The 144179-nt window shown below is 40.2% G+C and overlaps 8 protein-coding genes across 18 annotated transcripts in view; 6 read left to right on the top strand and 2 right to left on the bottom strand.

The window, feature by feature from the left end:
- Positions 1-232: 232 nt before the first annotated feature.
- crtc1a (CREB regulated transcription coactivator 1a) lies at positions 233-31710 on the top strand. Of its 4 annotated transcripts, XM_061797169.1 has the most exons (15): positions 234-433; positions 5061-5177; positions 7145-7266; positions 7410-7469; positions 12256-12350; positions 12859-12944; positions 13028-13068; positions 13332-13513; positions 13680-13825; positions 13959-14051; positions 14434-14532; positions 15979-16083; positions 20565-20648; positions 22491-22665; positions 24352-31710. In XM_061797169.1, the coding sequence occupies exons 1-15, from the start codon at positions 308-310 to the stop codon at positions 24555-24557; spliced, it is 1737 nt and encodes a 578-aa protein (XP_061653153.1). In that variant the 5' UTR covers positions 234-307; the 3' UTR covers positions 24558-31710. The 4 variants fall into 4 exon arrangements, with proteins under 4 accessions (XP_061653154.1, XP_061653153.1, XP_061653155.1 ...); XM_061797170.1 differs by lacking the exon at positions 20565-20648 and having other exon boundaries at positions 233-433; XM_061797171.1 differs by lacking the exon at positions 15979-16083.
- A 6393-nt stretch (positions 31711-38103) lies between these two features.
- crsp7 (cofactor required for Sp1 transcriptional activation, subunit 7) lies at positions 38104-47385 on the top strand. Of its 3 annotated transcripts, none has more exons than XM_061797840.1 (4): positions 38104-38555; positions 38681-38864; positions 39912-39986; positions 43383-47385. In XM_061797840.1, the coding sequence occupies exons 2-4, from the start codon at positions 38793-38795 to the stop codon at positions 45030-45032; spliced, it is 1797 nt and encodes a 598-aa protein (XP_061653824.1). In that variant the 5' UTR covers positions 38104-38555; positions 38681-38792; the 3' UTR covers positions 45033-47385. The 3 variants fall into 3 exon arrangements, with proteins under 3 accessions (XP_061653824.1, XP_061653823.1, XP_061653825.1); XM_061797839.1 differs by having other exon boundaries at positions 38105-38521; XM_061797841.1 differs by lacking the exon at positions 38104-38555 and having other exon boundaries at positions 38605-38864.
- Positions 47386-53663: 6278 nt separating this feature from the next.
- On the top strand, positions 53664-67929 carry cnn2 (calponin 2). Its single transcript, XM_061796909.1, has 7 exons — positions 53664-53826; positions 57529-57650; positions 57724-57790; positions 58525-58662; positions 61533-61649; positions 63810-63956; positions 66539-67929. The coding sequence occupies exons 1-7, from the start codon at positions 53773-53775 to the stop codon at positions 66836-66838; spliced, it is 945 nt and encodes a 314-aa protein (XP_061652893.1). The 5' UTR covers positions 53664-53772; the 3' UTR covers positions 66839-67929.
- A 711-nt stretch (positions 67930-68640) lies between these two features.
- On the top strand, positions 68641-71311 carry rps15 (ribosomal protein S15). Its single transcript, XM_061796910.1, has 4 exons — positions 68641-68784; positions 69132-69217; positions 70613-70847; positions 71147-71311. The coding sequence occupies exons 1-4, from the start codon at positions 68782-68784 to the stop codon at positions 71258-71260; spliced, it is 438 nt and encodes a 145-aa protein (XP_061652894.1). The 5' UTR covers positions 68641-68781; the 3' UTR covers positions 71261-71311.
- A 438-nt stretch (positions 71312-71749) lies between these two features.
- On the top strand, positions 71750-94844 carry dpp9 (dipeptidyl-peptidase 9). 5 transcript variants are annotated; one of them, XM_061797754.1, is made up of 21 exons: positions 71755-71910; positions 74310-74390; positions 77104-77342; positions 77544-77656; positions 78432-78605; positions 78861-79029; positions 81241-81351; positions 81537-81665; positions 81755-81816; positions 81901-82001; positions 82813-82990; positions 83159-83318; positions 83447-83526; positions 83921-84073; positions 84179-84314; positions 87709-87854; positions 87969-88115; positions 88248-88400; positions 91179-91321; positions 91503-91614; positions 93440-94844. In XM_061797754.1, the coding sequence occupies exons 2-21, from the start codon at positions 74335-74337 to the stop codon at positions 93530-93532; spliced, it is 2655 nt and encodes an 884-aa protein (XP_061653738.1). In that variant the 5' UTR covers positions 71755-71910; positions 74310-74334; the 3' UTR covers positions 93533-94844. The 5 variants fall into 5 exon arrangements, with proteins under 5 accessions (XP_061653741.1, XP_061653740.1, XP_061653738.1 ...); XM_061797752.1 differs by having other exon boundaries at positions 78858-79029; XM_061797753.1 differs by having other exon boundaries at positions 71757-71910; positions 74273-74390; positions 78858-79029.
- A 7080-nt stretch (positions 94845-101924) lies between these two features.
- Positions 101925-112319, bottom strand: angptl4 (angiopoietin-like 4). Its single transcript, XM_061797417.1, has 7 exons — positions 111769-112319; positions 110552-110662; positions 109335-109419; positions 105618-105731; positions 105414-105509; positions 104817-105101; positions 101925-103820 (listed from the first exon to the last, which is right to left on the bottom strand). Exons 1-7 carry the CDS (start codon positions 112237-112239, stop codon positions 103636-103638), a joined length of 1347 nt encoding a protein of 448 aa, XP_061653401.1. The 5' UTR covers positions 112240-112319; the 3' UTR covers positions 101925-103635.
- A 23854-nt stretch (positions 112320-136173) lies between these two features.
- On the bottom strand, positions 136174-137853 carry rps28 (ribosomal protein S28). Its single transcript, XM_061798441.1, has 4 exons — positions 137759-137853; positions 137430-137477; positions 136427-136572; positions 136174-136295 (listed from the first exon to the last, which is right to left on the bottom strand). The coding sequence occupies exons 1-3, from the start codon at positions 137795-137797 to the stop codon at positions 136450-136452; spliced, it is 210 nt and encodes a 69-aa protein (XP_061654425.1). The 5' UTR covers positions 137798-137853; the 3' UTR covers positions 136174-136295; positions 136427-136449.
- Positions 137854-139656: 1803 nt separating this feature from the next.
- si:rp71-39b20.4 (potassium voltage-gated channel subfamily V member 2) overlaps positions 139657-144179 on the top strand; it is a 6301-nt gene continuing 1778 nt past the window's right edge. The window contains exons 1-4 of one of the 2 annotated variants that reach the window (XM_061798403.1): positions 139685-139788; positions 139862-140409; positions 141767-142400; positions 143322-143447. In XM_061798403.1, coding sequence (XP_061654387.1) covers positions 139883-140409; positions 141767-142400; positions 143322-143447 — 1287 coding nt within the window. In that variant the 5' untranslated portion in view covers positions 139685-139788; positions 139862-139882. Of the gene's footprint in view, positions 140410-141766; positions 142401-143321; positions 143448-144179 lie in introns of both variants that reach the window. The other variant, XM_061798404.1, reaches the window with a different exon arrangement.

The raw sequence follows: 144179 nt of genomic DNA, 5'->3' as shown, positions 1-144179 counted from the left end.
CCGGGGATTGAACCCCGCTCCTCATAACTGTGAGGCTGACGCTCTAACCAGTCGGCCACTGTGCCGCAAAATGATGTATTTTTTTTATAAATTTTCATTTTTGAGTATTTCGGCTCCCTTGAGGAAAGGTCATTACATTTTAGGATAAAACAGTATAAAAAAAGTATAAAAGTATATCAAGTTTGCAGTAGCTACAATAATAATACAGCGCTACACATTGGTTTTATTTTGGTATAGTCCTCTGACCGGAAGTGTTGATTTGCCACTCACACTTGACGGCAAGTGGAGCGCAGCAGAGCAGCGAAACATGGCGACTCCGAACAATCCACGCAAATTCAGCGAGAAGATCGCTTTACATAACCAAAAGCAGGCACAAGACACGGCGGCGTTCGAGGAAGTCATGAAAGACCTCAGCATTACTCGGGCTGCCAGGGTAAGGACGCCGTTTCGTCAAAACGCCTTCCGCCTCCTCACTTGTGTTCGTTTGTTGTCCTCGAGCTGTCAAATGTGCGCGGAGAGAGAAAACAACAACAAACGAGCAAACCTGACAGGTGGAGACATTTTGTCTCGTTCCTATTTTTAATATACAACTGTCAAAGTGGGACAGAGATGGCAGTGTTGTCTCTCTTTCTATTCCGCCGCCAAGTTGATTCGATTTTGTCCCACGCAAGTGGCAGCAAAAGGGGCGTGCGAGTGGGAAGTGGTGCCTTGACTTGCGAGTTGAATTCGTCCAATAAGAGATTATTATGACAATTATTAGTAAAACTGCATTTATGGCTATGAATTCAGCGCTGCCAACCTATAAAAATTCACTCCAGAACAATTTGTCTGAATCGCCATATATTTTTAGAATTATGTCAGGAACACTACCGCAGGATAGAAATAATTCTGCATACTGTTCAATTGCACAACATCATCGTTACGCTATAGTTGTAATCGGTAATAAATTATGGCATCAATATTTTTTTTCTCTTTATTTATTGCATCAACCTTGTAATGGCGGCCAAATGTCTTCTCTTGCATGCTATTTTTGTACTTCCTGTATGCACTGTTGCTGCTGAAACAATGCAAATGTACCCATTGTGGGACTGATAAAGGTTATCTCATATTATAAACATTTATTATATCAATGTAGCTTTAAAGTTATAGGCCCCTTTTCTCACGTGACCTAGTGGTGAGTCCCTGACGTACTATTGCATTTCAGGTTCCGGTCCTGTCCGTGTGGCTGTGTAGCCTTATTTTTTCATTATTTCTCTCCAAACACATTCATTTATAGTTCATAGTTAGTTACTGTCCCAATGCAGTTCCAGCCAGGCTCACCTACTGTACGTGACAAGTGTACTGTACCATCCGATCACTTATTTCAAGGTTTTGCGACTTCGTTTCACAATAGCTTAGCAATTAGCATGGCGTCCCCGTCTTTCTCCTGTTAATTACTCATCGTCCTCCCTTCATGATAACAATACTTGTCAGAGGTGTAGCTTATTCGCTGCCATGGGGGGGATATTAGTAGGTAGCTGGGGTGGCGCAAAATAGTGAGTAACAAGCTGCAGAAAGCAGGGAGGTTGGCTGACTGACTGACTGTTCAATGAGGATCTGCCGGTTTTTGTTTCTGTCATAACGTAACATTTTATTTTATTTTTTGCTTCCATGATAACAACATTCAGGGCTGCGTGATTATGGCCAAAACGATAATCACGATTATTTTGATCAATAATGTAATCATGATTATTAATCACGATTATTCTTCCTCCATCCATCCATCCATTTTCTGAGCGGCTTCTCCTCACTAGGGTCGCGGGCGTGCTGGAGCCTATCCCAGCTATCATCGGGCAGGAGGCGGGGTACAGCCTGAACTGGTTGGATTATTCTTCCTGTTAAGGAAAAAAAATCTTTATTGCACTACTTTTCAACAAATATGTAACAGTTTTCAGTGCAAAATGAATCTTTAAATAAGAATAAATTATAGCTAATAATAAAAAAAATGCACCCAAAAAATATATACTTTTTTTTTTAAGCCTTTCTACCAGCCGCTACAATGATTTTTAATAGTGTCTTACCATGACAGGACACCTCTCCGCCAATGTCCTGAGAGGGCTAACTTCAAAATAAAAGCTACATACATTACTACATTGGACATCAATGCCATTTTAGGCTTTTATTTTGAAGCTGGCTATGGAGCACGGTGCCGCCCCTTAATGAAGCATTAACCATGGGTTCGCCCCCTGGTGGCTGGCTGGCTGACTGTGTTCCGGGCACTGCTGCAAATGAAGCACTTTTCACATGGAGCACAATGTAAAAAATCACTGACGATCAAGCTCATTTAATCGTGGCTGCCAAAATCGCGATCACGATTAAAATGTGTTTAATTGTTCAGTCGTACTCAAAGGTTATTAACGTTAATCACATTGCATTGACCACTCTGCCAATTTTCTATCACTGTCTTTCTCTGATTAACATATTCCATCAATAGCTTTTGTAATCATTTCTTCTTTTTTTAATTGTAAAGAGACTGTGACAGTGAGTGCAGTGTGTTTATGATATTTGATTGTCTGTTTTTTTGTGAATTTGTCCGACACATCCTGTGGCTTGTGCACACTGCTTGAGTGAGAGCCACACACCAAAGATGAAGCTTGGCAGATTATGTGGATTTTAAACCACATAAAGCATACGGGCCTCCATAATAAATCCCCTGAATGTTGGCCTGACAGTCGTGGAGTGTTCACATTATGTGCGCTATTTATAGTTATTTATATTTTAATCTATAATAGCTTATGTGATAAATAAATAAATCTTTAATGTTTTATGAAAATAATGAATGCTATTTTGAATTAATGGATTGCGACTTATTTTGTATCCTTGTCACGATACAAAATAAACATTTAAAAAAATTGAATATTCTAATCTATAAATCACAAAATCAAGGCTAGTCCAGATCCGGCCCCAGTTATTCAGCATGAAAATTATAATTAACAAATGGAGGTGCAATTACAGTGGATATAAAAAGTCTACACCCCCATGTTGAAATGCCAGTTTGTTGTGATATAAAAAAATAAGACCAAGATAAATCATTTACAATTAATGTGACCTATAACCTGTACAACGCAAACCATCCATTTTCCATAGCACTTATCCTGACGAGGGTCACGGGCGTGCCGGAGCCTATCCCAGCTGACTCTGGGCAAGAGGTGGGGTACACCCTGAACTGGTTGCCAACCAATCGCAGGGCACAGATAAGCAAACAACCATTCACACACACATTCACACCTATGATCAATTTAGAGTTTTTCAATTAACCTACCATGCATGCTATTGGGATGTAGGAGGAAACCGGAGAACCTGGAGAAAACCGTGAGGATGGATTTGAACCCAGGTCCTCAGAACTGTGAGGCAGATGTGCTAAAACGACACCACTTGGCCGTCCCCCTGTACAACCCAATTGGAAAAAAAAAAGAAATCTTTTCAAAACAAACAACTGAGATTCACAAGCGTGCACACTATTTTATAATTGAGCATTTGTCTGTGGTCACACTAAACCATTCGTAATGTTAGAGGCATTTCAATAATCAATTTTTTTAAAAAAAAAGCAAGCCAATTAAAATGTTTATCACTATTTTCACTCGTTATTGTATAAAAAAACCATCCAGACTTTCAATATAGGCACAAATTACACCGCAGAATATGTACTAATTCAGTGAGGTGATGTCCTCACCTTCTGTACTTGATGTGGTAGGTCGTGACCGGCTGATGCCTCAAAATGTGGGCGAGCCAAAATCTGGTGGAAAATCAAATATTTCATCAGAAAATTTGCCTAAAATTTTGGGGGGATTGTTTTTTTCTGCAGACATCATTTCTAAATCGAGACCTATGGAATAAGTGTCAATGTTCACAGGATTAGATACATCAGGTCCTTTAAAGCACCTCTGATTAACATCAAATAAAGTTCAGATGTTCTAGCAGGCTTTTCCTGCCTTTTATTTATTTATTTATTTATTTTTTTTTTTCTTTCTAGCACAAACATGGTTTTGTGCTAACATTGGCTGCTATTTGAACATTAGGACTGTTCATAATTCTACATTTTCTAGGTAACAAAAACCTGACATTTGAACAGGGCTGTGTAGACCTTTTATATCCAATGTATGTCATGTGATCAAGTGATTATTAGGGTTTCCTCACAGAACAGACTGGGTAAGGAACGAAGTTTAACTTCGGGATGTCCGGATCCAACTTTTTCACTTCAGATCCGATACCGATATTGCAGCCTTGAGTTTTGGCCGCTACCGATATCGGTCTGTTCCGATATCAGCAATAATCATACATACTTTACTTATTTTGTAGTGTGGAATTTTAGAAAAGGCTTGATCAAGTGTTATTACTCAAACAGAGAACAATAATCAGCAGCAGTAGGTAGGCTGGGGACCGGTTCAGGGTTTACCCCCCCCCTCTCGCCCGAAGACAGCTGGGATAGGCTCCAGCACGCCCGCGACCCTAGTGAGGAGAAGCGGTACGGAAGATGGATGGATGGATGATACTATGTCAGCTGATGCCAGATCTTTGTATGTCAGAGAAGAGTGATTCTTAAAAGTGTGATACGAGCATCACGAGGAATCATTTCAAACTGTTCATAATGTTACAGTGGCTTTTTGCTCCTGTGCTGCTTCCTCTCTGTTGTTGTGTTGTGGTTGAAAGGGTTTGAAGTGGCGTCTTTCTGATCCAAAGGTCTTCTAATCTATAATCCTTTGTCAACATAGCAGTGGGTGAATGTATTTAAAGACATGCACTCTCAGGTTGGAAGCGCAGTTAAATGGACCGTGATCCAGGAAAAGTAATTATTATTAGATTTTCTGCCCTTCCAACAGTGAGCTTGCATGAGAAAATTTTATTGACCTGTTACGTTCTCCCCTGATGGGAAAGAGAGCTGCATTCCATTTTGAAATAAATATGGGGGCGACTGCGTGCCGTCTCAATTAGCATTGCATGTTTCATTGCAGGTTTCTGTTTTATCATCAAATTTTGTTCTTGATTGTTCAGTGGGTATATTTATTCTTTTTTGCTTACAGTTACAGTTGCAGACAAATCAGTATTTGCAGTTGGGACCAAACCGTGGGCATTACTATGGAGGATCTTTACCGAACGTCAATCAGATTGGAAACAGCACTGCTGATTTTTCCTTTCAGGTCAGCTAATTTTTTATTTTTATGCTTCTCTTTTACTGTTGACATAAAATCTCACCATTCACAACAAACCTGCATACTCTTATGAATACAAAAATCATTATAAGAAATAGAGCCTTTACAAAGATAATAATATTCTTGATTTAGTCTCCCCTAATCTGCTGATGTCTTGAACTACATCCATGCAGAGCTCCACTGTGACAACTCCTCTGGGCAGAATTATTAATCTCACTGGCAAGGAAACAGAAGTTTAAAGCAATTTGAGAGCGATTCTACTATCACATTGAAATTAATATTAAAGATAAGGATGAAGTGATTAATTGAGCATTCATTTTCTGTATAGTTGATCAAGATAATTTAGTAAAATGCCCATCCATAGACCGTGTAATGCCAGTAACTGTTATTCACTGTACAGTGGATTTGTTCCATAACACAAAAGCAATGTTTCTCATTAAAATGAATGACAAAGAAGTTACGTTTACCTTGTTCTTATCAGTTTTTAGTTAAAAATAAAGACAGTACAATATAGAGATCAGTGAAAACACACTTTATTATGGAGCAATAACTGTGTTTGTTAAGAAATCAGTGAGCAATGTCTTAGTATTTTTTAAACAAAGAGGCGAAATGCTAACACCATCACCAGCGAGCTTGTGTTCAGTTTCCACACGAAGAATAATTTTTCTACCGCTTCTAAATTTAGGTCTTTGCTTAGTTAAAGGAGTCACTCCTTTAGCCGTATGGGCTGGCGTTAATGTCTCTTAGTTATTAACAATAGAACAGATGGTGGATTTCGCCAAACCAAACTGGGCAGCGAGGTCTCAAAAAGGAACATCATTCTTCATCCATCCATCCATCCATTTTCTGAGCCGCTTCTCCCCACTAGGGTCGCGAGCGTGCTGGAGCCTTTCCCAGCTATCTTTGGGCGGGAGGTGTGGTACACGCTGAACCGTTCGCCAGCCAATCGCAGGGCACATATAAACAAACAACCATTTGCACTCACATTCACACCTGCAGGCAATTTAGAGTCTTCAATTAACCTAGCATGCATGTTTTTGGGATGTGGGAGGAAACCAGAGTGCCCGGAGAAAACCCACGCAGGCACGGGGAGAACATGCAAACTCCACACACGCTGGGCCGGGGATTGAAACCCGGTCCTCAGAACTGTGAGGCAGACGCTCTAACCAGTCGCCCACCGTGCCGCCGAACATTATTCTTATGTTTAGCTATTACTTACTTAAAAAAAAAAAAGTTCAATTTGACACGGTGGTCGACTGGTTAGCACATCTGCCACACAGTTCTGAGGACCGGGGTTCTAATCCTGGCCCCGCCTGTGTGGAGTTAACATGTTCTCCCTGTGCCTGCGTGGGTTTCCTCCATCCCAAAAACATGCATGCTAGGTTAATTGAAGACTCTAAATTGCCCACAGGTGTGAATGTGAGTGTGAATGGTTCTTTGTTTATATGTGCCCTGCGATTGGCTGGCGATCAGTTCAGGGTGTACCCTGCCTCTCGCCCGAAGATAGCTGGGATAGGCTCCAGCACACCCGCAACCCTAGTGAGGATAAGCGGTACAGAAAATGGATGGACGGATGTTAAATTTGTGAACCAACGGTCCACTATATCTTATGTGCAAATTGATCTTAATTATGATTAAAACAGAATTAAACCTTAGTAACTACAGTGACACTCAGTAGAGTGCAGACCTCCACCAAGGCGAACAATCCTGAAACACATATGGGATCTTGGATGGCAAATAATCTTAATTAGCACACACTATGAATTTTGGCGCATGTTTGTCCTTGTTACGTTCATGTATCACATGACATTTGAACAAGCTAAAACACTGCAGGCAGAGGACAATAAAAACTTGCCTATTAGATTAGCTTGAACCATTTAAATGATTGATGCAAGAAGTCAAAAGTACAGTTTCAACTTGTTTTGTCAATGTTTTCCTAATTTTGGTGTCATTAGAAGTCACGGATGGACATGAACAGGTCATCACGACACCACGGGTTGGTGGACAGAGTCTACCGCAACCGAATATCGTCGCCCCATCAGAACCCCCTCACTGTCGACAAACATGGACGCCAAATATCCTTTTTTGTCCTTGCTATAATGCGATTTTATTTGTGGAACGTATCTGCTTGTCTTCACTGTAGTTCATATGCAGTTTGAAAAATAATGTACTTTGTCTTGAATGATTGCGACAGTATTTTCTTAACCTTCAGTGTCACATTGACAGCTGTCCGTATGGCTCGGTATATCTGTCGCCACCACCTGAAACCAGCTGGAGGAGGTAAGCGGCTCTTAGTGATTCTGTGTCCTTTTATGTGCTCTTTGTACAGTCATCATTGTAAATCCCTCACATTGCCTTTCTAGGAATTACAGCTGCCTGAGCATCATTTCTCATATTACAGACACTGTTACATTATGTACAGTTTGAACATCAACACTGTGCTTAAATATAGTTAAATAAAAAAACTATTTAAATAATAATTAAATTTAAATGTATTGCACACTGAAGTTAAATAAAGATTGTACCTAAATAATGTTTTTACCACAAACAGTTCTTAAAGATGAAATGCAAATGTATTGTACTAAAAGTTAAATACAACTGAACTGTACATAACAAACATACTGTACTGAACTTTTAAAAAATGTAAGCAACATTATGCACAGTTTGAACATTTATTTCAGTGATGCGTATCACTGTGTACACTTATAGAATCATGTACATTACGGGTGTATACATGTCTTGCAATACATGTACTGGAATAAAAAGAAAAGCTTATAAACCACTGTAACATTATGTATAGTTTGAACATCACCACCATGCTTAAATATAGGAAAATAAAAAACTGAACAGTAAATAATGATTCAATAAATTGTATTGCACATTAAAGTTAAATATTAAATTTGAAAACAAACTGTTCTAAAATAAAAAAATAAATGTACATTTTGGACTTAAAAGTTAAATACAACTAACTGTTCTTAACAAATGTACTGTACTGCACTTAAAACAAATTATTAAGCGACTGCAACATTATTACATAATTATATTTCATTCAGGCGGCACGGTGGCCGACTGGTTAGAGCGTGCGTCTGCCTCACAGTTCTGAGGACTGGGGTTCAAATCCCGGCCCCGCCTGTGTGGAGTTTGCATGTTCTCCCCGTACCTGCGTGGGTTTTCTCCGGGCACTCCGGTTTCTTCCCACATCCCAAAAACATGCATGGTAGGTTAATTGACAACTCTAAATTGCCCGTAGGTGTGAATGTGAGTGCGAATGGTTGTTTGTTTGTATGTGCCCTGCGATTGGCTGGCAACCAGTTCAGGGTGTACCCCGCCTCCTGCCCGATAATAGCTGGGATAGGCCCGCAACCCTAGTGAGGAGAAGCGGCTCAGAAAATGGATGGATGGATGGATGGATATTTAATACAATGATTATTTAGTGTACCTCTTGAGGGAGCCCTTGTTCCATGTACACTCAGAGAATCACTGTGGTACGTTACAGCTATATACATTCCATTAACTCATTCACTGCCAGCCTTCCCAGTTAACATGGATATTTGACTTATAAAGCCGTCAATGGAAGTGAATGTGTTTAATTACAATCCCAATTCCAATGAAGTTGGGATGTTGTGTTAAACATAAATAAAAACAGAATAGAATGATTTGCAAATCATGTTCAACATATATTAAATTGAATACACTACAAAGACAAGATATTTAATGTTCAAACAGATAAACGTTATTGTTTTTAGCAAATAATCATTAACTTGGAATTTTATGGCTGCAACACGTTCCAAAAAAGAAAATTGAGGAATGCTCATCAAACACCTGTTTAGAACATCCCACAGGTGAACAGGCTAATTGGGAACAGGGGGTTGCCATGATTGGGTATAAAAGGAGCTTCCCTGAATTGCTCAGTCATTCACAAGCAAAGATTGGGTGAGGTTCACCTCTTTGTGAACAAGTGCGTGAGAAAATAGTCAAACAGTTTAAGGACAACGTTCCTCAACGTACAATTGCAAGGAATTTAGGGATTCTACGGTCCATAATATCACCAAAAGGTTCAGAGAATCAGGAGAAATCACTGCATGGAAGCGGCAAGGCCAAAAACCAACATTGAATGCCCGTGACCTTCGATCCCTCAGGCGGCACTGCATCAAAAAGCAACATCAATGTGTAAAGGAAATCACCACACGGGCTCAGGAACACTTTAGAAAACCAATGTCAGTAAATACAGTTTGGCGCTACATCTATAAGTGCAACTTGAAACTCTACTATGCAAAGCAAAAGCCATTTATCAACAACACCCAGAAACGCCGCCGGCTTCTCTGGGCCCGAGCACATCTAAGATGGACTGATGCAAAGTGGAAAAGTGGTCTGTGGTCCGACGAGTCCACATTTCAAATTGTTTTTGGAAGTTGTGGACGTCATGTCCTCCGGGCCAAAGAGGAAATGAACCATCTGGACTGTTATGGACGCAAAGTTCAAAAGCCAGCATCTGTGATGGTATGTGGCTGTGTTATTGTCAATGGCATGGGTAACTTACACATCTGTGAAGGCACCATTAATGCTGAAAGGTACATAGAGGTTTTGGAGAAACATATGCTTCCATCCAAGCAACCTCTTTTTAATGGACACCCCTGCTTATTTCAGCAAGACAATGCTAAGCCACATTCTGCACATGTTACAACAGCGTGGGTTCGTAGTAAAAGAGTACGTGTACTAGACTGGCCTGCCTGCAGTCCAGACCTGTCTCCCATTGAAAATGTGTGGAGCATTATGAAGCGTAAAATACGACAACGGAGACCCCGGACCGTTGAACAGCTGAAGCTGTACATCAAGCAAGAATGGGAAAGAATTCCATCTACAAAGCTTCAACAATTAGTGTCCTCAGTTCCCAAACGTTTATTGAATGTTGTTAAAAGAAAAGGTGATGTAACACAGTGGTAAACATGACCCTGTCCCAGCTTTTTTGGAACGTGTTGCAGCCATAATATTCTAAGTTAATGATTGAACAAAGCTTCAACAATTAGTGTCCTCAGTTCCCAAACGTTTATTGAATGTTGTTAAAAGAAAAGGTGATGTAACACAGTGGTAAACATAACCCTGTTCCAGCTTTGATTATTGATTGATGATTATGATGATTAATTGCTAAAAACAATCATGTTTATCAGTTTGAACATTAAATATCTTGTCTTTGTAGTGTATTCAATTAAATATAGGTTGAACATGATTTGCAAATCATTGTATTCTGTTTTTATTTATGTTTAACACAACGTCCCAACTTCATTGGAATTGTATAAGTTTCGATTCTGGCCAGTGGATTCAGTGATTCTTTAGTGTACCTTTAGAGAGAGCCCGTGTACCGTATACACTTAGAGAATCATGGTGGTACATTACAGGTGTATACATTCCATTGATAAAAATAATTTCCAGCAGTTGCCAGTGGAGTAATGCTGAGGTTTCCCTCAACTAAACAGCAATTGTTCATTATTTACTATTGTTTGTTTTTTATTGTTTACTTTTGTGTTGTTATTTTCTGGTGTTGACACTAATATCCAATGCTGTAAAAAAAATATTTGCTGCCTTCTCAAATTTTTTCGCAAACATTTTTTCCACTTGAATATTTAAGATCATAAAAAAAATAATAATAATAATTATCAGACAAAGATAACCCAGAAATAAGACAAGCTTTTGTTGTTTTTGGTCAGAATTGTTTTCAATTTGGAATTCTGTCATGGATGCCATTTTTCCCTGTCGCTTCCTTATTGGTGAGTCATGAACACTGACCTTAACTTAGGCAAGGGAGGCCTGCAATTCTTCAGATGTCCTGGGTTCCTTTGTGACCTCCTGGTTGAGACGTCACTCTGCTCTTGGAGCAATCTTTGTAGGCCGCCAACTCCTGGGAATGTTTACCGCTGTTCCATGTTTTCTCTATTTTTGGATAATGTTGTTTGTATGTGCCCTGCGATTGGCTGGCAACCAGTTCAGGGTGTACCCCGCCTCCTGCCCGATGATAGCTGGGATAGGCTCCTGCACGTCCGCGACTCTAGTGAGGAGAAGCGGCTCTGAAAATGGATGGATGGATGGACTCTCACTGTAGTTTGCAGGAGTCTTAAATCTTTAGCCATGGCTTTGTAACTCTCTCCTCACTGATGTCAATCCGCTGTATGTGGAACGTCACGTGACCGACATGAAAAACAGGATCTCCGACTTCCAGTGTATGGTACGCTAATAAGCATAACTAATATTGATGACATGATTGCTTGAAGCCGAACTTCCTAAACATTTTTTTAGGATTTTTTTTTCTTTATTGCTGATGTCTTTGGTCAAAAGTTAAATACATGTACAGTATATAATTTATTTATCCAAATATGAGATACGTAAACACCAACGTAACCTAAACATCTGCTATTGTCATCTGTGGTGGCTCTGTGGTGTTTAAAAAAAGACAATGTAGACATTTAAAGTTCCCAAGGGTGGTATGTCACGGCCCCATTCGCCATTCACCCGAGTGAGGAGGAAGTGCTTTTACCTGTTTTGCGGCTGGAAGTTGTGCATATACCAGATTGTTTTAATTCTCATCTGTTCTTGAATTTCCTTGGATTGTGGCATTTTGTTGTAGATTTTTTTAGATCTTTTGGCTGACATCATTTTGTCTTGCTTACTTTTTCACACCAGACCAGGTAGCTTTGAATATTTTTTTACCCCTTAATGAATAAAATCACCATTTATGCATTTTATGTTTACTTATCTTTGTCTGATATTTATATTTGTTGAATGATTTTAAAAACTAGTGGGGAAAGTGACACTGGGGAAACTATGCAAAAAAAAAAAAAAAAAGAGAAATTGAGAAGGGGGCAAATACTTTTTCACGGCAGTGTACTTGTTGGTGCATTTTGGTCTTGGTTGTTGACGTTCATTTGAGACATCTGCACAACTTTCATGTGCTCAGTGATTGTCTACACAATGGTATTGTATATGGATCACGTGAAATGTAAAATGTGTGTAAATAGACCAGGGGAAACATATTGGCCAGCCTCTGATTTGGTTTTGTCTGCCTATGCTGCAGGACAAATTCTGACTCAGCGCTTCACCAGAGTACATTAGCTCCTGGCCAGCAGGCATCCTTCATGTGTGGATCACATGAGCTTCAGCCCAAAAGAGGTACAACATAGGTTTTCATTTGTCTACACACATCCCGCGACCCTTGTGAGGAGAAGCAGCTCAGAAAATGGATGGATGTCTACACACACATACAGCTACACAGCTTTAATAAGTGACTCTAACACATTTGGTTTTAATATGGATCAAAAGAATCTGTACATCTGGGAAGATACCAGCATCCCGCAAGTAAAATTTTTTTATTTATCACTATGCTCCATTCTTTGATTTCCTGATGTTAACGTGTGTGTTTGGGGGTGGTGGGTGGGGTGGCGGGGTTGATATATAATTTCTCTTTTTTTGTAACTTATTTACTCAAAGATATTGTTAGGATTTTATGATGCATTTCCCCCCCCCCCCATAATATTTTGTTGCTTTCAATTGACAGTTAAGTGGATGTGGTGGGTGAAATGTGGCAGCGATTTCATGCTGTCATCCTTACTTCTCACAACCTCTGGAGTCACCCCGAGCGACTGAGGATGTGCCTTTTTATTTCTCTCCTTTTCTGTAGTTCTGCTACTAACGGTACCAGGATCTCAAATTTTCAAAAGGGAGGTTGAAGAAGAAGGGCTAAAACAGAACTGGGATTGCAAAAAGGTGCAGAGATGTTTTATTTCATTGTCAGTTTTAATCCGCTCTTCACAACAACTCAAGATGTACATGATCTTTTCTCCTTTCAGGATGTTTCAAGATCCAAATCCTACGAAGTCCCTGGAATCCAGTGAGTTCTATGGCATTTTTCACCTTCTCTAAATTGTCTAATTTATGTGAATAAATTCCTATTAAAACTCGTAAGTCATGTCACTTGTATCTCAAGGCACCACTGTATTATTTTACATAATATTGTAGTATTTCCTCTTTAAATCAAGGATAAATAAGAAAATCATCTAGTTAAAAAAATACTTTTCATTTTTGTAATTTTTTCCCCCACTTTTAAATGGATGGTGGCTCTGGATTTCAATGCAACAGTCTCTTTTCCGCCAGCATATTTCCATCACTGGAGCAGCATCTCAAACCAGTTGCTCACAGCACTGGTGGTTCTCTGCCTAACCTGTCAAACGTCCACTTCCCTCCTCCGCTGTCCACCCCGCTGGACTCCGATGAAGCGGCAGCCCTCTCGTTCAGCTCTCCCAACAACAGTTCTCAGATGCTGGATAAAACACAAGGTAGTGCAACAATCGACAATGCTCATTGTTGAACACATGGAGTGCGTTAATCTGTCTGTAACTTTGTTTTTGTTTTTTTATTCATTTTTATTTATGTATTTATTTATTTTTTTTGGGTGCTGATTCCACTGTGTGTTTCATGCCATTGTTTTTGTATGCTGGGTAGGAGTGAATTGCTCTCAGCCCACAGTAACCATGGAGATGCAGTCTGGGCAGGACAACATGGAGCCTCTCGTTCTTAACACAGGAGACCCTCACTGGCAACATAACTTACAGCACTCACCAACATCTGCACCGCTCCCTCTCTCTCAGGTACACCCGACACCCCTTTTGGTGTCCGTGAGATTTTTCCAATGTGAATACAGTATGTGCCTTGGCTCAGTAATTGCTGCGAAACACTGCTTTAAACATTTAAAGCAACTGCATTGGCCATGGCTGTTTACAGGCTGCGATCAACACCATGAACCTGGACCACCAGTTGTCCCAGTACGCCTTCTTCAATCAGCGGCCGTCGTCCCAAATACACCAGAACCAGCCTGTGAGTTTCTTGTTAAGGTTTTTTTACATGCAATCACTGATGTTCATTTTGATGAATGTCAAATTAATAATAACAAGGCAGGACATTTGGGTGCTTAAAGTACTGACGTTGGGCATAATTTGAGTATTTTTTCTCCATTGCGATCCAAGTCAGTAAAGGCTTGATTGTTGGATGTCCCTGAAAGATTTTCCTGTTCAGTTATCCTGTGGTGTGTGTTATGAGTGGTGTGTTATTTTTCCTCCTGATTAGCTTGTTATCGTTAAACATTCAGTATTTACAATCGCAAATTCTTGGGCCGATCCACGGACTTGGGGCTCGTGAAACAGAGCGATAGCCAATTAGGAAGCGACTTGAAGCACAAAGCTGTTGTTGATTTTCCCAGCAAACAGGTACGGTCCAGATGCCATCCACTGTGACCTCCTGCACCACGACGGACAGTCAGATGTCCTCACAATGCAACATGGCCATGGACATGAATACGGTGAGGTGTGGATATGTGCCACTTCTTTCCTGCCATCTTCTTCCTAAAGTTTGCTTTTTGAAATGCATCACCTAATACAGTATGTACTATACTTTAAAACTAATCTTACAACATTACCCTTGGAAATATATGACTTACAGATTATTTCATTTGGAAAATAATGCACCAGAAGTGCGTATGTACATGCACGTTTTAAAGATTTTATTTTCAGAATGGGTTTTATCTATGCTGATCTCTTTCTTTGGTAGATTTTGTCAATGAAATCCTAAGATCTCTGCTAACCTCCTACATTAGCTTGTCTCGGATTCGAACTTGACATCTTTGAAAAGTGTCTGTTTTTGACAGTATTAGTCATTTGTTGTTGTTATAGTCATTTATGTAACAACATTTGTCAGATGGATTTATGCATGAATGTTGTAAACTTCTTCAATCTGGAATGAGGAATTTCATTTTGAATTTCGCCAATAAGAAATAGAGTGGGCTAACACCATTTATGTCTTTTTGCAGGAGACTGCAAAAACTGTACTGATGAATCAGGAAAAGGGTGCAATAAGGGACTGCCCCCCTATATGACAAAATTGGAACTAAACCTTGATTTACACCGGTATTCATCTGAAAGATATGCCTTTTCATTGACTTAAAAATGACAAAAATGGAGTTAGCCCTCTCTTGTTCCCGGTAGTGTTGTCATGATAGGGTGGCTTAATGTTGATGTGCTGGAAGTAAGAAGCAAAATAATGTAGATGGTGCCACAACAGCAGTTTTATCTAAAATGGAGAACATCCATCCATCCATTTTCGATACGGCTTATTCTTATTAGCATGTCTTTTTTAAACAGACTTTATTCAGATATTGGCCCATAATGAATGAGCGCATGTCGTCGTCGTGTCCTTGGGCAAGACACTTAACCCACATTACCTAGAAATGAATGTGGTTGAATATTTGTTGGTGGTCCGAGTGGTTGTAGGCGCAGAATGGCAGCCACGTTTCCGTCGGACTGCCCCAGGGCAGCTGTGTCTACACAAGTAGCTTACCACCACCAGCGTGTGACTGAGGTGTGAATGAATAATGCATGAAATTGTAGTGTCCTCGAGTGTAGAAATGCGCTATACTAGGGTAATGCATTATTATTATTATTATTATTAATTTGTGGTATCTGGTTACATTAGTCACTTGCAAAATTCCAGGAGTTTTTACAGTTTAATACTTTCCTGGGTGTTCACTGGAAATGTGCTAAAGTTTGATTTATTAACCCAGATAAACTTCCAATGGAAAGTTTCTGGAAATGTGGCACACTGCAATTTGCAATCTGACTACTAATACATTTCAGGTATCATTTTAAAGCCACCACTGAAAATGTTTTACAAGACTCCACATTCTTTCTACACCTTACTGACAAATGAAGGGAAGTTTTTGAATGACTCAAAACATATCCTCTTGTATCAGGCCAGCCCACTCCAACAATACCGCAGCAGGGTGGGATCCTCTGCCAATCAATCTCCAACCTCCCCCACTTCCAACCAAGGCTTCTCACCTGGAGGTTCGCCTCAAGTAAGGGCGTGTGAACAAACGGGCTGCAGACTGGCTCTGTGTTAAACGACCCCCGTCCCTGGCATTGTGGTTCTTGTTGCTGTGTTCTCCATGGCTACAGCAGATCTGGGCAAAGGAATGTTCAGTTATATTCCATAAAGCAGCAGTTCTCAAACTGGCATACCCAGATCTCCGGGGTTCTGCGAGACGTAGCTTGTGGTCTGCAAAATAATCTGCAATAAATTATGTCGTATCATTTCAAAAAGGCATATGGGGACCGGGACACTAATAAAACAAAAATAATAAACAAATTAGTCTGCCCTACTTTAACTTTGGTCCAATGAAAAGCTCTGATATGATTGTGACGTAAAGTGGACCCCGCTATTTGCGGGAAATAGGTTCCGAGGCCAACTGTGAATAACAAAAATCTGCAAATACTTGACGCCCGTTATAATTACCATGGGAAAAAATATGCAAATAAGATGGGGATCGGGTAATAAATTCCCCCCAAAATCCAAGAATAGGTCCAATTCGCGAATGCAACACCGCGAATATGCAGGGTTATCATAAAATACATCTCACATTCCTGCATGAATAAAGTGGATTATTTTTTTTTCGGGGGGAAAATGCATTATTTTTTCTCATTTTTTTATGTATTTTTTTTTTTTTCTCCAAGAACAAAAGGCATATTTTTTCAAAAGTATAGTCCTGTTTTCTAGAGAATAAAGGTGTCTTTCAAAGAATAAATGGTATACCTGTAATATTGTGAGAATGAAGTTGTATTTTTTTAAATGCACTTGCTAAAGAATATATATCTCCCCTCACTCAACTTTTAGTTTAATATCATTGTACAGTATTACTACTTAATCTTGAAAAAATATGACTTTATTCTCATAAGAATATGATCTTTTTATCCCAACATGATACATTTTTGTTCTGGTATAGCTTACTTTTTTTGTTTTCCTTTGGGGGCGGTTTGACTCAGATGGTAGAGTGGTTGTCTCCCAACCCTAAGCTTATGGGTTTGATTATCCTAACCTAACCCATGTCCAAGTGTCCCTGACCAAGATACTGAACCCATTTCCTCCTGATGCTGCGTCATCAGTAGGTGAATGAGGAGACAGTGTTAAACCGCTTTGAGTACATCTAAGTTAGAAAAGCAATATACAAGTGAAAGCCCCAAACCCATTCTTAAAAATTCTCATAACATTAGGGCTTTTTTATCTGTTGAAACAAAAAAATATATATTTTTTAAAATGTATTTGTCACTTTGACGTTTCCCCCCGAAAATAGGCATTTTTTTAATTCCAATTCCAATTTAGGGGTATTTATGTTTAACATGGGTTAATGTCATCGGGGGCAATTTTCTTAGTACTCAAAGAGTCTGATAACTCCTGACCTAACGTATATTTACAAATCTGTTTATATGTAGTTAATTTACTGTTGCACCAAAAACCAGAGCATATCATGTCTACATTTTAAAGCAAAATTACTTCATGCATTGCCCAGATCTGTCTATTTGTGATAAAATTATGAGTGACATAATGTAGCTAATGTGCCAGACGTTGCTTCCCCACTGCTTTGCGTTTCTTGTATCGCATCCTCTGTATTCCCTCCCCTAATACCCATCAGAATATGGAAATGGTTTTACACAAGCTAGGGGGATTTTAGGCAATGCAGCAGGAAATGGTAATCCCCTGGAAGTGTGTGTGTGTGCGTGCGTGTGCGTGCGTGCGTGCGTGTGCGCGTGTGTGCGTGTGCGCGTGTGTGTTTTAGGCGTGTTAATCATTCTCAAGGATGGATCTTAACAAATTGAGCTTGGCTTTGCTTGGTGGTGCATTTAGATAATCGGAGCACACACAAGGTAAACACGGCTCAGGGTTGTTAATCTGTAACTCCCTCTGTATTTGTAAAAGAGATTTCGTGGGGATTGCATTATTATAAATATTTTGCTGTTTTTGCATCCTAGCTTTTCAGGAAAAAAGAATGAATAAGCCTTTAAATCTACACTAGGTATAGAATTAAATTCTGAATGAACATATTTAAAGGCAAAGTGAAAAGATAGGTTAGTTTTAAAAAAAATAGTAATCATAATAATAAGCTTTTGCTTTTAAGTGATGGTTTGGCAGTGTGCATTAGAACATATTTTCCTGCTCTGATGCTTTAACCGCAGGCTCAACTGTAATTGTCACCCTGATTCCGTGTTATGTGGTTCAGCCTCGTGGGGACATCTGCTGCACACGCACGCACGCACACACTAGGAGGAGCTCCGGTTGAGGAAATGATCCAAGAGGTTCGTCCAGGAGGAAAAAAATAAATCATAGATTTAAACATTTTATTTTTATCGTGAGAGATAAGTCTATTTTAAGTATTTGGGCCATTCTGAAAATACAAAAATATATACACAATGTGATTGAAGTCCTAATATTATGAGCAAAAAAGTCTTACTTTCAAGACTAAAGTTGTCGATTTTCAAGAAAAAAAGTAGTTTATATTAACTTGAATTTTAACAAGTGATTTTCAGAATTGCCCCCCACAACTGTTCCTCTGATATTATTCCTTCCCACAGCTTGTAAAAATGCAACTTTGTTCTCTTAATATTATGACTTTAATCCAAAAATTATACAGCTTTTATGTCAAATATATAACTTTATTCTTACAGTATTACAACTTCAGTCATAAAAATTGTCTAAAAAATATACAACCCCAATTCCAATGAAGTTGGGATGTGTTAAACATAAATATAAACAAAATACAATGATTTGAAAATCATGTTCGACCTGTATTTGATTCAATACACTATAAAGACAAAATATTTAATGTTCAAACTGAAAAACTTTGTTTTTAGCAAATAATCATTAACTTAGAATTTTATGGCTGCAAAAAAGCTGGGACAGGTTAATGTTTACCACTGTTTTACATCACCTTTTCTTTTAACAACATTCAATAAACGTTTGGGAACTGAGGACACGAATTGTTGAAGCTTTGAAGGTGGAATTATTTTCCATTCTTGCTTGATGTACAGCTTCAGCTGTTCAACAGTCCGGGGCCTCCGTTGTCGTATTTTACGCTTCATAATGCGACACACATTGTCAATGGGAGACAGGTCTGGACTGCAGGCAGGCCAGTCTAGTACCGCACTCTTTTAGTACGAAGCCACGCTGTTGTAACACGTGCAGAATGTGGTTTGGCATTGTCTTGCTGAAATAAGCAGGCGCGCCCATGAAAACGACGTTGCTTGGATGGCAGCATATGTTTCTCCAAAACCTGTATGTACCTTTCAGCAATAATGGTGCCTTCACAGATGTATAAATTACCCATGCCATTGGCACTGACACAGCCCCATACCACCACAGATGCTGACTTTTGAACTTTTCGTCCATAACAGTCCGGATGGTTCTTTTCCTCTTTGGCCCAGAGGACACGACATCCATAATTTCCAAAAACAATTTGAAATGTGGACTCGTTGGACCACAGAACACTTTTCCACTTCGCATCAGTCCATCTTAGATTAGCTCAGGCCCAGAGAAGCCAGTGGCGTTTCTGGGTGTTGTTGATAAATGGCTTTTGCTTTGCATAGTAGAGTTTCCAGTTGCACTTACGGATGTAGCGCTGAACTGTATTTACTGACATTGGTTTTCTGAAGGGTTCCTGACCCCATGTGGTGATATTCTTTACACATTGATGTCGGTTTTTGATGCAGTGCCGCCTGAGGGATCGAAGGTCACGGGCATTCAATGTTGGTTTTCGGCCTTGCCGCTTACATGCAGTGATTTCTCCAGATTCTCTGAACCTTTTGATGATATTAAGGACCATAGATGATGAAATCCCTAAATTCCTTGCAATTGTACGTTGAGGAACATTGTCCTTAAACTGTTAACCTGTCCCAGCTTTTTTGGAACGTGTTGCAGCCATAAAATTCTCTGTTAATGATTATTTGCTAAAAACAATAAAGTTGATCAGTATTTGTAGTGTATTCAATTAAATATAGGTTGAACATGATTTGCAAATCCTTGTATTCTGTTTTTATTTATGTTTAACACAACGTCACAACTTCATTGGAATTGGGGTTGTACAACAAAAATATATGACAAATATACTTCATTCCGGTAAGATTCCGACTTACAATAAAACATTTTTTACTGTGCCCCCAATACTAGTTTCTGTTTTTATTCAGAAGCTCCAAAAAATATGACAAAACTGTGATTAATTCCTACAACGTTTGGTCTTTTTCTGTCTTCGTATCACACAGATTACGAATGCTTGCAAATATTGGATTGAATAGTTGAAATACCCATGTATTGTTTCCTTACGTGATGCTTCTTCTTTGTGTGCCCCCAATACCTGGTAGAGAATTTGTTCTTCCTGAAGTTTGCAGATTTTGCTGCTTCTTTTTTTTTTTTTGCCTTTGTTTTTTTGTTGTTGTTTATTATAATAACTAATCTGTAGCCTGAATGAAAAATGTTTACCTTGTTGTTTTTTAAATTTATTTATTGTTGCAGCATAACTCCATACTGGATAGTGTCTTTGCTGAGTTCTATGACCAGCAGGTTCCGCCCATTCAGACCAGTGCACTCTCTCAACAGGTTTGCTGCCTCAAAAACACGAAGTCCAAATATCTTTAATTGTGGACAATCCTGTGTAGCAGCTATTCCACTACTGCAGTAGTTCTCAAGCTAATTGGTCTTGGATAATTTTTTTTAAAAGTCTGTGCCTTAAATGGGGAGTCTTTTTAGTAAAAAAAAAAAAAAAAAAAAAAAAAAACCACTTTTTTGTCATAATTGTTAACATAGTCATTATAACTTGACAGTAGTACATAATAAAACAAATCACCCGTCTCGGGAAAAGCATCTTCTTCATGATTGAGTGTTACTATAACACTAAAGTCTGGATGTTTCTTTTTATACAATAACGAATGAAAATAGTGAAACATGTTTGTAGGTTTTTTTTTTTTTTTTAAATTGATCGTTGAAATTGGACAGCCACGTCATCCCATATGAGTAAGCGCTTGCAGATTCATTTCCGCATATATAATGTCACGACTTGGATGGAGACTGGACCCAAGAGCAGATGGAGGCTGAGAGGTTGTGATGAACAGTTTATTGAAAAGGGAAAGGTAGATGGTCCTTGAGATCCGCTGGCAGGTTGTTGAGGCAGAGAATACGTGGTAGGCAGTGACGAGGATGGGCAGCTGGCTTGACGGCGAGGTGGCAGAGATCCACTTGACGAGGGACACATAGGATACACTGAGGACAAGGAAGAACACGAAGGTCAGAACGATGACAAGGAATTGAGTAGGCTTACTTGGAGACTGGGGAGCCGTTGTATCGCTTGGAAGCTTCAATACTCTGGCAAGGTTTTCCGGGATCAGGCAGGCTTAAATGCAGGTGGTAACGAGGACGGATTGGTGACAGGTGCGCGGCTGAGGAAGGTGCTGGAAAGAGAGAGGGGAGGGGAGGGAGAGAGAGAGGGCGCAAAGCGCCACCCAGGCTCCAACAGAAGAACTGCAGGATGGCTCATGACATAAAAACCTGTTTTGTCAGTTCGATTTTGTATTTATCGCATCACAAATGCCTCTAAGATGTTTGAAAAAGAGTTCCTTTGGATGGCAAAGGCATTTCTGTAAGGTGCATGGTGGGATTGTGACAGATGCGGACTTTGACGGGCACACCGCTGGCTGTCATAATGTCGGACAACAGGGTCTCCAGGCCAAAACTTTCGCCTAAGGTCCCAAAACTGCGATCAATCGTCGCCTGTAAACACTCACACACTGAAGCAGCCCGCCCAACCTCAGATCCGCTGGCCTTCGCTCAGCTATGAAATTACCAATAATAGTCTAACTTGTCTCTGACGCAAAGTTGTGCCGCCAGTGGCGCAGTATTTTCTCCGTTCACAAAAATAGGGTCCTAAATGTTATCGGTTTGAAGCTTTATCTTTTGTGAGGCCACGGGGCTGTGCGTGTGATGAGTGTGACCGTGAGTGCGCAAGAAATTATTTGACGCCTTAAAAGTCACGCCCTCTGTCTCTGATTGGTCGTTTTTTTTTCGGGCACGTTGGTTTCTTGCATATCAAATTAGAGCCACAATATTTTGCCAGAGTTGGCTGTTTGTTTGTTTTTATCACAGATGACATTTATCATGTACTACTGTCAAGTCATAATGAGTTTCAACAAATATGAGAAAATTTGATTTATTTTTTACATTTTTTTAATGACAAGCTGCCCTTTTGGTTCCTTTTTAAAAATTAAACACCTCATGACCATTTACTTTGAAATTGTCAAAAAAAATAGCAATTCCCATGGCATTTAGGGGTTGGCATGGCCTTTGTCTTATCAGTGCTAGGATTATAATGGGGGTTCTTGCAAAATGTTGTTTGATTTTGAAAGCCCCTGCACTATTGTATTGTTTCTTCCTCCTTGTGATTGCCAGCTGGAGCAGTTCAACATGACAGAAACATCCAACTGCTGTGACAGCTTCAACAACCAGACCTCCACCCTCAACTACTCCCAGATGATGGGCTTGTCTGGTGGCCACTGTAACCACCAGGGCTCTCAGCAGCTGGGCTACAGTAGCCATGGCAACATCCCTAACATCATTCTCACAGGTGCTCTTCTGTCATACTCAGAAATATCAAGAAATACAAATATGTTTTAGAACGAGTTGTAGCCTTAATGCAGAGAACCTTTGGAGATCGAGAAACACTCTTTTTGACGTAAGTCGAAATCAGAAATTGTGTGAAATGTTAAACACTGTCATACTCATATTGCAATTGTATTTTTAAAGACAAAAATGCTCCCTGTGTTTTGTGATTAGTGATTAAGGTGAAATAAAAGCTATTTCAAGTAACAGCAGTAATACAGTGTATCGATTTTGCACTTACTCTATTGCATTGCATTTATCCATCCAATTTCTATAGCCTGGACTGGTAGGTAGCCAATCGCAGGGCATATTGCATTTGCTTGAAATCCTGGTAAAAACTCCTGACAACAGGTAACCATTTAGAATACTACACATGGCAGTCGCCAAAGTGATTTTTTTACCAACAAAAGACATGCTACAAACATAAAAGTGAGTAGAAGCAAATTAGCATGGAATAGTAAGACCACCCCGTCCCAACAATATTCCTGCCTTTGGAGGTAGTGCAGGTAGTTTCTACAGCGGTGACGTAACCTAAGTTTGTACACAAGTCATCCATCCATTTTCTGAGCCGCTTCTCCTCACTAGGGTCGCGGGCATCCTGGAGCCTATGCCAGCTATCATTGGGCAGGAGGCGGGGTACACCCTGAACTGGTTGCCAGCCAATCGCAGGGCTCATACAAACAAACAACCATTCACACTCACATTCACGCCTACGGGCAATTTAGAGTTGTCAATTAATTGCATGTTTTTGGGATGTGGGAGGAAACCGGAGTGCCCGGAGAAAACCTACGCAGGCATGGGGAGAACATGCAAACTCCACACAGGCGGGGCGGGGGATTGAACCCCACTCCTCAGAACTGTGAGGCAGACGCTCTAACCAGTCGGCCACCGTGCCTACACAAGTCATGTTTACAGTCAATTTGTGGTTGAGAAACACTTCTTGCCATGCAGTGGTGCCTTGAGGTACAAGCTTGATTAGTGACCACATTTGTAATTCAAAACACTCGTATCGCAAATCATCTTTCCCCACTGAAATTAATGGAAATGCCATTAATCTGTTTTAAGACAGCTGGGCTAGGCTCCAGCAGCCTGTGACCCTAGTGAGGATAAGTGGTAAAAAAATGGTTGGATAGATGGATGGACATTGTATTGCTCCTTCTGGTGTGTGCGCCTTGGCCACCAAGGGGCAGTGAAATACAGACATAAGGATGTACAGAGAGACGGTCACAACTCCTCAGTGAGTTATATTATAATATTTTTTGCAAAGGGTAAAGAATATATTCTGGTGAGTATTGTTCTATTATCTTTTTACATGTTGCTCCACCGTTTGAGTTCAAATAGCCATTGCTTAAAGGGTTATAAAACCACATCACCAGTGCTATTTGTCAGCCGTCTATGGCTTTTTGCATTATTTGTTAGCATTAAGCTAAATCTGGTAGCTTGGTAGTTCAAAGTTGAAGTCAATTAAGTCTTACAAATACCAAGTCAAAGTCAGGTTGAGTATTTCATAACGTTTATCTAAACAAGACCCAAGAGTCATGTGACCCAAGTCCTACCCCTCTGGTAAAAAGCTAGTTATGGGATCTCAATGCCAAAGAGACAAATGAGGCCATTTACCTTTCGTCACATTTTCTGTTTGGCTCCTATGCAGTGAGTGGAGAGTCTCCTCCCAGCCTGCCGAAGGACCAGGCTGACCCCCTGTCAACAGATATCAGCTTCGATGTTGATGCCCATTTCCCACTGGACGACCTAAATATCGACCTACTGACACTTGATGGCCTGCACATGCTCAACGACCCGGACATGGTGCTCGCTGACCCAGCCACAGAGGATGCCTTTCGACTGGATCGCCTCTGATTGCAGTGTGCACTGGTCTTGGCTTCGTTTTGGCTTATTCACCAATTTGCCCGATTTACTCCCATAAAAAGCTTTTTAAAGAGAACGGCCAGCTTCCCTCTTCTGGACTGGAAAATTGGCAACATCTTAAAAGCATCAAGGTACAAACTCTGTTTGCGGTTCTGCCAATGACAAGTAAATGAGTTGTGATTATTTGGTAAAAGGTTATATGGTTTGAAGGAATCGTGTGGTCTGGTCAAACTGACGAAACATTGTAAAGCAAAAGCAGTGGCGTAGTGTGGGGCTGTGAAATGGCCGACACCCACAGGCTCAAAACCTCTATTCATCCATTTTCCAGAGTCCTTATTCTCATTAAGGTTGGGGGTGAGCTGGAACCTGTCCCAGCTGACTTTGGGTGATGGGCAGGATGCACCGTGGACTGGTTGCCAGCCACCATTATTTATCTAACATAACAAAAAAAATTGGAAAAATAAATAAATAAATAAGCCCCAATACCAATGAATTTGGGACTTTGTGATTAACGTAAATATAAACAGAATGCAATGATTTCATCCTATATTCAATTGAATACACTACAAAGACAAGATATTTAATATTCAAACTGATGAAAATCTTTTCTTTTTTTTTTGCAAATATACTCTCATTTTGAATTTGATGCCTGCAATACATTCCAAAAACTGGGACAGAGGCTACAAAAGACTGGGGAAAGTTGAGGAATGCTAAAGAAAACACCCGTTTGTAACGTTCCACAGATGAACAGGTTAACTGGAAACAGGTGAGTGTCATGATTGGGTATAAAAGGAGCGTCACCGTGATAAAAGGAAATATAGATAAAAGATAGAAAGATGAGAAAGATAAAGGCCTAATTAGAAGCCATATGAACACAGCCGCAATAAAACTACTACTGAAACCAGGGAAAGACCCCACCAGCCAGCGAATTACTGACCACTGTCACTAATTATTATGGACATCAAAATAATTTCTAAGGCTTTAGCCAACAGATTAAAAAGAAATTCTCCCGTCGATAATACCTGGTGACCAAACCGGTTTCACTAAAGGTCGGAGGTCCACCAACAATTTCAGTCGACTGATATACCTAATAAGTATGTCTCAGTGTAATAATCTAAAAGCAATCGTCTTTTCACTAGATGCAGAATAAGCGTTTGACAAAGTTAACTGGTCTTTTCTTTTTGCACTACTTCACAAATTGGGCTTCTGTGACTCATATGTTCACTGGATCGCAACATTATATAACTTACCCAAAGCAACTGTCACCACAAATGGAGTCACATCACAAAGTTTCACTTTACAAAGAGGAACTAGACAAGGATGACCACTCTCGCCCCTACTATTCGCACTATTTATCGAACCACTGGCAACAGCGATACAGCAGAACACTAGTACTAAAGGAAAAACGTACCTGTACTGGAAAAAAATTGTGACGACTTAAAACGTTGGGACAGTCTACTTATTTTACTTCTAGGGTGTATACCTACATTAAAAATGAAAACATTACCTCAAATTAACTATTTATTTTCAGTGATCCCATTGTTCACAAGCAAGGATGGGGTGAGTTTCACCACTTTATGAAGATCTACGTGAGCAAATAATCTAACAGTTTAAGAACGTTTCTCAATGTACAATTGCAAGGAATTTATGGATTTCATCATCTAAATTCGATAATATAATCTAAAGATTGAAAGAATCTGGAGAAATCTCTCCACAGTAAGCAGCAAGGCCAAAAACCAAAATTGAATGCCAGTGACCTTCGATCCCTGAGGCGGCCATGCATTAAAAACTGGCATTATTGTGTAAAGGATATTGCCACATGGGCACAGGAACATAGTCAGTTAACACAGTTCGTCGCTACATCTACAAATGAAAACTAAAACTCGACCATGTAAAATTAAAGCCATACGTCAGCAACACCCAGAAATTCCACCGGCTTCTCTGGGTCCTAGCTCATCTGAGATGGACTAGCGCAAGGTTGAAAAGTGTGCTGGGGTCTGACGAATCCGCATTTTAAATATTTTTTTGGAATCATAGGCGTCGTGTCCTCTGGGCCAAAGAGGAAAAGGACCATCCGGATTGTTATCAGGGCAAAGTTCAAAAGCGAGAATCTGTGATGGTATGAGGGTGTGTTAGAGCCCATGGCATGGGTAACTTGCACATCTGTGAAGGCACCATTAGTGCTGAAAGCTACATACAGGTTTTGGAGCAACATATGCTGCCATCCAAGCAATCTCTTTTTCAGGGACATCCCTGCTTATTTCAGCAAGACAATGCTAAGCCACATTCTACCCGTGTTACAACATTGTGGCTTCGTAGTAAAAAGGTGCAAGTATAAGACTGGCCTGCCAGCAGTCCATTATGAAGCACAAAATATGACAACGGAGACCCCAGACTGTTGAGCAACTGAAGTTGTACATCAAGCAAGAATGGGAAAGAATTTCACTTACAAAGTTTCAACAATTATGTCCTCAGTTCACAAAATGCTTATTGAGTGTTGTTAAAAGGAAAGGTGATGTAACACAGTAGTAAACATGCCCGTCCCAGCTTTTTGGGAACGTGTTGCGGGCATCAAATTCAAAATGAGTGAATATTGGAAAAAAAATCCGGTCTTTGTAGTGTATTTTATTGAATATAGGTTGAAAAGGATTTGCAAATCATTGTATTCAGTTTTTATTCATGTTTTTTGTCCTTAAATATATTTCCAAAGGTGCTATTGACATGAAAATTTCAACCCAAGTAATGCATACATACAAAGAAGAACAAATAAGCTCAGAAATTAAGTTGTGTGTAATAATGTGAAATGACACATGAGGAAAAGGAAAAAAGTATTGAACACATGAAGAAAGGGAGGTGCAAAAAGGCATGGAAAGCCAAGACAACACCTAAAATCTATAAATGATCCAACAGCAATCCAGCCCGTTGTCAGTGAAAATGAATATTAGCTGGTTCAGTTGTAATTGTTGGCCTACAAAAAGGTCTCATTGCCAAGGTGTGAGTCAAGACACATCACATGATGGGTAAGAGCAAAAAGCTCTCTCAAGACCATCACAAACTAATTGTTGCAAAACATAACGATAGCATTGGTTACAGGAGCATATCTAAAGCTTCTGAATGTTCCAGTGAGCACGGTTGGGGCCATAATACATAAGTGGAAAGAAAGCCAATCATACCACCATAAATTTGCCTCGATCAGGTGCAAAGAATAATCAGATGAGTTGTTCGAGAGCCAAGGACCACCTGTGGAGAGCTTCAAAAAGACCTGGAATTAGCAGATACTGTTGTCACAAGGAAAACAGTGAGTAATGCACTCCGCCGCCATGGGCTGTATGCACGCTCACCATGCAAGACCCCATTGCTGAAAAAAAAGCATGCCAAAGCTTGTTTAAAGTTTGCTGAACAACATTTGGGTAAGACCGTTAAATACTGGGAGAATATAGTGTGGTCGGATGAGAGCAAAATTGAACTGTTTGGATGCCACAATGCACACCACGTTTGGAGGGGAAATGGCACTGCACATCACCCTAAAAACATCATACCAACACTGAAGTTCGGAGGGGGGGGACATGATGGTGTGGGGCTGCTTTTCAGCAAATGGTACTGTAAACTTTACATTATTGAAGGAAGGATGAATGGGAAAATCTACCAGAACCTTGAAGATTTGAAGACTGCTTGTGTGGAGGAATGGGCCAAAATCACACCAGAGCAATGCATGCGCCTAGTTTCTCCATACAGGAGGCTTTTGAACCTGTCATTGCAAACAAAGGCTTCTGTCCAAAGTATTAAATACCAGTTGGCGTGCTCAATACTTTTTCCCTGTGTCATTTCACATTTATTAAGCACGACTTAATTTAGCTTATTTGTTTTACCGGTACTTTCTTTGTACGTATGGATTACTTGGGTTGTTCCCAACAACTCGTGAAATTTTCATGTCAATAGCATCTTTGGAAATCTATTTAGTGAGAAAAATGGTGACGTGTTACTTATTTCAGCCGCTGTGTGTGTGTAAATATATACACATATATATATATGTGTGTGTGTGTGTGTGTGTGTGTATATATATATGTATATGTATATGTGTGTGTGTGTGTGTGTGTGTGTATATATATATATATATATATATATATATATATATATATATATATACACACACACACACACACACACACTGCATACGGTCGCTACTTTGTTGATTTGATGATCGTCTATCGCAGGATGTTAATGCGGGTCTATTGTAGCACTACATTGTATGAACTTTTTACATACAATAAGTGCTGTGAACGTCCAGATAAAAACTGTGCTACACTGAATTGGTCGGACCCAGGGAGCAGGTTAACGGGGCCGCAAATACTTGACTGGTCCTAGGTTCTGGAAACCCATGCTGTGCCACTGTGAGACCCACTGAGAGCAGCTTCAGACCTCCCTTTACTGAGTTTGCAACGTTTTAATCCCACACAGGAGATGCTGGAGTTTGATTTGACTCACCTTGACAATCATCTGTTCTGCATGAACTCTAATCACTGTGCATCCTTGTTATGCCTTAAGTGCTCCCACGTTTCAATTTTCACAGAAAGATTGCTAAAATGAAAATTACATATTTCAATCATCTTGAGTAATATTTTCTGTTACAGCGGAGTTACTGTCACTGTACTTTTGAGATGTATTGATGTTTTTTTGTTACTTGTCACAAACATTCTTTTGTATTTTACCTTCAAGTACAGTATATATACAGTATACTAAATGGGTTTTTTGTTGTGGCATAAGTGTTTACCTAGTATGTACATTTGAGCCTCCATGTACATAATGTGAGTAGATTAGAGGAAGTTGACCTATGCAAAACACAAAATTGATTTTGAACTGCAGTCAGTGAAACTGATTTTAACCTTTTAGATCCTTGCTTAGAGGAAGCTTAAGTATGTACACAATTCTTATACCGTGCAGAGAAATGCTGTCATGTTTATACAGCATGTATTTTGATATTTAAAAGAAAGAAAAAAAATTCGCAGAGACAAATTGAAGTCTCTTGATTGCTCCCAAAGATGACGTCAGTGTAGTAGAAATATATTTTTTTTTCCCCCAGACATTTAAACAGCCTGTATTCTAGAACAGCATTGTTGATGCAATGAGAATGTATTGAGGTCTATGGAAAGATGTTTGACCTTGAGTATTTATGCGATAACCTTTTGTATTTACAGTCTATTCTATTGTTTGGTCTCCATGAGCAGATTTGGGATATTGTTTTAAAGGATCTTTGTTTTCTATACAGTATAGTAATACTGATTACTTTCATTGTTTTTATTGTATTTATGGTGTCTATCTGTCTAATTTATTCTCAGTTCGCCCCTCTGGTGTCTGGGTTCACATTTCAATTACTCAGTGTGTTTACTTAAAACTTCTACACTACAACTACACTACACTACTTTAAAGAGACAGTTTTCATACCACACCTCTTTAACTCTTGTGTGGACTGGACTCATCAAACATAACATTCTTATCAGCAAATTAAAATAATTGTTCTATAACTCAAATACACATTTTGAGATATTTTCCAATGATCAGCAAATACACACAGATACAAATACACCTTTCATTTGGGGATTTTTTTATAATACAGCTGGTTTCCACGGTTATTCCTTTTGAGGTATAAAATACATATTACAAAATGTTCCTCAAATTGTATTATTAAAATAGTTATAAAAATTCTGAGTAAATCTCATTTTACGACTTTCAAGCTGTTAGTAATTTTAGGGGAAAAAAACCCCATTAAAGATGCCCATTAAAGTTACATGCATGTTGCATGCTGCAATATGTCATTATCATTATTTATGGTGAGACAGACATCTTTGTTGGGCCATTTTCTTTTACCTCGGACTGCACTTCTGTCTATTTAACCATTTTTTTCATGTTATTTAATGAAAATGAAAAATTTGATTTACTAACATATGTGAGGGCCCTTGGATATATCATGTTTTCAAATTAAGTTTTTGCATTACTTTGCTTGTTTTATTGATTGTAATAATTTTGTGATTGCATGACTGACTTGAGTCTGATTCCCTTTTATGGCTTGATTTTTATATCCTACCTGTTGGTTTAAACTGTCATTTGTCTATCGAATCATGTTATCCCGATAAGTTGGAAGAAAAAAAAAACATCAGTTATCTGTTAACTATTTTTTTCGTAGTGTTACACTGCGAAATACGGTACCATATGTGCTTACTACTTTTATATTGTCATGGTAAATCTGACTTGCTTTGTATATTGCTTTGTGCTTTATGTAATATGATGGCACAGTAAGAAAATGCACTATGATGTAACATGCTGCAATATGGCATTATGATTATTTATGGTGAGAGACATCGTTGTTGGGCCATTTTCTTTGAGCTCGGACTGCACCCTATTTTTCATCCTTGTTAAGCGACAGTGGATATAAAAAGTCTACACACCCCTGTTCAAATGCCAGTTTTATATATATATATAAATATATATATTTTACCAAGATAAATCATTTCAAACCCTCTTATACTATTATGGTGTGTGTGTTAGTGTGAGTACTTTTTTTTGCCATCAGGCTTTTTCCCTATTAAGGGGGGAGAAAAAAAATAAATATATGATTTGTTCTGTCTAATACTTAATAACTCTCATATTGTTAATTGCATTATTTTGCTTACCAGCCCACTGCCTGTACAGATCACCTCACATTTAAATGCACTTTGATATTCAACGTGAAAAGTACAAAAACAATTTCAGAACTATGAACATAGATGTCACTCATCTGAGTCTTTTTTGTGCATTTTGAGGACAGCCGTGCTGGTCCAAACCTCATCCAATGGCAGCTAAATTATGACATTTTTTTTTTTGTTTAAGAGGAAACAATTCCTAAAGTATCACGTGTTTTTCTGCCGAGAAGGGCTGCACTATGGTGTTACGAGCTCACTGCAAACTTCACCCTTAAAGATCTTTTTGTTTTCTAATATAAATGACCCGTCAAATTAGACCAAATGCATCATAAGTTGGCTGTTGCTTGTTTTTAAATGTACCTGATGTATTTGAATATGTATTTAGTTTCTGACGGCTACTGTCTTTGTATCTTTGTATTATTATTTGTACATGGAATTTACAAGAGGAAAACGTCTATGAAGATGAACTGTTGTAGACCTATTTTTTTTTTAAATGGGGGCAAGAGATGGATGAATGGATAGACAGATCATCGAATTCACATTTAAATTTCTTTTGTTGAACATACTGTACACAAATATGCAAAATTGTCTCTTAAAAATATTCATTCTAAATGGCTTGCAAAAACAAAACTAAAATTGGTTGACCCCCCCCCAACAAAAAAATCCATCAAAGAGTGTGTGTGCTGGCGACACGGGAAACAAACAAAGAAATGTACGTACGATGTGAGACTGTCATCATATAAACTTTCAAGTAACGAGTCATAAAGCAAATGAGTGCAGCTACTAAACATGCAAAATTCGGTTTTCACGCCTAACTATAAAATGGAGATAGACAATCGTAGACGTCTTAACCAAAGTTAGCTCGTAATGTGGAGTGTCGATAGTAGAAGCCACACTTGTCTTGGCGCCCTCTGCAGGAATACAGCTGTCAAAAATCCATTTATATTAATCACAATAATACACTCAGCAATTTAGGACCAGTAGGTAATTGAATTTGTCTCCAGTGGTTGGAGTCAGTTACTCTAGTACTATAGCCCAAAAAATAATAATACTGTATAACAAAATATAGCTTTAGATTTTTCATGACTGCAAAGTACAGCAACATCGATCCATTTTCTGAGCCGTTTCTCCTCACTAGGGTCGCAGGCGTGCTGGAGCCTATCGCAGCTATCATCGGGCAGGAGGCGGGGTACACTCTGAACTGGTTGCCAGCCAATCGCAGGGCACACAAACTAACAACCATACGCACTCACATTCACACCTACGGGCAATGTAGAGTCTTCAATTAACCTACCATGCATGTTCTTGGGTTGTGGGAGGGATGAAGGAAACCGGAGTGCCCGGAGAAAACCCACGCAGGCACGGGGAGAACATGCCAACTCCACACAGGCGGAGCCGGGGATTGAACCCCAGTCCTCAGAACTGAGAGGCAGACGCTCTAACCAGTCGTCCAACGTTCCACCAGTACAGTAACGATAATGTTAAATTCCTGTGCAGCAGTGTCATTCAAAATCGAAAGTAGTCATAATGTGGCAGCTGGTCCATGTATGCAGTCATTTCCAGTGGTGCAAGGTAATAAAGTAAAAAATATTTCATTACTGTCCTGAAGTAAAATTTTCAAGCAGTTGAGTATTTATTTTTGATACAAGGAATAAAAATGGAAAGTTCACAGTCAGCTAGTCGAGGGAGACCAGAATAGGATTTATGTGCTCCCTCTTATGTGTTCCAGTTAAGAGGCGAGGTGCAGCATTTTGACTCCAAAGTGCATTACAGTCATTCGGCCGAAATGTGATGAAGGCATAGATTACTGTTTCAAAGTGCTGCTGTGTGAGAAAAGGCTTCACCTTTGCCAGCCACCTGAGGTGACATAATTATGACTTAACTATTGCACCAATTTTGCAATCCAATTTAAAGTCACTGCCCAATTTAAAACCCAAGTTTAAGACTGTTGGCTTCACAAAGTCTGCCAAATTGCCCAAGTCAACAGGAGAGATTCATAAGGGTCACTGGGACCAAACACCAACACTTGGGTTTTCTTTTTGTTTAAAGTCAAGAGGTTCAATGCCATCCAGGCTTTGTCTTCAAGACGTAATAAAAGCGCTTTTAAAGGAAAAAAAAAAAACTTCCTTATTCAAGGGGACATAAATCTGACTATCGTTAGCATAGAAATGGAATTAAGTCCTGTACTTTTTCAAGATGGAACTCAGAGGCAGCAAATACAAATAGAAAAGCAGCAGCCCTAAAATTGAACCCTGTGGAACAAGCAGACTCAGGCTCAGATACAGTTCTGTCTCCCAAATAGGATATTTATGTCCTTTACTTGTTTCCTCCACTTGATTTGCCATCATGATTGTACGATCATGAACAGTTCTTGCTGACAAAGTCATATATTTTATTCGTTTAATTTACTTATCTTTAACTGTGGTCAAAAAGTTCATCGGCCACATCAAGCATGAATGCTTTGGCATATTCACCATCTGTGAATGGCTATCCGTTCCTCACTATTCCTAAGGAACCAGCAAAGCTCGCCGAATTCCAGTCATCTTGTTGGGTCCATACCCAAAGTTGCTGCTGACTAGCTTGTACTCTGCACAGTAGCGCTTGGCATGCCTTCTTCCTGCTGTGCCCTGCTGGATATTTCCATGCAGAAGTAGCATGGTGTGTGTCAAAGTGCTGCTTTATATTTGACCGTTTCGTCGATGAAATTTTATCATTGCATTATAGACACACAGCAGAACCTGCACTCTCTTTTCTCTTTTATTTTCCTGTTGGGCTGTTAGGTCAAGCAGAATGGAAAATCTGTATCCCTTTTATGCCGAAACAGTTTTACTGTGTCACAGTGGAGTTTTTAAGCTTCCGCTGTGGTATTATAATTGAGGTTTATTGAGAATCAGACGCAGCACGGTTGCCGACTGGTTAGAGCGTCAGCCTCACAGTTCTGAGGACCAGAGTTCAATCCCCGGCCCCGCCTGTGTGGAGTTTGCATGTTCTCCCCGTGCCTGCGTGGGTTTTCTCCGGGCACTCCGGTTTCCTCCCACATCCCAAAAACATGCATTAATTGGAGACTCTAAATTGCCCGTAGCTGTGACTGTGAGTGCGAATGTTTGTTTGTTTCTATGTGCCCTGCGATTGGTTGGCAACCAGTTCAGGGTGTACCCCGCCTCCTGCCCGATGATAGCTGGGATAGGCTCCAGCACGCCCGCGACCCTACTGAGGAGAAGCGGCTCAGAAAATGGATGGATGGATGAGAATCAGACTTGATCAGTCGAACAGCACAAAGTTTCTAGAAGGGAGAAAGAAACAAAGTTAAAAGACAAAGCACTAATTGTAAACAGGATGAGTGAAGTAAATCATTACATTATCTACAACAATGAAACGTTAAATATGAGTGTTGCATGGGGCTGTAGTGCTACACCCTGTGAGGGAAGGACAGGACAAGATAGAACAGGACAAGGACAGGAGAAGAAGCATGCAGGACCAGGGTCGTGAACCCGGCTGTACAACTGAAGTGTGGTGGCATTAATTATGTAAATTGTAAAAGTGTACAGGATGAGAGTATAAGTGAGGGGATACACAAGCGATTTCCATATTCATGAGTTATTTGTTGCAGTAAGGGGTGTGTGCCTGCGGATACATGCAAGTGAATTGATACCGTTTTACATTCACAAAGACTGACAGAAGTGTCCTGTAAATGCTGTGGCCGCACCGCGGCGGCTGAAGATCCCACCCAATCAATCGAGGGGCGGGATCTGGCCCAGGGGTCCACCCGAGAGCAGCCCGGCGGACGGGACACGTCCCACACCGAGGGACCCAGGGCGGTCCGCCGGCCCCACCGAGGCGCCCCGACAACCGGTCACCCAGCGGGGACCACAGGGACCCAATGCCACGCCCCGAGCCAACCACCCCACACCACCCACCGCAACACATGCACCCCCCCCCCCCCTCCAACCCCAGGAGAGCCAGACGCCCCCCAACCCACAGGGCCCGCGATGCAGCCAGTCCCGCCCAGCCTGAGGGCAGGAGAGTGTCCCTTGCTTGTTGGAAAGGATGGCGGATAGGGGCTCCTGACAAGGGAACGGTAAGGGGGGGAACATGCACTCTCCACAAAGGCAAATTCCTCTGTCCATTCTTGCTGAAATGTACAGCAATTTACTTGTTGTGTGAAGAATTGTCAGCTAAGATTTATCTTTTTAAAATTTTCCAATTGTTTCCTGACCACACATTGCAATATCCTTTACACAATAATACCGATTTTTAATGCAGTGCCGCCTGAGTCAGAGGCATTCAATTTTGGTTTTTGGCCATGCCACTAACGTGCAGAGATTTTTCCAGATTCTCTGAATCTTTTGATGACAATATAGACTGGAGAGGATGAAATCCCTGAATTCCTTGCAATTGTACATTGACTAACATTGTTCTTAAACTGTTGGACTTTTTGCTCAGGCAGTTGTTCACAAAGTGTTGAAACTCACCCCATCGTTGCTTGTGAACAACTGAGCCTTTCGGGATGCTCTTTTTATACCCAACTGTACTAACCTGTTTTCAATTAACCTGTTCCAAACGGGTGTCTTTTAAGCATTCCTCATCTTTCCCAGTATTTTGTTGCCCCGGTCCCGGCTTTTTTGGAACAAGTTGCAGCCATCAAATTCAAAATGAGAGAATATTTGCAGCCAAAACAACAACAACAAAAACTAACATTCATCAGTTTGAACATTAAATATCTTTGTCGTGTACTCAACTGAATATTGGTTGAAAATGATTTGCAAATCATTGTATTCTGTTTTTATTTGTTTTACACCATGTCCCAACTTCATTTGAATTGTGGTTTGTAATTTAATTTATGCATGACTTCAACTTAAGTACACAGTGTAAGTACTTTTCCCACCTTTGAAGGAGTCAAATCAGTACGTATAATTTGAACTTTTTTTAATCAATAATTTTTCCATAAATATCTGCACAATTCACATCACAACTATAAACAATATATAACAACAAAGTATACATAAAAGTAAAATACATAATAGAACATAATGTGTGGAGTTGGCATGTTCTCCCCGTGCCTGCGTGGGTTTTCTCCGGGCACTCCGGTTTCATTCATCCCTCCCACATCCCAAAAACATGCATGGTAGGTTAATTGAAGACTCTACATTGCCCGTAGGTGTGAATGTGAGTGCGAATGGTTGTTTGTTTATATGTGCCCTGCGATTGACTGGAAACCAGTTTAGGGTGGACCCCGCCTCCTGCCCGATGACAGCTGGGATAGGCTCCAGCACTCCCGCGACCCTTGTGACGATAAGCGGCTTGGAAAATGGATGGATGGATGAAATAAACTCACCTGTCGAGCAGAAACATTAATAATTCTGTGTCTGTCCTGAAGTGCTGGACGAGTATGTGATTCTCACTCCCCCAATGCCTTACCTCTTTTTCACAAAAAGCCTAACTTGATAGCTCAGCTTGCGGATGCGCAGAAGCGCTGGACCGTGGGGTTCGACAAGAAGCTTGTTTTGACAGAACACCGGTCTTGTTTTTTGCGTCATCACAACATCCTGTCTTGGCCACGTTGTTTTGGTGATAAAAGTATTTCGATCAAAACCAAGAATGCAGATTTGGACCATTTTCGGTGGTTTGTAGTGACGCAGTTGGGCCAGCGTCTATAGTTAGGTGGTGAGCAGACACTCCAGGTTACTGGCCCCAGGCCATCGGGCTACCCCTATATTTACACTATATTGCCAATATTATTCGCTCACCTGCCTTGACTCACATGATTGGAACTGACATCCCCTTCTTAATCAATAGGCTTCAATATGAAATTGGTCCACCTTTCACAAATTTAACTCTTCTGAAAAGGCTTTCCACAATGTTCAGGAGTGTGTTGAGGGAATTTTTGACCATGATCTTCTCGATGCACATTTGTGAGGACACACAGTTTTGTTGGATGAGAAGGCCTGGCTCTCAGTATGCACTCTAATTCATCCCAAATGTGTTCTATCAGGTTGAGGGCAGGACTGTGCAGGCCAATCATGTTCATCCAAACCAAACTCTCTCATCCATGTCCTATGGACCTTGCTTTGTGCACAGTCATGTTGGAACAGGAAGGGGGCTATTCCCAAACTGTTCCCACAAAGTTGGGAGCAATGAATTGTCCAAAAGCTCTTAGTATGCTGAATCTTTCAGAGTTCCTTTCACTGGAACTGGGGAGCCAATATTTTGGACAATTCCATGCTCCCAACTTTGTGGGAACATTTCTTCCATTTCTAACACGGCTGTGCACCAGTGTACAAAGCAAGGTCCATAAAGACATGGATGTGAGAGTTTGGTGTGGATTAACTTTGGATGTGAGAGTTTGGTGTGGATGAACTTAACTGGCCTGCACAGAGTCCTGACCTCAACCCGATAGAACACCTTTGGGATTGATTAGAGCGGAGACTGAGAGCTACGGCCTTCTCGTCTAACATCATGACCACACTCCTAAACCTTGTGGACAGCCTTCCCAGAAGAGCTGAAGCTGTTACAGCTGCAAAGGTTGGACCAGAGATGGATGATTTTTCAAAAGATCATTTTAATAATATTCTGTCAGGTCAGACAGTTTTAACGTATCCATCCAATTTCCATACCGCTTGTCCTCACTCGGTTGCAGGGGTGCTGGAGCCTATCCCATGTGATTGTCGGCGAGAGGCGGGGTACACCCTGAACTGGTCGCCAGCCAATCGCAGGGCACATATAAACAAACAACCATTCGCACTCACATACACACCTTCGGACAATTTGGAGTTTTCAATTAACCTACCATGCATGTTGATTGTTTTTGGGATGTGGGAGGAACCCGGAGTACCCGAAGAACATGCAAAGTCCACACGGGAAAGGCCGGATTTGAACTCTAGTCCTCAGAGGCTGATGTACAAACGAGTCGTCCACCGTGCTGCCTAGTTTTAACATATGTGAAAATGTTTATTTTTTATCAACTACAAACTCCACCTTTAAGTAGAGAATGTGAGCAGCCTACTTCTGCCACATTTGAATTTTCTACATGACTTTTACTGCAGCATAGAGTGTGAGTACTTTTGCCACCTTTGAATTCATTTCTACATGAGTGTGAGTACTTCAGCCGCATGGGGGCTAGGGAAAGAGGCAGCGGGTACCGGGGTGTACAAAAGAGGCAGGCCGGGTAGGGAAGGTGCACGCGCGGCGTGGATGTTTACTCGGCGTCGGCGGCGCGGACGTCAGAGCGAGCGATCCCAGCGTGCACCGCGAGGCCGTTGAGAGCTCCAGCAGCTGCTAGTGAGTCTCGCCAGTCGCCACAGCGCCGAGCAAGGCAGGCACCAATCCTTCTGTGCTCCACACAACACAGCACATACATTATCCCACTGGGGTGGTGGGAGGGGGGGGGAAGCTCCATGTGAGCAGGAGGGGGAAAAGACTGACTTGTCTACCTTCCAGGCGACAGAGAAATATGCTGCGCGGACGCCTGGCGAGTCACCGCGTCGGCGTTTGAGTCACGATTGTCTGTCGGTTTCCATTTTGGAGGATTCCTTCCTCCATCCTCCGGGCAATGACAACGGTCTCGGCAACCCCGCAGCAGATGAGGGACCGGCTGCTGCAGGCCATCGACAGTCAGAGCAATGTGAGTAAAGCTAAAGTGGCTATCAGGGGGCTGTGGTGGCTGCAAGTCCGGCAAACTCCCAACTTAACGCGCCCGAGTCAAGTGTTTCCATTTGGTGGCCATAAAGCTGCGTGGCCCGCGTTTGTCACTGACAATGGCGAATGTGTCAAAAAAAGGGAGGAGAAGTTCGCCGGGGATAGTGGAGTTGACAGCTTGGAAGCTAATTTAGCACCAGTAGCTGGTCCCCCCCTCCTAGCTTGCTAGCCTCAACACCAAAGCAGGGAAGTAGCATTTTTAACTTTACAACGGAACAACACCAACAAACGCACGGTCGATTAACTTAAACTCTTCGGAAACACCATCCACGTATGTCCTAAGGGATAGACTTTGGCTGCCGACCGCGAAACGCTCACATTTGTCCCGTTAAACAAGTATCGGATGCGGCTAGCGATAGCTTGGGAAAGCTAAGCGAGCGAGCCTTCCGACTCCTCTCTGTAGCATTAGCACGGTCGGCTAACGTGAACGCAGGTAAATGTTCACTAACCCTGGGTGACTTTGGCGTCTTAAAAAAAAAATAAAAAATTCCCCGTTTCGTTTTGATAATCGACGTGCTCGCTAGTTTGTACACGCTCTCGTGACGCAAGTTTGCCGTTACGTTTGCCACGGTTAAGTCTTTAGGAGAGTTGACACATTGCTAAGTACTTTCAACGACCCTCTCTTTACTTTGAAGCTAATGCCTCGTCGCTAACCTGCCCCGTTACTCACACCTTCCATTACAATTAAGTTAGTTTGCATTGGGTTATCTATCTATCTATCTATCTATCTATCTATCTAGTCATCTGAATGGTATTATATTCACCAGTACCCATGGACCTAGTCGTGGTAATTCACATTACCTTTGTATTTTGAAATTCACATTACATTTTTAAGTACATTGCAATCATCTATCAATTACCTATTTCTCTCCACCAATATCTAATCAATCCATCATGGCAAATAAATGGTATTAAATTCACAATTCATTTTTGAACAGTTTGAAGGCGAATTATTTGTTTGTTTCTGTTACAGATATGCAATATGGTGGTTGTACTTGAGGTGATTACCTGTCTTGAGAAGTATCCTATCACCAAAGAAGCACTTGAGGTGAGATAAATGTCACAATTTTTTCTAGATAGACTTTTGCCCGTTTTCCACTGCACAGTACCCAATCATCCTGGCATGGCTCTACTACCTATTAGCACTTTTCTATTGGCAAAATTACGTAAGGTTCAAGCTGGTAAGCAAGAATTCCAAGCAGGGCCAGTACCATTAGGGTTGCGTTGAACCACTGGTAGCTTCTCACTTGTACTCACTGTAGATTTGAAGTTACGATACTAGAAATGACAAAATTAACATGTATTGTAACATTAGCTTACCCTGTTGCTGCGCCTTAGCTCTGGATGCTGCACTTTGCTGTCCATTTTCTTTCTGCCTGCTCTCAAAAATCCATCTTCTTATCATAGCCAACATCGTGCCCATTAATTATAGCCCTGAAAATGTTTATAATTGCCTATATTAGCTCATTCACTGTCAGACATTTTCAAAGCAGTTTTCACCATATTGTCAGCCGTTTTAGAGCATTTTGACTGGTTTTCTTTAACAATATAAGCACTGAATCTACCAAAAGAAAAAGTAGACTCTTCTTTCGCAAGAAAAGGGTGTTTCTAGCTTTTTCTGTTCTTTACTAATCAGCTGTAGAACATGGATTTGTTTTACCATAAACACTTGTGAAAAGAAACCAGTAAGCAAAACAGTGACAAAAACAAGGCTACGAAAGGACATTTTATAGCAAAATCATTTATTTACAGATATGCAACTGTGAAATGCAATGCTAACTCACCACGTGGCCCAGGTTGAATGTCAGTGGCTTTTTTTACATGCCGTTTGTTAGGGCTGCACAATAAATCAAATTTAATCATGATCGTGACTTTGACTGCCACGATTAAATAGCCTGATCATTGGCGATTTTTTTTACATTTAAATGGGGGCTGTGCTGCATATGAAAAGCGTTGAATTTTTAGCAGTGCCTGCAACGTAGTCAGCCAGTCACCGGGGGGCGACCGTATGGTAAAGACTTGATTAAGGGCCGGCACCGCAACCTGGTGCTAACGTCAAAATAAAAGCCAAAAATGGCATTAATGTCCAATGTAATAATATATGAAGCTTTTATTTTAAAGTTGGCCTTCTCAGCATGTTGGTCGAGAGGTGGCGTGTCACGATAAGACACTACTAACAATCGTTGTAGCAGCTGCGTTAAATTTTTCCGCTGGCCTGACCACAACGAAAAAAACGGCGGGAGTAAATAGAGAGGGAAATCATAACTCTTCTTTGCTTTTTGTGACCGTGCACAGCCGACCAATGGTCAAGCAGAACAACGGCGACGTACCGTTCTTTCCAGTTTACTATATTGATGGGGATTTTCGAATGAAAAGTTGGTGCTTGCAGCTTAATGCTATTGTTGTATGCATTAACTGTATTTGCTTGCATTAAGTTGCAATTCGTGATTGCACTTTGTAATCGCACATTTATTCAGTTAGGCCTTGGTCAAGTAAATTTTTTTTTTGGGGGGGGCCTTTATATTTTCTCTTTGTTAGTTACAGAATAATTTTTAACTGAATATTAAATATTTTTCTCTAACGTGGAATAATTGTGATTAATAATCGTGTAATACAATCGTGCATACAATATTGATCAACATATTTGTGACTATTTGGGCCATAATCGCGCAGCCCTAGTCTTTGTCATTCACTCCATGAACTGCCTCCCCTTTTCTCAAAATCGCAACGCACTAACTACTGCGACGCATACTGTGTTTACACTTTACACTATACATCCATGCTCTGTTCGAATGTGAGCTACTGGAACTTGTCTGACTTTCAAAATGTTGCCATTTCTCTCCCTTATAATTGACAGGAAAAGCCCACTCACCCCCTAAACATTTTCTTCACAAAAGCTTTGCTGATTCCAAAACACTGCGCTGCTGCTATCTGCAGGAATCAGTTCATCAGTACAGTTCTTAACGAACTTGATGCCCACAGACAAGCTGCGGCAGACCCTCCTCTAAGCATCCCATTCGGGAAAAAATGTACTTGACGTCTATACACATCGATGACAGTGAACAGTTAATAGTTAAAACTGTTAAATTAGGGCTGTCACTATCAATTTTTTTTTTAGATTTGATTATCCTATCAATTATTCCGTTGACTAATCAAGTAATCGCCCCTTCACCGTGTGGATGTTTTCTGTCCAAGCTACCCCAGCTCTCCTTTGCAGAAATTATCTACCACTTTATTTTCATCCTTTTTATAGTTTAAAGCAACCTCAGGCATTGGACAACCTTTTTCCTTCTCTGTACTCCTCTCTTTCAACCATGTTCCATAGATTCAGTGTGTGCCTGTGCAACAAATGTCTGTGTGGTAAACATGGACAGTGGTTCCAGGTGGCACAAATATGTTTTTATTATTTAAATGGAAGAAAGTTTTTGCATTGACCAATTTTTGTGGTTGACTTATGGTTGGTTTTCCCAGCCCTACTGTAAATATACCACAAACTATGATTCCCAAAAAAGTATCATATTTCAGTGTATTACCCAATAAAGGTTCTATATATTTACTGTTTAAACCTCCATAGATCGACCCTCTAACATGGACTTGGTATAAAAGTGTCAATTTCATTTAAAAAAAAAAAAAACCAAAAAAAAAAAACCTGAAAGCTATTTCTGTTTGACTCAGCTTTGTATCCATTTGGCTAAGACAGACTATTTCCTTTGATTGGTTGCCTTTGTGTAGAAGAACCACTCGAGCAAACGTTTGTTGACAGCTCTGGCTTGGGAGCAGAAAGGGAAGGCGGAGATCTTCGCTAGTGACTTAGATAAGCTAGAGAAATTCGAATGACTTGATTCCAGGCCTCTCGCCATAAAAAAACGTATGGAACTCAGGAATGCGTGGATGATTTTAATTCATATTAAACATTACTGATGCACCATAGAGACAATATTACATCCCAAATACTGGAAAAAGTTGGTTTGGCAAAATATGTCCTTTAAAATAAATTGATTACAGTTTGTTTTAAAAAATTTTTTTTAAAGAACTGTGCATGCTGATGTGGCCAAGACTAGACTAGCTAATAACCCAGGCTAAATTTAAGCTCCTCCCTGCAATACAAAGCTTGTATTTTAGTCAAGATGTATCACTTGAACATACTTCCTTAAGACCAATTTCTATTAAGACAGGGGTTGGGAGTCATTTTGTGGCATTTTAGGACGTAGCAGAAAGAGCACGAAAAAAGTTAGTTTTTCAGAGACTAGCAGTGGTATAGGTTTAACAGGAAAAAACACGAATAGGTGAATTTGTGAATAATGAACTGCTAATATGCAGGAGATTGTTCTGTTTTTGTTTGTTAGCCTGCCTCGTTTCAACTGCTGCGACAACCAAAGCCTTGCAGTGGAAAAGCTTTATTTGTGCATTTGATTTCTCCCTAACGCTCACATGTTTGCATTAGGAAACCCGACTTGGAAAGCTGATCAACGATGTACGGAAGAAGACCAAGGATGAAGACCTTGCCAAGCGGGCCAAGAAGCTCTTGCGAAACTGGCAAAAGCTGATCGAACCCGGCCCTGTGGTCACAGTGAGCGCTCCCAGTTCCACCAATGGCAGCTCTCACCCATGCAGGACGGAAGCCTCGCTGCCCGACATCTCTTTATTGGCAAAGGGAGTCGCTGAAGTCAAAGTCAGAAATGACGTTCACAACACGTACTCGCCAAAGGCTGAAAAGTCAAGCAGCCGCAAGCGCCGGGGAGAGCACAGAGACAGTGGAGTGCACTTACCAGAAAAAATCTCAAAGTTGACTTCGTACGATAACTCTGTTTCACCACCGCCCACCAATGGAATCGCCGGCAGCCCCGACACACTGCTCGACCAGGACATCGTCCCGTCTCCCGACCGATCTCGGATAGAGCACCTTGACAATGATAAAATCAACAGAATCCCCGTAAATGCTGTCAAGCCTCGGCCCAGCTCCCCCGGAGTGGCCAAACTCCCTAGCACTTCATCTTTAATCAAGGTTGCTGTTATGCAGCAGCAGGCGAGAATGGAAGATGGGGGCGGCGGGGGTGTAGGAGGAGGGCATTATCAGGCCAGAAGTCCCCGTGGCCTTTCCACCAGTCCAAGGAGCACAAAACAAGACTCCACGACCAAGCGCTCTGCGGCATATGCACAAATGCTAACGTCTGTCCCCAGCCCGTCGTCCAGGGATTCGCCTTTGCCCCAGCCTGCGTCCCCCCCGGCTCAAAGCTCTCACTCTTCCTACAGGTCCTCAATGCACTGGGACACCTCACCAGAGGTCCCTTCTCATTGCCCTCCACAAGACTTATCCACAACACTGGAATCCCCCTCTGTCTCGCCCACGCCCCCTCCACGCCCGCAACACAACTCAGAACTCCACAGGCCCACGTCCGAAGCGACCACCACCGTGTGGGACGACACGGACGGCTCGCTGACTTCCGCCTCGGAGTATAAGAGGAGGAAGTACCGCTCTAGAGACTACTCTGTCAACTTAGATGGCCAGAAAATAGAGGACACCACTAAGCCAGTACGGTTAAAAGAACGTAGGCTAACGTTTGACCCCGTCACACGTCAAATTAAGCCCCTAATCCACAAAGAACCACAGTCCGAGGAACCCCCCACTCCCGAGCCCGTCGAGCCCAGGCAGAGAACTGAAGTCGCTGTACCAGACACTGTGCCGGGGACCAACCCTAATCCTTTTCACCAGACAAACTGGAAGGAGCTGTCCAGAAATGAAATCATCCAGTCCTACTTGAACCTTCAGAGTAACGTGCTCACCTCGTCTGGGGTCCAGGCCCCGAGCGCACACTTTTTCATGTCCCAGTATCTGAAAAGGGAAGAACAGGAAGTGAAAGAGTTGAGTCAAATGCACGTTTTACAGGCGGACAGTGCAACAGCGGATCTACCAGGCATGAGTCGGGACATCAGCGATGAGGACCTGGACAGGATACACAACCAGCACTGGCCCGGGGTCAATGGGTGTTTGGACACTAAGGACACCTGGTATGACTGGACAGAGTGCATATCGTTGGACCCTCACGGGGATGAAAGCAAGCTGAATATCCTGCCGTACGTTTGCCTCGACTGAGGGCTCGTTTTCAACTCCTTTTTTTTTTTTTTTTTTTTTGGTCTGTGTTCCCCATACAAACGAGATCATTTTGGATTTAGTTTTGCAAAAGCCAGGCCTGCTAAACTCCCTCATCCCTCCCGTGCCGCCGCCTCTTTCTGTGATTTGAGATTTTGGTACAAAACAAGATGAGAAATTAAAAAAAAAATTTGAGTTTGTGATACCAAGGGCTGCTTTTGTTTTCATTTTTCAAGCTGAAAGCCACAGGAAGGATGGAGGCCACCCCAAGTTGCAGAGTGCTGCTACTAGCTCACAAGAAAAGAGGGCAGAATGAGCCCTGCTAGCAGGAAATGTCACCAATATTGTAGGCTCACAGGGTTAATACTGCTCTTTTTTTCTTATCTTTTTGATTTCTGCGATCTGTGGTCCTCAATAGGAGGGTGGGCTGGTGTTTAGCTATCCTGTTCAGGCCGCCATACCGGTGTTCATCTCCAAGTATATGAACATATCTCTAGTCTGAAATACTGGCGGTTACGAGAAGCTTTATGTGAATTATAAAAAGAGTAAATTATAAATTTCGTCATGTACACATCTATTTATTTTGGCTAGTACATTTTACAGGAATTCCATTGTGATGTTCATAAACATACTGCTTTTTCTTCTGTACCTTGTTGCAGCAGTGTTTTCAATCGCATCTTTTAAGTTTGAAGTTGTTTTTTCCCCCCTCTCTTATGCATCAGTCTTCTTGATTGGCCATCAGTTCATTTGGGCTTAACATTCCATAGTCCCTTTGGCTTAGTGCACCGTCTTCAACTCAGAAATAAACGTGTTCTGGAAGATTTGCTTCCAAGGTTTCAAATTGTGCCTAAATTTTTCAAAAACTATAAATACATAAAGTCTAAATTGGAAGGTAAATCTTAAATTACACACAGTACTGTTTGCTGCAGTACACATTATTGCTCCAAATTTAGGTATAGTGGTGCCTTGAGATACGGGTGACTTGACTGAGTTTTTCGAAATATGAGCAGTCGTTCTGATTATTATATATATATTTTTTGCATTGAGTTGTGAGCACAAACTTGAGATAGGAACGCTGTATAGTGGCAGTGAACTCTCTTCGCAACAAGCAGCAGTTTCGCAGATAGAATTATAAGCAGTTCTTCAAAAAAGGGTTCAAGCTGTTTATTGACACTGTTGAAGTTTATGGTCTTGCTAAACAAAATGAAGAGCATTACGTGAGTATTTAAAACAACCACAGTGTAACCTTTAAGTCTGCTGGCTTAATGCTGACACAAAGGGAAATGCCATGGAAGTGCTAATGAGTGTCTACATGGTTGTGTTGTCACTCTTTAAGGATCTAATATTTGAATACATACGGAGCAACATGTGGACATATAATACTCAACGGCATTCTTTATCCTCTGAAAAACGACTTACTGCTAAGGAGTTGTGACGACATCTGTCTCCATGTACAGTATATCTGTAAGTCTATTATTCTGCCCCCAGGTGGCCATGGTGTGCACAGCAGGAGGGGGATAATGACGATTGAAGCAGTGTGACAAAACCGGTTTAATTCTTCATTTGCTGTTATTGCATGTTTTTATTAAGTACAATATTACAGAGTTCTAATTTTCCTCATTAAAATACACCACATTTTGTTGTTTTGAGAAAGCTGTAACAGATTAAGGGCATTTCCATTCATTTCGATGGGGAACGATGATTTGAGATGGCCGTTTTGAGTCACTGAACGGATTAAACTATCTCAAGGCACCACTGTATTGGCTTGTATGGATCTCATTCCAGTCGTCGTCGCCCCCACACTTAAATCAATACATGTAGAAACAGATTATATCTTTAGCTCAGTTTAGTATCATTTCGTTCACGTCAATAGTCAAGCCAAGCAAAATGGAGACTAGTGAGAGAGCCCAGTGTCACATCATGTTTGTGTGAATACTTAATTTTGCGTTCCCTTTACACGCATCCTTCAACATCCTATGAGATGTCAAATTGGCTAGTGCACTCGCTCATTATTCCCTACCAACGTGCCTTTGGTAAATTGTAAATCTGGATTTGCTTCCGTGTGTGAGGCACCGTCCTCGTAGCCGGATAGTTTGTCAAGAGAGCTCCAAAATCCGTGATCATTATGAAGCTGGCAAATGCATTGTTTCCTGTCTTCTTTTTTTTCTTTTTTTTTGTACACAAATATTTTTTGGTGAGGTGTGCCAAGTACAAGTGGCAGAAGAAAGTGCACAACACAGCTGGCAATAAAAGTGCTACAACTGGTTGATAATGTTTTCTGGAGTTTTGACTGGGGCGTTTTTGTTCAGTGTTTAACATCTCTCAATTCTTTGACAAATAAAATGATCCAATTCTTCATCGCGGCTGTTTAATTGTGTGAACATCGGGTTGTGTGAATTTGGGATTGGGAACATCCCTGACGGGGAGGTTGCAAAACATTAACAGTATTCTGAAATGTGTTGTTACTAGCTCGTCCACAAGGGGGTGAACTCGGTCCGTACTGCTCCCAGAGGTGAAAGCTTGGAAAGCCATTTTGAGCATTTATTCGGTGGCCTTGATATCCAATTTAAGCTCCATGTTCGAGTACACCTTTTTTGCCCACTAGTAAGACAATTCAATTGTCTTAAAGTGGTATTTTCCACTACTGTATGACATTTATGCATACTAGTAGGGCAGCTTTAGCATGCTAGTAGGACAAGTACATGTTACTAGTGAGACAAAACTGCACTAGTTGACATCTGTGTAGTGCTAGACAAGTGCTAAAGTTGAATTTTGTCACTAGTAGCACACAGTTACCAACTAGTGCACAGCTTTGCCTCATTAGTAACAGTTACAAGTATGCCAAAAGTTGTCATACTGGTGATGACAAAGTGCAAACTAGTACACGGGCCTTAAGATGGCTCACCAGTTAAGCAATTCAGCAACAATAGGACTATGGGGCATTAGTAGAACGACTGCCTTAATAGTAACTTTTCACTACTGACTGATATTTCTGAACACTACTAACAACTACATGTAACTAGCGAGTCAAAGCAGATGGGCATTTTGGTGCTATTAGTAGGGTTCAGGAGGCTAATAGCGCATGACACATGCCTATTAGATGAGCCTAATACCTGTAGTACAAGTGCAGCACAATAGGTTACAAGTAAGATTTAATTGCATAAAAGTAGGCCAAAAGTGGTAGGCAACTAGGATAAGGAAAAATGTCACTGGTCAGACAGAGTTGTTCCACAATTGTGTCCTTGTCGTTCTATTAGTGCTTTAAATTGTCTTACTGGTGAGGACAAGAACAGTACCAGTACACAAACTTTAGTCGGAGTTGCACAACTTTAGAGTTTTGTAAGTGGTCACTAATGTTATGAAAGTTTAGTTGATGTCGACTAGTTGCTGATGTCACTGATATTATACAGTACAGTACAGTATTATATTTTTAAAAATCACAGGAGTAGGGAATGCTTTGCAATCTATATTGATTAACAATTGACAGCTAATATAGCAAATTTAGGCAGTACTTATGCAACATGAGTATCGACCCGGGCTGGGTAAAGGCTCTCCTGATGCATTTCCAGCAAGTGACATACATTGTTTTTTTATTTTTTTTATATAAATCCTCTTCCTCTGTGCGCTTGCCATTGATGCAGTCAGGTAACGGTTGCACAACTTGGGCAAACAACGAAAACCTGTTCTGGGCCCACGACAGTAGTGGGATCTGCATGCTGGGCATTTGCAGGTTTAGCAAATAATTAGAAACCTCTTCGTGTGTGGAGGGATAATTTCCCGCTCTCCTACCACTTTGATAGTCTGGGCTGAAAAGTTGTTCAACTTGTGTTTTCGCCCCTTACTGGTATTCCCTCAATACAAGCAAGCAGCTGTGGCTCGTCCTCAAGCCAAAATCACGTGACAGGCAACTGGTCGACATCACGCTCTAAATGTCCTTGTGGAGTAGTAAAGTCCACTACTCTATACACCCAAAGACAACAGTGAGTGACATCACTGTCAACCCCCAAAGGGCAGGGGTGAAGGTGTCACAATCCACTGCTTGAAGAAGACTTCAAGAGAAGAAATATACAGGCCATACAACAAGATGCATACCAGTCATCAGCAAAAAGAATCGGAAGGCCAGATTGGATTTTGCAAAGAAGTACAGAGATGAGCCACAAAAGTTTTAGAACAAAGTTTTATGGACAGATGAGACGAAGATTAACCTCTACCAAAGTGATGGAAAGGCCAAAGTGATGGAAAGGCCAAAGTATGGAGAAAGAAAGGATCTGCTTATGATCCAAAACACACAAGTTCATCTGTGAAGCATGGTGGAGGTCATGTCATGGCTTGGGCTTGCATGACTGCTTCTGGAACGGACTCACTAGTCTTTTATTATCTTTAATATAATCTATAATTTAATCTTTAATCTAGAATTTATTATCTTTTATTGATGATGTAACTCATGATGGTAGCATCAGAATGAATTCTTAAGTCTACAAAACCATTTTGTCTGGCAATTTACAGAAAAATGTATCCAAACTAATCAGGTGAAGCTTCACCATGCAACAAGACAATGACCCCAAACCACACTGCCAACACACCAAAGGACTTCATCAGGGGGAAAAAGTGGAATGTCTTAGAATGGCCAAATAAATCACCAGACCTTAACCCAATACAGCATGCATTTTACCTCCTGAAGAGGAGACTGAAGGGGGAAAAGCACCTAGAACAAACAAGAACTGAAAGGCTGCAGTAAAGGCCTGGAAAAGCATTTCAAATGAAGAATGCAACAGTCTGCTGAAGTCAATGGGTCGCAGGCTTGATGCAGTTATTGCAAGTAAGGGTTATGCCACCAAATATTAAATGTTATTCGCTTTAAGTTAATTTAATAATTTCTGTTCCGATGTTTGCTCACTTGGAAGGTGGGTGGCTTCAAACAAAAGGTGCTCTGTCCTGAGTTGTTTAACACATCTAGATGTAAATACAATGACATGAAAGCTGGAATTCTGAACTTTTTTCTCAAATTCATCATTTCATTTGAAACCCAAATGTCTTCAGTACACAACAAGAACAAAGGAATTGAAATTGTCGTTCCAATACTTTTGGAGGGGACCGTATTAGTCCAGAACTGAATTTTTCAAGAAACAGGATATTCGTCTGTCTGTCTGTCCAGTGGCCAAACTAGAAAGAGCGATGGAATTCAACAATTAATTGGCACTATGGCCAATAAACTGTTCAATTCCTTTTATTGTTCTATTTTTTATATCATATTATTCTATGTACAATATTATGGAGTGGTTTTTCCTCATTAAAATACAGATTACAACAATCTTTGTTGCTGTTTTTTTGGGGTGGGGGGAGAAAGACTGGAACGGATTAATGGCATTTTCATTGGCCTTTCTGGGTCAGTGACACCCCGTGTTTTTACACAAGTATCTATAATTCTACTTAAATACAGAGTGTGACTAGTTTTGCCATCTCCAGAATGACAGCAGTAAGAAGATAAAGTTGCTTGCGTGTGTCACTCCCTGCTATTAGTCAATGAATTGACGTCGCCTCACAGACGCCAAGCAGGATGAGTCGTGATTTTCCCCCCAGGTGTTTACTCTGAATCAGGCCTGTGCGCACCTGGATGATGTCACCAGCGGCTGCATGTGTACGTAAACAGCCTGACGCGGAGCTGTTAGTGAGGCTCAACTCAAGCCTCTTCAACAGTCCACTTGTGTTTTGATGTGTGATTGTGCAACACGCTGCTTTATTGGTTGATAAGAAGAGACCGTATTCTATTTCGTCATCTTGGGAAGTGTTTCCCAACCTTGATCGAGCCAAGGCACATATTTAATATCAGAAAAATCTCATGGCAAACTGCCGAACAAAAGTGGATACACAGGTTGTCAAGTAACAAAGTGCAAATACATTGTTATCTTATTTAAGTAGAAATTTTGTACTTTCCTGTAGTGTTTATTTTTCAGCCTACTTTTCACTTCTCCTCTTTACATGTTCACACAATTATGTCTACTTTCTACTCCTTACACTTAAAAAAAAAAAGTCTCATTCGATTTCATTTTGGATAGTGTTCATTCCTGCTTGTCATTGTTCAAAAACACATACACAATCCATTGCACCTGCACATGACCCTGGCCGTAACTGCAAGAACTTTTTCCAAATGGCTGAATGCCAAAACAACTCCTTTCAAATGAGCTGCAAACTCTGCGAACCCAAATACTGCCAGTGAATGGCTTTCAAGAACTCGCTGTTTTATTTGAAAAAGCATATTGAGGTCAGCTTTGCAATTATCAAAGGAGTAGAGAGGCTTTGGAGATTTTAGAATCAACTTGAGCCAAATGTTATCCGAGTTTATATTGTTGCTATATGCAATACTTAAGTTCATTGTGCAAAATAGTTTTTGTGATGATCACTTGGATTATTCTGTGTCACTTCTGAATATTCTCAGCTGCTTCTGTTTGTTAATCTTATGCCCAGTTTAGCAAACAAGGGAGCGGCATGTTTTTTTCCCCACGGGGGGATATTCCAAAATAGTTCAAGAAAAGCTCCCGAAGCCCAAGCTAACAGGTCATCCCGAGGCTGCGGGGGGGGGTGCAGGTGTGCAGCTATGCGTGTGCATGGTAAATGATTGACACCTCGTCGGTCATGCCTTCTGTCTCTGATAGGTTGTCCTTCCTCGGGTGCTGTGGTTTCTTTAAAAAAAAATGCAATCTCCCATTGTAAGAGAAACTGGACAATTGCAGAGAAGGTTATTTTTTTTTGTTTGCCAAATAATAAAAACGGGTATACAGTTGATCATTTCATGATGTTAGATGCCAGGATACTGCTGGATGACAGAAACCTGTGTTTGGGATCGCGCCGCTAGGTATACCCGAAATTTTTTTTCTTAAAAAAAAAAAATATATTATATATATATATATGTAAATCAGGTGGAACTTGTGGGTGAGTACTAGAGGATAAACAGTGAAGATTGCCCAACCCAGAAATGGAGTAGCCACTTCTAAACGGACAGACTGGGACCCAAATCTCCGTCATCTGGTTGGCAGAAGATATTTTATTTATTTTATTTTTTACAGCCATGTATATCAAATATTAGGTTGGGTTGTCTTTGAGTTGAACGACGTGTGACGTGACGTCATGGCTAAACGCCCGATTGTATACAATTGAACTTTTTACTTTTACCTAACTACAGGAGTTGAATTAGTACTTATCCATTCACCAGTCTATTTTTTGTACAAAAATGTGTACTTCTACTTACGTACAGCGTGTGAGTACTTTTGGCCCCTCTGCTCGTGACGTGTGTAAAAGTAGCACACGGTGTGTACTTTGGTAGTTTGGGATGCGGCGCCGACATTACGTCAGCTCAGTAGCTCGCCGCGCTTCGTTTCTTACATCAGTGAGTCAAGTTCGTGAGAAAGAAAAAAAAAAAAAAAAAGTGTCCACTCCTCGTCTGGTATGCAGGGAGGGACCCCCACTGCACTCCCACCCTTCAGGAATTCGGGAAGTTTCCTTCCATATATGGACTTTTTCATATCAATCGGCACCTACGAATAAAAGACGAGAGGAGGAGCCTGGGATCGATTGACAAAGAGGATGTGCTCATGCGAGATGGTTACCGGTTCATCACGTTTGTATGGGTCTATTGTTGTGTGAAGTGTACGGAGCCCCAGAAATGACAAAAAGATGTGGCCAAACTAAAGCTATAACGTGTGCACGAAATCCTAATTTGTGGCCATGAAATAGTTCCATCATTGTCTTGGACGTCTTTGTAGACAAATGGAGTGCAACTTCGCTAGGAACTGCAACACGCTATCTACCAGGTAAAGGACAGCGTGTATTGCAGTTCCTGGGGAAGGTTAATACCATTCCTGGACAGTTTGGTCAGCAAATCGAGCATGGTAAGGTAGAGCAGGTACGCTCAATTTTATTACCAAACTGTCCATGAATATTAATACTATATTATTTGATTGTATTTTGGCCACACATTATACCTAATTCTTGGCCACAATTGAGCATTTTATGCATGTTTTGTCTGTAATCTGGCCCCCAATATATTCCCCCCAACCCATGTCGTATCTTGGGCTAGAAGTACTGTATACAAACCCCAAAACTGATAACAACCTACTGGCAGTGATAGGTGTACACAGCACCACGTGTTAAAGTCAAGGACCGCCACATCATTTTTTTTTTCGTGCCCCACTGAAGTAAATCAATTGTGTCTACTTTAATCCCTAGTAACATGGCTATGGTTATCTAAAAGTTAGTTAGAACCAAACCATAACGTCCCAAGTTATGCAGAAATTTAACAAGCCTAGGGTTCCTTAAACATTGCGGGAACCAACCAACTGCACTGTTACCATGATGCAAATTTAAACACACTGAAGTTTTTTTTGTTTGTGAATATTGGTAGGGATAAGATGATGGCTAATGAATGCAGTCATAAGGCGCATGCTGGTACTGGCTTTAAGGTTGGTAACAATTTGTTGGCCACGCACATTGCTGGCAGGACTGCGCAAGGTTCTCGACATAGGCTACGACTTTGAGTACACGCTTAGAAGGGAATACGCTTGTGTGTACAAGTCACACTCTTTGGACGAAACCGTCAGCGCTTTCTAATAGGCGGTCGTCAAAGGGGAAAGGAAGTATTTAGTCCAACCTCCGGCCACGGGCAATTTATTTTCCGCACTTTTTTTCCCCAAAACTCCAAACGACTCGTTTTTTTTTTTGCTCAGTTTGACACATCTAACCTCTCACAATGAGCTTCAACAAAGGTCCCGCTTACGGTTTAACCGCGGAAGTCAGAAACAAGGTACGTAATGTTAGTTTTTTGTTTGGTTTTTATTGCAAAAAAAAAAAGCTAAAACTGTCAGCGTAAGTTAGTTTAAAGTTTTTGCGCTTCTTCTAGTCGCTGTTGCGTTTTTCTCTGTAGCGAATCTGCGGATCCTCCATTTTGATGCGCCTCTTTAGTTGAGGTGGATGGCGTTTTAAAAGGTTTTAGAAAATAAAAATGTAACTTCCTCAAATGGATGCGCGAGAATGTAGCATAAAATGCGTTGATCAGTTTGATTATTGCCGTAATCATAAAAGTAGTATTCGTTAAGAATTTTTATTTTTGTCAATATTTTTTTTTTTTTATATAAAGTATCGCAGTCGTGTGTCTACAAAGTATACTCTGGGCGTTGTCCTTCTGGCAAAGAAGTGTCGTTGTGGCATATTTAAAATCACTTTCGAGCATTTTCTATCCTGTCTGCAAGTTTGCACGTCCGCATTGTGACCCACATTAGCGCATAATGCAATTCGGCCATTAGACCTGGCCAATCATCCTCATTGTACTCCTCCAAATTGATATCTTAATGCAAAATTCTACCGCTTTCTGTGTCAAAGTCGCGCTCTGAACCTTTGTTGCTGAAGTCCGTCCTTTACGACTCCCCCCGCCCCCCCCCTTTTTTCAAGTTTTATTTTTTTATTTTTATTTTTTTGCTATGCCAATGCATTTCAATGAGGGCCCCGTGTGGAATGTTGTCTCCTAAATGACCTTGCTTGTGGAAACTTCTGGAGAGAAGTGGTGTGTTTGTGTGGGGAAAGTGTGCAAGTCTCCCCCTGAGCATCCGGATCCACTTAACATACCACAGCATATGGCGGAGATAATATTTCTTTACTGCAATAAGTTCTTCCAGCATAGTTCTGTTTACTTTACTGTACGGCATTGAAATACTAACACTATACTCTTGTGATTATTATAGATGGATTGAAACATATAAATAGTCGAGTAGATTGATGAGTACAGCAGTAGATACAATTGATACAGTATATACGATGAATTTATTTAGTAGCTACAATAGATACAATAGCTGGATAGACCCATAGCTCGATAGATTGATTTTTAAACTCATTCTAAATGTATTTGAGCACAAAAAAACATTGCAAGCATAAAAAATACTTTACATATAGTAGTCACAGTGTTAGATATGTGTCTTTAAGAGGCGGAGCCGGGTGGGGTGACATCTGCATGTGAGTGTCCTGGTGTACGCTGTGTAGGGTTGGGAATCGAGAACCGATTGGAACCGGGACTAATGGTCCGGTTCTCCCGGAACCGTTCAAATTTAAAAATTTCGGCTCCTTGTTTCGAGATCCAGTCCTCCAGCCGCGAAGAAGAAGTGGCGAAAAGCAACAAAGAAGCGGGGTAAACCAATGAAGAAGAACGGGCACAATGGCGTGCTTGTACCCAACGGCAGTGGCGGCGAACAAAAGTGTGTCTTAATTTTGTTAAAATGAATGACCAGTTGCCTCAGTGCAACACTTGGAATAAGATTATATTGTGCAAAGGAGTTATTCCCGATGTGCAGCGTCTTCAGTGAAGTCAACTCTCAGTCAACTGTGTGAGTGAAACAATAAAATACGTCTATGCCAATATTGAGACAGCTAACAAGGTAAACGGTTGCTTGCGTTTTTGCTCTGATGGTTTTTAGCATTTATTTTAGTCTTCAAACCAACGTAAGCGGCGATGACAAAAAAACAAAAACAAAAAAAAAACGCTTAACATTGGGCTAAAACTGCACCGTCAACTGCAAAATTGACATAAAAGTCTCACAGTATCACAAACACTAACCTTGTGGCTCATCGGTGGGTAGGGAAAGGAATCAGCATTTTGGAGCATTTGGTTACATCCATTAAAAAAATCACCAGTGTGTGACGTTACATTTTGTGCCAAAATGCTGAGTTCTGGTGCGTACCCTTTAAAATAAAAGGCTACAATCTTAAAACAAGAAGTCAAGTTAAAACTTGCACATATAAACCATTTGATGTGTTGAAACAGAAGACAGGGGCATCATTGTGAAAAGTTATTTTAAATCATAAATAAAAATTACTATTTTAACAATGCTGTCAGTGAAGTCAACTGGGTGAGTGAAACAATAAAATAAAACTGTTAAAATAACTATTTTAACAATGCTATATTTAACTTTTAGCTGAAACATTAATTAATGAATATTAAGTCAATTGGGTTGGTTCCACACACATTGCCTTTTAGTTCATAGGTTTGATATTGGTACTGGTTATAAAGAACGTCGAGTCAAATGTTCATTTTAGTCTATGCTGTGGGCTGCTGAGAAAATGGATGTTCATAATTTGGACCCCCTTTATTTACACCGTGCAAACCTGTTTGACCCAGCCCCCTAAAAGAATCTGAATCGAGAATTGTTTGGAACCGGAATCAAACTAAGGAACCGGAATCGGAACCGAAATCGCTCTGATTCAAATGATGCCCAACCCTAATTTCTGTGGCTGACAGCACCTGGTGTGTGAGTGTGCGCATTGCATTTGTGTGTTTTACTACACTCCTTGAACTCACCATCACCTGCTTATAGATTGATCGATAGACAAGAGATAGACAGTAGATACTTTATTCAACCAAAAGGTAAATTCACTTACACCACCCATGTGCATTTGTGCTTGTTTATATAGGAGAAAATGAAACTTGTCTCCTCCCCAAATATGCACAGACACAAAGACATTTTAAAACTACATGCAACCTGAAGGGTGGAGGCCTGTAGATGCTGACTTTGGTATTTCCTGCCATCAATGACGTAGCAGTTGCGCTGTAAAATGCCAGGAATTCAACTCCTCTGTACTCCCTCTCTGTTTTGTTTTTGTTTTGTTAAAGCCACTCTTGACAAGTTTCCAATGGCATCAAAATGCTATTAGGAGCCACGTTGAGCCACACCACTGCGGGTCGCATTCCTCGCATTCAACGTGTCTCTGGAAATCACGTCTGTGAGGCTCCTTGAGGGCAATTCAAATTTCTTTCATGGGGATTACTGAATGAAGAGAATGTAATTCAGGCATTCCTGAACCGTCTCCTCTGGAAGGTAAACGCTGGCAAAATTTGTGCGTCTGTGGTTATTTTATGTCTCACACTTATGTCTCCTTTTGGACTCTGGGGGAAATTGACAGCTTGTTTTTATCCTTCACTATAGATGTGGGGGTGGGAAGAAGAGAAGGATACCTGTTCTACTTTTCTAATGCTGCGTTTGAATGGCTCCCTTCAGAGTTGACTCAACACGTCCTTGAAGCCTGAAAAGCTTTTAACTTGCTAGAAAAACACAACCTTGTGCACACTGCCCTCCTTCCTTTACTTTGGGGAGAGTTTAGCTGTTTAGTAAACAGGATATCCTTTCTTGTGTGTGTGTGTGTGGGGGGGTGTGTGTGTTCAGTCATAGTCACCTTTTTATTTTTGAGTGTAAAAAGAGACAAAAAGCACTGTGTAGACATACTGTAGCTCAGGAAAATAGAAATGGAGGTGGTGAATGTGGACCACGATATGCAGTCATAATAAACCTAACAAACAAGATATGTTGTTATCACGCTTTTAGTCCGTCAAATGCGTCTTTATGACTTGGCCTTGTCTTCGCAAATCAACTTGGTGAAGACGACTATTTTTAAATTGGGGCTGTGGGGGGGAAATCACTTCCCAAGGAATTCTAATGACCTTCCGACCCGTCTTCCTGAACAGATTGCACTGAAATACGACCTCCAGAAGGAGGAGGAGTTGAGGATCTGGATCGAGGACCTGACCGGCGCCTCCATTGGCCCTGACTTCCACAATGGCCTCAAAAATGGAGTCATCCTGTGCCAGTAAGTAGAGATGACAAAACCTCCCTTGTCATCGTCCTTTGAGACGCTTTAAATATTTTTTTCTCTCTCTTAGGCTTGTCAACAAACTCCGGCCAGGTTCTGTGAAAACGATCAACCATTCGTCACTCAACTGGCACCAGGTGAGTGGGATGATGATGCATTGTCACATTAATGAGGGTGTGGTGATGTTAATTGGGTAATCACATTGATTGCGTCCTCTTGTGATACTTGGAAATAGCAACGAGCAACTTTGTACTAGGTACTCCTTGGTTTGTGGGGAAAGAAAAGTGAATTCATAGTCTGTTTGTATTTTTAATGTGTGTGTGTGTGTGTGTGTGGGTGTGGGGTTTGCTAAGAGAGAATTGGTAAGTGAACCCAAAAAGAGGTTAAATAATAATAATCAAATAATTCCACTTACAAATTATTTCAATTATTATTTTTACAAATGATATCTACAATGTCACAAACACGATTTAGTTGGCTACATTTACACAGTTAACATCGTGCTTCCGTCGTAAGCTTTTCTTGTGAAAGACAAAGCACACGACATCCAGTAGTGGATTGTAACTGACTGAGTGATAGACAATGTAACTTTCTTAAATTAACATGTAAATCACTCTACTAGTGCATTCTTGTGCAAGAAGTAAGAAGGCACTTACAGTGTACTTGTACAGTATGTCCGCACACACCTACTGTGACGTCACTGGCACTAACAATCTGCACGCATGTGAACTGGACTGTTCCAATATACAATTGAACAGAAATTTAATAAACCTAGATTACACAACACGACTGCTGAGAGGTCAGTGGGCTCCCTTTTTTTAAACTTCATAACCCTAGGCACTAATCTTCATTTGGTTCATTGCAATTTTAGTTAGAGAACTTGACCAACTTCATCACGGCGATCAAAGCGTATGGCCTGAAGCCCCATGACACCTTTGAGGCCAACGATGTGTTTGAGAACGGCAACAAGACGCAGCTACAGACCACGCTGCTGGCGCTGGCGAGCATGGTAAGTGATGTGCTGTTGTCTGGTGACATTGTGAAATGCTGTGTCACTGCCACATGTTGTAGGGCATGTATGAATGTTCTGTCATCCCGAACAGCTCCATGAAATACAGAGGCTGTGTTTGGAATCATTCATTCTCTATGTTCTAATCCAGACCTGGGCAGTTTAAGGCCTGCGGGCCACATCCGGCCCGCCTTATGTCCCTCAGAATACATTCGAACAAGTATTTATTTGTATTTATTGTACACTCAATACAAATTACTTTTATTTTGAAAAGCCAGATGTGCCATGTGCTCACTGCAGGCGGTAACAAGTGATGCTGCTAACACTTGTATGCAGGCTATCCCATTAATAATGTCAGCTCGCGTTCAAAAAAAGAAAAGTTGATGCTGAAATCCGCGTTTTCAAGAAGACGTGGGCTGCTTAATATTTATTTACTGAAGTCCAAGGTAAAGCTGTGCGGTTAGTTTGTGGCACATGTAATTGTGTTCAAGGACTATAATCTGAATTGCCACTATGTCACCAAACACAAGGACAAATACAAGAATTGGATTGACTCAGCGTGTGGCCAAAGGAGTCAAAGGCTTTGCTAGCCAAGCTGCAAACAAGGCAAGGACTTTTCAAAAAACTTTTCACATCCAGAGAAGCAGCTGTCAAGACAAGTTGCTGGGACGTCATATCTCACAGAATCACCCAAAAAAAGTAAATAATTTTTTTGACAGAGAGTTTGCGGGAAATGTTGAGTTTAGTCATTCAGCCAGATTTGAAGTCAGTTGTTCAAGCCCACGACAGACTGGATTTTTCTCACTGAATGATGAGAAAATGACCTTAAAACCACTTACTGTATTTTTGCACATCTGATTTTTCTTACTAAATATTGTGAACAAGTTTTGGAAATGTTTTCTGAAAACTTTAAAACATATTGCTTTTTTTGTATAATTGATCACTTATCTTTCATTTACTGCAAAACACCTCAGTATTTATGAAGATGAACAAGTTAGAAATAGAGTGAAACTGATGCAACGGTTGTTGTTGTTTTGAACTGCATATTACTTATTGTATTATTTCCCTCTTTCGTCTAAACCATAATTCAAATATTCATAGAATATCCTGATTCTTCTCTTTAGCAGTAGCAGGTAATGAGGAAAAAAGTTCAAATTTTTTTTGGTCCGGGGCTCCATTACAGTTCAGATTTTGCATGTGGCCCCCAGTTGAAAATAATTACCCAGGTCTGTTCTAATTACTATCTGAAGATTTTTATATAGTAGACTATCCAGTTCACTAAAAATCCCTATAGAGTGATTAGAGTGTAGAGAATAATTCCAACTCATTCCCTACTCCATAGATGTCAAACTCAAGGCCCGGGGGGAAGGTGCGGCCCGCCACATCATTTTATGTGGCCCGCGAAAGCAAATCATACTCATCAACTTCTGTGATTTATTTATTTATTTTTTGTGCTAAAATCTGTACCCAAATTCCGAATTGTCATAATAATAAACAATAATGTTGAGATACTGCATTTTTCTGTTACCAAACCTTTCATCTACATTAACTTAAACAATACATGAACAAACTATTATCCTTGTCTTCTGACTAGTTATCCCTCAAATTGTTGTGTAATGGTAATAATATGCTTTGGTGATGATTATACATTTATATGGTTTCACTGTTCTAACGGCCCTCTTAAGGTAAATCATAACTACAATGTGGCCCGAGACAAAAACGTTTGACAGCCATGCCCTACACCCTAATCACTACTGTATATATGGATTTTTATACAGTGGACTATATAGTTCACTCATCAGTCAAATGAAAAATAGCTTTTGAGCATTACTCAAGCACCCTGTAAATTACAGCATTGCTGTCGCATGATTACAATTTACTGGATCAACATCAGTTGGTGAACCCTCTCTTAATAAATATTGAAAAAATTGATAAATTATATGACATTAAACCCCAGTTATCGGTTGGGATATGTTCCAGATGCACCCGCAATAGGGGAAAAGCCGCAATATAGAGAGACTATATAGTTTTTTGTTTTTTTGTTTTGTTATAGTTATCCCTCCAGGCACACTTTAAACACATTGAAACTTATGAATGAAACACTTATTAAACCACACTTTTTGAAGTATTCCTTTGTACTCATGCTCCCGCTCGCAGTTATCCCAATAAGAGGCAAAGCATGCTTGCGTCAAGCTGTTTGTCTTTTATTAAATTAAAGTTCCCAATTAAAGTTCACTGTAAAACTGACTCATAAAACAAGAGGATTAAACAACCCCCAATTCCAGTGAAGTTTGGATGTTGTGTAAAAAGGAAATAAAAACAGAATACAAAGATTAGAAAATCCTTTTCAATCTATATTCAATTGAATACACTACAAAGACAAGATATTTCACATTCAAACTGATAGGCTTTTTTCTTTCAAATACCCATTTTGAATTTAATGCCTGCAACACATTCTAAAAAAAGCTGGGACAGGGGCATGTTTACCACTTTGTAACATCACCTTTGCTTTGAACAACACTCATTTGAGAACTAAGGACACTAACTGTTGAAGCTTTGTAGGTGGAATTCTCTACCATTCTTGCTTGATGATAGCTCTCGCTGCTCCCCTCATCAGTCTGCCATTTCTTTCCTTTGAATTTTCTGTATTGGCACAATGCATCATGGTATATATTGCTTTTCTTGAGAAAATCGGTTGGTCACTACTTTTCAAGATGTATTGTGGGATATATTGATGGTAGTATAAAGGGGATAACCTACGTATACTCAGTACACCTTGAAACAGCAATACAAAATGGAAAGTGATTGCAAAAATTGCCAGAGTGATAGCTTGCAGAGTGATGCACTGAAACCTTGGACTCTTTGTGCAGGCCAAGACCAATGGCTCCCAGTCGCGGGTCGACATTGGCGTAAAATATGCAGACAAGCAGAAGAGGACATTTGATGAGGAGAAGATGAGGGCTGGACAGTGTGTTATTGGCCTCCAGGTACACATCACTCAGTAACTCATCATATTGTCTGTTATTTTTGCCCTCCTCTCAAGTTTTTATTTTTCTGCATTTTTCCCACTTTAAGTTCACCAAACAAATCTAAATATCAGACACAGATGACCCAAATAATCATAAAATACAGTTTTTAAATGTTTTTTTAAATTTATTAAGGAAACAAATTATTCCAAGCTACCGGCCCCGTGTGACAAAGTAATCCTGACCTCAACCCTGTAGAACACTTTTGGATGAATTAGAGCGCAGCCTAAGAGCCAGGCCTTCTCATCAGAATCATCAGTGTATAACCTCATAAATATGGTGATGGAAAAATGGTCATGAATTCCCATGAACTCACTCCTCAACCTTTGTTTTTGTTTGTTTGAGGTGGTCATCCCAAACAAAGGATCCTGGTAAATTTGTGCATCAGCTAAATCAGTGATTCCCATCCACGTGTGGGAAATTATCCAATTTCACTTTATTGGTCTCAAAAGTATTATTTACTGCACATAATGCATCTTTGTTCATCTATCAATGCCTGTGAAGTATAGTGACGGGCAGAACAATTAAATTAAGTTCCATGAGATGGCAGAAGGTACAATTAACCTGTGTATCGACCTGTTGCTATTCATATAACAGAATACTAGCTTTGTTTTCAACTAAACGGGCCCACATTTCCCACTAAGGACCTATGTGAGTAAATTGAGATGAGATCACCATTATTTTAGTATATATACTTTTAGAACACTATTTTGTGGCGTGCAATGAGATTTTTCTAATGTAAATTATGTGCCTTGGTTCATTAAAGGTTTGGAAACACTGATCTAGATCATTCTAATAAATTCAGGACATTGTATATACCTGTATTGAGTGTATTAATCATTTTGAACATGAAAATTAAAATGTACTATATATTTTCAAATCAAGGCGGCACGGGGGGGGGATGATTGGTTAGCGCATCTGCCTCACAGTTCTGAGGACCGGGGTTCAAATCCCGGCCCTGACTGTGTGGAGTTTGCATGTTCTCCCCGTGCCTGCGTGGGTTTTCACCGGGTACTCCGGTTTCCTTCCACATCCCAAAAACATGCAGGGTAGGTTAATTGAAGACTCTAAATTGCCCGTATGTATGAATGTGAGTGCGAATGGTTGTTTGTTTATGTGCCCTGTGATTGGCTGGCGACCAGTTCGGGGTGTACCCAGCCTCTCGCCCGGAGATAGCTGGGTTAGGCTCCAGCACGCCCGCGACCCGTGTGAGGAGAAGCTGAACGGAAGCTGAAAGAATGATTACAAAGATTAATTGACACTGTCAGCCACCATCAACATATTCATTGTTGTAGAACTGTACTGTATCACCCTGAGAGCTGGCTGTTTTTTACTCATGTAATTACTTGGTCTAACCAAAACGTTAGAAAAGAGCTATTGTATAATAACACAGTTCTACATCACTTTAAACTACAACCATAATAATGCACACAATACTAAATAATTCAAGTATCATTTAATGTGAATTTAAGTGGAAGTCCTTATGTTATATTCACTGAGATGGAAAAACTTGTCATATTATCACATGGGTGGGTAAAAATAACAACTGCACTATGTCAAGGCTGTAAAATGTTCCCTGTGGAATATGGTGTATATGTGGCTACATGGGTGAAACTGTTGTGAACGCACAGTTTGTCATGATCTCATGTCACCACATACTTGTCTGTCAAAGCTGCTCATTGTTCTGCTTCTTAAGTCTCTCTGTTGGTGTTATTGTTGCTATGGTCACAAAGAAACATGAGATGAAGAAGGACTCTCTGAATTTGATGTGTTGTGATCTCTGACATTTTTACAGGGGGGAATGCCTTCCAGGGGGTGTTTATACACTGTAAATTCGTGTTTCCAAACCTTTGATTCATGTCACGTATTTTACATGAGAAAAATCTCACGGCATACCAAACTAATGTCACAAAAAGTACAGACCGTAATATATTGAGCTAATGATGAGGTGGTTGTGTAAGAGCATTTGTTCTTCCTGTCACTGGCCTACCTAGATGAACAAAGATAATATTGTAGTAAGTAAATATTCTTATTTATCTCCTGGAAGACTGGCATAGAACCAAGAATGACCTGAGATTTGTGTTTTGTGTTTTTTTTTTTTTTTGTGTTTGGCCTTTTTAGATGGGGACCAACAAGTGTGCCAGCCAGGCAGGTATGAATGCGTATGGCACCAGGAGGCATTTGTATGACCCCAAAAGTCAAATGCTGGCACCCATGGACAACTCCACCATCAGTCTGCAAATGGGTACCAACAAGGGGGCAAGCCAGGTACATGAAAATACAGAGGCGGGACATGCATTTTATACCTGGGCCTTCGGTGGGGACCCTCTTAATACCACCACTATCGCGTTTACAATTATGGAAAACATCAATAGTATACAAAAAACGCAATGTAACGGTACACAACTGTGCCACATAAATCTCGAGCAGTTCACAATCAATCTTTATACCAAACAATTCATTTGATGACTCTTGTGACGCAAAAATCTCTGTCTTGACGATTCGCAGTGATCAATTTTTCCACACTAACTAAGGTTACTGCAGACTCACGCAGCACTCTGTTGGCGCCCTGGTGGCGAACCATGAGGAAAGAGTCAATTAAAGACAGAATGTCCAATGTTGGGATAATTTCGCACTTTACAAGGGAGAAAAAAGTGCAATGTTCAAAGCAGAATTAACTAACATACCACAAAAGCATGTCAACTATCGTGAACACAAGGTATCGATTTTTGCTAATTTAATATAGCCTACTACCTTTACTTGGCTCATATTGTAATGCCCTCTCAAGTGGTAAAGGATTGGCCCACTGCTGGTGCACTTTCATTCATTTTATTGAACAAACTGTAACAAAATAAGTAATGAGCACATTTATACATGAACTGCTATGGGCACAATTGACACTGAAACGTTTAGCTGATGAACTAACGGTTAGCCAGTTAACAGCCAGCTGCTAACCTGAGTTTACAATAGCAAACTTTACACTCATTCGCTGACTCCCGCGTCACTCACAAGGCCAGGTCTGACTCCACCTTTTAAAGCCACTCAGTCACAGATATTGTACAACCCCAATTCCAATGAAGTTCGGCCGTTGTGTTAAACATAAATAAAAACAGAATACAATGATTTGCAAATCATGTTCAACCTATATTTAATTGAATACACTACAAAGACATTTAATGTTCAAACTGATGAACCTTGTTTTTAGCAAATAATCATTAACTTAGAATTTTATGGCTGCAACATGTTCCAAAAAAGACTGAGAAATTTGAGGAATGCTTATCAAACACCTGTTTGGAACATCCCACAAGTGAACAGGCTAATTGGGAACAGGTGGTTGCCATGATTGGGTAAAAAAGGAGCTTCCCTGAATTGCTCAGTCATTCACAAGCAAAGATAGGGCGCAGTTCACCTCCTTGTGAACAAGTATGTGAGAAAGTAGTCGAACAGTTTAAGGACAATGTTCCTCAACGTACAATTGCAAGGAATTTAGGGATTTCATCATCTATGGTCCATAATATCATCGAAAGGTTCAGAGAATCTGGAGAAATCACTGCATGTAAGCGGCAAGGTCGAAAACCAACGTTGAATGCCCGTGACCTTCGATCCCTCAGGTGGCACTGCATCAAAAACCGATATCAATGTGTCAAGGATATCACCACATGGGCTCAGGAACACTTCAGAAAACCAATGTCAGTAAATACAGTTTGGCGCTACATCCATAAGTGCACCTTGAAACTTGACTATGCAAAGCAAAAGCCATTTATCAACAACACCCAGAAACTCCGCCAGCTTCTCTGGGCCTGAGCTCATCTAAGATGGACTGATGCAAAGTGGAAAAGTGGTCTGTGGTCCGACGAGTCCACATTTCAAATTGTTTTTGGAAATTGTGGACGTCGTGTCCTCCGGGCCAAAGAGGAAAAGAACCATCCGGACTGTTATGGACGCAAAGTTCAAAAGCCAGCATCTGTGATGGTATGGGGCTGTGTTGGTGCCAATGGCATGGGTAACTAGAATTCCACCGACAAAGCTTCAACAATTAGTGTCCTCAGTTCCCAAACGTTTATTGAATGTTGTTAAAAGAAAAGGTGATGTAACACAGTGGTAAACATGACCCTGTCCCAGCTTTTTTGGAACATGTTGCAGCCATAAAATTCTAAGTTAAAGATTATTTGCTAAAAACAATAAAGTTGATCAGTTTGAACATTAAATATCTTGTCTTTGTAGTGTATTCAATGAAATATAGGTCGAGCATGATTTGCAAATCATTGTATTCTGTTTTTATTTATCGCAACGTCCCAACTTCATTGGATTTGGGGTTGTCGTTAGGATGGCTGGATTAATAGTATAACAATAGAATTTTGTTTAAAAATGCAAAAATAAATTTAAAAAGTATTCAATATTGGCCACCCTTAATCCACATACACTTACTGGGAGCAGTGCAGCCAAAAGACCGCTACGAAATGAAGATAATGGACTGTTGGGAATAAATTAATACAATTTCCTGGAAGAAAAAAAAAGGCTGTAAATGTAGGTTAGAGTTTCTGATAGTGTTTAATGCAGCAGAGAAGGCTTTGGCGGCACTGAAAAACCACCACTGTGAAGATAGTCCCAATTAGTCATAAAACGAGGATTATAGGGCTGCAAGTGGAAATCCTCCTCAGGCCTGTCATTCCTCTGCCGTGAGCTAACTTGTTGACTCTTGTATAAGGGGATGTGGTGATTTAAAAAAAATAATATTTTTTTTTTTTTTTTATGAAGCACAGACTTGTCATCGGGGAGCAACACCATCAAGGGAATGGAAAAAAAGTACACTGTTGTTCTTGAAAGCTTACTGATGCGTTTCTTTTCAGGCCGGAATGACCGCGCCAGGGACAAGACGCATGATTTACGACCATAAGCTGGGAACGGATAAGTGCGACAACAGCACCATGTCCCTCCAGATGGGCTACAGACAGGGAGCCAATCAGAGTGGCCAGAACTTCGGCTTGGGCCGGCAGATCTACGACGCCAAGTACTGTTCCAAAGGCGGCGAAGTCATGGATGAAACTAATGGAGCAAGCGGAGCCTACATCCCAGACTACCAAGATGAGGGTTACCAGGGTTACCAAGAGGAGGAGCAGGTCTACAGAGAGGACGGGACTGATTATTAAAGGGATGGGAAAGAAGAAAAAGAAATTTGGCAAAGGGGGAAGAGAGATTGTGTAAACCGAGGCATGCCCTGCAAAAAAGAAAAAGGAAAAAAAAAACTTAAGGCAGATGTTTTAGTTTTATATCCAAAGGATGTCACACTGTCTGTGATTTGTCCTTATAGTATTTGATGAAATGTTCTCTTACCCCCGTGTTTGGTACACATATCAAAATGAACTGTATTTGTGTGATTTTTAGTTTAGTGTTTTTTTTTTGTTTTTGTTTTTTGTATCTGGAAAGTGACTACAAAAGCCAAGTCATTTGACTCCTTGTATGTAGTTTTGTATCCCAGGGAGCTTTTTGATGTGCCAAATTTCCTTTTCGTCAGTGTATCATTAACATCTTAGTGACATTTAGGGAGATTTTTAAGGGAACCATATTTTTCTTAGAATTGTGTACTTCAGATTAAAACACCCTTTCATCTATCAAAACTAAATTCCAGGTGTCATTTTAGACAGCAGTTTTGATTTTACATGCAAATGAGGGATTTTGATCAGTTCGTTTTCTTACAGTAGAGTATACATTTCCATTGACTACATATCCAGTCCAACTTGTTTGACAAATGAAGGGGGGTGGGGATTGAATATTACTCAATTTTTTTAACATTCCAAGTATGAATACTGGATATTTTTATATCAAGTGAATCATTCCTTTTACATTTGTTGATGTGAAAACCAATCACTCAATTATTTTTATTTATATGTAGTCGTGAATTGAATTGGGGGGGGGGGGGGGGGGGGGTCCTGGTTTATTTTTTACCATGACTCTTGAATAACATTTACATATAGTACTATGCTCGTTTTGTTTTCCCTTTGGAGTGATCTTTACTGATGGCAAAACAATTTGATCCATAAACTTACCTGCTAGTTTGTCATGTACACATAGAAAAAAAACTATCACCGCTCTTAATTGGATTTTGTTTTGGTTTGTCTGTTTGAGCGAATGAGCATCATCATCCCTGTTGAGTTATGATGCTTTAGTGGTATCTACATGTACAAAATCAATTGGCAAGTGTAGTTTTTGTTGATGCAGTGTAATAAATGTGTATTCATTATCTGGTGTGGTTTGGTGTATTTAGTGATGATAGTCTTTAGTGTACAGTAGTTAAAACTCCTGACTTGTAAAACTAATGCATACTATAGGGGAAGTTACCATATTTGTCAGAGGTGGACACCAAGTCATTTTTGGTTATTGTTTTTGCACGCACTACATTACAGCTATACTGTAAAATGTCTTGACGCATTGCAGAATATAGTTAAAACAAGTGATTTTTAGCCATCACCACTATGGTAATATTGAAATGTCCACCATACGTAAGATGTCATTGTTTTAAGGACTTGAGATTTGGAACCAGGGGGTCACAAATCTCTGATTTTGGACCTTTACCCATTGAAAAGTATTGACTATAATAAAAAAATATAATAGGCAATTTGAATATTACTTAAATACAGGTGTGTGACGTCATCTCATTGTCACAACAGCAATATTGACACATATACACTCGTATTAATAATATAGAATGAACCAACAAAGTACAAACAAATACAAAGCGCATCACTAACGATGAATTAAATTATTTTTTTTTTAATCTAAACAAGAAAAAAGATTAAGATGTTTGCGTGCTGGTATGTGCAAAGTAATACTTATAGTCCACTTATATGAGTAAAATTTGTACAATTAGTGCAAAGTCGGAAGTATAATATTGAAAGTTAAAACGAAAACGCACTTTTTCAGATAAGTGGTTGGGACTGCTGAAACAGCAGCAGTGTTTGTAGAATTTTGTCGCCATCCACCGTTTACTAGAGGAAATTACCACCGGAAAAGACAGCCGGATGGAACTGAAATCGCGCGATATGAGGGCAAACGTGATTTTAAGTATCCCTTTCGCCGCGGAACTCTCGGCAAGATGGTAGGTGCAAACACATCGCTAAGCTTTAAAAAAAACATCTAACTGCATCTGCGCTTCCCCAAAAATGTTCGGGCCAAACGAATGTACCGTTCGGTTATTTGACTCGATAAACGACTCCCCAGTCCTAAATGTTTATTCTAAAAGCAGCTAAATGTGTTTACTGGCTGTAGTTTCGTGACGGGCTGTGCTAGGCTAACTGCGAGCGGTGGTCGCTGTTAACAATTCCGTTCAAGTGTCTGCATTTTGTTTTGATTTGGGGCTATCTATAACATGTCCCCTGATACATTTGTCTTAATATTCAGCTGCTAATTGTAAGTGAATCAATTCTAAATATGTTTTCCCCCCAGGCGGATGCAGAGCTCAAGAAGAAGCGTACCTTCAGGAAGTTCACCTACAGGGGTGTTGATCTGGACCAGCTTCTGGACATGTCCTAGTAAGTTGGGCAGTGCAGGGACTCATCTCCGATACTTGTTCTGGTTGTTGCTATGTATACAATTTAATGGTGCAACTGTGGAGTTTACTCCCTGTTCTGTATGGTGAACCCTGACAAGGGACCGACTGGAATAGCAAAAATAATGTTAACCCTAAATATACACAACACACTTTTATTATGTCAAAACTTGTCTTACATTACACAAAAAAATAAATGGCTTACAGAAGACAAAAAAGATAAACCCAATGTTTAAGGACACTAAAGCATAAGTGCAACTTTCCTATTAGCCATTTTATTTTTGACTTAGTGATACACAAGTACTCATTTTTGTCAATACACATATTGTAAACTATCTTTATTTGAGCCTTCACTGTACTGTGAGCAGTAAATGTTTGCAGATTTATGTAGTCCTCCATGAAAGTAGACTGATGATCTTTGTTTAAGCAAAATAACACATTTGCAAACATCTGTGTTTACTTTGGAAAACAAAGATCAACATTTAGGCCTATTTTCTGACATTTTAGACCTCTACACTAACTTTTGCACTAGTAACACTTTTTCAGTTGGTTGCACCATTTTTTTGTGGCGGTACAGTATGACCATGGCATACCATAGTTGCATATGATGTAAAGATGGACAGTGACTCCAGAAATATTTGCAAAATATGTTACTGTGAACAAGAGGTTTGTCCGCAACAAGCAGTAACAAACAAAACAGGCCAAATTTGAAAAACAAAAGCTTTACTTTTGTTTGATCATTGTTTGACTCAGAGGGGCCAGTTCTTACAATGAAGGGCTCCTTATCCTCTTGTCCTGCAAAAACCACTTCATTTTTAGCATTAACACCATATGATTGACATACATTGAAAAACGATGGCAAGTGTACCACGACCATATAAAAGTAGCGTTTATGATTATTCACACTATTTTAGTAACAAAACAAACCAGTTTATTTTAATGATAGTTTTTTCCCCCTCTACAATTCTCTTTAAAGTAATCTGGGCTTTTTAACTTTGCACATAGAGTATCTTGAGATGTCTATCCTAAAACACGTTTCGACACAGATAGCTAGACAGACAGACACAGATTTGTTAGCTTTGCTAGGTTCATAACAAAGTTATTAACTTTGCAATTGAATCTGTGTGTGAGTGAAATGAAAAGGACAGACAAATTGAGCAGGCAGTCTGCATTTTCTGTACTGTCAATTTGAATTAGTCCTGTTTTTGAATAAACGCATGGAAATTACAGTAAGTGTTTTTGAAAGCAAAGTCATTGATTCATCCAAAAATAATCATTAGTTGACGCCCTAGTTGAGATATTTTACCATTGAAGCTGCTTTGTAGTAACACAAATATCTTGAAGTGACATCACAATCTGATGTTCCCCCACCCCATAGTGAGCAGCTCATGCAGCTGTACTGTGCTCGCCAGAGGAGGAGGCTGAACCGAGGCCTGCGCCGTAAGCAGCAGTCCCTCCTGAAGCGTCTGCGCAAGGCCAAGAAAGAAGCTCCACCCATGGAGAAGCCCGAGGTGGTGAAGACCCATCTGAGGGACATGGTCATCTTGCCCGAGATGGTTGGGTCCATGGTTGGCGTCTACAACGGGAAGACTTTCAACCAGGTTGAAATCAAGGTGAGTTGTTGGAAACCACCATTGGCTAAATATGTATTATTGATTGTATGGTCATTATGTTTAGTTTAATCTAAATCTGTTTTATGCAAAGATGCCATTGTGTGTACACTTGCATTGTCTAATTCTGAATTAGCCAATCACCATATAGTCATAACCGGTACGTTTACATGTGTGTGCTGAAACTTGCACACTGTTACTAATGACTGTTGTCCAATCCTGTCTGGAAAAATAAACATAACTGTTTGTCCTTGATATAAGGAATTTGTCATGTTACTAATAAAGTTCCTTGTTCTCCACAGCCTGAGATGTGTGGTCACTACTTGGGCGAGTTCTCAATCACCTACAAGCCGGTCAAGCACGGTCGCCCCGGTATCGGAGCCACACACTCTTCCCGTTTCATCCCTCTGAAGTAAAATGGCTGTACACTTTGTATAAATAAAATAAAAAATGGGTACTCCATGAAACTTGTCTGCTTTTTTTTTTTTTTAAGTTTCAGATGTTGATTGCCTGCCTCTTTAATCTGTTTTGAGAAATATTTCCCTTTTTAAAAAGGAGGGACAAACAGGATGTTTTGTATCCTGGTGGAAATGTTCAACATGCAAAACTACGGCACTATATTGTAAAGCAACAAATCTGCATAATATGACAAATATGAATATTCACAGTTCGAGTCGAGCGGTAGAGTTGCAAAAAACAGCGCTTCATATGCACAACAGGAGGTTCGCCAAAGCCCTTGTTATGCCGGCAGCAGTCGTTCAAAGGTGTAAACAGACGGCCTAAATGTTTTTGCGCCACGGAAAAAGCTGCAGAATGAAGAGTCACGCGGGGATTAGTGACGCCAACATTGATGACCCCATCGGGAGTGGCACAGTGCGTTCCCGAAAGTATTCCGGGAGTGTGCACGACCCACCCGAGCAAAGGTTCCTCCCCCTTTCCGCTCTGTAAGCAAGCTACATTTTTGTGTGGCCACTCTGGGCAATGGCTACAACCTTTAGCGGTCTAAAAATATTGACAACAAGCTAGTAAAGCCTCCTACTCGGGTAAAAAAACAACGGGTAGTTTGGTAAGTGATTCACTTTATTACGGCTTGTTTTGGACGGACGATGTACGTATTTTTTCCCCAATAGCATTACCAAGCGGCCAGCTAGCTAAATTAACGGTAGCAGTCGTTAGCCTGATAGCTTCGGAGCGCAAATGACAGAAGAGAACGCTGATGTCAAATGAAAGGAAATAAGAATGTATCCACTGTTAGCATTGTTTGAGAGCCAATCGTCACACGATTTCGGGTTTTGGCACCCGCTGCCAGATTAATCGTATCGTGTGTGTGTGCCAAATCAACTGTAAAAACATTGGATCGGAATTTACCGGTGTTCCCGATGTGTCAGTAAATAAAACCGGGAGAACAAAGATCTATTGTCGATTGGCTTCCTCCCAACATTAGGGACATTGCTACAATTCAGTTGTACGCCACACTTAAAGCAATCCGGTTGACGATATAGATATTTCGTTCTATGTCAGGATAACACAGACATTTATGAGTCATCGCGTGTGTTTTTCCCGTTTTCTGTCATACGTATTACTCATTACCACCTACATATCACATTGCTTGGAAAGTCAGTGATTTTATCAGAAGACGTGAATTAACATTACTCTTGTACAATTTGTCACTGCGACAAGATAAGCAGATAGTACTGTATGCTCATTCATAAGTTCCTTCTCATTCATCCCACTTTAGACACCAGGTGACAGTGCAAACTAACATAAGTCATTTTCATGCGCACTGGTTTTTATTGTCATTGAATTTTAAGTTATATACAGTACATCCATCCATCCATTCATCCATTTTCGGAGCAGCTTCTCCTCACTAGGGTCGCGGGCGTGCTGGAGCCTATCCCAGCTACCATCGGGCAGGAGGCGGGGTACACCCTGAGCTGGTCGCCAGCCAATCGCAGGGCACATACAAACAAACAACCAATCACACTCACAGTCACACCTACGGGCAATTTAGAGTTCTCAATTAACCTACCATGCATATTTTTTCGTATGTGGGAGAAAACCGGAGTGCCCAGAGAAAACCCACACAAGCACGGGGAGAACATGCAAACTCCACACAGGCGGGGCCGGGGATTGAATCCCGGTCCTCAGAACTGTGAGGCAGACACTCTAACCAGTCGTCCACCGTGCCATCACTGACATATTTAGTGTCTTAACATACAGTATTTAAATTACACCATCAAAATCGGTGAGACTGGGATAACCTGCTAGCACAGTGGTTTTCAACTTAGGCAGTCACACTTCCTTTTGCTTACCTAGGTTTTGTGTGGGGACTTGGAACACATCTATACTGTATGGGAAAAATCATAATACATATATTTTTTTACTCGTTGTCCGCGACCTGCTTTTGGGTCCTGACCCACCAGTTTACAATCTACTGGTTTAAATCTTGGGATGTCGTTGAATGAAAAGAGCTTTGTCTCTGTGAGTTGTGGGCTTGTGATGCTGGTTTTAATATTGTTATTTGGATGTTTTGCTAGATTATGATATTATAGAGTATATTTGTATGCATAGGTTATTTGTGGGGTGCATTGTTTTGCTTTTGAGATTTTCGTATTAGTTATTGCCAAACCCTTTGAGACATTTGTGATTAAGGGCGATAAAAATAAAATTTAATTGAAATATAAGCCACTGTAACATTATCTCCAGTTTGAACATCAATACTGCGCTTAAATTTAGGAAAATAAAAAAACTGCATTTAAATAATGATTTAATTAAAATGTATTGCACATTCAAGTTAGATGGAAAATGTCCCAAAATAAGTGTCTGAAAAGAAACAATTGTTAAAGATTAAATTTATTCCATTTAAAAGTTAATTACATTTGAACTATATTTAACAAATTACAGTACTGGTTTAAAAAACAGTTTAGGCCACTATAACATTATGCACAAGCCTAGTTGAACATTTAATTCAGTGACTCTTTCACATACCACACTTTGAACCACTGTCCTAGGATAATCATAAATGCACCCCTTCTCCAGAGTATACAGTACATTTTTCCTTCATCTGTTCGCCTCACACTAATCCCTCACCCAACTCAGATTATAAAGGAAGGAATGTGGAGAATTGCATGAACACTGTACTTTACTTCTACCAGAACTCAAGACAAATATTTTCGTCTTACCCAACAGATAATAAAATTTGAAGACTACTCATAACCATAGTTTAAACAATATTTTCTGCTTCTGAGCCACTGTGCTCCATAACATCTTCGTGAAAGGTTTACTTTGTGACATTGATTTTTGGTAAGGGCATGCTTTTTGGGATGATCCAGCAGAAATTGAAGAGGAGGGAAAACAAGCTATTTTTAAAGCTTGACATATCTTCTTGGAGAATGTGGACAATTGTGTGATTGTGAACTCTATTTAAGGAATTTCACTGCTGTACCTGCTACTCGCATGTTGCAGGCTTTGAGAGGCTGTTGACCGGTGAATGCATAGAGTCAAGAAGGTCAAGCTTTGCGAGACTAAAGAGGGTATTTGGAAAAGGTACAACGTCTCCTTTCACTGATGCTTATGAAGATAGATAAACACATTTGATCTGGTCTTCTTGAAGTAGTTATAGTGGAACCTCCAAAGTGAAATATACTCAAAAAATTGGATCATTTGGAGTTCAACCAAGTTTACTATAAATATGTCTCGAAAGTAAAATAAAATTTGGGGGTGTGACATCATGCTCAGTGAGCATCTAAAGAATTAACTCCACTCTGCATTGCTTTTTCTCTGGCTTTTTGGGGTGATGTCACCGCAGAATTGTACCATTGATTGCAAAGAAGAAACTTGTAACAGGGGTTGAACGGCTGAAGATTTTTTGTTGTCGGCTATAATGTGATAAAGGCCAATTTCAAGTTGATTAATCGATTAATATCAATTAATCGATAAATATCGCTTAATATCAATTCATCATTGATATTTTTTTTGTGGATTATAGCGGCACCCAACCTTTTTGGGTGCCACAGACAGGTTTCACGTAAAGATACAGTATATTGCAAAAAATATTCGCTCACCTGCCTTGACTCAGATATGAATTTAAGTGACATTCCATTCTTAATCCATAGGGTTTAATATAACATCGGTCCACCCTCGGCAATTATAACAATTTGAACTGTTCTGGGAAGGTTTTCCACAAGGTTTAGGAGTGTGTTTCTGGGAATTTATCACCATTCTTTCAGAATCGCATTTGTGAGGTGACACATTAATGTTGGACGAGAACACCTGGCGCTCAGTGTCTGCTCTAATTCATCCCAAAGTGTTCTATCGGGTTGATGTCGGGATTGTGCTGGCCAGTAAAGTTCATCCACATCAAACTCTCTCATCCATGTCTTTATGAACGTTGATTTGTGCACTGATGCACAGTCGTGTTGGAACAGTAGGGAGCAATCTCCGGACAAAGTTGGAAATGCCCAAAATATTAGTCCCTGAGCGCCACTGAAAGGAACTCTGAATGCTTCAGCCAGCATACCAAGAGATCTTGGACAGTCAAACAGTTTGGGCATTACCACTCACTTTTCAAAATGTCTGTGCACCAGTGCACAAAGCAAGGTCCATAAAGACATGAATGAGAGAGTTTTGTATGGATAAACTTAACTTGCCTGCGCAGTCCTGATAGACCAAAAATTCCCACAAAATCACTCCTAAACCTTGTTGACAGCCTTCCCACAAGAGTTGAAGCTGTTACACCTGCAAAGGGTAGACCAACATCGTATTAAACCATATGGGTTTAGAATGGGATGTCACTTAAAATCATATGTGAGTCGAGGCAGGTGAGCGAATACTTGTGGCAATATAGTGTATTCAGAACGGCACAGAAAACTAATGAAACAAATTATTAAAAATACAACTCACCATTATCCTGATTGGAGTTGTAATTAGTGGGAGTCGTGTGCATGTTTGTCTTTAACAAACCGGCTGGTCTCCTCTTGTGTTTCATAACAGAGTACGGGATATCATAGGCAGGCTCCAAAAATTTGCATTTTTCTGTTTCGCTGTTTCAATTTCACTTTTGCTTTTTCTTGCGTTTGAGGATAGACTGCTATGGCTCGCATTTTTGGTAAAATATTTCCAAAAATTTATAGCATCCATACGGCTGTATACACTGACGTCATGATTGTAAAGCAACACGTGTAGCAAGGTAACTTGTATGCTGAATGCATTTCTCGTTAGCACATAATTGTTGTCTGTGCATTATTAGGCAAAACATTTTGGTGACGACGATGGAGTTTCACTTCCCGGGGTACCGCTTGTATCAATATTTTAAGACTAGCTGCAATTTGAACAGCCGAAGCTAGCGAGGTTAACAGCCATTCTTATGCACAACCAGCCTATTTTGGTATTCGGACAAGCAGATGTTTGAAGATTGTGTTGCCTTGTCAGCCGGACATTTCGCTACTCCACAGAACATTATACTTTTGGACGGCAGCAGACAGGCGAATCAGAAATCCTCTGTAAATTGGCCAATCAGAAGACTTGATGCCAAAAATGTGATTAGTGATTTAAGCGTTAAACATCGATGCACAGTCATAAAGTCGACTTGTCGACTAATTGGTTTAACCACCTAACGTGTAATAATAACCAAAGTACCTTAAATTTAACTTATCTGACATAGGAAAGGGTCTGGGCTCTCAGTACAATATGCATGTTATTAAATAGCTATTACATAGACAATTACATTTTACCAAGCAGATACCAACATCATGCATGTAAACCATAATGGCCAATGATCAGCATGAAAAAGGAGAAGTTCGTCAAAAAATGGCACATTTATATCGTACTGAAAATGTGTGCAGTATTTTTTTCGATTGCACAACCACTGATGTTGGCTATGAATTTGATAAACAGCACATACCGGTGAAGCAACCACAAGGCTCAACGTGTGTGTGTCAGATATGTTCGACGGTTTGACTTTCGTTTCGTTTTTATTTTACAGTAGAAAATTTTTATTATGACAGTTAACAATGTTAAAATGTGACTTAAAGCCTGTAATTAAAGGTTTTATTGTGATTAAAGTTTGACTTTGGAACACAGTCATTCACTTTACATAATAAAAACATATATATATATATATTTATAAAATTGTCAAGTCAGCCATCTTAACAGGACAGATTGTGTTAAACTTTGGAGGTTCCACTGTGATAAAAAAAAGAGGATGCAAGGTTGAAGTACTTTCGGCACCACTAATCTGTATGTAATGTTCAACGTTCAGCTGTGTTACAGTTAGGATGACGGCTGTGGACGGCCTATCGGATAGCACAGAGGTGGTGGAGATGGAGGACGTGCCTTCTCAGTTTTTTGTGGCGAAACACTCGTGGGAAGGACTCCGTGACATCATCCACTGTAGCAGGAAGTACTCCGGCATGATTGCCAACAAAGCTCCCCATGACTTCCAGTTTGTGCAGAAGAAGGATGAAAATGCTGCCCATTCCCACCGGTTATACTACCTCGGTAAGGTTCATAAAGTTTATGATTTGTGCTTTCTTTCAATTGCTCTCTCGTGCTTTTTCGTCTCTTGACCCCAAGTCATGTTCTCTTCCCTCTGCACCACAAATATGACCTCATGACATGAAAACAATCACATAATTACATTTCTCCTGGTTTCTGGTTTTAGTTGAAGATGTCTTTGTCTCTTTTCTGTGCATTTATCAGGAATGCCTTACGGAAGCAGAGAGAACTCCTTGCTCTATTCAGAAATCCCAAAGAAGATCCGCAAAGAGGCTCTCTTAGTCTTGTCTTGGAAACAAATGCTTGATCACTTCCAGGTGAATTTCCACTCTTATGTGGCATCAGTAGCTCTACTGGTATATGCTGTTTATATATATATATATGTGTGTGTGTGAGAGAGACGCGGGGTACACCCTGAACTGGTCGCCAGCCAATCGCAAGGCACATATAAACAAACAACCATTCGCACTCACATTCACACCTACGGGCAATTTAGAGTCTTCAATCATCCTACCATGCATGTATAAGGGATGTGGAAGGAAACCAGATTATCCATCCATCCATCCATCCATTTTCTGAGCCGCTTCTCCTCACTAGGGTCGCGGGTGTGCTGGAGCCTATCCCTGATATCATCGGGCAGGAGGCGGGGTACACCCTGAACTGGTTGCCAGCCAATCGCAGGGCACATACAAACAAACAACTATTCGCACTCACATTCTCACCTACGGGCAAATTAGAGATTAGAGTTGTCAATTAACCTACCATGCATGTTTTTGGGATGTGGGAGGAAACCGGAGTGCCCGGAAAAAACCCACGCAGACACGGGGAGAACATGCAAAGTCCACACAGGTGGGGCCGGGATTTGAACCCGGTCTTCAGAACTGTGAGCGCTCCCTACCTACCTCCCTCCCTCCCTCCCTCCCACAACCACATTATTTTTTTTTACTTCCCTTCTTGAAAAGATGTATTTTTTTAAAATCGTGTTGTACAGCTTATAGGTCACAGTAATGATGGAAAAAATTTAGAAATGATCTATCTTGGCCTAATTTTTCTTCCGTCACAAAAACCTGCCAATTTCTGTTGCTCTATAAGGCGACGCCACACCAAGGGGCCTACTCACGAGAGGAAGAACTGCTGAGGGAGCGTAAACGTCTTGGAGCATTTGGAATCACCTCTTATGACTACCACACACAGACGGGCCTGTTCCTCTTCCAGGCTAGCAATAGCCTGTTTTACTGTCGGGACGGAGGCAACAATGGCTTCATTGTGAGTACAATGCTGTTATGCATCCTCTTTAATAATTGATCCTGTACGTTATTCAGGCATAGATTGATGGATTCGAGAAGCACACGGTCTGGCCACACGATTGTCTATTTCCACTTGCGGAAATCTTGTCTTTTCAGTACAACTGAACATCACAACGTTCAGGATCTTTGTTTATTTAAGTTCTTGCTTCAATCAGTTTGCACTTTTGTTTTTCCGACACATTCAAATATTTGTCTTCTCTTCTGGTTTTAGCAGTCTGCTCCGGTAAAGCCTGTAGAGATCAAGACCCAGTGCTCGGGCACCCGAATGGACCCAAAAATCTGCCCGGGAAACCCCGACTTCATAGCCTTCATCAACAATAATGACCTGTGGATAGCTAACATTAAGACTGGAGAAGAAAAGAGACTAACCTACTGTCACAAAGGTGTGAAGATGTCAAATTTAATTACATTTTGTTTATTGTGTAACTTTGTTTATTTGCGAGTGTACAGGTTTTGACACTTCGGTATTTTACTGATGGCTACCATCACACATTTTACCACGTTTTTTTAAACGATTTGTTATAGTTAAATGAAACCAAGGTTGAACTTTTTGGCCATAATTCCAAAAGGTATTTGTGCAACCATATTGGAGTTGTTTATTTTTACTTCCCCTCACGAAAACATTATAAAAAACTAAATTGAGTCGTACATTTTATTGGTCACATTTATGGTGGAAATCGTTTAAAAATTCTCTTTGTAATGTTTTTATATCACAAAACCCTGGCATTTGAACAGGGGTGTGTTGTCTACATTTTATATCCACATTAGGTATATGTGGCTGCAAGTCTGCCTGACAGTCATACAATCTGTTTTTGAATTTATGTTGAAACATCTGAACAGTCTGGTTTCTTCCCACATCCCAAAAATATGCTTCTTAGATTAATTGCAAACTTTTGATTGCCAATCAGTTTGAATCGTTGTTTGTGTGTATATTCCCCTGTAAGCTTCTTCACTTGTGTCTTTGTCAGTTCTCATCAGATCAGGTTATCTGACTGGTTGTCCCTTGGGATTTTGGAGGACATTATTACAACCCCAATTCCAATGAAGTTGGGACGTTGTGTTAAACATAAATAAAAACAGAATACAATGATTTGCAAATCATGTTCAACCTATATTTAATTGAATACACTAAAAAGACAATATATTTAATGTTCAAACTGATAAACTTTATTGTTTTTAGCAAATAATCATAAACCTGCAATTTTATTGCTGCAATACGTTCCAAAAAAGCTGGGACAGGGTCATGTTTACCACTGTGTTACATCACCTTTTCTTTTAACAACATTCAATAAACGTTTGGGAACTGAGGACACTAATTGTAGAAGCTGTGTGGGGGGAATTCTTTCCCATTCTTGCTTGATGTACAGCTTCAACTGTTCAACGGTCCGGGGTCTCCGTTGTCGTATTTTACGCTTCATAATGCGCCACACATTTTCAGTGGGAGACAGGTCTGGACTGCAGGCAGGCCAGTCTACTACACGTACTCTTTTACTACGAAGCCACGCTGTTGTAACACCCGCAGAATGTGGTTTGGCATTGTCTTGCTGAAATAAACAAGGACATCCATGAAAAAGACGTTGCTTGGATGGCAGCATGTTTCTCCAAAAAGTGTATGTATCTTTCAGCATTAATGGTGCCTTCACAGATGTAAGTTACCCATGCCATTGGCACGAACACAGCCCCATATCATCACAGATGCTGGCTTTTGAACTTTGCGTCCATAACAGTCCGGCTGGTTCTTTTCCTCTTTGACCTGGAGGACACGACGTCCACAATTTCCAAAAACAATTTGAAATGTGGACTCGTCGGACCACATACCACTTTTCCACTTTGCATCAGTCCATCTTAGATGATCTCGGGCCCAGAGAAGCCGGCGGCGTTTCTGGGTGTTTTTGATAAATGGCTTTTGCTTTGTATAGTCGAGTTTCAAGTTGCAATTACGGATGTAGCGCCAAACTGTATTTACTGACATTGTTTTTCTTAAGTGTTCCTGAGCCCATGTGGTGATATCCTTTCCACATTAATGTCGGTTTTTCATGCAGTGCCGCCTGAGGGATCGAAGGTCACGGGCATTCAATGTTGCTTTTCGGCCTTGCCACTTGCATGCAATGATTTCTCCAGATTATGTGAACCTTTTGATGATATTATGGACCGTAGATGATGAAATCCCTAAATTCCTTGCAACTGTACGTTGAGGAACATTGTCCTTAAACTGTTCGACTATTTTCTCACGCACTTGTTGACAAAGAGGTGAATATCGCCGCATCTTTGCTTGTGAATGACTGAGCAAGCTCCTTTTATACCCAATCATGGCACCCACCTATTCCCAATTAGCCTGTTTACCTGTGGGATGTTCCAAACAGTTGTTTGATGAGCATTCCTCAACTTTCTCAGTCTTTTGAGTGGGCCATTTCGCTAAAAAGACTGATTTTTACATTCGTGGTTCAATGGTTTCTTTAGTAAATGTTATACTGAAAGTACAAACATGTCTTTCATCCAATATTACACTGTTAGCAAAGATGTCCTAGACAGTATTTTAGATATCCATTAACCATCATAAGGATGTAAGCTTCATTTCCTTCTTTTTTTCCCAGGTGTGGATAATGTCAAAGAAGACCCCAAGTCTGCAGGTGTAGCAACATTTGTCATCCAAGAAGAGTTTGATCGTTTTACTGGCTACTGGTGGAGTCCCTCAGCAGAAGAAGGTCAGCACCAACAAGCTCAGACAGCTAAATCTTTATGCTTACATTTTGACAATAATCCACAGCTAAAAATGTTTCTGAAATTACAATAACTGTTCTCAACTTTTTAAGTATTGTTGACTTTGTCTTCAACAAAGCATATTTCAAATTTCGTGCTGTGAGTCCTGTGTTATTTTTTTCCCTCATAGACTCGAGTGGGGGGAAAACAGTATATCTGCTGTATGAGGAGGTAGATGAGACGGAAGTAGAAATTATTCATGTTCCATCTCCAGCACTGGAAGAGCGCAAAGCAGACGCATACAGATACCCCCGTACAGGTTACTATAGTCATACACACAACTTTGGAGTACAATACTAAAATGTGTTCAGTGCTACTTTATTGAACATTTTATTCTGGAATTTTTAGGTAGCAAAAATCCACAGGCAACACTTAAACTAGCAGAGATCAAGACAGATCATCAAGGAAGAGTGAGTCACACTTTCCTTGTTGTTCTTTTCTCTTCAATGCCATCATCACCTTACACTCCTAATACTGTGTCTGTGTATCTACAGATTGTGAGCATGCAAGATAAAGAGCTGGTAGTCCCTTTCACCTCCTTGTTTCCAGGGACAGAATACATCGCTAGGGTAGGATGGACAAGTGACGGCAAATAGTAGGTGTTGATTCCGTTATGCCAGTGATTCTCAAAGTGTGGTCCTGTTATCACGAGTGTTACGTGTGCTTCCTCTAGTGGTATGTGGGGAAAAAAAATCACTGTCTTAGTCCCATCCAGTTGTATTTCACTTTTAACAGTTACATTTGCATTTAATCCTTAAGAGCTGTTTGTTTTTAAGCATTTATTGAGGTACAATTCTTATTTAACTTTTATGTGCAGTGCAGCTTTAACTTAATCACTGTAAAGTACTTTTTTTTTAATGTTCCTGTCTTGTTTTGAACACTTGCTACTTGAAATAAAAAAAATTAAGAAGGAGTTTATGCCATTGTACTTACCCAAAGGTGCATCTCAATGAATTAGAATATTGTGGAAAACTTTATTTCAGTAATTCATCTTAAAAAGTGAAACTCACAGTAGCCTACATATATTCACTACACACAGAGAGAAATATTTAGTGGTTTTATTTTTCATATTTCTGATAATTACAGTTTACAGGTAACAAAAATCCTTTAATCTCAAGAAATGTGAATATTACATAAGAAATCAAAATAACTTTTAAATTATTTATAAATTGGCCTTCTGAAAAGTAATTTACAATTTGTTTGATGAATCTGTATAATCAGAGTTTCACTTTTTGAAATGAATTACTGAAATAAATGAACCTGTATGTCTATATGCTGTTTGAAGTAAAATATTGACGCTCTCTATAATGTTTGAAACAGCAATAACATATTATGACTAGGTTAAAATAGAACAAACCCTTCCATTATAAAGAAGTCTTGAAACACTGTCTGCTCCTACCTCCCAGTGGCTGGGCAGTTTTGCTGGACCGCAGTCAGAGAAAATTGCAGCTGGTCTTGCTACCTCCAGCTCTCTTCATCCCGGTCACAAATGATCCGGCTCAGAGGCCGACCAGTCTGGAGGGAGTCCCCATCAACACACAACCATACATTATCTATGAAGAGACCACCGACGTCTGGATTAATGTACATCCTTACTTTTGTATTTATATGCTTTGTATATTTACCATTTATATGTGAGGTTTGTAAAACAATGATTAAAAAGGAGCATCATCTGATTTAAAGTTATTGTACTTGATTGTAATTGGAATATTACGTTGTTTGAAGATGAACCTTTTGTGCTTCTCTGTACAGGTCCATGATATATTTTATCCGTTTATTCAGACGTCAGAAGAAGAGTTTAATTTCATTTGGATCAATGAGTCTAAAACAGGTTTCAGTCATCTGTATAAAATCACATCCCTGTTACAACCTAGCTGCTACAATTGGACAGATGATTACCAGCACATAGAAGGTAAGGATGAGTGTGTAAGTGCTCCATTGTATGTCAGTTTATTGAAAGAGTCATTTCTTTATGAAAATGTTTTATTACTTTTTTTTAATCCCAAGGAACATGTTGATTCATTAATAATTTTCCAACAGGACAATTTAAATGTGCTATCAAGGAGGAAGTTGCATTGACGAGTGGAGAATGGGAGGTGCTTGCCAGGCATGGGTCAAAGGTAAGATAAAATAACTCTCTGATACATACTACAAGTACAATTTTAACATGTATATCATTTTGAATTTGGACAGGGGCATTTTCTTCAGTTAACCTAGAAACACTAGCCCATCAGTGATGATGCAGTAGAAGTCTAAAGCGAATCGACAATATTATTATTTTTACTATTACTAGTCCTGTTATATGATGTTAGTGAGTTAATGCTTTTTTTTACTGCTCATAACTTACCCCAGAATGCAGAACTGAGGAAAAAACTACATTCTTTACCCGCAACCTCTATATCTGACTTTCTCCGAAGAAAGAATCTACTATGAGCCTACATACGTTACTGCAATTGTCTAGCCATTGTCATTTTAATCCTGACCATATTTCTCCTACTTTTTCCCCCTTATTAGATCTGGGTGAATGAGGTTACAAAGTTGGTGTATTTTCAAGGCACCAGAGACACTCCGCTGGAGCATCATCTCTATGTGGTCAGCTATGACTCACCAGGAGATGTGGTCAGACTAACCAAACCTGGCTTCTCTCATAGCTGCTCCGTTAGTCAAGTAAGATTATTATTATTAGCCTTGTTTTTTACTCATAATTTATAAATGATTGTTGTTTCTTGTATGTATGACTTCCTCTGCTTTATCTCCTCTCTCACTCGGCAGAACTTTGACTTTTTTGTCAGTCACTACAGTAATGTGAGCACTCCTCCTTGTGTTCACGTCTACAAACTGACCAGCTCAGAAGGTTACCCGTTACACATAGCACCTGAAGTCTGGGCCAGCATGATGGAGTCACCCGGTAAATATGATAATTTATTTCACCTTTGCCAACCTTTTTCAATATTGAATGGTACTGTAAACCTTATGACTTTAATGATTTAACCTCCAATAAATAGGTACGTGTGATTTTTCCCGATCTCAGGATCGTCACATTCTTGTGTATTCTTAGCTTCTCTTCAACCCACCAAAATCGTGTTGACTGAGCTCCATGTTGTTAATGGTTCACGTTTTTCAATCATTTCTAAACCAAATCATCGTGCTAAAAACATGACATAATGCCTACAATGCATCCTCCACGTTGAAGATGATCGACCTGGCAGTTGAAAAAGGCAATCGAGCCACCTCAAAAAGCTTTGAATGATAAGACGAAGGGTAAGAATTGTGTGAACCTTCTTGCTCCAAGACTTCAAGTGAGTTTAGTGAACAGGACAACAATGAATATATGTGAATATCCTAGGATTACGGACTAAATTTTGTTGTGACATGTAGCCATTGTTTTGCTTCGCCAAAGATTTATTTGTGCTGTTTTCACTTATTTCCTTCATTAACATTGTCAGTCTTTCTTTTCTCTTGTGTTTCAGTGATATATCATATTTTTATTTATTTATTTAGTGGGAACAGCTTATATAGGGTGCAGTCAGTGGAAATTTACAGTAAATACACGCACAGTCTGTGCATGACCTTTTCTTCGATAGCCGTCTGGTCCAGTGTGAACTATGAAGGTTGCCTACCAATCTGTGACTTTAATTTTGAAACACACAATGGAAACAAGGCTGTGGGACAGAGTACTTACCCTTTCCAAAGCAAATTAATATCATGGAAAAGTTCATTTATTTCCATAATTCCATTCAAAAAGTGAAACTTTCAAATATTATAGCTTCAGGGCCCACAATTTAAACAATCTCAAGTATTTATTTGTTTATATTTACATAATTTGGGCTTCGAGCTCATAAAACCCATGAAATCAGGAATTCAAAAAATTAGAATACCGTGAAGAAATCAGCCCAAATTCTTCAACTGAGTGTCACACACTAATCATCTACTAAACTCAAAGCACCTGCACAGGTTTCCCCAGGTGTCATTAAATTGCTTCAGTTTGGTTCAATTGTCACAGTTGGGTTCAATATGGGGAAGACTGCAAACTTGACAACTGGCCAGAAGACCATCATTGATACCCTCCATAGAATGGGTAAGCGACAAAAGTTCATAGCTAAGGAGGCTGGCTGTTCACAGAGTGCTGTGTCCAAGCATATCAATGGAAGGAAATGTGGCAGGAGAAGATGCATAAGCAAAAGAAATGACTGTGGGCTTCAGCGGATTATCAAGCAGAGAAGATTCAAGAATCTAGCAGAGATCCAGAAAGAGTGGAATGAGGCAGGAGTCACAGCTTCAAAAACCACCACATTCAGACACATCCCATCCGCGAGATGGGCTAAAACCGTCGGCTTCCTCGCATCAAGCCACTTCTGAGCCTGAGCCAACGTAGGAAGAGTCTCAACTGGGCCAAGGAGAAGAAGGACAGGACTGTTGGACAGTGGTCCAAGGTACTCTTTTCCGATGTAAGTACAGTGCGCCTTTCATTTGGGAATCAAGGTCCAAGGGTTTGGAGGAAGACGGGTGAAGAACAGAACCCAAGCTGCTTGAGGTCCATTGTGAATTACCCACAGTCAGTCATGATTTGGGGTGCAATGTCCAGTGCAGGTGTTGGTAACTCCGCTTTCTTAAATCCAAGGTCACCGCAGCAGTCTACCAGAATGTTTTAGAGCACTTCATGATTCCTTCTGCTGCGGATCTGTATGGAGATGCAGATTTCATCTTCCAGCAGGACCTGGCCCCTGCCCATACCGCCAGAAGCACCAAAACCTGGTTTGATGCCCATGCCATCACAGTGCTTGACTGGCCACCCAACTCGCCAGATCTAGACCCCATTGAGAATCTATGGGGTATTATCAAGAGGGAAATGAGGGGCACCAGTCCCAAAAACAAAGAAGAAATGACAGCAAGCATCAAGGAAATCTGGACTTCCATTACTCCCAGGCAATGCACAGGCCGATTGCCTCAATGCCACGGTGCGCGCAGCCAGGCAGTAATTAAAGCAAAGGGATTCCCAACCAAGTATTGAAGATTAACATATCATTTTGAAATTAACATATTGTTATTTATTTAATGTGACCCTAATTTACTTCTTTTATTTCTACAAAAACTGAGAAGTAAATGATTTCTTCACAGTATTCAAATTTTTTGAATTCCTGATTTCGTGGGTTTTATGAGCTGGAAGCCCGAATTATGTAAAAATAAACAAATAAATACTTGAAATTGTTTAAATTGTGGGCCCTGCTGCTATAATTTATGAAAATTTAACTTTTTGAATGGAATTATGGAAATAAACCTTTCCATGATATAAATTTTTTTTGGAAAGGGTTTGTATAGTTGTGAACATGATAAGATCAAGGACTAACTAGTCTATTTTTAGTCACATACGCGTCCTCCAGACAAGTCTGTCCATCTAGCTTTGTGCCAAAGTTGATGTTGATGTAATTCACTGACACAGGAGGGAGACACAACTACCGTTAATGTACCGTAATTTCACGTGTATATTGCGCATTTTTCCCCCAAAAAAATTGTCAAAGGTCAATAGTTCGCATTATACATAGGTATAGGGGCAAATTGAAAAAAACTTTCACATTTTATAAATGTATGCCGCCATCTTGTGGTTATGAAAATGCTGTACAGTTTCATTCCAAAATACCACTGCCACCTAGTGGTTATACAAAAAAGTGTAGCCTACACTTTCATTCCAATATGACAGACAGGGTTACGTATGACTGCATATATGTATAGTTGTACTCAAAAGTCTATATACCCTGGCAGAATTTGTGAAATATTGTTTTTTTTAAATATGACTGACTGAACAACAACCATCATTAATTTCTTTACGGTTATGTTTTGTTTAATGATAATGCTTTTCTGAAATGGTTGACCGTTTAATTTGAATCTATTAAAATAAAATTAAGTGTTACAGATACAGATAATACTTTATGTTTTGATCATATGGGAAGAAGCAAAATCATGCATTGTAAAAATGCATTATACATAGGTAGAAGGATTTTCCAGAATTTTGAGGTCAACTTTGGGGGGGTGTATTATACATGGGTGCGCATTATACACGAGAAATTACGGTTGTTAGGATAATGCTACACAACATGCGGTGGCCGGCTGTGCATTTGTTACCTCGGCCTTCAGTGGGGACTTAAATACCTGACTTAATCGACCTCTTAATACCACCACTATCATGTGGCAGTTATAGAAACTGCCAATACTATACAAAAATGCAATATAACAGAATTCAATCTGGGACAGTTCACAATCTGTATTTACAGAAGCAAACGGTTGACGTTTTGTGTTTCTGCCAGGTTGCCCAGGAGATTACAATCCGCCTGAGATTTTCGACTTTCCTGGCAAATCTGGCTTCCAGCTTTACGGGATGGTTTACAAGCCTCACAACCTGCAACCCGGCAGGAAGCATCCAACAGTTCTCTTTGTGTATGGAGGCCCACAGGTTTGTGTCTACAAGTGCTCTTTGTTGAGCCATGCTGTGTTGTTTGTTAAGTGGTTTCATGACTCAAGGAGTGGTACTTACTGTAAGCCTGTTGTTGATTCTTTGTTTTCTCAGGTGCAGTTGGTAAACAACTCCTTCAAGGGGATGAAGTACCTCCGCCTGAACACGCTGGCCTCGCTGGGCTATGCTGTAGTTGTCATTGATGGGAGGGGATCTTGTCAGAGGGGCCTTGAATTTGAAGGCGCACTTAAAAACAAAATGGTAACCTGAATACAATTATTATTTTTTTAAAATATAATAATAACTCTTTAGGACTTTGGCAATGTGCGTTCGATTCCAAGGTTAGTTGCCATGAATTTCAGTTTAAGGACTCCAGTGAATTGGTTTCCTCAGGGTCAGGTGGAGATTGAAGACCAGGTGGAGGGCCTTCAGTATGTAGCGGAGAAGTTTAACTTTGTGGACCTCAGCCGTGTGGCTATCCATGGTTGGTCCTATGGCGGCTTCCTTTCTCTCATGGGCCTCATCCAGCGACCGAATGTATTTAAGGTGAGCAGGCCTGAAAATGTTGTATGACACTTTGTACCACTTTTAGTTAAAAAAATAAATAAATAAAAATAAAAAACACCTACTTCAGTTTATTTATATTATAATTTCAATATGTATTGTCATTGCAGTATAAGTTGCGTACAAAGTAGTTATTAGAGCCACACTGAAAAGAATAAGACAATATGAGATTGAAGTTGTAACCTACGAGAATAAAGTTGCATATTTTGGAGAAAAAACATTTTCTACTTTCCTGATTAAAGACACAATCTTGTGAGAATAAAGTCATACTTTGCCAGTCAAAAGTTTAGGCACACATTCTCATGTTATTAAATGAGAAACCGTGTCCAAACGTTTGACTGGTTGTGTATTTTGGAGAACAAAGTTTTATATTTTCAAGATTAAAGTCGTAATTTTACAAGAATAAAGTTGTATTTAAAAAAAAAAAAGAAAAGTATGATTTTTTTTTTTTTTTTTTTTTTTAATTAAAGCTGTAGCCTAAGAATAGTTTTATATTTTTGAGAAAAAAATGTTTAATGGTTTGGGTGGATTTTAAAATCCACTTGTTAAAATGTGAGATTTTATATGAATTGTTTTTTTTTATCTCTAAAATATACGGTACAACTTTTTTCTCGTAGTATTACGACTTTAATCTAAAAATTACAAGACTTTTTAACGAATAAAATATTCAACTTCTCATAAGATTCCGACTTTAATTTTGTAATGCAATTTTTCCTCTCTTCAATGTGACCCTAATACTCCTTCAAAGTAGGGCTCTTTGAACAGCAAGCTGATTTACACTACTCAAAAAAAGGCTTTTGGATGGAATTTCATGACGAACCTAAATGCATTATAACCTTTACAAGTTAACGTCGGCCTCCTTTAAAACTTTTCACCTATAAAGTTTACAGTACATTTTAGGTTCATCCTGAAATTTCACCGGAAATCTGAACATCCCAAACTTTTTGGGAGTATTGTATGTTTAAACAGTTGTAGTTGCAATTGCTGTCCATATGGTATCAGTGTTTGACAAGGTTATAAAACACCTTGTGGAAAATCCCTTCAAGTGGAGGAGTTTGTTTAGCTGAGCGCCACCAAATGTACAACCTTACTGTTCCATAAAGTCATGCTATACTAGAATGTTATTTCCCTATATTTTAACTACAACCCCAATTCCAATGAAGTTGGGACGTTGTGTTAAACATAAATAAAAACAGAATACAATGATTTGCAAATCATGTTCAAGCTATATTTAATTGAATACACTACAAAGACAAAATATTTAATGTTCAAACTGATAAACTTTGTTTTTAGCATATAATCATTAACTTAGAATTTTATGGCTGCAACACGTTCCAAAAAGACTGAGAAAGTTGAGAAACGCTTATCAAACACCTGTTTGGAACATCCCACAAGTGAACAGGCTAATTGGGAACAGGGGGGTGCAATGATTGGGTATAAGAGGAGCTTCCCTGAATTGCTCAGTCACTCACAAGCAAAGATGAGGCGAGGTTCACATCTTTATGAACAAGTGCGCGAGAAAATAGTCCAACAGTTTCAGGACAATGATCCTCAACGTACAATTGCAAGGAATTTAGGGATTCCATCATCTAGGGTCCATAATATCATCAAAAGGTTCAGAGAATCTGGAGAAATCACTGCATGTAAGCGGGAAGGCCGAAAACCAATATTGAATGCCCGTGACCTTCGATCCCTCAGGCGGCACTGCATCAAAAACCGACATCAATGTGGAAAGGATATCACCACATGGGCTCAGGAACACTTAAGAAAAACAATGTCAGTAAATACTGTTCGGCGCTACATCCGTAAGTGCAACTTGAAACTCGACTATGCAAAGCAAAAGCCATTTATCAACAACACCCAGAAACGCCGCCGGCTTCTCTGGGCCCGAGCTCATCTAAGATGAACTGATGCAAAGTGGAAAAGTGTTCTGTGGTCCGATGAGTCCGCATTTCAAATTGTTTTTGGAAATTGTGGACGTCATGTCCTCCGGGCCGAAGAGGAAAAGAACCATCGGGACTGTTAGGGATGTAAAGTTCAAAAGCCAGCATCTGTGTGATGGTATGGGCTGTGTTAGTGCCAATGGCATGGGTAACTTACACATCTGTGAAGCCACCATTCATGCTGAAAGGTACATACAGGTTTTGGAGAAAGATATGCTGCCATCCAAGCAACATCTTTTTCATGGACGCCCCTGCTTAATTCAGCAAGACAATGCCAAACCACATTCCGCACGTGTTACAACAGCGTGGCTTCGTAGTAAAAGAGGGCGGGTACTAGACTGGCCTGCCTGCAGTCCAGACCTGTCTCCCATTGAAAATGTCTGGCGTAAAATACGACAACGGAGACCCCGGACTGTTGAACAGCTGAAGCTGTACATCAAGCAAGAATGGGAAAGAATTCCACCTACAAAGCTTCAATAATTAGTGTCCTTAGTTTCCAAATGTTTATTGAATGTTGTTAAAAGAAAAGGTGATGTAACACAGTGGTAATCATGACCCTGTCTACCATTTTTTGGAACGTGTTGCAGCCATAAAATTCTAAGTTAATGATTATTTAAATACAATAAAGCTGATCAGTTTGAACATTAAATATCTGGTCTTTGTTTTGTATTCAATTAAATATAGGTTGAGCATGATTTGCAAACCATTGTATTCTGTTTTTATTTGTGTTTAACACAATGTCCCAACTTCATTGGAATTGGAGTTGTACTTGATTATCCTATTCATCCACCACATGACCACATTGTGCTTCTGCCAGTTGGCCATTGCAGGTGCCCCGGTGACTGTATGGATGGCGTACGACACGGGCTACACGGAACGCTACATGGATGTGCCTGAGAACAACCAGCAGGGCTACGAGGAAGGCTCTGTGGCTTTGCATGTGGACAAGCTTCCCAGCGAGTTAGTTTATTTGCATCTGTAGTGCCTATGTCATATGATTTTTGTTTGCCCTTTTTAAATCAGCATGCAATGGGTTATGATGCACTGTATTGTTATGTTATTATGGGTTGGAAGATTTACGTGGCTTTGAATACTACTGGCATACAGAGGTTGATTGTGTTCATTGTTGCTGTCATTCCAGGCCAAACCGTTTGCTGATTCTACATGGATTTCTAGATGAAAATGTGCACTTTTTCCACACCAATTTCTTGGTGTCACAGATAATCCGTGCTGGGAAGCCCTATCAACTTCAGGTTACTATCACACACACTTAAGGCATTTACAACAGTAAATTACAGTGGTTCCTTGAGATACGAATGACCCGACTTATATTCTTTATCCTCTGCGGAAAATGACAAAAATTACTGCAGCTTACTGAATAACTTATGGTAGAGGTTGATAGGAGTGTGGGGAAGATTAATAAGAGTCCGGGAAGGTTCATACTGCTTTAGAATATGTATAAATATTTTTTTTAAATATGGTGATTCACCTATCACGGGGGTGGTCTGGAACCTAACCCTCATGATAAACGAGGGATTACTGTACAATATTGTAGAGTACTATTTTCCTTACTAAAAACACATTACAACAATGTTTGTTTTTTGGAGGGGAGACTGTAACGGATTAATGACATTTCCATTTATTTCAATGTGAAAAGTGGATTTGAGGTAGAGGTGTTATGAGCATCGTCATGAAATGAATTAAACCCGTATCGCAAGGCACCAATGTATATAAATACAACTTCCGATGATTATACAATCAAATAAGATCCAATACAAAAGCTGCATCAACGTTTTTGTTGGATTTAGAGTTGCCCTGCATCATACTGTATGTCAACGTTTTGCCCATGTCCTGTCGTTAAATAAGACCAAAAAGAAAGGGGGGAAAGCAACTAACCATTATTGTATCCCGCAGGGGAAGCCTGGGTATGCATTGGACTCATAGTTGTCCGTTTGTCAATGGCACAAATATTTTTTTTTTTTGCGTGCAGAACACAGGTCACAGTTTTATTCGGGCCACATTGTGTATTTGTAATGGTATGTCCAAAAATTGTAGTGCATTGTACTCTGAAACATAGTACACCGTGGGATTTGGGCCTTTTTTCCATCCATAGTCTTGCTAAGTTTTCTCACGATCCATCACGGTATCCATTAGGGCCCTGGGGTAAGTAGCTGCTGCGTCCCGGAGGCTCAAAGGTGCAATACGGTTCTGCCATCAGTTTACCACAAATTCCCTTATGTTCCCTCCCGATCCCTCATTTTTTGATGGGATCCCTCCAGTTTCTCAAATTCTGTCCGAGGGTTTTCTACGGGGGAAACATGGACATCGCTGGGCACCGAGTCAAATGTAGCTCCCCTGCCAGGTCCGGCCCCATAGTCGGCATCAACGCAGGGTGCACATGCAGCTTTACCAAAACATTAAAATGAACTTATTTACATACACCACTGCACAATTTTTTCAACTCCCTCGCTCTCTCTGTTGTTATAAAGAGGTATCTAACGGTGGGCATTGTAGGTAAATTTGAACAGATGACTTATCTTTCGAAGAGTTTTAGGCGGCAAATGTGGGATGCTGCTTCCCGTCCCCACTCCGGACAATGTCCGAGTTTTCTTACGGCCTACTACGTTCTGTCGGGTTTGGTTACGTTGACACCGCTTTACTACGGCCGACTAGGGTTTTCATCCGCACTGTGACTGCCGTGGTAATTTTTTGAGAAAACTTAAAAATCTTGTCCGGCAGTCACGGCATGTCATGTTTGCTCATTCACTTCTGAATCTAGCAATTAATTTCCTGTTTCATTTAGAATTATTATTTAAACAATCGCCTCATCAAGCTGTTCACATTTTGACATCATGAGACCAAGACGACACCAAAAAATTGATCAACAGTACCTCGCCATTGTGGCGCTTCAGAGAGGTTGTTCTCAGACAGAAGTAGCCACGGAGCTTAGAATGTCATAGAATGTCATTAGCAGGTTGAAGCAGAGATACAGAGAGACTGGAAGAGTCAGAGAAAGGCATAAAAGTGAAGTATCCTTATTTTCCTGTCATACTAGTTTTGTTTTGTATCAATTTGCAGGTCTACCCCAACGAGCGACACAGTATCCGCTGCCCCGAGTCTGGAGAACACTATGAAATAATGCTGCTGCACTTTCTACAACAATACCTCTGAAACAATACAAAATGTCCTCCCTCCAGCTCAGCTCAGCACCCGACCGGACACAAGCTGTCCGCCTTCTCGGTTCACACACTAAAATCAAGTATCCCCTCATGAGTCCGTTGCGCTTTCACTCTTTTACTCTCCTCTGTGTGCAGTGTGTGCTGTGCGTCACCAACACAGATTTGGTGAACAAAGACAAGGACATATGGAATAGTATGTGTGGACTGTGTTATCATATTCACCCTTCTTCTTCTTTCTCCTTACCCTTGCCAATATTCCCCCACATCCTTTGAAATCAAGTGTTATAGCCACCTAGTGTCAGTAGTAGGAAAGAGGTTACAGTTCATGGATATGAAAATGGAAATCAACATACATCGTTGCACACATTATACATAATATATGTGTTAAAATACAATTTATTACAGAATAGAACAGAACTCTCCATACATAATGTGAGTCTGTACCTTTTCGGTGTATAACAATGAAGAAACGGAAAGAAGACTTTTCCCGTGTCCACTTGTTTTAAGTGTGTTTAAAATAAAATATTTTTATGAATTTTTATTATAATTTTTAATGAAAGATGACAGAGGCCAGCTCATTGCTGTTTTCTGTCCCCTTACATCACATTTGAGATATCCGCTTGCCTTCTAAACACATAATTTATATTTGCCAAAGTACCTCTTGACTATTGATCATGCCGGTATTTTTTTTTTTTTTTTTTTTTTTTTTTTTACTGCATTACAGCCGACAGAAGGTTGAGCACTGGAGGCTTACAACAGCTTTGTACCACCAGAATAAAATTTATACAAGACAATGAATAAATGGATGAATCAATCCCAATCTTTCTTCTGCTACATGTAACGTTGTCCATTGTGAAGTTGTATTGGTACCTGACCTAACATTTGCAGCACTCAGTTTGTCAGCTTTGTCAGATGTTTGTTCTTTTCTGTCGTCCTCTTGTAGAGATGACAGTAGCCATGGCAACCTGTTGATAGTAGTGGTACTAATAACACTGTAGGGACCTGATTGCAGACAATCTGCTGCCCTTTTACATGTAGCCTGCATGCGTCTCTGCCTCAGAAAGAACCAGAGAGGGTGTGACAGTGGTGTGCTTTTATAGTCAACCTGAAACTGTAGTATAGGATAAAAGTGTACTATACTGCAGTGATCCTCAAAGTTTGGTACATGGGCTCCCTCTATTGGTATGATAAAGAATCACTGAATTAAATACAAATAACATTTACATTTAAACCATGCAATTAATCAAACATTAAAACGAAGCTTATAGATGGACATGAATAAAGCCTGTATAAACATTTTAAAATCCAGTACAGTCCATTTTCTTTCGTAGTTTTCAGTTGTATGGAACCTTTTAAGTACATTTGCATTTAATGTAACTGGTTTAAAATTCTTACTGAAGTACCATTTTTATGTGCAATACATTTTTAATTAAATAATTTCAATAGTTTTCCCCACTATACTTAAACAGTTAATGTCCGGTGGCTTACAATAATAAATATACATTTTAGGAATAAAACCTCTCATTTTTGATGAAGACTCTATCTTAATATTGGTCATTAGGGTTGTACTTAGGAGTATATTTTTAGACAGTCCTTGTCATGGAATGCTTTAGAACCTCTGTACTGTAGCTATATTCAGTGTTTAGATGGCAAGTAGCATAAGTGATGGTATAGAGCATAGAGAAGTCGGTAAAGTACGGCCCGGGTGCCCGGGGGCTTTTTATTCCAGCCCATAGAGCATTTACATTTTCAAGAGACCTGTAATAATATTTGTTGCATTAATTTAGTAGTTTCTTTTGTTGAATTGGAATGTTTGTTTTTTTTTTAATTCAGAAATCTCTTAAATAATGTTTTGATATGTTCATTGTAAATATAAAAATATAATAAACAATTTTTCACATAAATCCAGTGGAACAAAATTATTAGTAAAAGAAAGAGCATTATATATACATGTGGCGGCACGGTGTTTGACTGGTTAGAGCGTCTGCCTCACAGTTCTGGGGACTGGGGTTCAATCCCCGGCCCCGCCTGTGTGGAGTTTGCATGTTCTCCCCATGCCTGCGTGGGTTTTCTCCACGCACTCCGGTTTCCTCCCACATCCCAAAAACATGCGTGGTAGGTTGTTTGACGACTCTAAATTGCCCGTAGGTGTGAATGGTTGGTTGTTTGTATGTGCCCTGCGATTGGCTGGCAACCAGTTCAGGGTGTACCCCGCCTCCTGCCCGATGATAGCTGGGATAGGCTCCAGCATGCCTGCGACCCTAGTGAGGAGAAGCGGCTCAGAAAATGGATGGATGGATATATACATGTAACTTTTTTTCATTATATAATTGGTTATTGTAAGTCAAACCAATTTTGAAGCAATTTTACATGTATTTTAACTATCTTTATTTCGTTAAATTTATTGTGAATAGTAAAATAAAATTGGTAAAATTAATTATTACGTATACATTGTTTTTTGTTTCATTAAACAATTGGTTAATTTACCATGAAATATTGTAATAATAAACAACATTTGACTTTTTTTCATTAAATACTAATTGTGAAGATAAACTACACTTAGTAAAATAATTAGACATACATTTAACATGTTTTATTTTTTTAATAATTGGTTAATATACTTATTTAGAATAATCAAACTAGTAAAATAAATGTTTACTATTTTTTTTTTTAAATAACTATAAATACATTCATTATGAAGCTTACAGTTAAATAATGAGAATGAATCACTTTATGAATTATTTTTAAACAGATCAATCGAATGACAGACAGATAGATAGAAGCTTGATGTTGAAAGCCTTAAAAGAGCTTCATTTTGACCATTTGTGTGTCAACTTTTGCTTTATGGCCATAATAAAAACCGAGCTCCTCCCTGAAATGTTTCATTTGGTTTCAATGTGCTCTGCAGCTTGAGTCAAGCAAGATGCAATCTAGTTAGAGCGCCTTGTTGCCCAGAGTGAAACCGAATCATGTTTTCCCGAGCACGCCGCTCTCCAGTTTCCTTGCCCAGATCCAGTTACTGTAAATGGGACACGTGACAGCCTGGACTTCAACCTGCAGTGCCAAGTGCCCTGTCAGGTCAGCCAAGAGCAAGCAGCCTTCAGATCAGCTGCTGCAGAGATTGATCCTCAAGCACGTTAACGGTACCCTGATGAGGAGGTGAAGGTGATTAGGAAAATTCAACTTGACACAGCTAAAATGTTGCTTACTTCTAAGTTAATTAGTTACAGTGGTGGGAGTAACCGAGGACAAATAGTTTATAAGTACCTTTTTCAAGTGTCTGTATTTTTGTTGAATACATAAATTTACATCCATCCATCCATTTTCTGTACTGCTTCTCCTCACTAGGGTCGTGGGCATGCAGGAGCCTATCCCAGCTATCATCGGGCAGCAGGCGGGGTACACCCTGAGCCGGTTGCCAGCCAATCTCAGGGGACATACAAACAAACAACCAGTCGCACTCACAGTCACACCTACGGGCAATTTAGAGTCTCCAATTAATGCATGTTTTTGGGATGTGGGAGGAAACTGGAGTGCCTGGAGAAAACCCACGCAGGCACGGGAAGAACATGCAAACTCCACACAGGCGGGGTTGGGGATTGAACACGGGCCCTCAGAACTGTGAGGCTGATGCTCTAACCAGTCATCCACCGTGCTGCCCATAAATTCACAGTCGATATAAAAAGTCTATATACCAGGGGCAAGTCCAGATTGAGTACTTTGGGTTTGCTGAATTGACCGAATTTTTGAAAGTTCCCTTCTGAAATTTGGTCGAACATTTTAGACTGTAACTGTTATTATTATAGCTATTTATCTATTCATTCAATACATTATATAAGTCTGGTATATTGGCAGAAAAGCACAGAGCTTTTGTATTAATATGAATACAATATGACTATTTCATCAGAAACAGAATCATCTTTATTTGCCAAGTATGTGAAAAACACACAACAAAAATTTGTCTCCGGTAGTCTGAGCCGCTCTAGTACGACAACAGACAGCATTTGACAGAAAATACTTTTGAGACCTAAAAACACAGTACGGAGAGCCACTGAGCAATAAAAGGTTACCAGTAATGTGGTAATGCCCACACTTTTTTTTTGTTTTGATAATTGTGCAAATGATGCAGAGTCCGCTAGCAATTTAGAGCAGTTTGTAATGACTAATAGAGCAATAGTTTGGTACAGTGGCCATTGTGCAAATGGCGCAGAGCCTTCAAGCAATTTAAGCAGTTTAAAGTGACTAGTAGTGCGATAATCTGGAACAGTGTCAATAGTGCAAATGGTGCAGATACTTCTCAAGCACATGAGTGGCCAGTACTGGTCAACAACAGATATGCAAATAGTGCAGAGTGGCGAGACTACTGCAGTGAGTGCGCAAATAATGTATAATTGACCCGACAGAGATGTGACAACAATCCCAACACAAAATTGGCAGCATGTTACACTGCAACTGTAAATTAGAGGGAAGAAGCTGTTGAAATGTCTGCTTGTTTTAGTTTGCATTGTTCGATAGTGCCTACCTGAGGGAAGGAGCTGGAAGAGGTGGTGACCAGCAGAGGTGGGTATCCATCCATCCATCCATCCATTTTCTTTACCTTTTCTCCTCACTAGGGAACCTATCCCAGCTATCTTCGGGCGAAAGGTGGGGTACACCCTGAACCGGTTGCCAGCCAATCGCAGGGCACATAGAAACAAACAACCATTCGCACTCACATTCACACCTATGGGCAATTTAGAGTCATCAAACAACCTACCACGCATGTTTTTGGGATGTTAAATGGAGAGGCGTTTTCTCTCCAGTTTTTTGGGTCAAGTGTATCAAATGATCAATTCATGGTAATCGAGCTTTTCCTGGGTGGCTTCAGATGTAGGATCATTTTATCATTTTGCTGATTTGTGCTAATATTTAACCTAATGGATTGTATTTTTTTCACTGAAATAACTAGCAAATTCATTGCATTTATCTGCTGTTAGGAGTTCTGGAGCTATCTGATTCAGGGGTGGGGGTAGTGAGCTTGTCAACCACAGGAAACAGTGCGAGTATTGTTGAAGTTCTTACTTATGATTTCAGAAAAGTGTTGCTGTCTAGCCCTGACTAACTCTTGGTTAAAATTACAAAGACTTTGTCTGTAGAAATGATAGTCAATTTGGAGTTGAGTTTTTCTCCACTTACGTTCTGCTTTCCTACACTTTGATTTAGAGGTCTTTACCATCATTGTGCCCCCCCCCCCCCCCCCCCCCCCCCCCCCCCCCCCCACGGTGTTCTAGGTCGCCTCAAGATTGTCTTAGTTTTAATAGGAGCGACAGCATTCATGACATTTGAGTTTTTTATTGTCAACATGAATGTTAAAGTCTCCCGTTGTGACAAAATAGTTGTAGTCGGTACAAATAACTGACAGCAGTTCTCAAACGTCCTCCATACATTTTCTGTTGTATCTTGGAGGCTTATAAATTATTAAAAAATAACCTTCGTGTCACCTTTAACTAAAAAAAGAGATATTCAAGAGCTAAAATCCATCCATCCATTTTCTGAGTCGCTTGTCCTCACAAGGGTCACGGGAGTGCTGGAGCCTATCCCAGCTATTATCGGGCAGGAGGCGGGGTACACCCTGAACTGGTTGCCAGCCAATCGCAGGGCACACATAAACAAAACAACCATTCGCACTCACATTCACACCTGCGGGCAATTTAGTTGTCAATTAACCTGCAAGCATGTTTTTGGGATGTGGGAGGAAACCGGAGTGCCCGGAGAAAACCCACGCAGGCACGGGGAGAACATGCAAACTCCACACAGGCGGGGCTGGGGATTGAACCCTGGTAGAGCTAAAATCACCCAGTATAATTTCTTTACACTGAAATAATGACTTAAACATAACAGCAATACCACAGCCTTTTTTCTCTATTTGACACTTGTTCATAAAATTTAAATTTGCTGGTGTTGCCTCATTTAAAATGGTATTACAGCTACTTTCTGTTAACCACGTTTCATTTAGTAACAAAAAGTCCAGATCATAGGTAGTAATGATGTCATTAATCACCACTGATTTATTACCCAGTGACCTGATATTGAAAAGAGCTAGTCTCGCAGAGATAACTGGAGACAATGGTTTGATAGTTTGTATTTCTACTTTTTTTGTGCCATATTTCTTTGACCAACTTTCTGTCCCTTGTAATTACAGGGATCAAAAATGCCTGAGCTCCATAGGGGTCTGACTCCTTCTGGAAAAGACCCCACAGATATCAGTCAGATTCGCAGATAAGGTTCTTCATGGGTGGAGGAGGGCCCCTTTGCATCTTAGTGGACGGTGGTTTCAGGCGAGGGGGGATGGGAGGAAGCTCTTCGCGTGGTGTGGGTTGGATTCCAATATTGACAATAGTCTTCATCCTGTCCGTCCCACCGAGCAGAGAATTTAGGCTAGTAGAGAATGAGTTTTGCGTTGGGTTTTGCTCCAATGGGGCAGGGAGGGTTGTGGGAGATTCAACATGCTGGCTCATCTCATTTGTCATTCTCTCCTCTGATTGTTTGGATGACGCTGATGAATCCGTCTGCGCCTCGTGTCGCCTTATCTCCTGTTCCTCCGATTGTTTGGAAAACAACTCCATCTCAGAGAGGACACATCTTGGGGCGCCCCGGTGCTGATGGTGTGTGTGGATGAGGTGTTGTCCCCCAGCCTCACCTGCTGTATCCTGCCCGTCAGGAAGCTGTAAATCCACTGGCAAACGGCACGTGAGACGCTGAGCTGGAGAAGCTTGAAGGAGAGGAGTTCGGGAATGACGGTGTTGAACGCAGAGCTGAAGTGCACGAACAGTATCCTCGCGTAGGTCCTCACGCCATCGAGGTGTTCTAGGATGAAGTGCAGTCCCATGTTGACTACGTCATCCGCAGACCTGTTTGTTCCATAGGCGCTCTTGAGGTGGTCGAGCACGAGGCGTTCAAAGGACTTCGTGACCACAGATGTCAGGGCGACAGGCCTGTAGTCATTCAGAGCAGAGATTGCAGGTTTCTTGGGGACTGGGATGATGGTGAGGCGTTTGAAACAGTTTGGTACATCACACAGATCCAGAGATCTATTGAAGATCTGTGTGACGACTGGAGCGAGCTGGCCTCCGCAGACTTTGAAGCAGGATGGGGACACAAGGTCTGGGCCCGCCGCTTTGTTCATCTTTTGTTGTTTGAAGATACGTCTCACATCCTGTTCGTGGATGGTCAACGCAGGAGGGCGAGTCAGAGGTGTGATGGTGGTCGGTGGTGAGGCTGGGTGGGTGTGGGGTGTCAAAGTGTTCTTTTCAAATCTGCAGTAGGTGTTCAAGTCATATTTTGTATCTAGCCCTTTATTGTTCTCTTTCTTGGGGGGATGGTCGCTTGTAGTTGGTTAGCGATTGCCATCCACACAAGACTGATTTAGAGTTGTTAGCGGTAAACTGTTTTTCTATCTTTACCGCAAAATTTCTCTTTGCGATGTTAATTTCTTTACTCAGCTGGTTTCTAGCGCAATTATACAGGGCTCTATCCCCAAGTGCCAACGCATAACATATCGCATTTCAAAAGGAGGCAATGAAGCATCACCTTGTGGTCACCTGTCATTTCATCGATTGTGTCAGGGTTGTAAATCAAGTATTGCCTGGTCATTTGCGTTAACACAGCTGGAAATGTGTGTAGCGGTTCTGACCATAGATACGAAGACTATAACCGGCGCACTGTAGCAGCCTGGTTAACCGACGTGCCTACGTGGCTGCCATATCTGGAAGGTCGATGTTCCCTTCAAAGGCAATGCACGGACATTGAAATTACGTCATAACTTGCTAATTTCTCAAACGATTTTTATGAGGTTTACTTTTTTTTGTCAATGCCAAAGTAGTAAAAATACAAGTAAAAATAATACAATAGTAAAAATAACAAACTGTGATAATGTGGCTGCACAAGTGTGAACACCCTCTTGGAACTAGGAGTGTGGCTGTGTTCAGAATGAAGCAGTCACATTCAAACAGCACACACCTGTCATCAAGTACCAACCTTTACTTGTCTTTCTTCCCCCACAGAAGTATCTGTACTTATACATCTACTAATAAAGAGTGTGAGTACTTTTGCCACCTCTTAGTTGTTTGCTATAATTAAGTTTAATTCCACTTCATCACTTTATTATCGCCAAATATAAACCATCTTTTCCCCTTTTCGCACATTTTATGACTTAAATGGCGAACAATAAGTATAGAATAGTTGGGTATGCAAAAGGAAGCACAGTGGTTGAGTGCATCATAGAAAATGGAGTATGCAAAAATCTGTTATACAATTGTTATGATAACTTGTGATATATATATGTATATATATATTAGTGTTAATTCATTTTCAAGGAAGATAGAAAACACACACAAATAGCAGCATTGGTTTAAACCCATTTTATTGGCTCCTGAAGGCCAAAAAGTCTCTTAAAAACACTCACATCAAAATATAAATTACAAATATATGATAATATTTCTTTTGACAGCATTTAAATAAGAAAACGGGACAACATGAAGATAAAGACACAAAACACGAGTAACAGTCCCAGAAGACAAATTCCTTGTTACACTGTAGTACAACATTGGTAAGGAAGTCAATATGACTTAAAATTGTGCAAATCTCCCTCCCAGAAATAGTGAAGAATATACATCAGCTGGAATGCTTTTCAATGTCGTTTTGTGAAAATCAGAGAAGGGAGCTGACATTCGTCTCAACACTTTTAAGCCTCGTCAGTGTACAGTGATTTAAACTTTACATCACAACTTCTAAACTTTAAGCTCATGCCCATGCAAATAGTGAACCTTTGTTTAATCAGTCACATCTTGGTCCACAACATACGCCATAAAAAAACAAAAAAGTGTGTTTGATTTTACTACGTTTTCAGCTTGTTTGTGACCAAAAGGTTGGAATTTTTAAGACTTTGTTGTTTTTGTGCGTCTTTTAGTAACATCAGTTCGTCATTTTTATAAGGTATCCATTAATTTTTATTTTTCAACCCTGAAAATGCCCCTTTGTTTACACAATGGGCAGGTTGTAAAAAAACAAACGCAATAATTAAAATCATGAGCCTACTAGCATAATTGCCTCATTCATTTTAACGTACAATGTGCTTGTTAAAAATGTAGTTTTTTTTCTTTGTGTCTGTGTAGATTCTCAGTCATTCAGGTCATAATAATCCACAAAAGTTGATTTGAGGCAACTGGAGTCTTCTTTGTTTGTTGAATTTGTTTTGCTTGTTTCCAAAAATGTTTTTAAAAAATGACTCAATATGCTATTAGGCTAACGAAATGTAATTTTTGACATCTTAAAATATAATTGTCATCATTTATTTGTGCTTTTAGAGTTTAGAAAGCCATTGCACACCTCTTTTGGAAACTAAGATTTATTTTTGTCCAAAAATTGCTAAAAAGATAATTTGGTTGAGAAATATTTTTTGTGTGCAATTTTCAAGAGTTAGGTTGAGGATAAAACCCATTTTACCCCAATTGTATGATTCAAATCCAGTAAACAACAAATTAAAATATCTCATTTTGATAGGTTTCAATTGGCCAAAAGTGGCCACGATTGAGCCAAAAGGTACAATTTGATGCAAACAGTTACAGTATATTATTGATATAAGAGCTGAAATTGGAAATGACATTTTGCATTAAAACAACTAAAATGGTAAAAGAGTAAGTGAGGTGGACCCAAAGGGCCAGAATAGAGCCAGAGAGCTGATCTGCCTGCATTACAGGCCTCTCCATACCACAAGAATTCCAAAATATAGGCAGTGTTCTGGTGCTGATTATCAGCCTCCCAATGACTACCGATGAGTCTTGACTTGTTGGGAAATTCGGGTCGCCGCGACTCGCAGGAGAAGGTGACGTCGAAAACATTCACGCTCGCTGCCGTCTTCCCATCTGCGACTCGGGGATACCAGGGAAGAGAACCCGAAAACCCCTTCCTGCGTCTATGCTGAGGGCCTTGGCTGACGTACTAGGGTGACAACCTCTACCGCTTAAACCAAGTTCTAACAAAAAGAAAGAATAGTCCAAAATCTACATCTTTCTCCCCCTCTTTTGTCTTGACCTAGGCCACCTTGTGTCTCTGGCTTTAAGATTTTATCTCAATCACAGAAGGGGCAATCATCATCGTGCTGGACTTGAGGGGATAGTAGCGCCCCCTCCAGGTCTTCCAGAAGATTCCCTGCTTCCTCTGGTGCCGCTGTTTGGGCGGCGGGCTCTGGAAGAATCGCCCGTTGAGGTTGGACTGACCGCAGTTACTGAACCACCAGCCACCTATGGGGGCAAAAGAAGGAAAGCAAGTTAGATTTAATTGGTCTGAAAATCTTCATTTATTTACTACAAATAATGAACAGTGAACCTCCGCCTAATTGAGATTCGCTAGTCACGTTCGCCTCGTTACGTTTTTTTCTGTGGAACCTAAACTTTTTTAGCTCTTTCTGGAACATCCTCTGAGCTCACGATGGCGCCAAATCCCTGACTAATGGAAAAGTAGTAATTGGTGTCAAGGAAGTACAGTGGTGCCTTGACTTCCTAGTTTAATTTGTTACATGACCACGATTGTAACGCAAAACACTCGCATCTAAAATCCTCTTTCCCCAATGAAGTTAATGGAAATGCAATTAATCTGTCCTAGCTTCACATGGTACTCCTTCTAGTGCATGCCTTGGCCACCAGGGGGTAGAATAATACACAATACAGATAAAAGTGAAGATTTTCACAATGACGCAGTAAGTTGCAGTAATATTAGTTGTACCCTTTGTGTGTAAATTGCCGTTGCTCAAAAGGTTTTAACTACCGCACCATCAATAGTAATTTGGTTAGCTTGTCTATGGTGTTTTACATTGTGTGTTAGCATTAAGCTAGCGGACGCCAGTAAGTTAAGGCCAGTAGTTTGATTAAATACACAATGCAAAATTCTCTTTAATGGTTAAACCTCAACTGGGGGTTGGCAAAACTGCCTCCAGCAATTTTCCGAACAATAGTTCACCATCTGTTCCTTATTGTGAAGTTCGCCACTCCCACCATTTAATGCTTGTAACTGAAGACAAAAATCGCCCGAGCGACTTGTAAGACGAGTCACTCAAAAGTCGAAGTGCCACCGTATGTTAAAGTGACGCAACTTAAGTGAGAGACAGAGATCTATGTCGGGGAGGAGCTCAGTTTAGCCTATGTTGTTCGCGGAAGTTACAGAGAGTCTTCGTCATGTGTTCATGTTTTTGATCTGCTGGGTAGCTATCAAAAAGCTCAAGCATCTTTCAAGCTTCTCACCGGAGAGATGTTTGGCGCAGTTGGCGTCCTTTTTGTGGTCGTTGTCCTGGTCGCGGGTGGAGAAAGGCAGACCTGAAGCCGCGTCCGAGCCCAGGGCGCTTTCCAGAGGACTGAAAGTGCCAACTTCTTGGATCTGGAGCAAGTACTTGGTCTCCTCTCCGCCCAGTTGGAAAGGGACGAGGATAGATGCCAAGTCATTTCCCCAGTCGGAGAGCTTGATTTGGAGGACGTAGCCGCCATTTTTGGCTATGGAATGGATCTTTTCCAGTCCCAACCAGAATTCACCTAATGAAAACAAGCAGAAGGGAAACAACGATCAGTGGAATGATGGTGAATAAAAACTCCATTCCATCTGATCAATTACTACAGTATACGTAGTTACTCAGATATTCTTAGTTCAAACAGATGGCAAATATTTGGGGAAAGCCAAATTTGACATTTGTTTTATGTCATTGAAACATTTTCTTATTCATATCTTATTTCTTTGAATCCACTGCCAAATATTTTTTAAGTAATGAGGAAGCATTGATACACACAGGTTAATACTAAATGGGACCCAAGCAAGTTAATATGACAACGTGTGAAGTTAAAATTTACCATTGAGGCTGCCGAAGCCTTTCTCGTAGGCAGACCACAACTGGTCAAAATCTACAGAGCCATCCTGTCGCTTTTGGACCACAGTCCATCCGCCATCTGGACAGACACAAAGACAAAATTGCGTCATTTGAGAGACTTTAACGTCATGTCGGACGAAAGTTGTAAAATGATTGTCTAAAATGCAAAAGTGTCCCATCCGCTCACCGGCTGTCATCTCACAGAAGACTTTGAATGGTTCGATGTTGTCTGGCTGGATGGTGTAGACCCCGCTGGTGGACTCGCCTCGCAGGAAAAGCTCGTGACAGTCGGATGCCATCTCTGGAGGTAGGAGAGGTAGATAAACACTTACACAAAGAACCTTAGGCCACTTCAATCCACCTGCTACATTTACTACATGTATTTCTCTCCATTGTGCCACTACTGACTCAAGAAAAGCATTTTTTTTCATCCACATTAACAATGTCTCAACCAGTCATTCTCAAAGTGTGGTACAAGCACCACTCGTGGTACACAGACTTCTTCTAGTGGTACGTAAAAGAATCACAGTCTAAGTGAAGTTCAGTTGTATTTAACTTTTTAGTACGAAACACTTGCATTTAATCTTTACTTTTTTTTTCTTTTATCTCGGTACAATTTTAATGTAACGTATATGTACAATGCCTTTTAATTAAATCATTACTTAAGTTCAGTGTTAATGTTCAAACTGTGCATAATGTTACAGTGGATTACACTTATATTCAACATACTTTTTAGGAATAAAACCGTATAAAAGAAAAGTATTGGTGTTGTAATATCGGAGCATATTTACGAGTATAAGTAAAGACGTACAGTATTGGCACCAATACTGATGCTGGTATCTGTATCGGTGGATACAAAATATGATCAATACAAGATGAAAGTGGATGATCACAAGCTGAAGATAAAACATTTTTTTAATTCTAAAAATTCATAAACTCTAAAAATAAAAAAACAGACTATATAGAGAGAGATTTATATATATATATATTTTTAATAATATGGCATTTCTTATTTTAGATCTTTTTTTTTTTTTAATAATAATGTATTCATAAGTAGGTCACAGAAAGCAGTGTTTCCAAATAACACTATTGTTCCAAGTGGTCTTATCTTGGCAATAGAACACGGTGTCTGATGGGCCCTTTGACCCAGCAGTGACAACCGCTGCAGAGATTGCATGAGAAATTCTCCCCTGGCTATAAATATGACCTTTCTCCCAGTTCCCAAGCACACTTCCCCAGTCACCGCTGCCTTCCCTCAAATCAATTGCGACTCTCCTTTACATTCCTCAACCCCCACGGGAGTCCAAACCCCCTCAAGCTTCCTCAGGCATGCCTTCCTCACGTGCGCAGCAGCCTGTTGGTGACGTAGGTGTGCATGGCTGGTGCATGGCCAGCGTGTGCTCTGTGCATGCGTGGGGAGTGCTGTGTGTGTGTGTGTGTGTGTGTGTGGGGGGGGGGGGGGGGGGGGGGGGGGGGGATGTGATGGTGGGTTCGGTGGGGTTGTTGCTGTTTTTGCAATGAGGGTGATAGTGGAGGAGTCAAATGTGAGGCAAATATTGAGGCAGCCCACTAATAAGCCTAGTTTTTTATTTTATAAATAAAAATAATGAATACATACGTACATTTCAATCAATCAATTTTAGTAAAAAAAAAAATAGTAAACGTCAAATGTATTATGTAATATTGTGTATTTTACTAATATTTATATTTATACATTTGTATTATTTTCAAAAATATATTATTAAGTACAATAAATCATTAAACGGATATGTAAAATGGTTTATTTTACAAAAATTATTTTATTATTCACAGTAAATTGGTCAATCAATTATTCAATGAGATAAATGAATAGTACAAAACTAATTTACCAATTTTAGGAATGAAATCGGCTGAATTAATTACAGGACACTTGATAATGTAAATACTCGGTGTTAATGATATAACTATATTAAATTATTATTATTATTATATAATTTACCCACCCCTGGAATGTAGTATTATATCTTAACTGTGACATTCCAGTACTCTATTGCACTTTTTGAGTGTCCTGATTAACAATTGCTCTAATGGAAATGGCCTTCATCCTACCTGCATTATATGTCTGGTAGATGATAAAGATTAATTTGATCACAATACCAAATATGACAGATGAAGAGCCTATTCAAATATATGTTAATAATCTGGGTTGTCCTTTTGTTTATTGTTCAAGTGGAAGCCCCATTTGTGCGCTTCGACCTTTACCCCAGAAGCGTGAACCCTTGGCCAGTTGTGGCCGCGTGCCGCTTCAGGGCAGGGGGTTCTCCTGAACTTTAGCACACTTCTTAGTCATTAAAATGAGAGGAGCGGGAGGAGGACGAGAAGGTGGGTGTTGTTTGCAAGAATGGGGGGCGGGGGGGGGGAGGGGGGGGGCAGGAGGAGGGCTGTCTAACTACCTGACGGAACTGGGGGAAAGGTTGATTGTTCTTGAGGGATGCGCACACTAGAAAGTGGGAAGTCTCTAATTACTTGCCGGGAATATGTGTGTACAAAGTTCGCAGATACGTGTACAGACAGGCCCGAGAACAAATTGTATTCTAGGGAAGTCTTGTACACGATAACAAATCAGCGGGAGTAGTAAGTCGCTTTCCGTGGGTGACCCCGACTGAACGCTATGGAGACAAAATAACTTTTCCCCACTTGACATTTTGCCAGAGAACCTTGCTTCTTTTTTATTTTGTACTGATGTCAGACAAATCGGACACAAGTCCAAACACATCATTAATTTACACTTACGGAGTACAAATGTCGTAACTGCAGTATATTTCTGTATGAAAAACAGTAAGTACGGCGGTAACTGAGCGTGATGTACAGTGTTACTTTGATTTATGGGTTTAATTTGTTCCGTAATATAATCCATCCATCCCTTTCCTTTACCGCTTATCCTCACTAGGGTCGCGTGCTGCAGGAGCCTATCCCAGCTATTTTTGGGCGGGAGGCGGTGTACACCCTGAAACCGGTCATCAGCCAACCGCAGGGCACATAGAAACAAACAACCATTCGCACTCACATTCACACCTACGGGCAATTTAGAGTCTCCAATCAACCTACCACGCATGTATTTGTTTTTTGGGATGGGGGAGGAAACCGGATTGCCCGGAGAAAACCCACCCAGAGAACATGCAAACTCCACACAGGCAGGGCCGGGATCTGAACCCCGGTCTCCAGAACTATGACGTGGATGTGCTAACCAGTTGTCCCGTAATATAATCTCAAATCAAATTCATATTCCCCATTGAAATGAATTGAATTTTCATAAAGTGTAATTACTGTATGTATTGTAGTATTTGGGGATGTGTGCCTTTAAGGGGCATTGGCTAATGTGCAATGTCAGGATCAGGAATTGTGTTGAAGTTCAGTGTGAGCCTCTGGATGTGAGAAGTGGCTTAAAGCAGCGAAATCTGATGACACATTTCAATCTGGCCTGAAAACAATTATACTGTAGTTCACTGCTGCTTTTTCATAAATAAAAAATGTCTTGCTTCCAACTTCTTTTGTGACTTTTTCATTTACCCTGATTTGATGTTTCACTTGATTTTCACCTTATCATTTATTCTTGTTTTTCAATCATAATTTCTTTGAAGCACTCCTACCATTGTGTATGAATGGTGCTATACATATAAACTTGTCCCTTTGTTTCGTCCTAATTAAGACGCTCAAATTGCGTCTGCCGATTGCTGGAGTCAAGCTGAGCGAAGGAGCGTGTTCCCAGGTTGATTGCGTCCCTTGATCGTAATTGCGAGTGATTTAAGCTTCTTCCGCGGCTTCGCTAACCAGATGGCCGGCCACATTTGGTGTCAGATTGTGTGCACTCGACTAAAGACGACGTGTCAGAGCGGATTTCAGATCCTCTTTGGCTTTTACTTACCGACTGGGGAGTCGCGTTGTTCGGCCACGCCGCTTGCAGCGAAGCTGTCGGTGTTGGTGAACGACCGTTGTCTTGACTGTTGGATCTGAAAAGCAAAATAAAATATATGCTCATACAGATAGTGTTTTGTTGAGGGGAATAACCATATTTGTATTTGTCAATTCTTAATCAACCAGTATTGTCAACTAGTTTTCTGAAAATATTGCTATAGTCAGGTGTATTTGTTGCCAAAAGTTGAATTACCTTTGCCTGATGATGTCCTTTCATAAATAAGTAGAATTTTTACATAGATTACACAGCTTTGAATTCGCTGATTTCCCCACCCTCCCACCTTTCAACCGTTATTCTTGAAAACTCACCTATTTGCTGTTTTGTGCATCATTTGGTGGCATCTCAGTGCCAATAAACTGTTGAAGTGAGTTGAGGCACTTCATTGAGAGAAAAGTAGTCCGTTGCTGCCATCTTGTGGCATTTATGGGCAATTACAGTACTGTATAAACAATTTTGGGGGGGTCAATTACTCATGGATTTTTTTATCACTGCCGGTATCTCAGCCAAAAAAACGACTTGAAATATGTCAATTTAGGTTAGTTTGTTCATCATCCATTTTTATTTGTAAAAGTAATATAAACGCAACAAAGATATTTGTTTTTATCTAATGTATATTCATATCTATATTCATTTGGTTCAAACTGTGCTGTGGTTATTGAACTATTATCAAGTAAATTTAGGAAATCAAAATCCATCCATCCATCCATCCATTTTCTGAGCCGCTTCTCCTCACTAGGGTCGCGGGCGTGCTGGAGCCTATCCCAGCAATCATCGGGCAGGAGGTGGGGTACACCCTGAACTGGTTGCCAGCCAATCGCAGGGCACATACAACAAACAACCATTTGCACTCACATTCACACCTACGGGCAATTTAGAGTTGTCAATTAACCTAGCATGCATGTTTTTGGGATGTGGGAGGAAACCGGAGTGCCCGGAGAAAACCCACGCAGGCACGGGGAGAACATGCTAACTCCACACAGTCCTCAGAACTGTCTCCCAACGTGCCGCGGGAAATCAAAATGCACTCAGAAAATTATTTTGTGTCATTTAGAGGTGGAGAGAGTGAATTTAGTTTTTTTCAAAAGTGGCTAAAGTTGTTGCTAGTTTAGGCTGAAACGTTTCTAAATGTAACAATCGAAGTGCTAAATTGGCATCATTGTGCTCACCTGACTTTGCAGGGTTCTAATGCGCATGTTCTGCTTATCGAGTTTCTCCTGTTGGAGTCTCATACGTGCCATCAGGTCATCGATGCGTCTGTTTTGGGCCTCCAGCATCATCTAAATGGGGGGGCAAAAAAAACATTAATTCGAAAGTTGACATTTTATAATGAAAATCTCCCCAAATGCACAGTAGACACACGTGCAGATCTTCATTCAAACTGAAACTGCTGCTTATGTAACTCCAGCGAGAGCGCGCAAGTTTCAACACACATCTTAGTAAAGTTGCACCACCAGGCACATCCAAACAGAAAAAAACAAACAAAGAAAAAACATTTGCGATAGTGTGTCTCAGTTGTAAAGCGAAAGTAGTTTGTGAAGCGTGCAGAGGACTTTGTCCGCTGCCTTGTGCTTCCACGCACGTACAACACGTACATCACGTACTTGCTAAGTGACATGTAACCTTGGAAACCCAACCCCCACACCCCCCACTGCTCCTGCTCCCACTACTGCACACATTTCTTGCGACCAACAAGTATCTATAACATGCGCTAGCAATATTAATTTGTAGCACAGAAGTTGGTATGCTGTAATGTGTGCTAAAATAAATAAATAAATAAAATGTATATAATTCCTGGACAGTTGGGTAAGCAAGTCAATAGTGGGAGGTTTGCTGTTTCTAGTGTGCGCCCCATTAGTTTACCCAAACGTCCCAAGTTGTTCATGGCAATAATATTAAACACACAAATTAATATTTTCTGTGTACTTTACATTGATTTCGTGGCCACAAGTTAGTATTTTGTGCGCACGTTATATCCATTTTGTGACCACAAAATAGTGTTTTGTGGCCACAAATTAATATTTTATGCACATATTTGGCCTATTCCGTGGCTAAATTAGCATTTTCCGCACACGTTATATTGATATTGTACTGTGGCCCCAATTTACATTTTCATGTCATGTCTGGGGCACTGTAACTTTCCCTTAAAGAGCATTTGTAACATATTTTCTGACTGGACTGTTGAAGTGAAGCACCTTTATTTACCTCTCAGTACTTACTTTACTACTTAAACACATTCAAGTAAGACTGAAGATTGATTTGTGTTTTTCTTGTCTGTATTTAACAATGTGAAGCACTTTGCGAGTCCTCTCTGTGAAAAGTGTTCAGTGAATGCAAATTACTTATGTACTTAGCAAGGTCATCCTAACAGTAAAAGTCTTCTTACCTGGATGGTGTGCGCGTCTGTGCCGTTCTTGGCATCATCCAGCCTCTCCTCCATCCGGCTCAGCCTGTCCCTCACGACCGTCCTCTCCTGCTGCATCTCGTCCGTCTTCTCCCTCAGCTCGGCCGTGACGTTGAGCAGCTGCCCCTCTCTGTCCTCCAGCCCTCGGGCTCGAGCCTTCAGGGCCTCCCCCTCGGCCCTCAGCCTCTGGCTCTCCTTGCCCAGTTCGCCGACGGTGCGGTTGTAGACCTTGATCTTGGTGAAGATGTCCCTCATCTGGACTTTGGTTTTGTCCACGTGCTCTTTGAGGCCCTGACCCAGCTGCAAGAGGCCATGGGCGATGACATTGACATCATCCCAGGCTGCGAACTGCACACGCTTCTCCTTCTCCGTTCCCCCTTTCCTCTCGAATGGGAAGCCTGTGGCCATGATGAGCACCAGGCACAGCGTCAGAGTTGCTAGAGTGGTCTTCATTGTCTTCAGGTGTCGGTTCTTGTCCCACTGTCTTTTAGGTTTGAATGAGCGAGCTGCGACTCCTGGCTGGAGAGTCAAAGCTGAGCTGTTATATACTTCCACAGCCCTCATGTCTGAGCTGCGAACGGCTCGCCATTGGCTCCCTCAGGAGAAGGAGGGGAGCACCCTCGCTCAGATTTCGTTCCCTCCTACATCTCTCTGCTAACTATTCATGTCAGAAGCGGAGGGGGATCATGATATATCAAAACCATCATCTCTCTCGTGAGATCCTGTACGTTGTACAATGTGCGCTAGGTGACACAACATAGGATTACTTCACCCATATGTAAATCTACAAGGTGGGGCAGAATTCATGACTCATAGTTAGTCGTATGAAACAGAATGGCGTATACAGTACAAGTAGGCTATACGTCACAATTAATTGCTTGGGCCCTCTATATCACAGTTTTTTTAAGCAATCCTTTTAAAAATGTTTTTTTACAGTATACAGGAAAGTCTGAATTTTTAGTTTTGCAACTTCAGTGTAGTACCATATTGTACCCCAACATAACTGAGGTCTACTGCCGTGATTAAAAGAAAGAAGAGGCAGAGAAGGTCCCAAACAAAGCTTCAGTAATAGTTGTTGTTACTAGAGAGCACAGAGAATATTTGCCCGTGAGTATTGTTGTATGTTGTAACTGCTTGTATGTGTTGCTGCTCCATGTTTTAAAGTAGCAGTTCATTGAAGGTGTATACTTAACGTAAAATCTAAGCAAATTTCCATTAGCCTGTCTATGCTGTTTCATATTATATGTTAACATTAATATACCAGATGTTTGATATTTTATGATATGGTCAAATATTTTGATGTTAAATGAACAATAATTAATAATTTTTTGTTGGTCAGTTTAACAGTAAACTATAACTCGGAGTGACAAATAACCAGCGTCGAGCAAACACGCTTGGCCTCTTATTTAGATAACTGTGTGAGCGAGTGGGGGGGACGAAATTTGAAAGTCAACCAGTGACACAGAACTGATTGTGTTCATTCCATTGGTCTTCATCCAATTTAGTGCAGAATCAGGGTTGAACAAATTATCTGACTAGTCAACAAATACTACTCCACATTGACGTTTGAAACTTAAAAGTCTACTGATGAACAAGTGAAACAGAGAAATTTGTAATTTTTTGGAGCCTGGCTACAATGTCCCAGAACAACGATGGGACTGGTTGACTTGTTGAGGAGGAAAAAGAACTGCAGGGGTTTCACTAATTACAACAACTGCATTCAGTGTAATGGTGACCTGTATTTTTATTCATTCGTGGTGCAAAAACTGTTGTGGGTCGCTGTACTGCGTTGAAAAAATATCAACGACGTCGTCGATTAAACAACTTCGGTTCGACTTTCATTACATTGTAGTGGACCACAAAAAAATCTTTAGTCGTTCAACCACAGAAATTACATTTAGTTGTCATCTACCAGCCTTTACAAGACTTTAGACAGAATTGTATTAAACTTTTCGTGAATTGATGAAAACTTCAAAGAAATTCAAGCTGAAACGATAACATAGTTCAAGATCAAAATAACAAAGGCCGAAACGCAAATCCTCCTGTTAACAGAATTTTCTGATTGGCGGATTTCACTTTTGATGATGACACCAAGGGAAGGTTGCTCATATTCAGTCGGTCTGAAATATGGTACAAATAATTCAGATTTTGTGTTTCAGCGATCGATAAAATGTGTTTTTTTCTCGAGGACTCTGGTATGTAATGTCCTAATTGATGTTATCGGTGTCATTGATGCTACCTACCTTATTCATGGATATTCTGCTGGGAGGCAGAACCAGTGTGAGAATTAGGGGAAAGTTCACAGCACAGAAAAGAGCCACATTACAACCTCTGCTGGGAGCTGTATGTGATGCAGGGCTGCACCACAAAGACGGAGCAGACGCCTTTAACCCTCTCTTGTCTGCAGACTAAGTAGGTGAAAGGTAACTGCTGACTGTTGACAGTGCCTGGGGGCGAAATTCGTTGCAGCAGAGGAATTACAGGGCCCTCGCTTATGTGTCTGGAATGTAACAAACATGCTTTATGCTCCTGAAAGCCTTGACAAAGTGTGCGTGGTTTTTCCACCAGGATTGCCAAAAGCTGCTGAGTTCCTGGCAAAAAGACTCTTCCTGCCATTCATACCCATTTACAGGAAACAATTGCTTTTAATAAGCCCATTTAGAAAAATCTGCTTTTGTTTTGTTTTTTAAATACAGCCTGTGAAATTACACCTTTTTGCACTGCAGTTAGTCTGGACTTTTAGACTAAAAACCGGTATTCGTCTTGTTAATTATATAGGGGAAAAAAGGTCAATCCCAAGCGCCACATATTCTTGTGTACAAAAAAATAAAATAAAAATTGAATAGAAATCCTACATTGTATAGGCTTCAATACTATACGAAACTAGACCCCAAAAAAATGCAATGAATAACACTAACATTAAAATTCTACTTAGAGAAACACACAAAACTGTAATTAAATAATGATTCAATGTGTATTTCAAATAAAAGTTTAATAAAAATGTTACCAAAACAATTGTTTAAAAATAAAACAGTTTTTAAATGAAAATGTATTAACTTAAAAGTTAAATACAACTGAACTGTACTGTGATTCTTTCACCTACCACTGGAGGGAGCACACGTTCCACTAGTGGTAAACTTACCACACTTTGGAGAATCACTGAAGTATACGTGAATATAGGTGAATTTACAGCCCTCGGAGGAAAATCATAACTACGACGTGGTTCGTGACAAAAATGAGTTTGACACTCTTTCTATAGCAACTTTAGAATAATTGAAGAATGCTATTCTCTAATGCAAGGAAACTGGCTATTGGAATTATATTGTTAAATAAATACATTGAGGACTTGTCTCACAAAGCAATATATCATTTTCAGATCCTTTATATTATTACTGAACTAAATGGGAAAAACACCATTCAGTTATTTTCTGTGCTCACTAAAACCACTTATTGCTGACAAAAAAAATGAATTTTATATCTATCTACCAATCTATATTTCATCAAATTTGTGCCCTATAGAAATCACAACAACATCTAGCTATGGTTATATCAGTGGCCTAAATGAATAATAGAGACATATGAATCCATAATTAAATTAACAGCATGAATGAAGGACCACATTTAAAACAAAAACAAGAGTGCAGTGTGAGTGGAAATAGTCAGGAATGTTTGTGGCCAGTTGTGCGTTACGATCAGTGGCAGATCTACACTTCACCTACAGCTGCTTATTCAATCACCCAAAATGGCCGCTCCCATCTCAACCGGCATGCTGACCTTTTACCCAGATTCTGAGCTCAGAACATCTGTAAATCCCCTGCACCCAAACCACCCACCCATTTCTTAGTCATGGAGCAGGGGATGGAGCGTATGAAAAAAGATGCAAGCCAGGACTAGAACACATACTGTATCAGCCAGTTGTTTTGTTTCTGAATATTAAATATAGCACATGTAAATATATATGTTTCAATGTATACATTTTTATCAAATATTAAACCGGAGCCCGCCCAAGCCTCCATGGGGCCCTAAGCGAAATTAGGTTTTTTGAAACTCAATTTATGCCAATAATATGAATTATTGATCATTCATTGTTGAATCCACCCTTGATGGATTACAATGAGTGTAATAAATAGAAATAATTACACTAAAAGGAATGAACTGGTGTTGAGTTACACAACATTCAAAGGGATGAAGCAATAAGTGGGATATTGAATATCGTATAAGCCTAAAAAACTGCAACAGCAAGGACAACAATAAAGTGCAAGAACAAATAAACAAAAAACTACTGTAGATCTATAAAAAGAGCTTAGAATGTACAAAACAGTGTCAAGCAAATACTAATGATGTAACTGAACAGAGGTACCTTAAACATGGTGCGTGTGTGTATATATATATATATAATTTAATTTCTACTCTAATTAAATAATTAGCGGGCTAAATGACTTGCAGGTGAACACACTCCCTTGTTACAAAAACTACATCCTTGCTTTCTTCTATTCATGACCCACTAATCCATGACTCAGCATGAACTAAATGGGAATGAAAGGCTGCCTTGATTGCTGTTTGTTGCTCTAATTACATACTGATGACCCCGCATCAGATAATAGATTAGACTTGACAGATAGACGTACAGTCATATTTATATACAAACCCCAATTCTAATGAAGTTGGGACGTTGGGACATACAATGATTTGCAAATCCTTTTCAGCATTTATTCAATTGAATACACTACAAACACAAGATATACAGGTGTAAAGTTCAAGCTGAGGAACATTATTGTTTTTTGTTTTTTTTTTGCAAATATGCTCTAGTTTTGAATTTGATGCCTGCAACACATTCCAAAAGAGCTATGACAGAGCTCAAAAGACTGGGAAAGTGGATGAATGCTAAAAAAACACCTGTTTGGAACAGTCCGCAGGTGAACAGGTTAATTGGAAACAGGTGAGTGTCATGATAGGATATAAAAGGAGCTTCCCTGAAAGGCTCAGTTGTTCACAATCAAGGATGGGGCAAGGTTCACCACTTTGTGAACAATTGTATGAACAAATAGTACAACAGTTGAAAAACAACATGGAATGCCTGTGACCTTCAATTCCTAAGGCATCACTGCACTAAAAACCGGCATCATTGCCATGTGGGCTCAGGAACACAGTCCGTTAATACAGTTCGTCACTACATCTACAAATACAAGTTAAAACTCCACCAAGCAAAGCGAAGGCCATCTAACAACAACATCCAGAAACGCGACCAGTTTCTCTGGGCACTTGGTCATCTGAGATGGACTGAAATAAAGTGGAAACGTGTGCTGTGGTCTGACGAGTCCAAATTTCAAACCGGTTTTGGAAATTATGGACATTGTGTCCTCCGGCCCAAAGAGGAAAACGACCATCTGATTGTTATCAGCGCAAAGTTCAAAAGTCAGCATCTGTGATGGTATGGGGGTACGTTAGTGCCCATGGCATGGGTAACTTGGAGATCTGTGAAGGTACCATTAATGCTGAAAGGTACATACAGGGTTTGGAGCAACATATGCTGCCATCCAAGCAACATCTTTTCAAGACCATCCCTGCTTATTTTAGCAAGAAAAAGTAGAAAAAATGCGGGGGTACTAGACTGGCTGCTAGCAGTCCAGACCTGTCTCCCATTGAAAATGTGTGGCACATTATGAAGTGCAAAATATGGCAATGGAGACCCCAGACTTTTGTGCATCTGAAGTTGTATATCAAGCAAGAATGGGAAAGAATTTCACCTACAAAGCTTCAACAATTAGTGTCCTCAGTTCCCAAATGCTTATTGAGTGTTGTTAAAAGGAAAGGTGATGTCACACAGTGGTAAACATGCCCGTCACAACTTTTTTGGAACATGATGCAGGCATGAAATTCAAAATGAGTGAATATTTGAAAACAAAACAAACATTTTTTAAGTTTGAACATTAAATATCTGTCTTTGTCTTGTATTCAATTGAATATAGGTTGAAAAGGAATCACAATAATTGTATTCTGTTTTTATCTACGTTTTACACAATGTCCCAAATTCATTGGAATTGGGGTTTGTATAATACAAACAAGTCTACACCCAGTGTACTGTATGTAACTGTATGGATTATAGTTGTATTGCACATTGAAACTTGAGAGGAATTATAGACATTAAAATTTGCAATAGCAATGTACAGAGTCATCCTGGATAAAAACTTGCTCCAGAACGATGTTGTCCTCAGACTGGGGTGACAGTTCATATTTTGGCAGGAAACAACGCTAAGTACATAGCCAAGATCACAAAGCAATGACTTGAGGACAACTTTGAATGTCCTTGAGTGGCCCCGCCACAGCCCACACTTGAATCTGATCAGCAAACATCTCTGGAGAGATCTCAAAATAGTTGTGCACAATGCTTCCCATCCAACTTGATGTAATATGAGAGGTGCCGCAAAGACGAATGACTGAAATGCAATGTAACATCCGCAACTCTGCCTTGTACATCTGTAGCTGTTCAGAATCCAAATAGCAGTCATTGATAGCACAAAATCTTCAGACCTTTGCCAGAAGCAAAAAAAAAAAATAAGTTCCTGAAAAGCCTACTAGAACAGCTCTAGTTCATTTTGGGTTCATCAAAGGTCCTTTCAGTGGGGCAGGTGTGTGCTGACTACCATTTAACTTTTTTTTTTTTCAAATTGTTTACATGTTCGAAATAAAGACGATCAATCAGATGTGAGAATGTGTTTGGTTAATTCTGAACACAGCACATCCAAGTTAAAAGAGGGTGCGTACAGTTGCGCAACCACATTATCATTGTTTTTTTATGTTTGCTCTCCCTCTCAAAAAGTTAAAAAAATAAGTTGTATTTTTTTTATATAGTTATTGTTCATCTTAAAGTTGGAAAAAGCTTGAAATCAGTTTTGCCCTGACCAACCAATCAGAGGACGCTGCTGCTATTATGAACCAGCTTGCTGGCCCTGTGAGGTGAATTAGAAATCTGATTGGCTAAAGAAACAGTTCCTTTGCCAATTTAGTTTAAATTTCATGCGCAGCGCTATGAATTTGGAAGGCCCTGGGCACATTAGAATAACGCAGGAACACATACAGGCTGAAATCTGATTGGACAAAAAAAAAAAAAAAAAATCCAAAAGCTACATACTGTACACATGGGAAGCAGTGCAGCCAAGAGAAATGCTTTGAAATGAAGAGAAAACACTGTTGGAAGTAAAATTAATATAGGCTCATGGAACAAATATTAGAATTTAGGCTGTAAATGTACATATGTCAGTTTTTATGATAGTGTTTAAGCCTTCAAAGCCAAATATTTATTTTGCCATGTTTCATGTTGTTATTATGGGGTGTTGTGTGTTAAATTGTATGTGTGTGTGTGGAGGGGGTGAATTTACTCACTTGGAATACGGCTGAAAAATAAAATGTGGACAAAGTGAAGTGCAGTGAATACTTTCCCAATGCACTGAACATCATATACAATATAAACTATATTAAATAAGTACATCATGAATTGGATTATTCACATTGGAAAAGCAGTGTTTATCTATTCTGTGGCTGAAAAAGCAAATGGTGGTTAAGTTGATTGTTTACACCTGTTTCCCCTCAAAAGGTTTTCTGTAAACCAGCCCTATAAAGCTCACTACTGCCCCCCTGTGGCCCAAGACATGAACAAAAGAGTTATATTGCTCAACCCCTTGACTCTTTCCCCGTTGGACTCATTTTTTTTTTCAGCATAATTGCTTCATGGCCCGCATAAAACTTTCATTTATTTCCCATTTCATTTAGGTGAGCAACATTTCCAGGCTCTAAATGTCAATGTCTTGGTAATATGGAAAGCCGATTGAGCATGTATTGTATATCTGTACTATCCAGTTTAAGGGCCATGAACTAGTACCCTCTAGGGTGCACTAGTAGCCAAAAAGTCTTACGACTAATAATTTTTTCCTCTCCTAGTGCCACTTGTGGGCTGCAAGTACAACCTTCAACTGGATATCACGGATATCGGAAAAATGCTCAAAACAGTTACTAAGTTACTAGTATTCAATTACACACTACTAGTGTGTGACCACACACAACTAGTAGGACATTTCAGCACACTAGCAACACAACGTTGGCATATTAGGACAAATACGTGCAAGTGGACATGATTAAATTCTACTAGGTAACGTTTAGCGCTTCAATAGTACTAGCAGCGTGCAGATATCAACTTGTGCACAGTCTCACTAGTAACATGTAGTTGTCCTACAGCTATGGTCAGAAATACCATACGGTAGTGGGAAAAAAAACGTTACTCATAAGACACAGTCATTCTACTAGTGGATCTTAGTCATTCTACTTGTGTGCTGAATAGTCTTTGAAGTGAGGACAAAGTACAAAGAGCATTCGGCATATGAAAAAGTGATCTTTAACATTAAAAGGGGGAAACTATGCAAAAACCCAAGTTTTACTAGTGCAGTGATTTGTGTGGCATGCAGGCTCCCTCTTGTGGCACCTGATAGAATCACTAAATTAAATGTGCAGAATGTTACAGTGGTTTCAACAGTTTTTTTTAAATCCAGTACAGTTTGTTTGGGACACGTCATCTGCATTTGAATTTTAGGTACAGTACATTTCATTTAAACTTTTAGAAATTTTTGTCGAGACACTTTGTATGTATATATATATATATATATATATTTTTTTTTTTGCTATATTTAAGTGCAGCGTTAACTGTGTATAATGTTACAGTGGCTTACAATAATATCAAATATACTAAGGAATAATATCCCTTCCCTGGTTTTGATTGATGACTATTACTGAATAAATGCTCAAACAACTTTTATGTAGTGTGAGTTTTTCCACACGTTGTGCTCTTCAAGCATAAAAACCTGCATGCACAAATTCTTCATGTTCATTCCACACTACTAAGGCTTGCACATGTATGGACGTGCTTGTATGATACGTAAACATTTGTATTTATTTTTTTACTGTCCTGTACTGCTTAAGCCAGAAAGATGATCTTGATTGTTTTGTTCATTTTCAATTCCTGTCCAGCTCGCGCGCCAAATGAGCCTCAAAGCTGGCAGGATGCAGAAAAGCACAGAAAATCCGTGTGTGCTTTGGGTTCTTAATGGTGCGTGAAATGAAAAGTGTATTTCCCTCATTTACAGTGTTTTGCATTCATCTACTCTTTAATACTGGAGACATTCACTGAGCACTTACTATGTTTATGGGTCGTTTGTCGTTATTCTCACTTGCACAGACAGAGTGCGTGCGACTGTGAGCAGGCCATTTGGAGATGAGGCTTCCTGAGAGATATTTTTGGATGATTATATTCCCTTAGTGAAAAACAAGACAGGACTTCTGCAAAGGTCAAGGATAGATCCCATGCTTATAATCACGTAAAAGCATATTTATTATGTCAGGGGATTTGTACAGATAGGATGAAGGAACTCTCCAGAAGACATTTCTACTTTTCTCTGACCAACATGTCTCCAAGGTGCTGAGTTTCTCTCCCCAAAGTTTGCAAAGGGCGCAGCCGCTTTTAGTTCCCCTTGTGGTTTTAAAACCAGACCTCCTTTTTTTCATGACTACTGTGGTTGTGTGCCTGATTCCCATGATCTAATCGACCTCTTTGGAAACTTTCAAGCAAGCATGTCAATGGAAGAATGTAACTCATCGTAATGATACAAATGTGTGAACAATCTTTACTTGTTTTTTTTAATAGACTTTTGCAATCCAGGAAAAAAATATACATGCAAATCAATTCTTACGTTGTCGTGCATTTGAGACCACACACTGAGTCTGTGACCTGTTGACCATCTGTTCAATTGCCTCATTAATCTCCCTGATCCGTGTTAATCTCACCAATTGCTATAGTGGCCCAGGAAAGTAACATTAGTTTTGTCATCTTGTGAAATCATCTACGAAGCAAGTATCAAAAATGAGTCATTCTTTGTGCCAGAATGGAAATGAAACGGGTGACTGGCTGTACTCGACAGATGGAGCACCGAGTGGGCTGCTTCACTTTTTGTCATTTTTAAATTTAGTGCAGAAAGCAATAGAGAAAAGGCATATCTTTCATATCATGACGGTTGGGGCAGAATCATCGCATCTCCAAAATCACTTTTCATGAAACACAGGTACAAGCAAACGCACATTCATGGCTGACCACTTCCTTCTGCATCGAAGCATCACAGCGATCCATTTTTAACCAAACAGGCCTACTCAAATGTATCTCACCAATTTCTTTTGTTATTGTCTAAAAAAAAACATCCAGACTTCAATTTTTATTTTTTTTCGAGAACCGACTCGCATTTTTTCATGGAAAACTTTTTTGGGCAATATATTCCTGCTTATTCAAGATGTTTTTGGGGGTAAAACAAAACAAAAACATTTTCAACACAATTATGGGCGTCAATTATTCAAGGATTTTCGCTGTTTGTGGTCGGGGCAGGTCATTATCCCCCACGAATAGCGGGGCTCCACTGTATTTAGACCAACGAGGTTTCCGCTGAATACTGGTCTCAATCAAGGCTTAGTTCCAAATTTGACAGGGTGGTCAATTATTGCACTTATTATTATTTTTTTTTAGCTTGGATGCCAATGCTTCTGAATGTTAGTGACTGTTATTTGTCATAATTTATGAAACTATTGATAAACATTGAATGACGAATGTTTGAACTTGGACCACATTTGGCAATTGTGCGATAGCCATAAAACTTTAAATCACTTTCCTGCAAAGTGATCGAGATGGAGTTAGCCCACTGGAGTTCTCAGTGGCTCAATTATGTTGCTGCTGTAGCTCGAGGACAGATGATCTAAGCTTGTAAAAACAACATTTTTGAAATAGTCAACTTCCATTCACGTATGATCGTGTTAAATATTGACCCAGCTGTAGTTCTCATCAGGTGTGTAAACAGCCACTCGTTTGACTGCTGCATTTATTTTGATTTCAAGGTACCACTCTCTTCCAATTTTGCATAATGAGTATATAGACCAGTGCCTTGCGACTGGCTGACGACCAGTTTGGGGTGTACCCGGCTTCTTGCCTAAAGTCAGTTAGGATGGGCTCCAGCTCACCGGTGAACCTCACAAGGACAAGCACTATAGAAAATAGATGGATTGATATTTACTGTTAAAGTGGTTAGGTTTTAGTAACTTCAACCTAAGTTCCCTAAAATCCTAACTGGAGACGATTACTTCTCACATCACGATATTTATTTTTTTTTTTTCATTTTATAGAGAGAAGAAAATGATAGGGGTTCGAAACAGACATGAAAAATCATTTTGACCCCCCCAAATAAAATCCCTCAATATTCAGATTTAGAGTCAGAAAACTAGTGTTGTAACACTCGAGACTGGTCTTGGTCTCGAGACCACATTTTTAAGGTCTTGGTCTTCTCTTGGACTTGACTCCCAAAGTCTTGTTCTTGTCCCTGTCTTGGACTGGCCATTGAGACCGGTCAAGACCAGCACTGATCTGCTATTCTGCAACTTCGTTATTGTGATAATGAGAAGCACTTGGTAAAACAACAAATACCTTCAATTTAAGTAAACTAACGTTAACTGTACGTAACACCAGCGAACCACATTTTGAAGTTTTAATTCCAACTTAAACTGATTACGTTTAAGAGTGTTATACTTTGGCTATAGCTTAGTACAAATCAACTAAATTGGCTATTTTATCACTCTTTGTAGCAGCACTCGTAATCTATTTTTACACTTGTATTTCATTTTTAAATATGTACCGAGATGTATTTTTTGAAAGAATTTGGCAAAAAAAAATTAAGATTTGAGATGTTTGCGTGTTGTGCTTTGAAAGAGTTCACACACCATGTTTTTGGCTGTCAAATGTATTTAAAAACAATTCCAATTCAAGAGAGAATGCTGTTTAACTGTTCAACATGATCCTTTTTTAAATTGATTTTTTACGGTCTTGGTCTTGATTCGGTCTCAACTCGCAAGTCTTGGTCTTATCTTGGTCTCAGTGAGTTCTGGTCTCGGGCAGTCTTGGTCTTGGATAGTGTGGTCGAGTATAACACTAGAGAATACTTCCTTTATCCCCGTGGGGCAATTAAGGGCCCAAGGAACTTTATACAAACTACATGTATGTAAATGCATGTTACTGGGTCACTAAGTCTCACTATGTCTGTGGCTTTTTCCTAACTGCGGCTCATATCATTTGTCACAGTCCTTGGTGTTTTTCCCCCCCAACTCCTTTAAGCATTTGTTTAGCAAGTGGACATGAGCTCCAACACTATATGGACATAAGTATTGAGACATTCTTCCAGGTGTTACATGAGACCTCGCAGTTCCCCTTGAATCTCCATTCTTCATCCCCCCCAAAAAGTTTTGAGCAATTGCATGCTATCAACTTTGTGGAATCTGCTTGGAGAAGGCATGGGGTGAAAGAACATGAAAGCCCTGACCTCAACCCAATGAAACAGCTTCGGGCAGAATTACAGTACAACGGTTGTTGCTGCAATTAGAAAACCAACTATATTTTTTATTCCAGTTTTTCTCCTTTAATCCGGCGCACCAAGCATTTACATGGTCAAAAGTAATGTAATATTTGCACACACGTTTAGTTTTTTGTTTTTTTTCCCTAAAATTGGTTGGTTAAAAATGTCTTTATGAAAGTTCCGATCACATGACCGGAAATCAAGGTCAATCCCATTGTTTTCAGCTGATCAGTATCGGGTGAAAAAAGATTGGATTCCTTTAGTTTTTTTATTCTTAAAAGTCATCAAAGCAACAAAAATAATGTAGTTTGTTTATTTAAAATGCGATATTTCAATGTAATTTGTTTGCGTCATTATTTTGTACTGCATATACAGTATATGCGATAAATGCTATAAAAGGATTATATTTGTTTACTTGGTATGAACCATGGTTGCACTAGAATTATAGGAATATAAAAGGGTATGATGTTGGGATACCTTTATTCGAATAAATACAAATTAAGAGAGTTGAGACAATTTGGAGGTACTCTTTTATTCTTCTTATTGACTTGCTGATGTATCGATATCGGCAGATACTCAAAATCAAGTGACTCGGGTGCAAAGATCCCATCCATCTATTTTCTGTACCGCTTATCATCACTATGGTCGCCGGCGTGCTGGAGCCTATCCCAGCTAACTGCGGGCAGGAGGCGGGGTACACCCTGAACTGGTTGCCAGCCAATTGCAGGGCACATATAAACAAACAACCATTCACACTCACATTCATACCTACGGGCAATTTAGAGTCTTCAAGCAACCTACCATGCATGTTTTTGGGATGTGGGAGGAAACCGGAGTGCCCGGAGAAAACCCACCCAGGCACGGGGAGAACATCCAAACTCCACAGAGGGGAGGCTGGGATTTGAATCCCGGTCCTCAGAAATGTGAGGCAGATGTGCTAACCAGTCATCCATCGTGCCGCACAAAGATCCCAAGAATGAACAAAAAAAAAATAATAATTTGTTTAATGGATTTATTGTGAAGAATACAATAAAAATAGCAACATCCCCAAAATAACTACTGTATGTTTAACATTTTTTCATTTATTTGCTTAAATAATTGGTTAATGAATTACAGTTAAAGTAATTCTAAATAATACATTTTAAAAACTGAATGAATTATTTTATTACCAAACACTTTTTTAAATATATGAAAATAAAAAATATATATATACTGTACTGTATGTACATATGAAAAGCAAATATTTGTATGAAATATCATTTAAATTAACCATGTTACTTACAAATTATAACTCTTTTTCTTACAGACTTCCTGGCCCATCTGTCCATCTGAAAACTCAGATGTGGCTTTTTTTTGCCCACTCCTGGGTTGGTTCCAAGTGTGCCAACATGTGGAGGAGCAGCAAACAGTGCAGCCGTGTGCCGGGCCACTGTTCCCAAAATTTTGTTTTGTCACTTTTCTTCACAACGGTGATCAACAGTCGAGCATGTGAGCTAGTGTGGCCTCTCTTGTCTGTGTGTGCACCTGCTGTTGTTGTGTCGTGACAGCTTTGTGTATGAATTGTGGGCGAAAAAGACATTTGGTATGCCAAGTGCGCAGCAGGGGAGACTGAGCCTTTTAAAAATAAATGCCTGGCTTGTTTTCGCAACCTTCGCACGATGAAGTCTCCCCTTTTGCTCTTTGGCTCTCTTTTAAAAACCAATCAACAGCGCGGAGGCCGTGTTTGGCTTTTTGCGGTGCACCATCAAGTATTTCTTCCTTTTTAATGCTTATTTTTCCTCATTGCGGTATCTTGCTCCCAAGTGAGTGTCGTTTGATCGTGCTGGGTTTTTATGTAGCTTTCATGCATTTCCAGAGAGTGAGTGAATTCAGGCCCTGTGCTTCTTAAACAGGTAAAACATATGCTGTGCTTTAGAGCAGTGATTCCCAACCAGGACTTATACATTCATTCATTCATTTTCCGTTCCGCTTAGGACTTATACAATTTTATTTAATTAGTCGGAAAATTATCTTTTGTATGCCAGTGACATATAGTGACAGGCAGAACAATTAAATGCTCTTCCACTAGATGGCAGAAGGTACAGTTAACCTGTGTATCCACCTTAGCATAATGCTAAAAAACAATGCTAAATGACATAGGCTAACAAATAGCAATAGCATTGCAATGTTATAAACCGTTTAAGCAATGACTATTTGAACACTCATGGTGGAGCAACACATGTAGACAGACAATATAACAGGCATATATTCTTTATCTTTTTCGAAAAATGATGTGAATGTATCTTAGTGATTAATTTGTGAAATTTTGCTTTGGGTGCCTCGGAATGAATTAAACTTATCTCAAGGGTACACTGTAATGCTTTTGTGACATTTTTTTTGGGTGGTGTACTGTGAGATTTTTTCCCCCCTGCACAACATGTGCCTTGGTTTGGTAAAAGTCAGAAAAAAATGCTTTCAAATAAGTTTGAATCCCAAGTTTTTTGGTTTTTTTTTTTTCATTCGAAAAACCTCACTTCAGCAATTTGACAACTTTGGCCTCATTAATCCAGCAGCACCATCTTCAACAGAGTCGCGTGTCAAACATAACACGCTGAACTTGCCTAAATTTGCTTCAGTGATTCGAAGCATACAGTGTCAAGTACTGAATGGCAGACACAACTATTTGAAAGGGAGGAAGAGACAGCAGATGTTGCAAAAGGAGTAAGAGGCAGCCAACGTCCTGTAATGACCCCCTGACTTGAGTGTATTAATGGCATCCCATTGGCCCCATTTGTTCAGTTCACGGCCCTGACCCGAGTCGCTGCCCAGTTCCGAGGCCTCTCGTTCCCCTGGAGGCTCCGTGGCCTTCCTGCTGTGCATCCTGTTAGCCAGCATGGGAGAGACAAAGCTTATAGTCTCCTGCCAAGTTCCACTTCGTTCCATCAACAGAGCAAATGTAGCAGGGATTATATAGTCAGGCAAGGTTAAACACTGAAAATGGCAAGATTTATCTGATATATCTTTTTACACCTTTGCATTAGTACACTCAGGACACAGTTCATTGGTTACACTAAATTTGGTACTAATGCTCAGTTTGGACTGATAACAGTTGTAGAGCTATTTGAATTCAACAAGTTGTTTTTGTAGTTTGTGCCCTTTATTGTCTGCACCATCCATTTTCAACAGTGCATACCTCCATTAGGGTCACTCACAAGATTTTACCACATATTAGCGCTACGTAGCTCCTGACCTTAGCACCTCGTTTGGTTTTTCACAGTTTGAACACTGTCAGTGCATCGTTTATCTTTTGAAGATTCCGAAAGTAAACAATGTTTAGGACTAAAAAAGGTGACTAAAACAACAAAGCTAGTGGTGACCTAAAACCTTTCGCAATACTGTACTCAGTAATGTATAACCTACATAACAACAGTATTAAATCACATGTATTGTTGATGAAATACTGTATGAATATGATAGTCAAGAGGATATTGAGGATGTGAAACTTTGACCATTGCCACCATGTCACTAGTAGGGGGTGAACTCATTGACTAGTCGACAAGTCGACTTTACAACGCCGCGTCAACGCTTAAAAGCTTGCCATGTCCAATTTATGGAGGACTTGCGACTCTCCCTTCTGCTGCCGTCGGCGGACTATAACGCTCTGTGGAGCAGCAGAGTGTGTGGCCAACAAAGCAATGTAGTCTTCATACGTCTGAGAATGCGAAAATAAGCTCGTTATGGATAAGAATGGCAGTATTCCAAATGCCACTCGTCTTAAAATCTTCATACCAGCAGGACTGCAAGACTAGCGGTGTGGAAGAACTGTGAGGCAGACGCTCTAACCAGTCGGCCACCGTGCCGCCAACCTCTAACCTGTTCAACTCAATAGAATTTTTTTTAGAGAGGAGAAATAAACCAACTGAGATAATGTAGTTGCACAAGTTCACACACCCTTTCATAAAAGAGGATGTGGTTTTGTTTAGAATTAATCACGTTAAATGGTGGTCAGTGCACAACTGCCGCCATTTAAAGTGCCTCTGATAAACCCCAAATAAATTAAGGTGGGAGCCTATGTACAATTCTGCCAAGGACACAAATAAATGCCCCTCAAATTTCAAAACACTTTGTGGAATTGATGACCGAAAGGGTAATTAAATATTTTTAAAATATTGATGAGTGAGGAAAAAAAGGGCTGCAGCTAAAAGGGCACTTTTTTTCATCCTGGGCAAAAGGGGAAGGTGCTTGACCACCGCTTAGCCATGTGCCTGTTCATCACCCAAATATTATGTTGAAAATTGCGCGAGCAACAACTGTGGTTACATCACGCAACAAGCAACATCATGACATTGTGTCACTTACGACGTGTGGAAGTATTTTTACCAAAAAAATGAGACCGGTCACTTGCACGGTCACTTGCAAAATATGCAAGTATATTTTCAAATACAATAAAAGCACTCTTGAAATAGAAAGAGTAAAACAGAGAAATGCTTCATTTTTTGGAGCCTGGTTACATTGTCCTGTCTTATAACATGCTACGCTCTGGAACAGAAGATGAGACAGGCCGGTTCGTTCAACTACTACATGCTGAGTTATACTGTTAACCATTTGTTTTTGTTTGATTGCCAGTCTGTCGAAATAAGGCTTTACATGAAACTGGTCTGTGGCGCAGAAAGGTTTGGGGACTGCTGAGCGGCACTTTACTGAAAATGTATAAATGATGTCATCGATTAATCAGCTTGCCCTCGACTTTCTTCACATTATAATCGACCACAAAATCTAGTCTAGTCATTCAACCCCTGGTCACTAGTCAACTCGTATTCCCAAAATGTACAATATTATTTACAACTTTTTGTTACCATAGAGGACTATGTGTTTGAGCATTAGGGCCTTTAAAGGACCATACACCCAATACAAAACAACACAACCACACACTGAAGACACAGTGGCCTTGTTCTTATTGATGTCTTGAGGGACAGTATTGCAGATAAGCGTGTGAAGACATGTTTCCCAGTTCCTGTTTTGTACTGGTTGAGTCTGACCTTGCTAGCACGGAGACAAATAAGGAGGTGGCCTTGGTTTGTTTGAGGGAGAGGGACTGAACAAGCGAGGGAGGAAGAGTGATGGAGAGACGTGGAATGAGGACGATGACATAGCTTGGAGTTGTTTTCAAGCTAGTTGTTTTTAGACAACAAAGCCTGTTGAATAACCTCAGGCCTCTCCTGTTCTTTTGTTTCAAAGTTACACAACATTGTGCATTTTATTGCTTGAAATATGTGTTTGATTCCAAAACAAAACTAATTCAGTAGATGTTTCTTGTAGCTGCTCACCAGGTTTGTCCACAGCTCAGGACTTGCTTTAAATCCTTTAAGTTTCTTGGCTGTTGCTTGGAAACTCAAAGCTTGAGTTCCCGCCACAGGTTTTCTATTGCGTTGAGGTCTTGAAGACCGACTTTGCCTCTGCATGACCGTAAAGACCCTGTAAAGTGAATTCAGAGATTTGCTTGAGTGTTCATGATTTTTAAGCCTCCATTTTGTATACTTGACAATTTGAAATCATTCAAATTTGGCAGGGTTGTTAACAAAACAGTTCTCTGTGGTGTGTTAACTTTAGAAGACTTTTCACTTTACAGGGACTGAGCCACTCCCTGGCAGTATGTTTTGAATCATAGTCATGCTGGAAGACACATACATGAACCATCTTCGGTGTTCTTGCTGAGGAAAGGAGGTTTTGATACAATTTGAGGCGTTTCGTGGTGTTGGAGGCAAAAGGTGGACCCGAGTGCAGGGAAGCGAGCAGGCAGGCCGGAGTGCAGGATGTACTCAGAAAAAAAATAAATGTATTGTCAAGAAACAAAAAGGCCTACAAGGCACGTGGAAGCAAATACTAAAGCAACAAAGTCCAAAAAACAAGGTTCAAAGTAACCAATAAACATGGGGAAACTGGCACAACAACACTTAGGAAACATGACGTATGATGACAACAATAATCGGACAAAGGCAGAACAAAACCAGGGAACTCAATACAAACAAACTGACGAGACAATGAGGCACACCTGGACAAGACAAGTGGCTGGGGGGAGTTAATTGGTTGATCGAAGGTAGAGGGCTGACGAGAACAGGTGGAGATGAAAACAGACTTGACAAAACATGAAACAAGCTAAATCTTATCAGAAACACAGACCATGAAAGGTTTTCATTCAAGATTTTACAGTACTTGGCTTCATGCATTGGCCCTTAATCCCTAAAAAGTTAGAAGGCCACATCACCTTCCTCAATTCATGGCTGCACAGGCTGATTTCACTTGGATAGGGGGCTACTGTTGAGGCCTGGCATGACGTCTTATGTCATCATTTGGGTTCCACCACTTTGTGAACGAGTGGTTTGCAGCCCAGCACTACATGTGTAACAATGCAGTTCTTTTCTCAATCCAATGAAGGAATTCTTCTCAGCATTGAGATGGAGGGGGAGATGGGGGGGGGGGGGGACGGGACTGTAATAATGCTTAAGATTGAAGGTCCTAAGATTGAAAACAGCTCTTTAATCCATAGGATTGAATATGATATTGGGCCATCCATTGCAGCTATAACAGCTTCACCAGGCAAGGCTTTCCACAAGGTTTAGGAGTTTGTTTATGGGAATTTTTGACAATTCTTCCAGAAGTGCATTTGTGAGGTCTCACAATTATATTGGACGAGAAGGTCTGGCTCTCAGTCTCCGCTCCAATTCTTCCCAAAGGTGTTCTATCGGGCTGAGGTCAGGACTCTGCAGGCCAGTCAAGGTCAGCCATTCAAAACTTTCTCATCCATGTCTTTATGGACCTTGCTTGGTGCATTGGTGCATAGTCATGTTGGAACAGCAAGGGGCCAACTGTTCCCAAAAAGTCGGAAGCATGGAATTTGTTCACGAGTGAGGGAAGAATGGAACGGAAGATCGACAGGCGGATCGGTGCAGCGTCTGCAGCGATGCAGACTTTGTATCGGTCCGTTGTGGTAAAGAAGGAGCTAAGCCGAAAGGTGAAGCTCTCAATTTACCGGTCGATCTACGTTCCTACCCTCATCTATGGTCACGAGCTGTGGGTCGGATCCCGGATACAAGCGGCCGAAATGAGTTTCCTCCACAGGGTGTCCGGGCTCTCCCTTAGAGATAGGGTGAGAAGCTCGGTCATCCGGGAGGATCTCAGAATAGAGCCACTGCTCCTCCACATCGAGAGGACCCAGATGAGGTGGCTGGGACATCTGATTCGGATGCCTCCCGGACGCGTCCCTGGTGAGGTGTTCCGGGCACGTCCCAACGGGAGGAGACCCCGGGGACGACCCAGGACACGCTGGAGAGACTACGTTCTTCGGCTTGCCTGGGAATGCCTCGGGATCCCCCCGGAAGAGCTGGATGAAGTGGCTGGGGAGAGGGAAGTCTGGGCGTCCCTGCTAAAGCTACTGCCCCCGCGACCCGACCCGGACAAATGGTAGAAAATGGATGGATGGATGGATGGATGGATGTTTTTATTTGTTTAACACAATGTCCCAACTTCATTGGAATTGGGGTTGTATGTATGATGTGTGTGTGTACGTGTGCGTGTGTCTGTGTCTGTGTGTTGCTTTTCCGTTCTGCCAAGAATGAGCATGCGGCCAGCCTGGTCTCACTTGTCGGCTGTTCTCTCGTATTGCTTTTCTGGCTGGTCCATTTGCATGAGTGAGCAAAGCAGCAGGTTGTATTTACTTGCTGTCTGCAAACACCAGCTAAAGTGTCATGTAACTTGAAAGACTAGCAAAAAAAGAAAAAAGAAAAAGACTAGCAATCAGTATCAGGTGGGGCCTACTGCTGCAGTTTTTGGTTGTTTTGATGTTATTTATTGATTTCACAACCACAATGTATTCATGCGCCAACATTGGCAGACCACTTCATAGCGCCTTGGTCTAAAGTAGGTCAATGTGAGATGAAAAATGCGAGGTGATTAATTCTGAAGTACACAAACTGGACAACACACGAGTGAAACTGACCTGCTTTCCTGTTCAAACAGCCACTGCGATCCTTCAAGAACCTCCAGCTGGAATTCAGACGCATTCCTTCAGGGTGAAAATATACAACAACTGCAACACATTTGAAATGTCAAAAGTCCATGTACAATGAGAGCATTTTATTAGGAGCTCTTATGGTGCTATACACTGAGAAGAAACTCACAGCGCGAGGATGCATAATTATGGAAAGCCGTTTGAGGATTTATTTGATATCGTTGATATCCAGCTCAAGGTCCACGTACTAGTAGGCATTGTTGTACCCAAACGAGTTCAATGATAGCCTGTCAGCCTGTGGACTTGGAGAAGGGGTTCGGCCATGTCCCTCGGGGAGTCCTGTGGGGGTGCTTCGGGAGTATGGGGTACCGAACCCCCTGATACGGGCTGTTCGGTCCCTGTACGACCGGTGTCAGAGTTTGGTCCGCATTGCCGACAGTAAGTCGGACTCGTTTCCGGGGAGGGTTGGACTCCGCCAAGGCTGCCCTTTGTCACCGATTCTGTTCATAACTTTTATGGACAGAATTTCTAGGCGCAGCCGAGGCGTAGAGGGGGTCCGGTTTGGTGGTGCTTTTTGCAGATGATGTGGTTCTGTTGGCTTCATCAAGCTGTGATCTCGAACTCTCACTGGAGCAGTTCGCAGCCGAGTGTGAAGCGGCTGGGATGAAAATCAGCACCTCCAAATCTGAGACCATGGTTCTCACTCACTTGTTAATGACTGAGGGAAGAATGGAACGAGAGGTCGACAGGCGGATCGGTGCAGCGCCTGCAGTGATGCGGACTTTGTATCGGTCCGTTGTGGTGAAGAAGGCTCTCAATTTACCGGTCGATCTACATTCCTACCCTCACCTCTTTCGGTCACGACCCACAGCTCGTGACCGAAAGAACGAGATCCTGGATACAAGCGGCCGAAATGAGTTTCCTCCACAGGGTGTCCGGTCTCTCCCTTAGATATAGGGTGAGAAACTCGGTCATCCGGGAGGAGCTCAGAGTAGAGCCGCTGCACCTCCGCATTGAGAGGAGCCAGATGAGGTGGCTGGGGCATCTGATTCGAATGCCTTCCGGACGCCTCCCCGGTGAGGTGTTCCGGGCAAGTCCCACCGGGAGGAGACCCCGGGGAAGACACAGGACACGCTGGAGAGACTATGTCTCTCGGTTGGCCTGGGAATGCCTCAGGATCCCCCCGGAAGAGCTGAATGAAGTGGCTGGGGAGAGGTAAGTCTGGGCGTCCCTGCTAAAGCTATTGCCCCCACCACCCGACCTCGGATAAGCGGTAGAAAATGGATGGATGGATAGCCTGTCAGCAACATACAGTCGAGAGAAAAAAAAACTAGTTCATTTTTGGAACAGTGAACTTTGTTCAAAATTTTTAATTATGAAGTGAACTAGTTCATTTTTGGAATGGTGAACTGAACTTTGAACTAGTTCGCATAGAAAATTATGAAAAATGCTTTTTGTCCTCACCTGTAACAAAAATCAGCGCACTAGTACAATGGCTTTCCCAATATCACGATCACAGCCGACATTAAAATACAGAAGCAAACTCCCCGATGCTGATTGAACCGTTTGGATGTCCCCCCACCCCACCCCAAGGACGATGCCGGGGGCCATCACCCTGTCGCCACCCCTCCCCTTTGCTTGCCACTAACTGTATTGACGAATTGCTCAAATGGCCTTCATGACATCACAGTTGCGCTATTTCACAATGCAGTTGATGCTAATAGATCAAAATCACCTAAACCTGAGGTAGAGTGCCAGCATTTAAGGAATGTACTCCCATGCCCACAGAAAGTAAATAGACATACTGCAGATGGCATGTTGGTGCAGGCCATCTGACAAACAAGCAAGGCTTGAGGCTGATGGCTCGGCAAACAACTAAGAAAAGAAGAAAAAAAATGAATACTTAGACAAAAGACAGAACATAGTGAGTACATAAAACATTTTCGTTTTCTTTATCTGTTATAATCAGGCTGAGGCAACTACAGTGGTTTCCAAAAGTATTTTGGAAAATTGACTTTTTAATTGCAGTGAACTCCGCATAATCAACCTATCCTCTGATAATGGCTGAAAACTCGTCTAATCGCTGTTTTGCTGCACAGTCCAAAGCAATGAAATGTTACGGAGTCAAGATCAGGGGGAATCTTGGTAATGTTGATATTATGTTTAACTCACTGAGTGCTTTTTTCGTCCACATTTTGTGCCACATTTCCTGTCAAAAAAGAAAAGTGAAAATATGTTACTCCTTCTCTCCTGATGAAGCTTCTAAAAGCTGGTGCATTCTACTTTACAATTTGTATGTATCCCCTAACATTTATTCAGTCACTTCATGGGCTAAACTTGGGCTTCAAAATGGGTTAATTTCAGTGAGACAAAAAAAAAAAAAGCTGTTTAAAGTTTAATGTCATTATTGGTCCTTGGGGTATGTCACACGTTAAGACCTGTGATTTTTTTTTAAATTGTCTCCTTTAACATGTAAAAATAATAACTGACCAGAAATAACCAGAGGCACAAAATCTACAAAAAGAGAAAAGCAATGTTAAAAGGTTGAAAGATAGGCTTCTTTATTAATGCTTTAGTAATGCTGACCTCTGCTGGTGATGAAAAAATTGCAGTTTAATGCTGACCTCTGCTGGTGATGGAAAAATTGCAAAGTTCAGGTCCATCCATCCATCCATTTTCTGAGCGGCTTCTCCTCACTAGGGTCGTGGGCGTGCTGGAGCCTATCCCAGCTATCATCGGGCAGGAGGCGGGGTACACCCTGAACTGGTTGCCAGCCAATCGCAGGGCACACAGAAACAAACAACCATTCGCACATCTACGGGCAATTTAGAGTCTCCAATTAATGCATGTTTTTGGGATGTTGGAGGAAACCGGAGTGCCCGGAGAAAACCCACGCAGGCACAGGGAGAACATGCAAACTCCACACAGGCGGTGCCGGGGATTGAACCCTGGTCCTCAGAACTGTGAGGTTGATGCTCTAACCAGTCATTCACCGTGCTGCTAGTTCAGGTCTGCAAATATTATTATACACTTCTGTAATTTAACACATTTCCTATATTTTCTGCAGAAATATACACTGTGATTAAAAAAATTTGCTTTGCTAAAATTAAAGTCTGGCACCTATTCCACTCACCTAAAAAAGAGTTTAAAAGTTTTATCGATGCTTCAGTAATATATATTTCTTTTGACAAGTTGATGCAAGAAATTGTCACATATAACTACTTTTTTCATCTTGTGCAGGAAATAAGCTAATAATAAAAAGTGGCAGCTATGTATGTGTTGTGTATAGCTTTGTGCCTTGCTCAAAAGCATCTACCAACCATCTGAATGATCATACTTTGGACCAAAGTCCCAAAGGGGGAGCCCGCATTATCTGTGTTCAATACACTCATGGTAGAGTGGAGGTTTGGGGAGATATTTGACCACACTGTCAGTAGCTATCAATCGTGGCCCACAGACTTCTTTTTATAGGTTGAAGTCAGATACATCTCACATTTTCAGGATACCAAAAGCTAACGCTATGTTTAGAACTACAACACATGCTTTTCATACTTCAAGCACAAAGATCCATCTCAATAAATTACAAAACTCTGTTCATTTTATGTTTGCATTGCAATTCCAAAAGTAAAACTCACAAATTAGATTTTCAAGACAAGAAAATACTTTTCCCAAGGGCAATATCATTTCATTGTCAAATTCTTTTTGCCAGTTTATGAACATTTAATTTCTTGAAGGTAAAATGTAGGTTTTCGTTAGATGTTAGCCAAAATCAAAATCATATTTTACTGTGTAGCGAATGAGTTTTTAATTGAAGTACAGAAATTAGTTCTGATTCCATTGTCTCGAGATACACCAGTACACTCACTACAACTGCGTTAGTAACATTGGCAGATATATTCTTTTTAAACTTGCACGGTAAGCAGAGTCAAATGGTGACGTCAGAAAGTGTCAAAATAAAAGGCTTGCACATCATTCTCTCAATGGCCACATTTATTCGAAAAACATTTGAACAAGCGAGATGTCGGCCTCAACGTGTGAAACTTGACTAAATCATCTGCTTCAACGGCGTCTGGTCAGCACCACTTCAGTAGGCTCTGTGTGGGGGTGGAGCGCCGTCAGAAAACACAAAGTAACATTCCTGCTGATCAATGTATTAGATACAAGGGGGTTTGCAATTGAGCTGCAGAAACAAAAGCCATGAAAAAAGAAACAGACATTCACTGACTGAATATGGTGCGGCGAGTCCACCTATCGCAGCCTCCTGGCTTCTCTTTCAGACTCCAGAAGCGTCAGCACATCTCCTTCCCTGACGGGGCCCTTCACGTTCCTGATGATTGAACGGTTGCTGTCGTCCATGAACTCAACACGGACCTACGAGAAAGATGGCACATTTGTTCTTAAAGGCCACAAATATAATTTTTAGAGCAGAGATTTCCAGTGATCATTAGGTCTTCTGTGGGAAACTATCAAATTGTACTAAATTTGTCCAAAACGTATTTATTAATTACTAATAATGTATCTTTGCTCATTTATCTGTCAGCGACAGGCAGATGGTACATATTCTGTATTTCAGTATTTTATTTCTGTATACATTTTGTGATCTTTTTGATTGATTGAGTGGTGTGCCATGAGATTTTTAATTTAGTAAAATTTGTCCCTTGGTGAAGTAAACATTGGTAAACACTGCTGTACAGTAGTGAACAAAAGGCTTAGGGCACAATGTCTGAGCAATTCTATTATGACCATATACCAGTAGTGGGCCAACCTTTCAGCTCAAAGGCTGCATTGGGTTTTAAAAACTAACATTTGGGCTTGTTCGTTCAAAGATGTGGTTTACAAAATATAAAATAAATATATGCAATAGGTAAAATGAATAGCAATTTAGAGTCACGTTACAAAAATTCTCATGTAGTTTACCAAAAACTGTTTTGGAATTCGAACCCAATATTGCATCCGATAGTGGCAGGTGCATTTTAAATTCAGCATAAATATACATTATTATTATTTTTTTAGCAAGGAGAGAGCTAGAGTGGCCACTCATTACACGTAAACAATTAATAATACAATCCACATACAACTAACAATTTTAGAATCATAACTGTCAGAACATACAATTACTCAACTCCAGACACTTAAATATTAATATAGTAATAATATAATAATATTATTATATATTAATAAACCCTGGAAAATATTTGAGCCAACATTTCAGCGTCAACATGGCATACCTGTGTACATTGTCCCTGGGAGCCAGTTCTTCCAAGTACCCGGGTAACCTAAACATTTCAAAAAAATATTTATCACAGCATACTTACAAGATTATAAAGAAAAAGAGACAAACAGAAACCACGCGTCAACAACGAAACGTTAGCTTAGCACCGCAGTTAGCAATAGGACCAACAGGCCTTCGCAATAGAGTCTACGAAGCCGCTAACTAATCCGGCCAAACTGTGTCGTTTAACTCCAAAATTTCCGTTTGCTGTATGATAATGGCGTCTATATTATATAGATATTGACATGACGTGGGTAATTTCCACTTAATTAGAGCTTTTCTTACTCTTGCGAGCTTAATCGGCTGCACGCGGCTGGCGTCCATGTTGGGAGGTTCGACCGGAAAGGACGTCACAGAAATCGCGGAAGTAATGTAAAAGAAGCAATGACGTTCAAGTTTAAAGATTTGAAATTTGTTTAATCAAACTGTAACATTTTTAATATTAAATGAGGCTATATCTGTGAGAAACTATAATATATAAAAATTTAAATATATTAAAACAATAAAATGCTGTGGCAAGTACCATTAGCATGATAGTACAGTATGCACACTTGGTCTCTCTTACAGTATGTAGAACGCAACACAGTGCTGCATTCAAATATCATTATTTGAAATGTGTGCATACAGGTTAGGGATAAAAAAGAAAGAGCGAAATAAATTTGATATCTACTTTCCTTACACTGACAGAAACAAAAGGTCTACTTGAATGAATTTGCAAGACTTTTATTTAAAATTTCATTATTTTCTTTGTTGAGTCAACACTGCTGCATATCATATCCAAGCATTCAACTTAACATTTTGAAACTTGAGTAGACATTGAAATTAGAATACTTAAACTTGGAATTCTTCAAAATTCAGCCCCCCCCCCAAAAAAAAATCAGTTGATATATAAAAAAAATTATCTACACAACCCTGTTGTGATCTAAATAAGATGATACCAAATAAATAATTTCAAAAACATTCCCACCATTAATGTGAACTATAACCTGTGGTTCTCAAATGTTGTCACTCTCATGCTCCATGTATGAATACATGTTTCATTACCTTTCTCATGTGTGTCTGTTAAAATAATGTTATTTTTCAAATAACAGATAAATCGTTAAATATTTCACTGTACATGGGGTCCTTGGTTTTCGATCGAGTTCAGCTGCTACAAATCTGTACATAAGTCAGAACACGCTAACTCTATCACTAACTTATACACTGACACAGTATTAAAGTCATTAATATGGTAAATACAATTTTTTTTATGAGAACAATGAATGTACAACAATGAAATAAAGAAACAGTAAGTAAGTATGTAAGTATGTTGCCATTTATAGTTTTTATTTTTTACTACCTGTCCGCGACCCACTTTTGGGTCCTGACCCACCAGTTGAGAATCGCCGACCCTGAAACTCAAATGAAAAAAAAAAGTAAGAAAAAAAAAAAGTTAAAGAGCCAAAGTAAAAATAACTGAGATAATGTGGTTGCACAAGTCACACACTTATAACCGGGGGATGTGGCTGTGTTCCGAATTAACCAATCACATTCAAACTCATGTTAAATGCGAGTCAGCACACACCAGCCACCATTTAAATAAATCATTCATAGGCAGGTGTGTGCTAACTCCTATTTAACATGAATTTGACTGGTTAATTCTGAGCACAGACACTTTCCAGGTATAAGAGGGTGTGCACACTTGTGCAACCACATTACTTCAGTTGTTTAACCTTACTGTCCTTCTCAATTTTCTTTTTCCAAATGTGTTTTCCAGGTTATAGGTCACAATACTGGAAAATGTATTTAAACTCATTTTTTTACATCACAAAAACCTGTAATTTGAACACAACAGGGGCACCTAGACTTTTTTTGATAGCCACTGTAAGTATTTTTAAAGATTGGACAATTATTATAGTGGCTCCTTTAACCTTTTTAAAATGTTAAATTTTTTTAAATCAACAGAATAATGGCAAATATTCACTTATGTGTCTTCGAGAAACTAATTTGATATGCAGCATCGAGCCGGATAGTCTGCCTTTATCATTGGTATGGACTTGGATGCCTCGCAGCTTCGTTAGTAATGCAGCACCATCATCCCAACACTCTCGTCATCGTCAGAGCTTCAAGCTTTAAATCACAACACTAATCCCTCTGAACAGTATTTTTAACTTGCGTTTGGACAGAAAGAGCAGCAATAGGATTAGAGAATCAGTGAGGTGGCTGAATCCCTAACTCATGCATTTGATCTTCTTACATGCTGAGAGACAAGCACTGCAGCTTTTTCAACCTGGAAGCATTTTGTCACTCCCGGAGGACGACATCCGGATTAAATGGTGATTCTGTGGAATATTGCTGTGGTTATCATCCACTGACTTCACCCACATAATTTGGTTTGTTTGTTTGAAGGTGTTCTGAGGAGCCGTCACGATGGAGAGTATAAAACCCAAGTTGAAAGTGCTGAAGAAACGGCGCTCCAGTCTTTTTGCCACGATAAAACGGGACAAGAGCTTTTCACAAAGCATAGAGGAACAAGAGAGTGAATTCCCGTTTTCCCAGGACAGTTCTGTGAAGTTATGGACATCCATGGACAACCTGGAGACTCCGGATGAGCAGAAAGCTCCGAGCAACGACGCAACAAAACTGAGGAAACCAAACATCGTCAACCTCAACGTGGGCGGGAAGGTGTTTCACATCCCCAAACATCTGGTCCTCCAATACCCCAAAACCAGGATCGGAATCCTGGCACTGTGTGAAGATCCAGCCAAGCGCCTGACACTCTGTGACGACTACAATGTTCTGAACAATGAGTTCTTTTTTGATAGAGACCCAATGTTTTTCCACTACATCTTCCACTATTATTGCAGCAATGTCTTGTGGGTGATGGACAGTCTCTGCCCTGTCAACTTTGAGGAAGAGATGTCCTTTTGGGGGCTGAAACTGAAGGACACTCCGAGGTGTGGTATTCTCTAATACTGATAACCCTAAATACCCTTCGCTGACTTTGGGCAGGACACGTTGCTAGCCAATCACGGGGCACATAGACAAAACCATTCACCCACACATTCAAAGGAAAATTTAGCCTTAAATTAGAACAGTGATAACAGTGTTCAAGGTGGAGCTTGATCAGACCTGAAAACTTTCTGTGTTACCCCCACATTTGCAGAAACTTGCACCTGTTGGTCTTAGAATGGTCATGGAGGAATCTCGAAACAGTGGGAGAGTCCAAGTAATGTATACTGTATGTGTATTTTTATTGGACAGTGTTCATGGTGGGTTTGAAACAGTTCCGAGAACTGTGTCTTTCCTCTACGTTTGCACATTTCCAGCAGAAATATGCACCTGTTGGTCTTCGAAGGGTCGTTGGGGAATCTCGAAACAGTGTTAAACCCCATAAGAATAATCAAACATACAGTACCTAACATAAGGAACAGAAGTTATCCGGAGGTCAGAAGTTGCCCTGACACAGACGTGAGATCCTAATACCTACAGAAGCAAGTACTTGCAATGTAGCAAAAATAAAAATCCATTTTCCCTTTTCTCTAAAACATTTGACTAAGGATTAATCATCCATTCATTAATGCCAGACAGGCTATTGACACATTCTGAAAATATTTGTGGTTTGATATAGGCAAATTATGAAGATATTCTTGGCCCGGGTCAAAATTGATAGTATGTGTGCATGGAAAATGAACAGTATGCAGGTGTTAAGCTGACGGTGTAGTGGTTCACTTGCCTGACTTTGGTGCAGGCAGTGTGGGCTCAGTTTCCACAATATGAGTTGTTGTCTGTCTCTATTTGTGCCCTGTGATTGGCTAGCGACCAGTCCAGTGTGTCCAGTAGCCTTTTGCCCAAAGGTAGTTGGGATAGTCACCAGTTCCCCATGACCCTGAACAGCCACATATTTTACATTAGGACACCCTCGACACATCAGCAAACAAAAAGTACTGTCCTGTATACAGTATATACTGAAATTGTCTCAATTTACTCACAAATGTACTTTCTCTATGTGAAATTTGGGCCTATCACTATATGTTGCTGTCATAGATAGATGAGCAAAGATACATTATTTGCAGTCAACAAATAATTTAACAATCCAGTGAAATTGGATTATATCCCACAGCAGACCTGTGGATCGTTCACGACACACAAATGTGACACGCGTGGCACAGTGCTTGGTAATCACTGATAATTGGTACCTTGACTTACGAGTGCCCCAACTTAGCATGTAGCATGGTTGATTATTATTATTTTTTGCTTTGTGAGAGCCACATGTACTCACTGACTTACAGTACGTCTTCTTGCTTTCTTCAGGTGCTGCCGTATTCTGTTCGAAGAGAAGGTGGATGACATAAGAGACCAACTGAAGGTCAACCAGGAGCTGATTGACGAGATTAAGCCTCACCAGGACGACGAGGGCTACAAGACCATGTTCCTCGGAAACATTCGGAAGATTCTCTGGGACCTGATGGAGAACCCTTACTCTTCCATGTCAGCCAAAGCCTTTGCTGTGTTTTCCAGTCTCTTTGTGCTCATCTCCATCGTTTCCATGACGATGAACACGGTGAACGAACTCAGGCAGTACAAACTGGCTGGCAAAACCTACATGGAGTGGGTGGAGATCGCCTCCATCCTTTTCTTCACCTTGGAGTACTTCTTGCGCTTGCTCACCACGTCCGACATCAAGCATTTTGTCAAGAGTGCCCTCAACTTTGTCGACGTGGTAGCCGTCATGCCGTACTTTATCCAGATCATGTTTGAGACGTTTGTGATCGATTCGGAGGACCTCAGCGCACAGGAAGATTTGAAGGCCATGGCGAGGGTCAGCAAAGTCAGCAAGGTGCTCAAAGTTGTCAAGCTGATGCGCATCTTCCGTATCCTCAAGCTCGCCCGTCACTCTACCGGCATGAGGGCGTTTGGCTTCACTATTCGCCAGTGCTCTGAGCAGGTAGGAAGCAATGCAAAACTTCCTACAAATAAAGTACACTTTGATTCCCAGCCAACGCAGTGGGAAATAATCCAATTTCAGTTAAATGGGCCAGAAATGTGTATTTATTACAAACAATGTAGTGTATTTGTGTTCATTTATCTATGCCAACGTCCGATAGTGACCGGAAAAAAACAATTAAATCGTCTTCCATTAGATAACAGAATGTACAATTCCCAATAACTTGGGAAAGAAAAGAAAGTTTCCTTTCATACAATTGAATAATAACTTTGTGTTCAACTAAATGGACACACATTTCACAAAGAGTAAGTAAATTGGTGAGAAAGTATATATTTCAGTATATAAACTTTCTATGACATGTTTATTTTGGCAATGTGTCATGAGATTCATCTAATGTAAAATATGTGCCTTGGCTGGATTTGGAAGCATTGAAAGAAAAAAATGTGAATTACGACGTGTACAATTAATCTGAAAAGGAAAAATATAGATTCTATAAAAATCAACTGGTTGTATCATCAAGGTTTGAAGGCCTGATGACCGCTTACAAATAAATATCAGTCAATTTTACACTTGCTCGGAAGCTGAAAATGAATAATGTCATTTTTCACAGCGAGACAATGATCCAAATTATACATCCAATTCAACAAAGGAATGGCTTAATCAGAACAAAAGCCAGAGCCGAGATATAAATCCAACTGAAAATATCAATATATTTTCCAAAATGAGATAAATGCCCTCATAATCTTGCCATATTGTCATACATTGAACCTGTTCAATTTTAGCCAATGAATTCTTTTAACAGGATAACATTGACGTGTAAAAACTGTGAAATCAATAATGTCCAATTTAGAAAAAAAACCTGTCAGATATAATTTGTTTGGGTTTTCTGTTGACCATTCCAATTGCATTATTGTCTTTAAGGTGTGTTGTCTGTTTCTCTTCATCGCCATGGGCATCTTCAGCTTCTCAGCTCTGATGCATTCAGTGGAGGCGGACCAGCCTGGAACGCCCTTCAGCAGCATCCCAGATGCCTGGTGGTGGGCGGCGGTAAGGATTCCAGGATTCTGACGTGTTTGTTTTTCCCCCTTAAACTCTTCATTCAAATGTGACGGTGTACCATACCTCACCTGGATTATAATTTATGTATATGGTGGCAATAAATAAATGGAATGATTTTAATAATAACAAACAACTGCATGACTCTGATACATTATGTCAATGTTCATGGCTTCTAGAAATGCCAGGAAGTTCACTGGACCATTAAACACAACTATACTTAATTGCAATGTGTGAAGCTCTTCTTAGAACTCCACTGCACTTAATCAGAATCAGAATCGGATTCAGAATCAGAATCATACTTGGAATCAGAATCAGAATCATCTTTATTTTGCCAAGTATGTCCAAAAAACACAAGGAATTTTTCTCCGATTCTGATTCTGATTTTGATTTCAGGGAATTTGTAGCTCATTCCTAAAACGTTCATCAATTAATAATGATAAACAAATTACCATACAGTTGTAAGGTTCAACAACAGCAACAAAAAAACAGTTGAAGTCAACCAGCCATTCAGTTTCTCTACCACTTAGAGTGAGGAGCTCTGTCTGGTACAGGGATGCATTACCACGAATGGATTGGGAGGTAATAAAAGACACACTTTGTACTCATTCCTAGCAGAGACAAGGTGGGGAGTCAGTGTAGCGAATGGAGGTGCTTGTATTTCTGCACTCTCATCAGGATCCTAGCAGAACTGTTCTGAATATATAGTACTGCAGTTTTTGG

The sequence above is a fragment of the Phyllopteryx taeniolatus genome, chromosome 14 (genome assembly GCF_024500385.1).
Source record: "Phyllopteryx taeniolatus isolate TA_2022b chromosome 14, UOR_Ptae_1.2, whole genome shotgun sequence".
Classification (NCBI taxonomy): Eukaryota; Metazoa; Chordata; class Actinopteri; order Syngnathiformes; family Syngnathidae; genus Phyllopteryx; species Phyllopteryx taeniolatus.
Note: the sequence above shows the minus strand (reverse complement) of the source record. Positions and strands in the feature narration are given on the sequence as shown.

Coding starts and splice junctions, on each gene's coding strand:
- angptl4 (XM_061797417.1), bottom strand. CDS start 112,239: ATGAAGACCACTCTAGCAACTCTGACGCTGTGCCTGGTGCTCATCATG. Junction 105,510..105,617: donor CTTCTGTGAGATGACAGCCG/GTGAGCGGATGG, acceptor GTGTCTGTCCAG/ATGGCGGATGGACTGTGGTC. Junction 105,102..105,413: donor AGGCTTCGGCAGCCTCAATG/GTAAATTTTAAC, acceptor TGTTTTCATTAG/GTGAATTCTGGTTGGGACTG.
- cnn2 (XM_061796909.1), top strand. CDS start 53,773: ATGAGCTTCAACAAAGGTCCCGCTTACGGTTTAACCGCGGAAGTCAGA. Junction 53,827..57,528: donor CCGCGGAAGTCAGAAACAAG/GTACGTAATGTT, acceptor CTTCCTGAACAG/ATTGCACTGAAATACGACCT. Junction 57,791..58,524: donor CGTCACTCAACTGGCACCAG/GTGAGTGGGATG, acceptor TTGCAATTTTAG/TTAGAGAACTTGACCAACTT.
- crtc1a (XM_061797169.1), top strand. CDS start 308: ATGGCGACTCCGAACAATCCACGCAAATTCAGCGAGAAGATCGCTTTA. Junction 13,069..13,331: donor TACGAAGTCCCTGGAATCCA/GTGAGTTCTATG, acceptor CTTTTCCGCCAG/CATATTTCCATCACTGGAGC. Junction 13,826..13,958: donor CACCGCTCCCTCTCTCTCAG/GTACACCCGACA, acceptor GGCTGTTTACAG/GCTGCGATCAACACCATGAA.
- crsp7 (XM_061797840.1), top strand. CDS start 38,793: ATGACAACGGTCTCGGCAACCCCGCAGCAGATGAGGGACCGGCTGCTG. Junction 38,865..39,911: donor CCATCGACAGTCAGAGCAAT/GTGAGTAAAGCT, acceptor TTTCTGTTACAG/ATATGCAATATGGTGGTTGT. Junction 39,987..43,382: donor TCACCAAAGAAGCACTTGAG/GTGAGATAAATG, acceptor TGTTTGCATTAG/GAAACCCGACTTGGAAAGCT.
- rps15 (XM_061796910.1), top strand. Junction 69,218..70,612: donor CAGCTTCTGGACATGTCCTA/GTAAGTTGGGCA, acceptor CCCACCCCATAG/TGAGCAGCTCATGCAGCTGT. Junction 70,848..71,146: donor TCAACCAGGTTGAAATCAAG/GTGAGTTGTTGG, acceptor TGTTCTCCACAG/CCTGAGATGTGTGGTCACTA.
- dpp9 (XM_061797752.1), top strand. CDS start 74,335: ATGCATAGAGTCAAGAAGGTCAAGCTTTGCGAGACTAAAGAGGGTATT. Junction 81,666..81,754: donor ATACAGATACCCCCGTACAG/GTTACTATAGTC, acceptor TGGAATTTTTAG/GTAGCAAAAATCCACAGGCA. Junction 83,319..83,446: donor TGATTACCAGCACATAGAAG/GTAAGGATGAGT, acceptor ATTTTCCAACAG/GACAATTTAAATGTGCTATC.
- rps28 (XM_061798441.1), bottom strand. CDS start 137,797: ATGGACGCCAGCCGCGTGCAGCCGATTAAGCTCGCAAGA. Junction 137,478..137,758: donor AGCCGATTAAGCTCGCAAGA/GTAAGAAAAGCT, acceptor TGAAATGTTTAG/GTTACCCGGGTACTTGGAAG. Junction 136,573..137,429: donor CCCAGGGACAATGTACACAG/GTATGCCATGTT, acceptor TCTTTCTCGTAG/GTCCGTGTTGAGTTCATGGA.